This window comes from Oncorhynchus tshawytscha, linkage group LG10 (genome assembly GCF_018296145.1).
Source record: "Oncorhynchus tshawytscha isolate Ot180627B linkage group LG10, Otsh_v2.0, whole genome shotgun sequence".
In the NCBI taxonomy this organism is placed as follows: Eukaryota; Metazoa; Chordata; class Actinopteri; order Salmoniformes; family Salmonidae; genus Oncorhynchus; species Oncorhynchus tshawytscha.
The window spans coordinates 73,280,194-73,424,372 of record NC_056438.1 but is presented as its reverse complement, the minus strand read 5'-3'; the positions used below and the strand labels follow the sequence as shown (position 1 = coordinate 73,424,372).

General features: G+C 43.6%; 5 protein-coding genes across 6 annotated transcripts in view; all 5 read left to right on the top strand.

The window, feature by feature from the left end:
• The window catches only part of kcnab1b (potassium voltage-gated channel subfamily A regulatory beta subunit 1b), a 55,776-nt gene extending 42,504 nt beyond the window's left edge, over nt 1–13,272 (top strand). The window contains 6 exon segments of the mRNA XM_042329019.1: nt 6,469–6,554; nt 6,885–7,005; nt 7,301–7,395; nt 7,499–7,619; nt 8,757–8,845; nt 11,874–13,272. Coding sequence (XP_042184953.1) covers nt 6,469–6,554; nt 6,885–7,005; nt 7,301–7,395; nt 7,499–7,619; nt 8,757–8,845; nt 11,874–11,969 — 608 coding nt within the window. The 3' untranslated portion in view covers nt 11,970–13,272.
• Nucleotides 13,273–16,616: 3,344 nt separating this feature from the next.
• On the top strand, nt 16,617–35,270 carry pask (PAS domain containing serine/threonine kinase). 2 transcript variants are annotated; one of them, XM_042329016.1, is made up of 21 exons: nt 16,617–16,763; nt 17,804–18,021; nt 18,507–18,733; nt 19,244–19,414; nt 19,571–19,708; nt 19,922–20,056; nt 20,133–20,373; nt 20,532–20,710; nt 21,242–21,368; nt 24,623–24,715; nt 24,997–25,168; nt 25,480–25,676; nt 25,808–26,464; nt 26,637–26,797; nt 28,475–28,651; nt 28,942–29,067; nt 29,231–29,365; nt 29,500–29,699; nt 30,399–30,532; nt 34,074–34,223; nt 34,369–35,270. In XM_042329016.1, exons 2-21 carry the CDS (start codon nt 17,817–17,819, stop codon nt 34,524–34,526), a joined length of 3,783 nt encoding a protein of 1,260 aa, XP_042184950.1. In that variant the 5' UTR covers nt 16,617–16,763; nt 17,804–17,816; the 3' UTR covers nt 34,527–35,270. The 2 variants fall into 2 exon arrangements, with proteins under 2 accessions (XP_042184950.1, XP_042184951.1); XM_042329017.1 differs by having other exon boundaries at nt 16,761–16,899.
• Nucleotides 35,271–36,498: 1,228 nt separating this feature from the next.
• On the top strand, nt 36,499–39,768 carry mterf4 (mitochondrial transcription termination factor 4). Its single transcript, XM_042329018.1, has 4 exons — nt 36,499–36,625; nt 36,952–37,387; nt 37,762–37,946; nt 39,267–39,768. The coding sequence occupies exons 1-4, from the start codon at nt 36,599–36,601 to the stop codon at nt 39,642–39,644; spliced, it is 1,026 nt and encodes a 341-aa protein (XP_042184952.1). The 5' UTR covers nt 36,499–36,598; the 3' UTR covers nt 39,645–39,768.
• A 3,577-nt stretch (nt 39,769–43,345) lies between these two features.
• On the top strand, nt 43,346–44,350 carry LOC112237432 (probable G-protein coupled receptor 148). Its single transcript, XM_024406027.2, has one exon. The coding sequence runs from the start codon at nt 43,346–43,348 to the stop codon at nt 44,348–44,350; it is 1,005 nt and encodes a 334-aa protein (XP_024261795.1).
• A 24,906-nt stretch (nt 44,351–69,256) lies between these two features.
• LOC112237426 (kelch-like protein 24) lies at nt 69,257–116,725 on the top strand. Its single transcript, XM_042329015.1, has 8 exons — nt 69,257–69,513; nt 74,234–74,337; nt 74,613–75,457; nt 82,396–82,580; nt 87,659–87,777; nt 104,657–104,845; nt 115,473–115,661; nt 116,455–116,725. Exons 2-8 carry the CDS (start codon nt 74,263–74,265, stop codon nt 116,656–116,658), a joined length of 1,806 nt encoding a protein of 601 aa, XP_042184949.1. The 5' UTR covers nt 69,257–69,513; nt 74,234–74,262; the 3' UTR covers nt 116,659–116,725.
• The last annotated feature ends 27,454 nt before the right edge of the window (nt 116,726–144,179 follow it).

Below are 144,179 nucleotides of genomic sequence, written 5' to 3'. Positions count from 1 at the left end.
TATACATCTACATATATAGATATACATCTACATATATAGATATACATCTACATATATATATATATATAGATATACATATATATATATATATAGATATACATATATATATATATATAGATATATATATATGTATATCTATATATAGATATACATATATATATATATATAGATATACATATATATATATATATATATATATATATATATATAGATATACATATATATATATATATATATATATATATAGATATACATCTACATATACATATATATATATATATATATATATAGATATACATAGATATACATCTACATATATAGATATACATCTACATATATATATATACATCTACATATATATATATATATACACATACATATATACATATACATCTACATATATATACATATATATACACATGTATGTACAGATATACAGTGGGGCAAAAAAGTATTTAGTCAGCCACCAATTGTGCAAGTTCTCCCACTTAAAAAGATGAGAGAGGCCTGTAATTTTCATCATAGATACACTTCAACTATGACAGACAAAATGAGAAAAAAAATCCAGAAAATCACATTGTAGGATTTTTAATGAATTTATTTGCAAATTATGGTGGAAAATAAGTATTTGGTCACCTACAAACAAGCAAGATTTCTGGCTCTCACAGACCTGTAACTTCTTCTTTAAGAGGCTCCTCTTTCCTCCACTCTTTACCTGTATTAATGGCACCTGTTTGAACTTGTTACCAGTATAAAAGACACCTGTCCACAACCTCAAACAGTCACACTCCAAACTCCAGTATGGCCAAGACCAAAGAGCTGTCAAAGGACACCAGAAACAAAATTGTAGCCCTGCACCAGGCTGGGAAGACTGAATCTGCAATAGGTAAGCAGCTTGGTTTGAATAAATCAACTGTGGGAGCAATTATTAGGAAATGGAAGACATACAAGACCACTGATAATCTCCCTCGATCTGGGGCTCCACGCAAGATCTCACCCCGTGGGGTTTAAATGATCACAAGAACGGCTAGCAGAAATCCCAGAACCACACGGGGGGACCTAGTGAATGACCTGCAGAGAGCTGGGACCAAAGTAACAAAGCCTACCATCAGTAACACACTACGCCGCCAGGGACTCAAATCCTGCAGTGCCAGACGTGTCCCCCTGCTTAAGCCAGTACATGTCCAGGCCCGTCTGAAGTTTGCTAGAGAGCATTTGGATGATCCAGAAGAAGATTGGGAGAAAGTCATATGGTCAGATGAAACCAAAATATAACTTTTTGGTAAAAACTCAACTCGTCGTGTTTGGAGGACAAAGAATGTTGAGTTGCATCCAAAGAACACCATACCTACTGTGAAGCATGGGGGTGGAAACATCATGCTTTGGGGCTGTTTTTCTGCAAAGGGACCAGGACGACTGATCCGTGTAAAGGAAAGAATGAATGGGGCCATGTATCGTGAGATTTTGAGTGAAAACATCCTTCTATCAGCAAGGGCATTGAAGATGAAACGTGGCTGGGTCTTTCAGCATGACAATGATCCCAAACACACCGCCCGGGCAACGAAGGAGTGGCTTCGTAAGAAGCATTTCAAGGTCCTGGAGTGGCCTAGCCAGTCTCCAGATCTCAACCCCATAGAAAATCTTTGGAGGGAGTTGAAAGTCCGTGTTGCCCAGCAACAGCCCCAAAAATTCACTGCTCTAGAGGAGATCTGCATGGAGGAATGGGCCAAAATACCAGCAACAGTGTGTGAAAACCTTGTGAAGACTTACAGAAAACGTTTGACCTCTCTCATTGCCAACAAAGGTTATATAACAAAGTATTGAGATAAACTTTTGTTATTGACCAAATATTTATTTCCCACCACAATTTGCAAATAAATTCATAAAAAATCCTACAATGTGATTTTCTGGATTTTTTTTCTCATATTGTCTGTCATAGTTGAAGTGTACCTATGATGAAAATTACATCTTTTTAAGTGGGAGAACTTGCACAATTGGTGGCTGACTAAATACTTTTTGCCCCACTGTACATCTACATATATACATCTACATATATATAGATATATACATCTACAGTAGGCAGAGCGGAGTCAAAGGGCAACACACGTCATTAATACCAAACCTGCCACAAACCCCTCGGACACTGCCAATAGCATGGTCAGAGTGATACATTGCGAACGATGAAGAACTGGACTGGACAAAGAAGTCTGCAGTGATAGATCAGACGTGGGAGAAATTTTCAGCCAAAGAAAATGCTTTGTTGTTTTTGAAAACCAGTGTGTTTCAGCATCACAGCCTTCATCATGAGGATAGCAACAGCCTCCTGCACAGTACGCTACTCCTGTAGTATGTATCACTATGGAACTGGTAGTCTAGTAAGAGATCAACTATATGTGTTTCCACGGATCTCTCTTCGTGCACCTATGAGTTTAAGACAGTATTAACACTATATTAACAGGGCCACAAATGGAAACACAAACAGATAAAGATGAAAAGACAGTCAGACAGGCTGACAGGTTGACAGGCAGACAGGCTGACAGGCTGACAGGCAGATAGGTTAACAAGTTGACAGGTTGACAGGCAGACAGGTTGACAGGCAGACAGGTTGACAGGCAGACTGTCAGACAGGCTGACAGGCAGATAGGTTAACAAGTTGACAGGCAGACAGGCTGACAGGTTGACAATTTGACAGGTTGACAGGCAGACAGGTTGACAGGCAGACAGGTTGACAGGCAGACTGTCAGACAGGCTGACAGGCAGATAGGTTAACAAGTTGACAGGCAGACAGGCTGACAGGTTGACAGGTTGACAGGTTGACAGGCAGACAGGTTGACAGGCTGACTGTCTGACAGGCTGACAGGCAGATAGGTTGACAGGCAGATTGGCTAACAGGTTGACAGGCAGACAGGTTAACAGGTTGACAGGCAGACAGGTTAACAGGTTGACAGGTTGACTCATCAAAAGAAGCATAAACAGGGTTTTTATCCATCCATCTATCCCTCTTTTTCCACCCACCCACCCACCCTCCATCCCTCCCTCCCTCAGCAGCACAAATAAAACCATATTTTCAGTCCTCTAAACATATCCAATTAATTCACAACACTGTGTATGGAGCCTCTGTATCTATATTCCTGTATCTGTCTGCCCTGGCTTAGTCATTCAGAGAGAGAGATGAGGGAGAGAGGTTGAGATAGATAGAAGGGTAGAGGGTGGAGTCATTCAGAGAGAGAGATGAGAGGGAGATAGAGGGGTGAGAGTCATTCAGATAGAGGGAGGGTTGAGATAGATAGGGGGAGTCATTCAGAGAGAGAGATGAGAGGGAGAGAGGTTGAGATAGATAGAAAGAGGTAGAAAGAAGGGTAGAAGGTGGGTTCCAAGAGAAAGAAAGAGAGACAAATGTGTCCACAAGTGCCTGGAGTGAGGTGTCTGTCCTTGGTTTGTCCTCCTATAAGCCACAGAAGCTGCCAGGCAGGATAGATACCTCAGTCCCTGTCTCACCCCAGCTTTATTGTGATGGCTTACTGCAGTAGGAATCTCAAGGACAGGCGTCTCGCTCTGTTCACAAACACCTGCATGGAAGGATAAGGCTTAAACTGTCACAGATTCCCCCGGTGCTGCTGCTAGGCGTTACTGAACTGGATCATTACCACCGACCCCGGACTGTCTTCTCTCATTACGCACACCTGGTTCCCATTCCCCCTGATTAGTATGTGTAGATATGTGCCCTCTGTTCTCCGTGTATTATTGTAACGGGTCTCGTCCCGTGTATTAGTATTTACGGGTCTCGTCCCGTGTATTGTTGTTACGGGTCCCGTGTATTGTTGTAACGGCTCTCGTCCCGTATATTGTTGTTACGGGTCTCATCCCGTGTATTGTTGTTACGGGTCCCGTGTATTGTTGTTACGGGTCTCGTCCCGTGTATTTATTAGAGCTTTACATCTTACTCTTTGTTTGGGTTACATATATATATATATATATATATATATGTGTGTGTTTGTTTTGGAGCTTCGTCCCCGTCATGTTCATGGCGTACGCTATTTTGGGTAGTGTCATAAAAAAAACGATTTTCGTATTCTTGCGCCTGTTTCCAATCATTATACAACGTGACAAACACAGCACAGTGTTTATCAGTGGGGTGTTAGACAGCAAACAAGCAAACAAACTCACACATACAGGCACAGGCAAACACACACACATGCTCAAACACACACAGAGACAAACAAACAAATTAAATACACACACCTCAAACCCACTCATCCTTCTGTTTTTGCTAAATACCAATATTTGTCTGCCCTCTGCCCACAGGGTACACAGCAAGCAATCCGTTAACATGAGATACACCCCCCAGCCAGGCCTGGGGTTGGAAAGTAATGACTTGCTGGAACTTTTGAGCCTTAGGGCAGGCCACTGAAAAGGGCACTGTTGTGAAAGAGGGCATATGAAGTGTTGTTTTGCGAGTGTACATCAGGCTACTCTGTTGCTATGGGTATAGGCATTGGTAATCTACCATTACCTTGGAAGGTGAACCATTGGCTAAGAATTCGTAGAATTTGATGACCAACACACGCCCCCAGCAATCTCTCCATCTCTTTCAGTCTTTTTATCTTTCTCTGTTTCCCTCCGCCTCTCTCTCTTTCCCTCTCAGAACAAATGTATTGTTGTTCACGCCTGACATGTTCTCCTCTCCACCTCCCACCTGTTTCACCCACACACTCTGGCTCTCTCTGCTGTATGTAGGCTCGCAGAATGAGCTGCTCATGAAAGGGAATCACTCTTTTTTTAAATTTTTATCCCACTCTGATCTAGGTTCATCTCGCTTTCAACTTCATTAATCTCCCTGTTTTACATTTTATCCTTCAGCATCCTGTTGCAATTGAATTTGTTGATTAGACTGCAGGTCTGTAAGGGTATCATTTTATCATCTAAACTCTCTGTGTGATTTCCTTTTCTTCAATATAGGCCTGTTGGGTTGTATTGTGTTATCGTCATGCCAATGTATTCTTGTTTTGGTTAGAGAAAGAAAGACAGATAAAAGGAGAGAGGTAGAGAAGGGCAGAGGGTGGATTAAAAGAGAAAGAAAGAGAGAGATGTACGTTATTGTATAGCTACCAAATTGCACTGCTTGCCAAGCATAATTGCCCCTTGCGGGACATATTAAGTACATGGTATTGAATCACATGTTCCAGAGATTCCGGTCTCTCTTGGTTAGACACCTTGTATCCTTGCATTACTTACTCCCATTAATAAATATCAGCTTTCTGGTGTATCTCCACACCACCATGACCCTGCAGTACCACTCTATACCCTAAGGCCAAACAGAACCGACAAAGGTCCACTACGAGAGACTTCTGCTCCATCATCTCTCTCTCTCTCTCTCTCTCTCTCTCTCTCTCTCTCTCTCTCTCTCTCAGCTGACTGGGTCTTTTCATCTGGCATTTGGATTAATATTACCTCAGCAAACATTATCTCATATGAAATCTTCCCCTGCACTGGCCATAGAAGGATGGAGGATATATTCTGGGTTTCTTGGTACGAATCCTTTCACCGGTTTCCCTTTTGTTTGTATAGTTTTTTTAACTCGCCCCTTTAGCAGCAGGCTTGCATTCAAATGGCTTCTGACTCGAGCCTTTTGATAGGTTGTTTGGCGATTATTATTCAATGAGACTGAACTGAATGGATTAATTGATGTATTCAGCTGTGGTATTGGAGCTCGGCGGCAATACAGACATGCAGATGGAATTGAAATGGTCCCTTCATTCGGAGTCTGTGAGAAAGAAGAAAAGATGACTAAAGTGGCACTGCATCTCAGTCCTAGAGGCATCACTACAGACCCTGGTTTGATTCCAGGTTGTATCACAACCGGCCGTGATTGGGAGTCCCATAGGGCGGCGCACAATTGGTCCAGTGTCGTCCCAGTTAGGGTTTGGCCTGGGGGGGGGGTGGACTGTCATTTTAAATAAGAATTTGTTCTTAACTGACTTTCCTAATTAAATTAAATAAATAAATAAATAAATAATAATAATTAAATATAAATGGATTTGTTATTTGCGGTAGCTTCTTTGTTGTTCTAATATCCCAAACTGACATGTCAGTTTCAGTTTCACCAATGAAGGATTCTAGCTAATGAGAAGTGATCTTTCTGAGGTTGTAGAAGAAGGAGTCTGAGGCGCCCTCTAATGTCTCAGAACTACTCCTACAAGTTAGAGTATCTTCATCATATCAGGTTTCATCTGTGAGGAGGGACGTTCCACTCAAAACACAACCTTCCATGTACAGATGAATGGACCAATCATATAAGGTTGTATTTTAAGGTTGTGGAACGTTTCTTTAGAACTCTCTTGTCTCCCTTCTTCCAGAATGTGGGAAACAGCAACCTACACCTACACCCCCTCTCCCTCCTGTACCCTCCTGTATCCCTCCCGTAACCCTCCCGTAGCTAGCAGGTTTTTAATGTTTTTGTCTCTGCAGAGATTGTGAGGGCGATGACCCATTTGATCAACAATGGCATGTCCATGTACTGGGGGACATCACGATGGTCTGCCATGGAGATTATGGTAAGTAGGCAAAATCTCTCAACTTCCCAATACGTCAACTTCATATTCTCTTCAGCAGTGTGTAGACCTGCACGATCTGTCCACATAATAATTCACTGTAGCATGCTTGGGATATAAATGCTTTTGGAGTTTGACATTAGAGAGTAAACAGACATTATAGTGGTTGAAAAGGAGAATGAAGTCTGAAAAGTTCAGGTGCTGTCTTGGAATATCAATACTTTTGAAGATATGGAAGTTTGGTCTGACATTAACATGAAAAGGTGAATAGAGTCAGCATTGTTCTCACCTTGGTTCTGCCCCTCTTCCCTTCTCCTCTCAATTCTTTTTCAGGAAGCGTACTCGGTTGCACGGCAGTTTAACCTGATCCCTCCGGTGTGTGAGCAGGCTGAGTACCACTTCTTCCAGAGGGACAAGGTGGAGACACAGCTACCTGAGCTCTACCATAAGATAGGCAGGTGTAATAGTAACACTATCTCACAAACTTTTTAGATTTGTCACACTTTGGGACTGCATTCAAGTGTCCTATAAACGCCCTTCAAATGCACAACCAGGATCAGACTGGTAACAGACTGTGCAGTAGTAGTTCACCCCAAAATTCAAAGTTTGTCAAAAGTGGTCTGATGTCGAGCTGAGTCAATATTCCAAACTGCAAAAGGTAAACTCTTGATACTTTTGTCCTTCAGTACCATGATAATCTGATGATTACCCTGCCTGTCATGTGACCTAACTCCCATGTGCCATTGCAGGTGTGGGTGTGGTCTCCTGGTCACCTCTAGCCTGTGGAATCATCACTGGGAAGTATGAGAATGGCATCCCAGAATGCTCCAGGGCCTCCATGAAGGTACTGCTCGTATCTGCTTGTCCCAACAACATCTGAGGGGATTTATGAATGTCAGCTTGTTCCTCAGGTGGTGTCTAAGACGGGTCTTCTTCCTCTCTTCCAGCCGTACGCCTGGTTAAAGGATAAGATAGTGAGCGAAGAAGGGAGGAAACAACAGGCCAAGCTGAAGGAGCTCACTACCATCTCTGAAAAGCTGGGCTGCACTCTGCCACAATTAGCTATCGGTAAGATATCAGTAACACAAATGCTGAAAAGACAAAGTGGATGGTTTTCACAAAGCTTAGGCTCAAATAGCGTTTTTATTTTAGTAACAAGTCCTGTTTTTTTTCCAAGCGAGAAAGTGGCTTGTTTCCACTACTTTCGAGCCTGTAATTGATTTTGGTGATATATTGTATGCCCCTGTGGCATCATTACATATGCTGGAACCTGTGTACCAAAGCCCTCACACATCACTGTAACCTTGACATGAGAGTGGGCTGGTCTTCCTTAGCTCTTCGGAGATGAAACCATTGGTAGGTTTTATTCAGAAGGCCATATTGAGACGGCTCCCATTTAACTTGTGTAACTACATTGTCCAGCAGACTAATTAAAACTATCGCCTGCGTTCACTTGATTGTGCCTTAAGGCCCGTAGAGAAAAAAGCTTTCCAGTTCTCTGCCCCGTACTTGATGTTTTTATTCTATTTAACTGAGCAAGTGAGTTAGGATCAAATTCTTATTTACAATGATGGCCTACCCCAGCCAAACAATGCTGGACCAATTGTGCACCGCCCTATGTGACTCCCAATCATGGCCAGTTGTGATACAGCCTGGAATCAAACCAGGGTCTGTAGCAATACCTCTAGCACTGAGATGCAGTGCCTTAGACCACTGCGCCACTCGGGAGCCCAATCACACGCATGGAACGAGCTTCAAAGGGTGCTGAAATTACAGGAGCTCGTCCCTATAATTTATTTTAAAGAAGGGTTACACACTATGATGCCAAATGAAATGGTGGGGCTGTCAATGTTTTGAACCCTAGTTGCACCACACTTTCCCAAACCATCCTGCTGTTCAATGTGTAGTGCTTTGTGTTTTATGTTATAAATGTGTCTGCAACTTTGTGTGCTGCTATTTTGGCCAGATATTTTAAGAGATTGTTCATCTCAATGAGACTAACCAGGTGAAACAAAGGTACCCCAAAAAATAGACAAATAACCATGCTGGATGTGGAAGACGACCCTTTACGAGTAATGGAGGGACTACCTCCATAAGGGACTTGTCCAATTACAAACGTACATTTTCTTTTTCCATTGCAAAATGTTTTCCGTTGCATGCCCTGATGAACTCAACCCTGTTACCTCCCCTTCTCTCTCTCTGCAGCCTGGTGTCTGAGAAATGAAGGAGTGAGCTCAGTGCTGCTGGGAACATCCAACCCCATCCAGCTTGCAGAGAATCTGAGGGCCATGGAGGTAAGGAGCTTCTCTCATATAAGTTTACTTTTTTCATTAAGGGAAGAAGGACTGCCTTGAAGAATACATTTTAAGCTGTTTTAGGCGCAATGCAAAATCGACCCTGAGACTCTATGCCCACAGGAGGTTGGTGGCAGCTTAATTGGGGAGAATGGGCTCATGTTAATGGCTGGAGTGGAATAGGTGGAATGATAACAAACACATCAAACAAATCAAATCAAACTTTATTTGTCTCATGCGCTGAATACAACAAGTGTAGACCTTACCGTGAAATTCTTACTTACAAGGCCTTAACCAACAGTAAAGTTCAAGAAGAGTTTTAAGAAAATATTTACCAAATAAACTAAAGTAAAAAATACTAAAAAGTAACACAATAACATAACAATAACGAGGCTATATATAGGGGGTACCGGTACCGAGTCAGTGTGCGGGGGTACATGTTAGAGGTAATTTGTACATGTAGGTTGGGGTGAAGTGACTATGCATATACAATAAACATTGAGTAGCAGCAGTGTACAAAACAAATGGAGGAGGGCGGGGGGGGGTCAATGTAAATAGTCCGGGTGGCCATTTGATTAATTGTTCAGCAGTCTTATGGCTTGGGGTAGAAGCTGTTAAGGAGCCTTTTGGTCCTAGACTTGGCGCTCCAGTACCGCTTGCTATGCGGTAGCAGAGAAAACAGTCTTTAACTTGGGTGACTGGAGTTACTGACAATTTTATGGGCTTTCCTCTGTTATATAAGTCATGGATGGCAGGAAGCTTGGCCCCAGTGATGTACTGGGCCGTACGCACAACCCTCTGTAGCGCCTTACGGTCAGATGCCGAGTAGTTGCCATACTAGGCTGTGATGGAACTGGTCAGGATGCTCTCGATGGTGCAGCTGTAGAACCTTTTGAGGATCTGGGGACCCATGCCAAATCTTTTCAGTCTCCTGAGGGGGAAAAGGCTTTGTCGTGCCCTCTTCACAACTGTTTTGGTGTGTTTGGACCATGATAGATTGTTGGTGATGTGGACACCAAGGAACTTGAAACTCTCGACCCGCTCCACTACAGCCCCCGTTGATGTTAATGGGGGCCTGTTCGGCCCGCCTTTTCCTGTTGTCCACGATCAGCTCCTTTGTCTTACTCACATTGAGGGAGAGGTTGTTGTCCTGGCACCACACTTCCAGTTCTCTGACCTCCTCCCTACAGGCTGTCTCATCGTTGTTGGTGATTGTTGTGTCATCAGCAAACTTAATGATGGTGTTGGAGTCGTGTTTGGCCACGCAGTCGTGGGTGAACAAGGAGTACAGGTGTGGACTAGGTGTGGGCCCAGTTTTTAGGATCAGCGTGGCAGACGTGTTGTTGCCTACACTTACCACCTGGGGGCGGCCATCAGGAAGTCCAGGATCCAGTTTCAGAGGGAGGTGTTTAGTCTGAAGATACTTAACTTAGTGGTTTCCAGGTGTTTGATGCCATTCCATTTTTTTCCATTGCAAACATTATTATGAGCCGTCCTCCCCTCAGCAGCCTCCTGTGCCCTATGTACTACGTGTGGAGATCTGAGAGGATTTGACAGGTGTACGCAATATGGTAGTAGCTCCACTTGCTCACTGATAAGCTAGGTGGAAGTTACACCACATGTCTTATACAGTACCTATCAAATCATCTTAGATGCAGTAGCCTCGTGAGCCTCCCTCATCTTGCTATTGTCGATAAGGCCGGGACCGATGTCCCCCCGTTGGAATGGCTATCACTCTATAGACCAAAACATGAAGTGGTTCAAACTACAACTCTACAAAAGCACAAGACGAGAGAACGTGGAGGTCATTCCCATGCTGAAATGGTGAAGAAATCTACAAACTTAAAACCAATTATTCAGGCTGCAGCTGTTTAAATACTTTAGTCTGTTAAATGCATCTGATTTAAGAACATTTCTGAATGGTACTCTGAAGTATCCATTATAACAACTACAACAGACTTTGATCTCTGGTGGACAAACCAGAGGCTTTCTGTCGTCTGACTATCCAGCAGACAGACCGGTGATCAGAGAGGGACAACAAAGGCATACATATGTAAATATGTAAACTGCAATTTATTTTTTCGAATGAGGGGCTGTTCATGTTAAAAGTATTAGCATGTCTTAAGTGTAGTTATCAACTGTTTCCCGCTCTCGAACTGTCCCCACCCCCTTTCCTTTGTCTACCAAGCCATTATATCAGCCCACTAGGGACATTTCTATCATGTCAGTAACCAATGTATGACCTATGTGTTTATGTCATTCTGTGATTGATTAAGTTAGTTAGTGAATAAATAATTACGGCAATTTGTATATTGCTGATTCGTGATCTATGTTAGGGTTCGTGCAGATATCCAAGGGTTTGCTACATTCAGAATATGCCTGATGAGGTCATATTTTTTTAATTTTACTAGGCAAGTCAGTTAAGAACAATGACAGCCTAGGAACAGTGGGTTAACTGCCTGTTCAGGGGCAGAACGACAGATTTGTACCTTGTCAGCTCGGGGGTTTGAACTTACAACCTTGCGGTTACTAGTCCAACGCTCTAACCACTAGGCTACCCTGCCGAACATTATAACATAATACATTAATAAGTGAGTGAAAATATCTGAAGAGTTATATTCGTGAAATAAACACAACATTTTCTCGTGGTGCCCCGGCTTCCTAGTTAATTAAAGTTACATGATTAGTTTAATCACGTAATTAAATGACAGAGAATTATTGATTTGATAAATGAACAGTCTTCACATGTAATGATAGTCTTCACAACTGTCTTGGTGTGTTTGGACCATGATAGATTGTCCACAGATCAGGCTGGCTGGCGAGGCTAAGGGTGCAAGGTTTAGGCGTCAATTTGGGACACTGACAACGATTTCTCAGCACTCATACAGCTCCCCTTCTCTAGTCTATGCCTACACTGTTTATTTACAATTATGGATGCCTATTGTGGTGTAGTTACTAACTAACTACTATTACCAACATAACAACTGACTGAATCAATGGTATTGTTTCTCTTCTTCATGTATTCTAGGTCATTCCAAAGATGACAGCAGGCATTGCCACAGAGATTGACCACGTCTTGGGAAACCAACCCCACAGGAAGAAGGACTTCCAACAAGCACATTAGGATGGAGCCATTCTTCAGAACTGTGACTAATCTGGACCAGCTCTCATCAGTGGCACCTCCAGTCAGTGGCACCTCCAGTCATTGTGTGCCCAACCCTGTTTGTGTGTGTGTGTGTGTGTGTGTGTGTGTGTGTGTGTGTGTGTGTGTGTGTGTGTGTGTGTGTGTGTGTGTGTGTGTGTGTGTGTTCCTCGTCCTGCCACGCCCGAATAAAGATCAACCAGTAGTCAGTGTCGTTAACTGAGAGCTCTGCTTGACAAAGCATGCATGCCACACAGCTCATCCACTCCACTTCAGTGCAGCTCAAACCTGCCGAACTAACCAGCCGTTATCAAGATAGACTAAGATCACCTGAATCAGTTGAGGCTGCTGAGGCGAGGACGGCTCATAATAATGGCTGAAATAGACTGTAATGGATAGAATAGAATTGTATCAAACACATGAAAACCATGTTTTTGATACCATTCCATTTACTCCATTCCAGCCGTTATTATGAGCCGTTCTCCCCTCACCAGCCTCCACTGAATCTGATGTGCAAATCCCTTATGGTACACCCAGCTGTCCCGCATTCTGTGTAGAAGCCTTTGTAGGCTAAACGGGACATTCATGAGAACAAACTCTTGGACAGAGGACTGTGTTCCTGTCCTCAAAGTGATGGACATGGACAAATGATCTGTCCATGACGGTCAGTGCTGGCTGAGCCCCTTCTATCCTACAACCTAAGTGCTTACCTAACCCTGCATTGTTGTAGTGATAATTAACTGTTTCGATACATGCTGACATCTTGTGGTTTTTGAACTTTTTTTCCCCCATTGTGATGTTAAAATACCAACAGGGTTGTGTTGGATTGAATATTTCAAAACAACATGTGTAATGACTGTTAACTGATTATATATATTTTTGTCAATGAATGCAGAAGAACACAGTATTATTATGATAGTACTTTCATAGTATCTCCCCATTTCTCTCTAACAATGCATACTCTTCTGCAAACAGATATTGCAGGCATGTACATAGGTCTACCGTTGGTGTAAGCAGTATTACTGGATGCTATTTATAGTGCCCTCATTGCACATACCGATATATTTTCATTTTATCCAAGTTAAACTGATGTATATGATGTATATTCTACCCTTTGTCATTGCACCTGGGCTAAAACTGAATACAATGTCTGTTCAAATGTTAAATGGTATAATGAGATTATGTTAGAGGTTGAGAGTTCAGTAAAGACTCCTTAATTGATGTATTTGTTGTTGTTAATTTGTACATACTGTATATAAATAAATATCCAGTGTGAACGATTGTATTCTCTGTGCAGAAACACCTCATATCTAGAAGTATTGAAAATATGTAGTTTTAAAAAGTAAGGCATAGACCAGGTTCCAATACGAAGAAACAAACATTCGTGAGATGAATAGTCAGAATAGAATTGATGACGTCATTGGAAAACTGTCCCTCTAAAGTTGTGGATGTAGCCTACCAATTTCATTATGTAGCTTTTACCAGCAGAACGTGAAAACAAAAAGATTTCTAGATTCCTCTATTTGAAAACCAAGTACAGTGGCTTGCAAAAGTATTCACCCCCATTGGCATTTTCCCTATTTTGTTGCCTTACAATCTGGAATTAAAATGGGGGGTTTGTATCATTTGTTTTTTTTGGGGGGGGTTTGTATCATTTGATTTACACAACATGTCTACCACTTTGAAGATGCAAAATCATTTTTATAGTGAAACAAACAAGAAAAAAAAAAACAGAACTTGGGGGTGCAAAACTATTCACCCCCCCTAGCCACTGGGATTGTTGCCCACTTTTCAAGGCAAAACTGCTCCAGCTCCTTCAAGTTGGATGGGTTCCGCTGGTGTACAGCAATATTTAAGTCATACCACAGATTCTCAATTGGATTGAGGTCTGGGCTTTGACTAGGCCATTCCAAGACATTTAAATGTTTCCCCTTAAACCACAAGAGTGTTGCTTTAGCAGTATGCTTTGGGCCACTTTCCTGCTGGAAAGTGAACCTCTGTCCCAGTCTCAAATCTCTGGAAGACTGAAACAGGTTTCCCTCAAGAATTTCCCTGTATTTAGCACTATCCATCATTCCTTCAATTCTGACCAGTTTCACAGTCCCTGCCAATGAAAAACATCCCCACAGCATGATGCTGCTGTAACGGATGTGAAATAGCTATCTAGTTAGCGGTGGTGCGCGCTAAATAGCGTTTCAATCGGTGACGTCACTTGCTCTGAGACCTTGAAGTAATGGTTCCCCTTGCTCTGCAAGGGCTGTGGCTTTTGTGGAGCGATGGGTAACGATGCTTCGTGGGTGACTGTTGTTGATGTGTGCAGAGGGTCCCTGGTTCGCGCCCGGGTATGGGCGAGGGGACGGTGTAAAGTTATACTGTTACATTGATGCTGTTGACCCGGATCACTGGTTGCTGTGGAAAAGGAGGAGGTCAAAAGGGGGGTGAGTGTAACGGATGTGAAATAGCTAGCTAGTTAGCGGTGGTGCGCTCTCCTCCACTTGTGTCAATAGAAAACATTGGGTGGATTCCATTATGCGGAGCCGTAGGGCACTGGTCCATGACCGGACTAAAGTGGTGAGGGAGGAACGCCCTTCTCAAATGGAACAGTAAGCTGCGCGGCTCTGTCATGTTATCCACAAGGCGGCATGGTGCATCGTCTGGAAACATACAACATCTCTTTTCTGTCAAATAAATGTTTGAATTTTCTAACTAGTTTTTATTGGGAAGTCAGATAAAGCATTTTCTAAAAAGCAATCACATTTGCACGTGAAAACACAGAATCCTATTTGTTACTCCACGTGCTTATTTATGTAACTTTTGTTTTGAGCCGACTTCATCATGGGCTTTGAACGGGGCCCTTGGCTCACGACCCGGAGGCAGCCCGGTCCCAAAACAAATGCAACCTTCTTCTCCTGAGTACATACCTTCGTCTCATGAGTACATACCTTCGTCTCCTGAGTACGTACCTTCGTCTCCTGAGTACATACCTTCGTCTCCTGAGTACATACCTTCGTCTCCTGAGTACATACCTTCTTCTCCTGAGTACATACCTTCTTCTCCTGAGTACATACCTTCATCTACTGAGTACATACCTTCATCTCCTGAGTACAAACCTTCTCCTGAGTATAAACCAAGTAAACTTACCTATAGGTATACTTGCTCTCTTGAGAACCTTGAGGATCTTGAAATGGAGTCGTCTGCAGTGGTGAGCTCTCTGAAGTTGAGCCAGACAAGGATGAAGTGGGTCTACTTGTGGTGAGAGGTGTACTGGAGACTTCCAACGTTTTCCCTGAGAATCCTACGGAGATTAATTTGGACGGTAGGAATGACATGTTTGGAAAGAGTAGATTCCTACTTTTTGGCCGACCCATATGTTGTGTCAAGCTGGGTAAAGGACACACTTGGAATGGTTAAATCTATGAAAGTTTCGAGAAGTGGAATTATTTTGATTTCTGTGCATCCTCCACCCAGAGGAAGCGAGCGCGTTGCATCACGCGTCTCGGGCCTCAACCTGTACCGTGCTTTGCTTTCCGGAGCAGGGCACTGCTCAGAGGGGTGATCAGTGGGGTAGTGTTGAATGTAGAGGTGGATCAAATGAAAAATAATATTCCTAGTGTTTGTGATGCCCGCCATTTGGTGAGATGTACACCCTGTGCCAATGCCGAGACTGAGAATACCCTGTCTGTCTTGTTGAGCTTTTACACAGAGTTTCTACCTGATATGGCCAGGTTAGGTTATATTTGCTATTCTGCGAGGGCCTATGTTCCAAACCCGTTACGGTGCTTTAGGTGCCAAGGATTCAGACATGTTGCAGCAGTGTGTAGAAGGGAGATCCCACGATGTGAGAATTGTGCAGGAGGGCATATGTCAACTGTGGGGGCGCCCATGCAGCTGGGGATCCGAAGTGCCCTGTGAGAGAGAGACATTTTGAGATTGCCAGAGTTGGAGTGGGGAAAAAAGTGTCCTATGCTGAGGCAGTGAAGGAAAGATAAAAAAGAACACAGAATGGGCATCAACACTGTCACATGACCCGAGTGGTTGGATGAGTGAGGTCAAATGACCTGACCTTGACCCAAGGGTGAGTGATTCGACTGGGAGCCCCTCAGTGAGTAGGCCTGAAGAGAGAGGTGCAAAGCAGATGAGTTTTAGTAAGGTTTGATTTCTTGCGTTTATAGCGATGGTGATCAATTGCACTGCACTGATGGAGTGGAAATCCCAGAAGATAGATGTGATAGCAGATAAATATTTAGGTGTGAAAGATTTTTAGTGCAGAATGGCAACAGGAGGTTTTGAAAATAGGGGTTCCATCCTCCCAGGCCGATGGCTTGGTGTAGGATCGTTTAGGGCCAAAGTAGTAATATGGAGGGGTGGGTTTTTGAGGATAGTGTATAAGTGCAGGCTTAGATGATGGTGCAATTTAGGATTTTCCCATTCCCCTTTTCCATTTTTGTTGACCAAAATGTGCAATTCGCACTCCGACCTGAGAAAGGCAGCAATATGCAACACAGCGTCTAGTCTGCCGGAAATTCACACGGAGAAGAAGAAAAAATATCCTTCCCATCGACTCCTCCCATAAGCATCACTTATTGGATAATTGCCCTGAACGACTTTGAATAATAGTTCTCTGATTGGCTGTTCATACCTCGAGTGATTGAAAACCCGCGCTTTACAAACTTTTCTAGACTATCTAAAAAAATAACAACACAAAATTGTGTATCTTTCCAAGATAATATTTAGCATTCAACTACTCACGAAGTCGTCACTAAACTCGATACAGTGGTGAGTAACTTTAGGAGTCGGCGGGTTTTTGTTTAAACTCTTCCTTAGCAACCAACTTCAATACAGCAAGGAAAAGTCAACACAGCTGTTAGCGAGCTAGTTTGCTAATACGCCCATTTCAGGTTTACAGATAAAGGTGAGTTTTGGCCAGGTAAAAGTGAATTGTCTAATTTGGTGTGAAGGTAATTCATACGCTTGCAACACATCTATCATTAATTTCTAAATTGTAATTATTTCGCCTCTATGGCCTATATTGCCTTGCCTCCCTTTATATTACCTAATTTGCACACGCTGTATATAGACTTTTCTATTGTGTTATTGACTGTACGTTTGTTTACTCCATGTGTAACTCTGTTTTCTGTCGCACTGCTTTGCTTTATCTTGGCCAGGTCGCAGTTGTAAACGAGAACTTGTTCTCAACTGGCCTACCTGGTTAAATAAAGGTGAAGGGGGGGAAAAACCCGCTAGCTACCCTAACTAGGTGGTAGTAGTTAACGTTAGCCATCGGTTAGCTTGCTAGCTACCTGTGTAGAATGGGAATAGCGACCTCCGGTCCAGGGCGTGACTGGTGTCACTATACTTTGGTTACTTACCAGAATAAAGCTGTTGCTCGAGTGCTGACAGACATCTCAGAATGCGCCGGGTGTCATTCGACGTTCCTCCAAAATACGAAATCGAGTAATACGAAATGTTCACTACGCGATGCATGTTAAGGTAGCCTGGTGGTTAGTGTTGGGTCAGTAACCGAAAGGTTGCGAGATTGAATCCCCGAGCTGACAAGGTAAAAATCTTTATTTCTGCCCCTGAACAAGGCAGTTAACACTGTTCCCCGGTAGGCCGTCATTGTAAATAAGAATGTGTTCTTAAATGACTTGTCTGGTTAAAAATGAATAATCCAGAGCTAGTGAAGCCAGTCACTAGAGCAGCGGAGTAGTGAGCGCGTACGACGCCCTGGACCAGAGCTAGGGTGGGGACAACAAAGGTTTACTGTACCAGAAACCCCATCTGTTACAGCTGAATAACGTACATCCTTTCCATAGACCAAAGCCCACAATGTCGCTGTGGACTGAGTCCCGTTGGACAGAGAATCAAGGCAACCCTCGTGCTAAAGGGGACACCGTTTCTGTTGTCAAGGATGACTCCTCGGACCTCCTGGAGGATGACTCATTTGTCCTAAACAAGTCCTATCCATGTGTCGGGAGGCCACTGTACAAGGGCCAGGCTCTAGAACGCTGGCGGTTTCCTGGATCCGTAGCAGGTGTGTGTCTGGATGCTTCCTGCAACTTCCTCCTCTACATGGGTGTATTCATTAGTCAGATTCCATTGGTCTGTTGAAAAACGTTTTGCAACAGAAACCGTTTACTCAGAACTAAACTGGGAAGGACCTACCTGAATTTGCCAAATAAGCTTGATTTCATTGCTAAACGTTTACTGTTTGTAGAACTTTTTGCAACGGAATCTGTCTAATGAATACGCCCTCAGGTGTTTCCCTCTAGCTCGTACTTGTGGAATAGGAGTTAACATGGGACTGTCAAACAATGGCCGTGATGTGTCTGGCAGTGCTTAGGTTTACCTACAGCTGAGATGGTAGTCTCTAGCCAGAACACAATTGAGAGGCTGTGGCATCACAACGCAGTGGGAACAGGCTTATACACTATCATTACTAGTTCATGTCAACCCGTTTGTTTTAGTTTGTCATCACTAGACTCTATACTGTACATCGTAACCCTTTCATTTCTCTAGGTGATTGTCAGAACTCCTGTAGCTCTGTGGCTATGAGAGACATTCAGATCCCCAGCCGGCATGGCTCAGGATCACACAGCCAGTCAGACTCGCTGTCCACTGTGTCTGAGTCAGACAGAACCCTGCTCAGCCTGCTGACCTGTGCAGGAGGCTTTGCGCTCTCAGGACCTCCAGCGGTCCACAACCCCAACAAGGCTGTCCTCACTGTAGACTGCAAGAGCACAAAGGTAGGGTCACGATATGACTGCAATTGGGCTATATATCAAATGCTCTCTTACAATGCAAATCACTTTGAAATCAGTTTAAAGGTATATGAACTTGAAACTTAAAGGCTTAGGGCAGTCAAATGTGTTCCTGTATTGTATATACATTTTCATACTGTGAAAATGATAATGCCATTGTAGTGTAAGAACTGTTTGAATAGACTGCCTGAAATTTCAGCTGGTTTTGGTGGGATGGCCTTTTGGCCTTCCTGGTAACATCACCAGGTGGTTAAATTTAGTTCAAACAAGAGCTCTAAACCCCTCTGCCAATCACAGCCAGTCTTCAGTTTTCCCCTCCCCACTCAGACCACTCTGACTGTCCTAGCCTTGCTTGAGGAATTTCTCTTTGCTAAGAAGCTGCTTTTTAATTTGATTTTTTTACAAGTTGTCGGAGTCTGTTGTATGGCTATATTTTTATAGATATATCATTTGCACACAAGACAATTATTATTATTATTATTTTATTTTTTATAGATATTGGCTGCAAATGTGAAGGCATGCACACTGTTTGAGTGCACCAGCAATGATCTGATTGGACAAAAGCTGGCCTGCTTCCTGAAGAAGACCAATCAGGTCCTGGAAGAAGCTTTAAGTGAGGGGTGTCTTCAGACAGATGGAAATGTAGCAGTGGTGTCTGGGAAAGTGGTAAGAATGATTTTGCAAATAAAGGCTCAATTGTTTTCCTTCTGCACAGCCCTCTGTTGCTTGTCAAATTATTATTCTGTCTTGCTTAAGAGTACAGACAATCTCACATCCTTAGATCACGGCATTGAGATGACTCCTGTTTTCTTCTCTGTAAAGTTGGATGCAGTGAGCCAGTGTGGTACTGAGGTCCCAGTGTCTGTATGGACCCAGAGACAGTCACAGGAAGGACAGCATTGCCTGGTCATGATGGAGCGTGTGGAGAGAATCTCAGCCCATGTCTCCTTCTCACAAGACGTAAGTTACACAGATTCTAAGATGTGGTTCAGAGTGGCAGCTGACATCCTGAGAAACTCAAGTCATTTCTAGGTCATATTCTGTAAGGGCACACAGCACATGTTCTGCAACATAAGTCCAGGTAGTCCCTGTTTGTGGTACAGTATGGTGCCTATAAATACAACCACAAGGCCTCTGTAGCCTAACTCGATGAGCGATTGCGTTTACTTCTAGGGGAGCATCCTGAGCTGTGACCTGGTCTTTGCCCATCTGCATGGTTACAGGCAGACCGAGGAGCTGACAGGGATGCCTATCAGAGAGATGATCCCCTCTCTACAGATCCCCCTCCACAGCCGCGCTCTGCCCAAGGTCAGTCCACACACACACACACCTGCCCCATAGAGAGCACTGGTTTAACCCTGATGTAACATCTCCCTTCCCTCAGATGCTGAGGATCCAGAGGGTGTCCAGTCGATGCAGGGGGGGCACCTCCCTCCTCCTCTGTATTAAACTCCAGGGGGCAGTGGTGTGTGGTAAACCCCAGCAGCTGAAGGATGGGTTGGGCTGCCCAGAACCCCAAAACACCCCTGGTGGACCTGAGGACCAGCAGGGTTCCCCCGTCTCCTCCCCAGTCTGCAGAGCACCACAGCCAGAAAACTGTGAAAATGGAAAGGAACTGTCTTCTGGTAGAACAGTGCTCTTCTCATTCTCAATTCTCTGAGAAATGTTACTATAGAATTGTTTGTATACAAGTTAGGTAGTTTGTGCGCAAGAGATTTCTTGCACACAAAGAATCAGTATTTGACATCTAAAGATCTTGTCTGTATGCCTTGCCATCTGTCAGGAGTTAAAGAGAACAGCAGCCTCTCCCCTGGTTCGGGGCTGGTCTATTCTGGGACGGTGTGGGTGTTCGCCCCTCTCAGCGGTCTCCTCACCCTCCACCCTGATGGCTCTATCAACAGCATCCACAACCACCTGTCCCTCAGTCTCCTGGGCTTTGGGAATGCGGAACTACAGGGGAAGGTATTAAACTAACTCTTCTCATACACTGGTTTAATGCAATGTATTTAGAAAGCCTTGTAAAAAAAAAAAAAACATACAGAAACCCCCCTACCCCCCCCTTTAAGAAGTAAGGCCTGAGGGGCTGTGAATATACCATGGCTAAGGGCTGTTCTTATGCATAATGCATAACCTCAGGTGCCTTATTGCTATTATAAATTGGTTACAAATGTAATTGAAACAGTAAAAATACTTTGCCAAACCTGTGGTATACAGTCTGATATACCATTGGCTTTTAGCCAATCAGCCAATGCTTTTCTAATATACCCAATATTCATCAGTAACATAATTATGAGCTCTGGCCTTCATTGTTATTGGCTGATGCAAACTAGACTCATTTTATGGTCCTAGATTCAACCAGCTGTAGAGGGTTCTGTAATGTCGCTCTAGTTTCTGCTGTAGGGTTGGGGGTCAATTCAGAAAGTAAACTGCGTTCCAGTTCCAGGTTTTCCTCATTGACATGAATTGTAACTGTCTTTGTCATGTGTCCTACAGGATGTCACGTTCCTGATTCCTGCTTTCTATGATTGGTTCTGTGGCTTGGAGAACGGTGCCATTACCCCACCCCAACAACCAGAAAGTGTGCTTCTACATACTGACTCATCACACCCCTCCAACACAGGTGACTCATCTGTAGTTCAGTTTCTCTCCATCGTAGGGCAGTGTTCTTCTCCACCAGTTCTTGATGGCTGTTGTAGTGTATGCACGCTTTTGTTCATCCTAGCACTAACTGATTCAGCAAGTCAACTATTAATCAAAGACTTTGATTATCCCAATTTTGTACAGATGTGCTATCTTAACTTGACCACAGGAAAATGATCCTGCAGCAACAGGAAATGTGAATTATATCCACTTATAATTAATATACACTTTTGTAGGGGTTGATACATTTATAGTTGATACATTAAGTCTGAAAATTATGTGGATCTTTTATTTATATATATATATATTTATATATATATATATATATAAAAAAAAATACTTAAGAAGCTTTTTAAACATTCAAACTATTTGCATTTCCTGCTGTGCAGTTATAGTGCTCAAATTAGAATAGTATGTCTAAGTGCTGGTCTAGCACAAATGTCCCCAGAACCAGGTGTGAGGAACACTCCCTGTTGTCGAGCTGAACACTGTAGTGACGGGGACACGAGGCCTCTGGACCTCAAAACCAGTTCCAACATTTTCACTGCATAATCAGACTGATTTTAGCCCTGGGACACCAGGTGTGTCCAGTTATCAGGTAGAACAGAAAGCCAGCAGGCTCTGGTCCTTGTAGACCAGGTATTCCCAAACTGGGGTACGCACAATGCTGTCGAGGGGTACGCCAAATAAAAATATGATTCGCGTTTTAAATTGGTATCACATTTTGTAGTCCATTTTATAGTTTCCAACGGGGCTATATATATTTGGGTGAGGTTCTCACCTGAGTAGCCTCACTTCACTGCCAAAAATAAAATTCAACCATCTATTCAGCAAAATAATAACAATGTCAAATACAAGTAGCCTAGCCAAGTGATTAACATCCAATCACATTAACCGTTACCCTCTCGTGAGAATTCTACTAACGGTCCTTATGGCGGCGACGGTTGCTGCTGCTCATTCTGTTTGCTCAAATAGATAAATGGTTAAAGTAAGGACAGGTCTAAAGACACCTACCAGCTCTACTGGTAGTACTGCACCTACCAGCAGTATCGCACCTGTCGACGACAAGTTGCTCTGCTTCCACGAGCACATCCAATGTTAGCATCAGTAATTCTACATTTGTTAATAGCCCAGCTAGCATGGACGCTGACAGTTGTGAATCTGATGCAGCTGAAGAGCTACTGGCCCCTTACCCGGCAAAGCACCGAACAACAAAGGGACATTGGACCATCGACGAGGAGTAAATATAATGATAACTACATTGACTTGGCATTCACTTATATTGGGAGTAGTGCCTTTCCTCAGCCACAGAGTACTTTTGTACTTCTGCACATAAACACAATCTCACAACTCGCTGAAACCATCACTCTTGCGCATAGATTTAGAAACAAAATATGTCAATTTGAAAAATAAGCCAGTTTTTTTTTGGGGGGGGGGTTGTGAGAATTAAGACAACTTGACTAAGACATGTATAAAAGCCACAGATACCATTTAAGAAAGGGAAAGGCTGAAAACTATTCTGGCAATGCTTTCATCAAACTGGTTCACGACGCATCCGTGACATGGCAGGACGATGTTTTGAAACAACTACTGCTTTGCATACAAGCTAGTGAATTATGTGTTACAGCTGGATGAGTCAACAGACGTGGTGGGCCTCTTATGTCTGTTAGGTTTATGGGGGATGAGTTCAGGAAGACATCCTCTTCTGGTAACCAGGACAACAGGAAAGGGTATTTAAGTACTGGACAGCTTTATGACATCAAATGGATGTTGGTGGTCGAGATGTGTTGGTATCTTTACTGATGATGCAGAAGTTGTGACCGGGAGACATAGTGGAGTGGTAACGTGTATGCAAGCAGTTGCTCCCGACCCCACTTGGGTACACTGCAGCATCCACTGAGAGGCTCTTGCTGCCAAGGGAATGCCTTACGGCTTGAAAGACATTTTGGACACTACAGTGAAATGGTTAACTTTGTTAAAACAAGGCCCCTGAACTCGTGTATTTTCTGCACTATGCAATGATATGGGCAGCGACCATGTAACGCTTTTACAACATACAAGTGCGCTGGTTATCAAGTGGCAAAGTAGACACGTTTTTTTTTTAATTGAGAGACTAGCTTAGTTTTCTTTACTGACCATAATTTTCACTTGTCTGACTGCTTGCATGATGAGTTTCTCACACTACTGCCCTATCTGGGTGTTTTTTCTCGCCTGAATTATCTGGATCTAGGATTACAGGGACTCTCTGCAACTATATTCAATGTGTGGGATTAAATTGAGGCTATGATTAAGAAGTTAACAAGGACAACACACAGGTCTTTCCATTTATATTTTTTTGTGTTCAAATGAACGCAACCTTACGGACAATGTGATATAGCAAAGCACTTGCGTGAGTTGGGTGTGCAATTACGCAGGTACTTTCCCAAAATGGCTGACACAAACAACTGGATTCCTTATGTTTCATGCCCTGTCTCAGTCCACTTACTGATATCTGAACAAGAGCCTCCTCAAAATTGCAACAAGCGGTTCTGTGAAAATGTAATCAGCAGCCACTACCAGATTTCTGGATTGGGTTGCGCCCAGTTTCCTGCCTTGGCAAATCACGCTGTTAAGACACTGATGCCCTTTGTAACCACATACCTATGTGAGAGTGGATTCTCAGCCCTCACTAGCATGAAAACTAAATACAGGCACAGACTGTGTGGAAAATGATTTAAGATAAGACTCTCTCCAAAACAACCCAACATTGCAGAGTTGTGTGCATCATTTTAAGCACACGGGTCTAATTAACCTGAGTTATTCACAAATTTCAACATTTAAAGTGTTATTTAAGATGGCAAAATGATTTATTAGTGCCCTAGTCCTTTAAGAGATCTGTCACTTCCCACGAGCTGGGTTGTGACAGTCACACTCATTCTTAGGTTTAATAAATGTATCATACTGTGGCAGGCTTACAATGATGGCCAAAACAACATTTGAGAGCGCTGGTGCTGGAGGTTGAATGTTTGAAGGGGTATGGGACTATAACGTTTGGGAACCACTGTTGCTGGGGAAGAGTTGAAAAACGCTGCTCTATTGGTTTAGCACCAGGGCAGGAAAAATTCTCTAATCCAACTGGTGCTTTCCACTACATGAAACGACTCTTGGATGACCGCCTGCTATGGGTGTTTGTCAGATTCCTTGTTTTTCCTTCATCTCCAGTAAACGAAGCATTTAACTCTGTTCCCCTTCCAGACCCCTGTGTATACTCTGGTCATCCTGTCCCTGCTGCTAGCACAGTCACCCATCCCATTCCCACATTCCCAATGGGAGGCCAACTTCAACAGGGTAAAGTTAGGCTCTCACTCATCACTGACGTGCATTTCTGAAGTGTTACTCATGAAATACATTTCCTTTCTACTTTGTCAGTGTGTTCTGCCTCCATGCATAATTTAAATATGATCTTCCTGGTTTTCATTGCTTTGTTGATTCTTCATGTTCACTGGGTTTGTCATCTCAAATCATGGAGGTTTTTTTTCCCAGAATCCAAGTAATGCAGTCAAAAGGGAATAACAATCCTGACTAAATAGCTTTGGGGGAGGAAAAATAAAAATGTTCTGGCTGTCTAGACCCCAGCTCTCTGGCTGGTGACATGGCCGTGGTGCAAAAGGCAGAACAGGGGAGAAACCTCTCCACTTGGAAGGGCAGGATCTTCACTGGCTCCAGTATCCGACTGGAGCAGCAGGGCAGCACTCCCTCCACCCTGGAGCCTCCGGAGGTTACCTCCACACCCACGATCAGGTACGTCACCTATGGACAAGTTCAGTCCTGAAATGAACATGTAGTGTGGGGGTGTCCTATCCCCTTTGGTTTTCATATTGGTTTTAATTTCCACCTTCTGACACCTGACTTCCCACTTGAATGAATCAGACACACACTTAAAGGCAATGATCAAAGTGAGGAGATGAGAGGCCCTGAGGTAGGCCAAGTTGCTAACCTAATAAAAATGTTGTGATGTATATGAAGTGTTTAATGATAGTTCGGCCCCGTCCCATATCAACCACTCAGTTTTTCTGTAGGCTCTAGGTGCCTAACTAGGTTTCTCTCCACAGGGTTGATGACACTGCAGAACTGATGAAAGAAGCTGCACAGGTAGCCCTGTGTCCCAGCCAGTGTGACAGTGGTGACGACACCCACGACCTGCTACAGTCCTTTGCCCTGGTGGAGAGAGGCGAGGTACTCTGCCTGTCACTCACTCACCCTCCAACCTGTAGCCCAGGAGGGCAGCCCCTCAGTGGAGTGGGACCAGGTGTGAATTAGCTAACAAATTGTGATTTTAAAAAATGGTACAAAAAATGTTAAGACTTTGTCCAAATTCACTTCTAAATTTCCTCTGCGAATGGACTTTAATGTAAAAATGTGTTATTTGTATTACTTAAGGCACTCCAACCATGGATGAGTGCAGCCGAGCACGGCCCTGCCGCCCTACCCCATACCATGCCAAAGGCCCCCAGCAGCTGTGTGACCTGTCAGCCATGCAGGACTCCAGCTTCGAGGTGATCTCCCTGGGCAGCCGCTCCTCCTCAGGGTTCTGTGAGAAGTGGGCTGGGTGTCATGGGGGGTCCAGCCCGACGGCGGCCAGCTGCTACCTGGACCTGGACACCAATGGGGAGCTGGTGACCCGGGCCATGGCCGACCTGAACCTGAGTGGAGTTCTAGAGTTGCTTAGTGTTGGAGGTGACGATGACTTCTCCCATACCTCGGTTGATACCGCCGAGCTCCTGCGTACCCCTTCGCCGTATGTGGTCGAGTCCGACCAGGAAGAGGGACCCGGATGTGTGGAGGTCCAGAACAGTCAATTGAAAGGACTGGCGGGGGAGGACGAACGTGACCAGTGGGCTGTGTTCTCTGTTCTCCACAACGTCCAAAGCCAGGACTCTAGACAGATGAATGGTGAGATGCAGTTGCTCTCGGATGCTCCTCCCAACACCTCCACCCCTAAGAAGCAGCAGGAGAATGAGTGCTCCATGACCCCGCAGCACATCACAGAGGGGAGCTATGATGGAAGTGTTTACCACAGGGATGGAACAAGAATCGGTTGGTACCTCTTCCCAAGCTCTCACTTAGCTTTTATCTTTGAGAAGAGCTGAGCTTCCAGGTCTAGAGCATCTCCTAAAGATGGTGTGTGGTATCAGCTCTGTGGTACTCGATTACTAAGTTGGTTTTAGAACTACGAGGATGAATTATAGCATCTCTCTCTTTCCTCCAGAGGTGCAGTGTGAGATCCGTAGGGCTGAGCTTCATGGGGCTAGGTGTGTGTTCTGTCTGTGGCTGAGCAGGCCTGGACAGCAGGAGTCAATGTTGCATCATAGTGGCGTCTACAGCAACAGAGCTTCACTACAAAACTCATCCTCACTCAGTCTGGGAGAGGTCAGTATTCAGTCTGTAAACTCCTGCTTAATCTGGAGAGAAAAGTGTTTAATTATTTTGTTGATTTTGACAGGTTGACAGATTTTTGCTTTCCCCCGGTCTGGTAATGAGAGGAATATTCTGCTGCCAACATTGATGTTTTCACACTGCTTTACTTCGACATTTTGTAACAAAGTCCGCTTAAAATGGATAGAATTTTATCTACACAATACTCTCGTCAAACTGGATGTGAAATAAAACGCCATCTTGATTAGATAGTTTTGACTCAGGGCATTGAATACCAAGTTAGACTCTCCTTTGACAGTGTTTACATGCTTTCTGGGTCAGTCCCACACCTGGATTGTACAATATTTGCACGGTCTTTTAAATTCTTCAACCTCTGTCAAGTTGTTGCTCATTGCTAGACAGCCATTTTCAAGTCTTGCCATAGATTTTGAATCAGATTTTAAGTCAACTTTAACTATGCCACTCAGGAACATGTAATGTCCTCTTGGTAAACTCCACTGTATTTGGTTTTCTTTTGTCCTGCTGAAAGGAATGTTTGTTGGAAAGCAGACTGAACCAGGTTTTCCTCTGTTTTTATTTTATCATAAATTCCCTAGTCCTTGCCAGTGACAAGCATACTATAACATGATGCAACCACCACCATGCTTGAAAATATGAAGTGTTACTCGGATGTTGAATTTTCCCCAAACATACCACTTTGTTAGTACATGATGATGATGATTTAACTTTAGTTAAGTGCAAACAAGATGCATGTTTTTGAATATTGTTTGCTTCCTGTACAGCGTTCCTCTTCACTCAGTCAATTAGGTTAGCATTGTGGAGTAACTACAATGTTGTTCCACTGCCATTAAACTGTTTTAGTCACCATTGGCCTCATGGTGAAATCCCTAAGCGGCTCTGTCCTCTCTGGCAACGGAGTTAGGCAGGACACCTGTATCTTTGTAGTGACTTGGGGCGGCAGGGTAGCCTAGTGGTTAGAGCGTTGGACTAGTAACCGGAAGGTTGCAAGTTCAAATTCCCGAGCTGACAAGGTACAAATCTGTCTTTCTGCCCCTGAACAGGCAGTTAACCCACTGTTCCTAGGCCGTCATTGAAAATAAGAATTTGTTCTTAACTGACTTGCCTAGTTAAATAAAGGAATAAAAAAATAATAATAGTTACACCATCCAAATTGTAATTTATAACTTCACCATGCTCAAAGGGATATTCAATGTCTTCAGTTTATTTTGACCCATATACCATTAGGAGCCCTTTGCCAGGCATTGGAAAACCTACCTGGATTCAACTAAATATTGGTTGAATCTGTTTGAAATTCACTGCTTGACTGAGGGACCTTACAGATAATTATGTGGAGTACAGGGATGAGGTAGTCATTCAAAAATCATTAACACTATTGCACACAGAGAGTCCATGTGATTTGTTCAGGAAATGTTTACTCCTGAACTTATTTTGCCATAACAAAGGGGTTGAATACTTATTGACATTTCGGCTCCATAGTTTTTTTTTTTTTTTTTTTTTTTTGTAAAAATGTAGACTTTTCCACTTTGGCATTGTGTATGTAGGCCAGTGACACAATGTCATGTTTTAAATGTGGGCTGTAACACGACAAAATAATGAGTCAAGGGATATGTTTACATTCTGAAGGCACTTTACTTGTATATTTTGACTCAGGCGATCTTGGAGGCCAGCCGTGGCGGTGCCGGTGAGGCGCTGCTCTCCACTTTGGACCTGGACCATTCCCGTGCATGCGATGGGCAGTTCTCAGAGCTCTACCAGCCGCTCCACGCCGTGGGGAAAGGGGCCTTCGGCTTCGTGTGGCAGGCTTGCAGGCGCTCTGACGGAGAGAAGGTGAGACTGACTGGGGACTCGTTACATTTTTACCAGTAAAGGTAAAGAACAACCACTCGCACACCTTATGAGTACCATAACGTGTCTTTATGGAGGGGAGTGTGTTTAAAAAATATATATAATAATTATACAATGTGACTCAAAATGGCTTTGAATTCCAGGTAATTGTATGACCTCAATGTGGTATCTTCATGTTCACAAGGTTTCACTGCATCCAAATACAGTTTTTGGAAAGGTAACTCATGGATTTCTGTATTCAAATAGTGTGATTGTCCCTCCTATGTTTGTAGGTGGTGGTGAAGTTTATCAGGAAAGGAAGGATAGTCAGTGAATGCTGGGTGGATGACCCCGTGCTGGGCCGCGTCAGCCAGGAGGTTGCCATACTCACCCGCCTGACACACCACAACATCGTCAAGGCAACAACTGTTTTTAGTTTGTTTGTGCCATGTTTTTAATGTGGTTCTCAGTGGTAACCCACATCTCCTCCATACAGAATAACAAACCTTCCCCACTAAACAGTTTAGAGGCTCTTTTCCTAACATTTATCTGTTTATTCTCTCTCTCTCATCTGTGTCGCAGGTCCTGGAGGTGTTTGAGAACGAGGGTTACTTCCAGATGGTGATGGAAAAGCATGGGGATGGTCTGGACCTGTTTGAGTTCATAGACAAACAGCCCCAGCTGGATGAGCCTCTGGCCAGCTACATCTTTAGACAGGTACGGGACAGGAAGACAGATGAAGAATGGGCTCTTTGCACCTGTGTGTAGAAAGGAAACTATGGGCAGAAAAAATGTGATGGGTATTGTGTGAAATGTCACCATTTTCTGTCTCACCATCTCTCCCCCTTCAGTTGGTGGCAGCAGTGGCGTATCTAAGGAACAAAGACATCCTCCACCGGGACATCAAGGATGAGAACATCATCATTAACACAGAGTTCCACATCAGACTCATAGACTTTGGCTCTGCTGTCCCGCTGGCTCCAGGGAAGCTGTTCTACACCTTCTGTGGCACGCTGGAGTACTGCTCCCCAGAGGTGCTGAAGGGCAACCCGTAAGTACACAGGGTTTGTTTCTGGATCAAGAAGGGGCTTAGGTGATGGCGTCGCAGGGGCGTGACGGGAGTCGTGGCAATGGGGCGCGGCTGAATTTAAATAAGCTATTTAGGGCCCCCCCCCCATCTTGGAGGTGTAGAAATGTCTGAATTTAAGCCAATTTCCTGCAATTATACACTATTTTGGCATTTTATTAGGATTGCTGTTGCAAAAGCAGCATTATGCCATGGTGCTGACATTTTTGATGTTTTAAAGCTCATTTTCTATGCATTTTGCCATGGCTAATGCTGTGTTTTGCTTAAACGTAACCCAATCAATATGGCTAAATTCATTGTTTTGGGAAATTTCAATTCTTGGCTGATAAGCATTTTTTGCTGACTTAATTTTTCCAAGATTTATATTTTTCCTACATGTGCTATCTTGTATAAAATTAAAATGATTAAAACAAGGTGTTTTTCCATCTCCCCCCAAAAAAGAAAAATGCAGAAAAATCCCTATAAACACACACTGCCACTAGTCATAAGTCCAACACTGGTTGGGGGGGTTAGCATACACAACTGTTAGGACAAAACACTTTTTGCAACATGATTTTACAAAACTAGGAAATGCTGAATGAGAGCAATCCTGTACATGGTGGTCCTTTGTTGTTTACTGTGGGTTCCCTGTTTTACTGTGGGTTCCTCCCCTGTGTTGCGTAGCTACGGCGGTCCAGAGCTGGAGCTGTGGTCTCTTGGGGTGCTGCTCTACACATTGCTGTTCGGTGAGAACCCTTTCTGTGACATGGAGGAGACCCTGCAGTCCAAACTCAAGCCCCCCTTCCCTGTCTCTCCAGGTAGGACATCCAGTCAGAAACCGGTGTAATAGTGGGTACCGGGTTACCAAGATTTAGATTTCCCGCCAACTCCTGTTTCCTGGGATAAATAACTGCTAGAAATCTAACTTGTTTCTATGAACAGCATGACATGTAATGGAACTGTTAAATTATACTCCATAACAATATAAATGGAACATGTAAAAGTTTGTTTCTTGAGTTGAAATATCCCAGAAACGGTCCATATTCACAAAAAATTGGCAGGCATAGGTTACTAACAACGAACACAATTTTATTGATTGAAATTTTAGTGACAAGATCCTGAGGCCCATTCTTGTGCAATTTAACCGCTAACATCACCATGTGTTTTATCATGCTATGTCGCAAGGATCTGCACAATTCCTGGAAGCTGAAAATGTCTCTGTTCTTCCATGGCCTGCATACTCACCAGACATGTCACCCATTGAGCAGGTTTAGGATGCTCTGGATCGCCTGTACGACAGCATGTTCCAGCGACTGCAACAGCCATTGGAGTGGGAAAACATTCCACGGGCCCCAACGTGTACAAGACAAAGGAGCTAGTCGTGGACTAGAGATGAAGGAAGGCCGAACACGCCCCCATTCACATCGACAGGGCTGTAGTGGAGCGTGTCCACGTCACCAACACTGTCTTTGGACCATGATAGTTTGAAGAGGTCACAACACATTTTCCTTCTCTGGAGACTGAAGATTTTGCATGGGTCAGTTCTTTGGCTGCACCGTAAGAGCATCCTGACTGGTTGCATCACCGCCTGGTATGGCAAAGGCTCAGCGTCTGACCGTAAGGCACTACAGAGGGTAGTGCGTACGGCCCAGTACATTACTGGGGCCCTTCCTGCCATCCAGAACCTCTACACTTCAGAGGAAGGCCCCCAAAAAAATCAGAATCCAGTCACCTCAGTCATACACTGTTCTCTCTGCTAACGCATGACAAGCGATACTGGAACGCCAAGTCTAGGACAAAGGCTCCTTAACAGATTCTACTCCCAAGCCATAAGACTGCTGAAAAATTAATCAAGTAGCCACCTGGACTATTTACGTTGACTCGCTGGTTATCTATGCATAGTCACTTTACCCCTACCTACGTGAATAAATTACCTGTAACCCCCCCCTCACATTGACTTGATACCCCTGTATATAGCCTTGTTACTTTTTATTAATTTAAATATTTAACTCAATTTCTTGAACGGCATTAAGGGATTGTAAGCATTTCACAGGAAGGGCTACACCTGTTGTATTCGTTGATCAAATAGCATTTGTCATTTGTGCAACTCTGTAGATTGTTGTGCTGCATGAGACAAATGGTCACCCCAGATACTGACTGGTTTTCTGATCCACGCATCTACTTTTTCTTAGTTATCTTTGCCCAACAGATTCAGATCTGTATTCCCAGTCATGTGAATTCCAATAGATTAGGGCCTAATGAATTTATTTAAATGGACTTTCCTTATATGACATAACTTAGTAAAATTGTAAACTTGCATCTTGGCAAAAGAAATGTCAACTGCGGTTATTTTTAGCAAATTTTAACATGTAAATATTTGTATGAACATAAGATTCAACAACTGACAAACTGAACAAGTTCCATAGACATGTGACTAACTGAAATGGAATAATGTGTCCCTGAACAAAGGGGGGTCAAAAGTAAGTCTGTATTTTGTGTGGCCACCAGCTGCATTAAGTACTGCAGTGCATCTCTTCAAGGACTGCACCCGATTTGCCAGTTCTTGCTGTGAGATGTTACCCCACTCTCCCCCCCAAGGCACCTGCCAGTTCCCAGACATTTCTGCGGGAATGGCCCTCACCCTCCGATCCAACAGTCCCAGACGTGCTCAATGGGTATGCGATCCGGGCTCTTCGCTGGGCATGGCAGAACACTGACGTTCCTCTTGTCTTGCAGGAAATCATGCACAGAACGAGCAGTATGGCTGGTGGCATTGTGATGCTGGAGGGTCATGTCAGGATGAGCCTGTAGGAAGGGTACCACATGAGGGAGGAGGATGTCTTCCCTGTAACGCACAGTGTTTACCTGCAATGATGACAAGCACAGTAAGATGATGCTGTGACACAACCCCCCCCAGACCATGACGGACCCTCCACCTCCAAATCGATCCCGCTCCAGAATACAGGCCTCTGTGTAATGCTCATTGCTTTGACTATAAACGTGAATCCGACCGTCATTCCTAGTGAGACAAAACCGCGACTCGTCAGTGAAGAGCACACTTTGCCAGTCCTGTCTGGTCCAGTGACGTTGGGTTTATGCCCATAGGTGACGCTGTTGCCTGTGATGTCTGAGGACATCATAACAGGCCTAAAAGCCCTCAGTCAAGCCTCTGTCTATTGCGGACAGTCTGAGCACTGATGGAGGGTTTGTGAGTTCCTGGTGTTACTCGGGCAGTTGCCATCCTGTACCTGTCCGGCAGGTGTGATGTACCTATTTTATTTATTATTTAAAAAAAATATTTTTTTGCATAGTTTAAATCTGTATTGTCAGCATGTGCAATCATCCAATTTGTTTCTAATTTACACCACTATCTGGCTTTTTTTCACCTGCGGTTGGTTGCTTTTAAATCCGTGTGCACTCTGCCATCCTCTAGCATCAATTTCATTCACGTTGCCTCAAATGGCTAACCCTGATCAAGATGGATATACAGCATGTACAAGACAGTAACATCTTCCTAATATTGCGTGGCACGCCCTTTTTCCCCCTCAGAACAGCCATGTATATTAAACGGTCATTCATTAGTTAAATATACGTTTCTAACGGTCTTACACTCTGCTCTGGCCTCTTATATAGCTCTTGTGGAGTCCAAGGTAAAGCTACTACAATAGCTTAATTGGGAGTTTTTTTATTTGTAGTTTTAGCTTTTCTTGAGCTGAGGGATTCTGAATGTTAAATGCAGCAACAACAAAAAATCATTTTGAAGCATGATGGTCAAAAACATGACCATTCAATGGTAAGCAAATTATTCAAGTATGACATTAGAATGAGGACAACTAAACTTTCATTTAACTGGGGAAGGAATGAAGTAATATGCAAATTGTGCAAAATTTAAAGGTAAGTTGTCAGTCTACAATTTATAGCCTAGCAAAATGTATTAACTTTGTAGGCCACATGTCCTTCACCAGCATCGTTTGTTTTCAACTTCATGGGTTGAACGAGGTGTGTAATTCCAGTCAAATAATAGTCCACACAAGATTACTGGAGCTTGTTTAATTTATTTACCCAAGAGCATACATCTCTCGACTTATATATTTTTCTGTGTTGGATAACAGCACAAACTTGGTCTCATACGTTTTAATGTAGGGCTCATCTTCCTCAGGTAGCATCCAGATTGTTTTCATGTATATGTATATGCTGTAATGGGTTTTGGTGTGAAATACCAGGTTACCCAGGAGTTATTTTTATTAGTAAAATTGACCAACAGCCTATTTTTCCCATTTTTTTTATTTTTTATTCTCCACAACCGTGCACCTAAACAGTGCTGTGACTGGTGTCTGACCTCTTCCTGTGCTCCCCCAGACCTGCATGCTATGCTGTCAGGAATGCTGCAGCCTGACCCCCAACAGAGAATGACCCTGGAGCAGCTTCTGCTGCAGCCCTGGATTCGCCAGCCCATCTGCCTGGCTGACTACAGCTGGGAGGAAGTGTTCCCTTACGGCAAGAGCCACGGTCAGTAGAGGCGACGAGTCCCTCTTCTCTCCATTCTTATCACCCAATAGCTAAGCAAACGACAGCCACTTTAGTCTGTAGGGTACAGTGTCCATATTAGGACATCTGATTTTCACCCATAGTCACTTTCCTCTTGTCTTCACAGCTCCCCCACAGTACCACGAGTCTGTTCCTGGAGACTTTCTAGGCCAGGGCTTGTACCCGGACACTAGAGATGATTCTTCACTTCCTTCTGATGATGACGATGAGAGGTCCATGGCTGCCATGACAACTGAGCTCATGAAGTACCTCTCTGATGAATGAGTTAACTTCAGTGGTGCATTTTAATCTTCTGACTTCCTCTCTCCTGGAGCTCCTTCCCTTCATATACACTGCACTGATCTGTAAACCTGTCCATATTCTCTATCCTATGGGAAGGAGACAAGGGGTGGGAGAACCATTTTAGACTCGAGATGCACCCCAGGTCCTGTCATCGTATCAGGACCTGGACTGACTGAAGAGACTCTAAATAGCAAGTGTGCTTTTACTACCAGAATAAATGCATATAATTTTTAGAATGTGGATTGGGGGGGAGATGTATCCTTAAAATTATGTATATGAATACAACCAAAGAGGTACAGCAAAATAATGAGCTGAACATACAACACCTACGGGTGCCTTTATTTGCTGTAGTGTATTTATTAGAGGGACTGTGGTATATTGGGTAATGAATGTATCGTAGCTTCCAAAGCCTTATAATGGGTCATAAACTGAAGAATAGTTTCACTTCAAAATATAAAATGCACTGATGCCTCGAGCAGAGGGTTGACTGATTCAGGTGCCACTACTCGCCAACGAGCCAGATGATTCACTTTGCTTTTATCTGTTGTCTGATTTATATTAAACAATTCTGTTAAAGAAGTAGTGGTGTTAACTGCTTATTTATGCTTGTCGTGCAAAATTGTAAGTCTTTCACATTATTTCAATATTTAATTCGCATGCTTTTATCAGTTTGACTGTTTCCTGTTTCAACATTGCAAATAAAATATACAAATATTTAAGCTAGAATCCTCGTTTGCAAAAAATTTTTTTTGTGGGGGATCGGGTCGTCATATACACCGCCCCTATATTTATTTGGACCGTGCAGCTAAAACTAATGTCTATTGCAGCATTTTTGATATGTGAATGTTTTGAGGTAACCGTAAAGAATGCCTTTTGGGGGGTCTTTATGTATGAGTACCTCCATTTTGAAGGTGACAAGTATTTAGAGAAATTCACTTAGTATTTTGTTAAAATAGTATTATTTGGTCCTGTATTCCTAGCACTCAATGACTACATCACGCTTGTGACTCGACTTGGTGGATGCATTTGTAGTTTGTTTTGGATTATGTTGTGCCCGTTAGAGATGAATGATAAAAATATTGTCCGTTTTTTATTGTGAATTAGTGTTTCTGAACACTTGTTCAATTAATGTCGACTCAAGGATGAACATTAATGAATTGTGATGACGTTCGATGCCTGAAGAGCATGCCCCAAACATGCTGACTTCTCACCATTTACAGGGGAGGTTATCCATTTTGGGGGTACGATATTTGTCTAACTTTCTCGTTCATGATTTTCTGGAGTCGTGGTAGCATCCACATTTAATGTAACGGTATTCAGAAACTCTTTAAAATAAGTGACTCAAATGACTACATTACAATTCATTACTATTGGGTGCAACATAATCTTAAACACAACCAAGACAAACTGCAAATGCATCCAAAAAACTGTCTTTTTGTGTTAGGAATCTGGGATCAAAAACTAAATGTAATACACAAAGTGAATTTGTCCAAATACTTGGTACCTTCAAATGGGGGGGACTAGATGCATAAATGCTTTCATTCCTAAACATGTAATGAAAATACCCTCATGACATTCTGTACTGTCACATGACATGCTGTACTGTCACAACATTTGTTCTCGAATCCAAAATGACTGCGTATAGAGCAGAATTAAACGCTTTAGCTTCACTGTCCATATAAATGCGTAGGGGAGTGTATACATACAAATTGTAAAATAAAGTTAAAGCTTTGTTCAACTGTCATACCCCATCAGAACACGAAATATAAGCTTGTTTAACTCCAATTTGTGTAAACCATGTGAATGTCAATGTTTAGCCTCAACATGGTTAAAACTACACTTCTGACATGGCTGGTCAGCATCTATAGCTCTGAATTTGAGCGTGGTTAAGGATTCTAGCTTTAACTACTTTTTCATAATATCAAGTATAAATGCACTTATTATACTGTGACACTTGAAAAGACGAGGCAGAACCAATGTTGATTTTTGTGGACGGAACGGTCTCTTATGCTAGTGCACAAGTCTAGGGGGGGATATTTTGCAGACGGACAAACATGAGTGTTCACGCAACCAGACGTCTGGTAAGCTGGCATCTACTTTTTACTATTTCTAAGAATTTTGTGCTGATGTAATGTAAATGTTAATTATGATGAATGAATGGAGCTCTATATTTTTAACCGTAGTAACACTTTCACCGTTTGATAACGGGTTTGAGCAGCTATACTACATAGCTAGCTAAGTTAGCTTGATAGTTGGCTAGGTCAAGTAATGTATTTTGACACCACAGGTTTGAATGCCTGACCTGATAGTCCTTGTCTGACCAGTATGTTACAATGTGAACCGCCGAGCTACCATTATTTTCATTTCCAGCTACACTTCTGCTACTTTACCATGTTATTTTCTGCAGGTTCTACAATGGACCCTGAGAAATGCAACCTGCCCAGTCCTGAACCTAAGAACCATCCTTGGGAGTGACAATGTACGACAACGAGGTTTAATGACATGCAGACTCCTCTGTTCCACCCACAACCAGACTAGCACCCTGCATCAACATACCGACCTGTCACAGGTCCAACTGCAGCCGGCCAGGGAGCTATCCATACGGGCTCTACTTGACATGGGCTTCACAGACACGCAGGCAGATCAACTCTTAGAGGCAGCAAACAAGGGTCGAGGGGGGCAGAGTGAACATGCCTCTTCCACACTCATGGCTCTGTTCGTCCTGGGCCTCAACCCATCTAGTGTGCTGAAAGTCCTGGAGAAGTGTCCAGAGTTGTTTTACGTAAAGGGCACTCAGTTGCAGCAACGTATGGACAACCTGAGGAGACTAGGGCTGCTTGAAGGTGAGAGGATCAACCTGTGTTGGCACTCTATTCTCATAGGTTGTACAGTGTCATTTATCGTTTGATGGTCAGAGCCAGTGAATTACACCTTGCATAACTGACGTAAGTGATTGTTATTAAATATATATGTATGTGTGTTTTTGTGGAATATCTACAATATTCACAAAGGTATTGTATTAGTGGAAGCTGCTGAGGGGAGGATGGCTCATAACAATAGCTGGAATGGTATCAAACCAATGTTTTGGACTCCATTCCAGCCATTATTATGAGTCTACCTCCCCTCAGCAGCCTCCACTGCATTGGATGTGTATGTGCATAACATCTTCCACCCATTTACCATGGATGCTCTCTAACCCCTGTTTGTCTCTTTACAGGAAGTCTGCAGCGGGTGGTGAGCCACTACCCCCAGATCCTGACCCTGCCTTTGAGGAGGGTGAACACAGTGGCCAGGTTCCTCAGGGAGAAGTGTGCCTTCACCGTCCAGCAGGCCACTGACATCATCAGAGACTCTCCAGCCGTGGTGCAGGATGACCTGGGACAGCTGGAGTACAAGTTCCAGGTCAGAGTCTCTGGATGTCCACCAGAGGTCACAGTGTCCTCAGTTGTAGTAGTAGGCTTTCTTTATTCTGGAAGTGTTTGTTAGAATGAATACATCAGACGTTCCAATGGTCGTTTTATAAGATCTTCCTCGTGTCTTTGGTCAAAGTTCTAGACTACTTTACATGCAGAGCTGCAGGCGGTGCATGTCTTAGTCTAGTCTTCTTTACTTGTTGAGTTACAGAGGGGTCTTGTGGTTTTAGACCATTTGTCACATATTCAGCTCGCTCTGCACGTATACTGGTCTAGCAGTTTTAAACCAATTTACACACCAGTAGCAACCTGGCAATGTACTGGTGTAATGTACATTTCATTAGGAGTCCTTTTATGCACTTGCCTTGGAGGACGGTTCCATCATGTTGCCACAATGTTTGTGCTCACGTGGGCGCTTGGTTATGACTTGGCAAAAGTTGTCTTAGGAAAAACAATTATCTCTTTTAGAAGGCTTTAAATCATATTTCATCTTCTCACAAATAGTTTCATATTTAATCATATAAGTACCAAAATATTAAGATGTAAATCAGATAACTGGGTTCGTATACATTTGTACAGTTATTGTTATTTAGTTATACCGTCCTTAATGATATCACAAAACAACAACTAATTTAACATGATTGTTGTTTGGAGCCCCACCAACCATTTCCCACATTATTTATGTTAGAAATATTGTTTCCAACCTTTTGATGTTAAAGTATTGCAAGGTCTCTCTCAGTTGTAGCACCTAGACATTCCATTCTCCAAACTGTAAAGGGCCAGAGAGAGAAAGTTTACAACCGGCCCAACTCCCCCCCTTCATCTCTGGTGGGGGGTTGCTCTCTGTGATCCTCACCCAGGAGGGAAAGTCGTCCATAAATAAATGTAAAAAAACAAGATAATGATGCTGTGAGAAATGTACAATTATTTATACTTTTACTTTTGATACTGAAGTATATTTTAGCAATTATATTTACTTTTGATACATTTAGACTTTTACTCAAGTAGTATTTCATTGGGTGACTTTCACTTTTGAGTCATTTTCTATTAAGGTATCTTTACTTTTACTCAAGTATGACAATTGGGTACTTTTTACACCACTGCATTTTTTTGCCATGGTAAAATACAATTCTCAATGCATAATTCCCTATTGGTTCAGTAAAGAAATGAAAGCTCCAGCTACAAGAGAACTTCAAAAGCCTTATGCTGATCATTAAGCATATGTTTTTAAGTATGTTGGTCCTTTATGTTGAATATTTCACACTAGTTTTCTTTGTGTTCTTACACCCCCCCATATCCCTCTCGGCAGTACACTTACTTCCGCATGGGGGTCAAGCAGGCGGAGATGGTGAAGTCCAAGCTGTTCCGTGTCACCCTGGAGGAAGTACGCTGCAGACACAGCTTCCTGGAGCGCAGGGGGCTGTACCAGACCCCAGACAAGAAGGGCCAGACTCTCATAGTCAACCCCAAACTCAAAGACATCCTAGCCTTCGCCGAGGAAACTTACCTCGCTGACATCGCCATGGCAACACAGGAGGAGTTTAAGGTGTTTCAGAAGCTGATGGCGAGAGAATGGCAGGAGGAGGATGAGGAGCAGGAGAGGGACATGGGAGCTGACAGTGATGATGATGAAGAGGAAGATGAGGAAGACATGAAAAGTGGCTATAGGCAGAGGAGAAAGAAATGAGGCTAAAGACTGGGAGGCACTGGTGATATCTGAAACAGAATGGATATTTAAAATGATCTAGCTATTTAAAATGATCGAGCTATTTATCACTTGAAAAAAATGAAATAAAGTATTTCCAGTTTGATTGCTGGCCTTTGCTTGACTATTTTGACTGTTATCGAGCTGTTGTATGAACATTTAGTAATATGGTGTCTGCCATCAATGACTGTCCGCTCATTGAACAAACACACAATTGTAAAAACCCATGAACATGTTCTGTTGAGATGGCAACAACTTTCATCTCATTCTCAAAACTGCTCCTGACTGCCCATTTGTTTATTTATCTGTCCAGGTATCCATGGCAACACTATGGTAAAGTGAAGTGGCCACTTTGAGGCCAGCACCATAGTGCTCCCTGTCAGGGTTGGCCCCAGCACCATAGTGTTCCCTGTCAGGGTTGGTCTGCCCCCAGCACCATAGTGTTCTCTGTCAGGGTTGGTCTGCCCCCAGCACCATAGTGTTCTCTGTCAGGGTTGGGCTGTCCCCAGCACCATAGTGTTCCCTGTCAGGGTTGGGTTGTCCCCAGCACCATACTGTTCTCTGTCAGGGTTGTGTTGTTCCCAGCACCATAGTGTTCCCGGTCAGGGTTGTCCCCAGCACCATACTGTTCTCTGTCAGGGTTGGGTTGTTCCCAGCACCATAGTGTTCCCTATCAGGGTTGGCCCCAGCACCATAGTGTTCCCTGTCAGGGTTGGGTTGGTCCCAGCACCATAGTGTTCCATGTCAGGTTGGCCCCAGCACCATAGTGTTCCCTGTCAGGGTTGGCCCCAGCACCATAGTGTTCCCTGTCAGGATGTGTCCCCAGCACCATAGAGTTCCCTGTCAGGGTTGGCCCCAGCACCATAGTGTTCTCTGTCAGGGTTGTCCCCAGCACCATACTGTTCTCTGTCAGGGTTGGGTTGTTCCCAGCACCATAGTGATCCCTGTCAGGGTTGTCCCCAGCACCATAGTGATCCCTGTCAGGATGTGTCCTCAGCACCATAGTGATCCCTGTCAGGATGTGTCCTCAGCACCATAGTGTTCCCTGTCAGGATGTGTCCCCAGCACCATAGTGTTCCCTGTCAGGGTTGGCCCCAGCACCATAGTGTTCCCTGTCAGGGTTGGCCCCAGCACCATAGTGATCCCTGTCAGGGTTGGCCCCAGCACCATAGTGTTCCCTGTCAGGATGTGTCCTCAGCACCATAGTGTTCCCTGTCAGGGTTGGCCCTAGCACCATAGTGTTCCCTGTCAGGGTTGGCCCCAGCACCATAGTGTTCCCTGTCAGGGTTGTCCACAGCACCATAGTGTTCCCTGTCAGGGTTGTCCACAGCACCATAGTGTTCCCTGTCAGGGTTGTCCACAGCACCATAGTGTTCCCTGTCAGGGTTGGCCCCAGCACCATAGTGTTCCCTGTCAGGGTTGGCCTGGCCCCAGGCAGCATATGGCGGCTTAGTCATTAGTCTGTCCCATCCGGATATGAGATCAGATGATGTCAACACCAGGAGGGCTAATGGATAAGAACACTCTGAACTGGCATGGCTTACACCTACACTGTTAGTTTAGTCCCAACTGTCTGGTTGAGAGGGGGAGAGTGATCCTATTCACTGATGATCTATGGCTGCATTTCCTTCCACAAAGTTGTTTCCCCTCCCCTCTTTGACCTTGCTAAAACTTTATAGGGTTTTATGGGTGAAAGCAATATGGTGGAAACTGAAAGTGGCACTGTTGACTTACACCAACCATGTTTCTCAGATCTGTGATGGGGAGTAAGGCAGGAGTGGAGGATACATAGTTTCCTGGAATGAGACACAGCCCGTGTCTCTGTGAAACAGCTAAGTGGCCCTGTCTTTATACATCCCTGTGTTATGTTCTATGAGTCAACAGACAGTGCATCAGGGCTGATAAGGCAAGTGGTGCAGTCAGTCAGTCGCTGGATCATTGATTTATAGAAGCATTAAGACTAATGGATGAATGCCAGCCATTACTTTGAAAATTAGGTAAGAAAATCACTTGGGACTTTTATTTATTGTTGACGGGAACTGGTTACATTAATGAAACGGTGCCTTTGGTTGATCGATACGCTTGTTGATAGGTGTGTGTCTGTAAACTTGACTGGGTTTGGTTGATCGATACGCTTGTTGATAGGTGTAGGTGTGTCTAAACTTGACTGGCTTTTACTTTTTGTGTTCATGTTCTAGACAAGGGAGAAAAGTTGATACAGAATATTTGTTTTGTAATGATACAGTTTATTGATTAAAACTGCGTTGATTAAGAAGCTAAAGCACGAAGTCTGATGTGACAAAGTCAAAATCATCATTTATATTAATGGTTAGATCATTTATCACTAAATAATGATCAATAGAAAGGTATGAACTGATCAGCTATTTTAAATAGATTGCTATATCATTCAAAATGTATATATTATTTTTATGACTGTCAGCTATGAGTTGAGTAATAATGGATATTTAGCAGCCATACCACCCTGAATGTCTCTTGATCTATCTGAAGCTAAACAGGGTAGGCGCTGGATGGGAGGACAGATGATGTAGCCTAAATGAGAATGTGTTTGGGAGTAGCCATGCTGATGGTACTCTGCGTGCTGGTTTCGGGAGTGAAGGTCATGGCGTATTGCTGTGCTGACACACTAACGGTGGTGGAAACGTACCTTGTTAATTAACATAGTAACTGTGTATTTAGACACCAAAGTTCACAGACATGGCTGTGATTATGACACTGTGGTTTCGAATTTGAATTCATGCGAGATTAATCTTGTCGTTCATTTAAATATCTTGTGTAAATTGCAAAGCAGATGACATCTACGCTCAGCGAGAGAGAGAGAGAGGGAGGGAGGGAGGGAGGGAGTGCAGATGACTTTCCATTGAAATAATATTAGCTATCTGCTATATTGAAGAATGTTTACCTAATAACTTCAAATAAACTAGTTTGCTGAAGCCTCTCCATCACAGTACCTGTGTCCATATAATGCAGAGATAAGCTCCTTCAGATGACCACCACTGTTTGTTTTAATCAGTCTGTTAATTAAGGTCCACGCTGACAGTCATATAGACGGTCAAATGGGTTTGAAATCTCTCCGTCTTACTGTAATATAACATCTAGGCTTTCCTAGACAGCCGAAAAGAATGAGATTAAGCATATTTTTTTTATTTATTTAACTAGGCAAGTCAGCTAACAACAAATTCTTATTTACAATGAATGCCAAGGAACAGTGCTTGTTCAGGGGCAGAACGACAGATTTTTACCTTGTCAACTCGGTGGATTCGAACGAGCAACCTTTCGGATATCTAGATACATCAATTGTATACCCTTCATAATAAAATGTATTAGGTTCTAAATCACTGGTAAAAGGCTCGGCCCGCTCTAACTTTAGATTACGTTTTTTTACCATTGTTTCAGTCCATCTGATTTCCCACAGAAAGAAAGGACCATCTTTAGGAACCTGTCCACAGAGTTACAATACTGTCTGTTTTAATCCACAGGTAGGCGCAAGAGGAAAACAAAGAAAGGACCACCTTCACTTCAGATGCCCTGTCCAGGGCCGTATTCACTTGGCACCAAACGGAGGAGAACTAACTGAAACAGAGAGAGGGACTACCTAATCTTGTCCATTAAGTAACACTTGTTTTCGTTCTCCATTGCAAAACGTTTTGCTACACTGTGCAATAATGAATACGACCCAGCATCTAACCACACAGTTCCAGATGGTTCTATCAGAGAACATGGCAGCCATGGCCAACACTTCACACCAGTGGTATGACAGTCTGCAGCGCTGGCACCTGGAGCTCTTCCTGATCCCCGCCTCCCTCCTCACCCTGGCCACCCTGCTGGCCAACCCCATCCTCCTGGCCTGCATCCTCTTCTCCCGTTCCCTGCGCCAGGAGACCCGCTACCTCCTCCTGGCCAACACCCTGGCCGCAGACATGCTCTTTCTCTCCCTCAACCTTGTCACTGTAGTCTGTAATACTTTGGGGGTAGCCATGCTGAGGGTACTCTGTGAGCTGGTTTCGGCAGTGACCGCTGCGGCATATTGCTGCGCTGTGCTGACCGTCACACTAAAGGTGGTGGATACATACGTGGCGGTACGTTGGCCCCTCCACTACCACGACCTGCTCCCCCCGGCCCGTACCCGAAAGATCCTAGTCGGGGTCTGGCTGTTAGCCGCCATGTACCCCCTCTCCCTGGTCATCGTCATGGAGGTGATGGAGGACAACGCCCCACAGAGGTCAGAGGTGTGTCTCATTCTCATCTCCATAGGCAAGATGGGCAGCGAGATGATGGTGGGTGTTCACATCTACTTCACCATGGGAGCCGTTGTCTGCACCCTGCTCATCCTGTATTGTTACGGCCGTCTCTACTGGGTCACCAAGACCCAGGGCATCTGGCAGAGCCGCTACTCCCGAGCCCGGGTCACCCTCTTGGCCCACGGGGTTCTGCTCCTGCTCTACTTCAGCCCGGGCCTGGTCTTCACTGTGGAGCTGGTTCTGTACCAGCGCCAGGAGGTCAGCCAGGATGTCCGCGTGTGGATCAACACTGTCAATATGTGTATGCTGATGCTACTGCCCAGGGCCTGTGCTCCCTACCTGTATGGTCTGTGGTATAGGGATATCTCTGATACTCTGCTGGCGGTGCTGCACCGACGCAGGAGGCTTAGTCAGGTCACTGTGGCCTAGAAATAAAGACCCACACACTCTCACAACCCCATAAAGAGAAATGAGCGGGCCGAGGGTTTGTTTAATAGAGACTCTTGTGAGAGTGCCCAGCCTAAAGCATTGGTCCACAAATATTTTTACCTAACGAAGCCCACTATGTTCTCTTGTGACCCACGGTTTGCCATGTGCAAAATCATTCTCCAACCCCAAAGCTGCCTTGAATAGACCATCACTTTTTAAAGAGAAAAACAACATTAATTGCTTAACTTTTGAACCTTTTTTCATTTAATTGGTACTATTGCCAAGCTATTTCTCTGTCTTAGCCGATAACACTAGCCCTTCGCTATTCCATGTGTCAATGCATATACAGTGAGCTCAAAGTATTGGGACAGTGACACATTTTTTGTTGTTTTGGCTCTGTTCTCCAGAACTTTGGATATTAAATAATATAATGACTGAGGTTAAAGTGCAGACTGTCAACTTTAATTTGAGGGTATTTTCATCCATACTAGGTGAGCCATTTAAAAATTACAGCACTTTTTATACATAGTTTCCCCCCTTTTAGGGGACCAATAGTATTGGGACAAGTTCACTGTGTGTTAAAGTAGTCCAAAGTTGAGTATTTGGTTCACAGCACGCAATTATTACATCAAACTTGGGACAACACTTTGGTTGGATGCATTTGCAGTTTGTTTTGGTTGTGTTTCAGATTATTTTGTGCCCAATAGAAGCGAATGGTAAATAATGTAATGTGATTTTGGAGTCACTTTTATTGTAAATAAGAATATAGTATGTTTCTAAACACTTCTACATTAATGTGGATGCTACCATGGTTACGGATAATCCTGAATGAATCCTGAATAATGATGAGTGAAAATGTTACCGAAGCACAAATATCATATCCCCCTGAAATAAAATGCAAACCTCCCCCATTATTTTTAATGGAGAGAGATTAGCATGTCTTGGGGCCATGATGGTTGTTTTATATGTTTGTGATTGTTCTGGAATGTCTGTCCTTATATCTCCCCAAATAATGAAAGGTCATTGGCAGGTTCAGCGCCTCTTATTTCCGCATACCATATTCCTCTCTTTATGTGGAGACTTTAAAATGTCTGGTTTTGTCGAGTGTCTACTTTGAGAATGTTCTTGTTATTGTTGCTTTCCCATATACTCTTAAAGCAGCCGGGACTGTTTCATGCACTGAACATTGAGCTTGTTTAAAAACAATGTAGGTGGGGTTGAATCAATTCTACATAACCCAAATGCAACCTACACGATCGTCACACATTATATGATGTCAACAAGCTACATAAGCACCTAACAGCTGGGGTTTTATGACCGTAATATTATGGCAAAGTAGCATTTCTGTCCATTTGCCTCTAAAGACGTGTTTGCCCTTATCTGGGTGTCCAAGGAGACCAATAACAAACGGATCTGTGGATTGCCTAATGGAAGACTTCACACTCAGTGGCATCACCTCTAATGGCCTGATAGAAAAGAAAAACACGATCTCCTCAAACTCATTGTTGACACAGTCGGTCGGGGATGGTGGACACTGGGCAAAGAAGAGGGAGACGGCACGTTGGCTCTGTAGAGATGGCCGCTGAAGAGAACCAAGTGGTCCTGTCTCTCCTCTGTGCCTTTGGGACCTGGTACAACAGCTCTGGCCATGCTGAGAGACATAGCAGAATCTCCTCTGAGACCAGCGGCAACAACTCAGACACGACAAACACGACTACCAACTCCTTCCAGAGACAGGTGGAGCTGTTCACCCGCGAGTGGCACGTCTTCCTGCCTCCGCGCCAATCCAGGGCCATGCATGTTTGCCCCATCCTGGGCTTCCTGGCGGTTTCTCTGGTGATTCCTGTCATCCTCACCCGAATCCTGACCAGGTGAGTCACCCCAAATCCAAAATTGTCCCTTAGATCGGATGCATGAGTTTGATGGTGTGTAGACCTGGTAGATAGGTGTGGTGGTTTGATGGTGTGTAGACCTGATAGATAGGTGTGGTGTGATGTGTAGACCTGATAGATAGGTGTGGTGGTGTGTAGACCTGATACATAGGTGTGGTGGTGTGTAGACCTGATACATAGGTGTGGTGGTGTGTAGACCTGATAGATAGGTGTGGTGGTGTGATGTGTAGACCTGATAGATAGGTGTGGTGGTGTGTAGACCTGATAGGTGTGGTGGTGTGTAGACCTGATAGGTGTGGTGGTGTGGTGATGTGTAGACCTGTTAGATAGGTGTGGTGATGTGTAGACCTGTTAGATAGGTGTGGTGATGTGTAGACCTGTTAGATAGGTGTGGTGGTGTGTAGACCTGATGGATAGGTGTGGTGGTGTGATGGTGTGTAGACCTGATGGATAGGTGTGGTGGTGTGATGGTGTGTAGACCTGATGGATAGGTGTGGTGGTGTGTAGACCTGATAGATAGGTGTGGTGGTGTGTAGACCTGATAGATAGGTGTGGTGATGTGTAGACGTGATAGATAGGTGTGGTGGTGTGGTGATGTGTAGACCTGCTAGATTGGTGTGGTGATGTGTAGACCTGTTAGATAGGTGTGTTGGTGTGTAGACCTGATAGATAGGTGTGGTGGTGTGTAGACCTGTTAGATAGATGTGGTGATGTGTAGACCTGATAGATAGGTGTGGTGGTGTGATGGTGTGGTGGTGTGAGACCTGATAGATAGGTGTGGTGGTGTGTAGACCTGTACATAGATTGGTGTGGTGGTGTGTAGACCTGATAGATAGGTGTGGTGGTGTGATGTGTAGACCTGATAGATAGGTGTGGTGGTGTGTAGACCTGATAGATAGGTGTGGTGATGTGTAGACCTGATAGATAGGTGTGGTGATGTGTGATGTTAGATGGTGTGGTGATGACCTGTTAGATAGGTGTGGTGATGTGTAGACCTGATAGATAGGTGTGGTGGTGTGATGGTGTAGACCTGATGGATAGGTGTGGTGGTGTGATGGTGTGTAGACCTGATGGATTGGTGTGGTGGTGTGTAGACCTGATAGATAGGTGTGGGTGGTGGTGTGTAGACCTGATAGATTGGTGTGGTGGTGTGGTGATGACCTGATAGATAGGTGTGGTGGTGTGTAGACCTGATAGATTGGTGTGGTGGTGTGTAGACCTGATAGATAGGTGTGGTGATGTGTAGACCTGATAGATAGGTGTGGTGGTGTGATGGTGTAGACCTGATAGATAGGTGTGGTGGTGTGATGTGTAGACCTGATAGATAGGTGTGGTGGTGTGTAGACCTGATGGATAGGTGTGGTGGTGTGTAGACCTGATAGATAGGTGTGGTGATGTATAGACCTGATAGATGGTGGTGTGATGTGTAGACCTGATAGATTGGTGTGGTGGTGTGTAGACCTGATGGATAGGTGTGGTGGTGTGTAGACCTGATAGATTGGTGTGGTGGTGTGTAGACCTGATAGATAGGTGTGGTGGTGTGATGTGTAGACCTGATAGATTGGTGTGGTGGTGTGTAGCCCTGATAGATAGGTGTGGTGGTGTGTAGACCTGATAGATAGGTGTGGTGGTGTGTAGACCTGACAGATAGGTGTGGTGAAGTATAGACCTGATAGATAGGTGTGGTGGTGTGATGTGTAGACCTGATAGATTGGTGTGGTGGTGTGTAGACCTGATGGATAGGTGTGGTGGTGTGTAGACCTGATAGATAGGTGTGGTGGTGTATAGACCTGATAGATTGGTGTGGTGGTGTGTAGACCTGATAGATAGGTGTGGTGATGTGTAGACCTGATAGATAGGTGTGGTGGTGTGATGTGTAGACCTGATAGATAGGTGTGGTGGTGTGATGTGTAGACCTGATAGATAGGTGTGGTGGTGTGATGTGTAGACCTGATAGATAGGTGTGGTGGTGTGTAGACCTGATGGATAGGTGTGGTGATGTATAGACCTGATAGATAGGTGTGGTGGTGTGATGTGTAGACCTGATAGATTGGTGTGGTGGTGTGTAGACCTGATGGATAGGTGTGGTGGTGTGTAGACCTGATAGATTGGTGTGGTGGTGTGTAGACCTGATAGATAGGTGTGGTGGTGTGTAGACCTGATAGATAGGTGTGGTGGTGTGTAAACCTGATAGATAGGTGTGGTGATGTGTAGACCTGATAGATAGGTGTGGTGATGTGTAGACCTGATAGATAGGTGTGGTAATGCTACTGTTTTAACCAATGCTTTCAGATCTACTTAAGCACATAAGGGTTAGGGTACGCGTCAACCTCATTCCACGGAGGGCCGAGTGTCTGCAGGGTTTCATTCCTCCCTTGTACTTGATTGGTGAATTAAGGTCACTAATTAGTAAGGAACTCGCCTCACATGGTTGTCTAGATCTTAATTGAAAAGAAAAACCAAAAACCTGCAGACACCATGGATTTGAAACCCCTCCTCCTCCTCTTCCCCCCACCTCCTCCTCATCCTCCCTTCCTCCTCCCTTCCTCCTCCTCTTCCCCCCACCTTCTCCTCCCCCCCACCTCCTCCTCTTCCCCCCACCTCTCCCCCCCCACCTCCCCCACCTCCTCCCCCCCACTCCCCCACCTCCTCCTCTCCCCCCACCTCACCACCTCTCATCCTCCCCCCCCCACCTCCTCATCCTCCCCCCCACCTCCTCATCCTCCCCTCCTCCTCTTCCCCCCACCTCCTCCTCCAACCTCCTCCTCTCCCCACCTCCTCCTCCCCTAACCACCTCCTCTCCCCCCCCACCTCCTCATCCCCCTCCTCCTCCTCCCCCCCCACCACCTCCTCTTCCCCCGAACCTCCTCCTCTCCCCCCCCCACTGCCACCTCCTCATCCTCCTCCTCCTCTCCCCCCCCACCTCATCCTCTCCCACCCGCCACCACCTCCTCCTCATTCCTCCCCTCCTCATCCTCCCCTCCTCCTCCTAGCCCCTGGATGCGCCAGGAGACCCGCTACCTCCTCCTAGCCAATGCGTTGCTAAGTGACATGCTGTTCGTGTCGCTGTACATGGTGAGTGCCTGTCTGAATGCGACGGGCGTACTGATGTCAGAGTGGGCGTGCTCTACCATCCTCTTCCTGCTGGGGTTGCTGTACTGCGCTGGGATCTTCAGTACCAAGGCCATGGTGCTGGACACCTCACTGGCTGTGATGGCTCCACTTCGATACTATGCCCTGTGGCCCGTCTCCAGGTAATGGGAACACGGGCTGGGAGAGTTTTATCAGTACTTCTTATGACTTCACTGTATGATGTAATAATGGATGGAGTTTAGAGAAACTGTTATTTATCTTCCATCTTTCCTCCACTTCTTCACCGGTTGCCCCTTTCTTGTGGAAACAGGTCACAAATCTTGCTGCTGTGCCAAAGCAAGTGAAATGGATAAACAAAAGTGAAATAAACAAAAAGTGAAATAAACAAAAAGTGAAATAAACAAAGTGAACAGTAAATATTACACTCACACAAGAATAGACATTTCAAGTGTCATATTATGTCCATATACAGTGTGGTAACGATGTGCAAATCAAGTTTTCTTTTTTTTTTTAAAGGAAAATAAATCAACATAAATATTTACAATGGTGTTCGTTCTTCACTCGTTGCCCTTTTCTGGTGGCAACACATCTGAAACCTTGCTGCTGTGGTGGCACACTGGTATTTCACCCAGTAGATATGGGAGTATATCAATATTTTCACATTCTTTTGGGGTCTGTGTAGTCTGAGGGAAATATGAGTCTCTAATATTGTCATACATTTGGCAGGAGGTTAGGAAGTACAGCTCAGTTTCCACCTCATTTTGTGTCTCTCTCTCTCTCTCTCTCCCCCCTCTCCCTCCCCCCTCTCTCTCTCTCTCTCTCTCCCTCCCCTCTCTCTCTCTCTCCCCTCTCTCTCCCCCTCTCTCTCTCTCTCTCTCTCTCCCCCTCTCTCTCTCTCCCCTCTCCCTTTCTCTCCCCCTCTCTCTCTCCCCAACTCTCTCCCCCTCTCTCACCCCCTCTCTCTCTCCCAACTCTCTCCCCCTCTCTCGCTCTCCCCCTCTCTCTCTCCCCCTCTCTCGCTCTCCCCCCCCCTCCCCCTCTCTCTCTCCCCTCTCTCCCCCTCTCTTGCTCTCCCCCTCTTGCCCCCCCCTCTCTCTCTCGCTCCCTCTCTCTCTCTCTCCCCCTCTCGCTCCCCCTCTCTCTCTCCCCCTCTCGCTCTCGCTCCCCCTCTCTCTTCCCCCTCTCGCTCTCCCCTCCTCCCCTCTCTCTCTCACCCCCTCTCTCTCTCTCCCAACTCTCTCCCCCTCTCTCACCCCCTCTCTCTCTCCCCTCTCTCTCCCCCTCTCTCTCGCTCTCCCCCTCTCTCTCCCCTCTCTCTCTCTTTACCCCCTCTCGCTCTCACTCCCCCTCTCTCCCCCTCTCTTTCTCTCTCCCCATCTCTCCCCCCCTCTCTCTGTCTCTGTGTGTGTGTGTAGGACGAGGAGGGCGATCGCTGGTATCTGGGCTGTGTCTATTTTCTTACCAGCAGCGTCTGTAGGGGTGCTTGTGTGGTACCACTCTACTGGACCCTGTTCCCTACACATTTGCTCCCTGCCCCTCCTGCTGGTCCTCACCGTCAGCCAGTCCACTCCCATGCAGGTGGCTCTCAGTCAATCAAATAACCAAGCAATCGCAATGGAGATTACTGTGTAAACCAAGGGTAGGCAACCCTGGTCCTGCAGTGCTTCATGTTTTTTAACCGAACTGGAAGACCAGGTGTGTTGAATTTAGGCAATTACTGATCAATTAGCTCAGTTGGTGTGGTGCGAAGTTGGAACAAAATCATGCAGTACCTGCAACACTATAGGGACAGGGTTGTCTGCCTCTGGTGTAAACCTAAACAATAATTATATTCAAGAGTGAGAAGGTTTATGTATATTACAAAAAATATATTTGTTTTTTATTTATTTAACCTTTATTTAACTAGGACTCCTAGGAGTCTAGGACTATGTATTGTAAAGTGAAACCAGTATGTGTTTTTGCATACTACTGGCTTCTGTCTCATTACATGACATTGTAATTCTCAGGTGTCCATGCTGCTGGCAGTCACAGGCGTCCTCCTCATTCTGCTCCTGGTCTTCTCTGGCTATGTCGTTCTGTACTGTCGCACCCGCATGTCTGGCGTGTGGAGAGGTGAACGCTCGTCCCGGGCCAAAGGCACATTCCTCATCCACTACCTCCACCTCATCCTGTCCTTCCTGCCCATGTTGGTGCTTCTCATCAAGCTACTGCTCTACTGCCACCTTGATGCCCTGGACCTGCGTGCCAACCTGTGGGTGTCCCTGGTGGTGTGTAACATCCTCCTGGTGCTCCCCAAGGCCCTGGCTCCCTACCTGTACGGCCTCAGGTACAGGCACCTGTGTGAGGCCTTGTTGGCCTTTTATGGGCTGAAGCGGCCCACCGCCGTCTCGCCTGTCTTGTGAGAATAAAACAATAAAACATTTTCCTGGACTTATAAGAATATTAGCACAGAAGAAGAATTGAGGAGATGAGTCAGTTGACACACGTTTCACTCTGGTGTTTTTCTCAGCATCAGTATATCTTACAGGAGAATTTTCAATATTAAGAGAAATATCAAGGTCTTGAGTTGAAATGGGGACCCTTTTTCTCATATCTTATTCCAACATGGAGTTGTAAGCCATCAAACCACTCAGTCCACTTGTGACAAGCAACCCCATCCCGGGGTTGGTTGTCAGGGCAGTGTGGGTTTGGTTGTCAGGGCAGTGTGGGTTTGGTTGTCAGGACAGTGTGGTTTTGGTTGCCAGGGCAGTGTGAGGTTGGTTTTCAGGGCAGTGTGAGGTTGGTTTTCAGGGCAGTGTGAGGTTGGTTGTCAGGACAGTATGGGGTTGGTTGTCAGGACAGTATGGGGTTGGTTGTCAGGACAGTATGGGGTTGGTTGTCAGGACAGTATGGGGTTGGTTGTCAGGACAGTATGGGGTTGGTTGTCAGGACAGTATGGGGTTGGTTGTCAGGACAGTATGGGGTTGGTTGTCAGGACAGTATGGGGTTGGTTGTCACAATGTGTGCCTTTTTGTTTTTCAGCATAAATTGAACCAATTTAGAACATTTAGAAAGAAAAAAAATGCTTTCTTTATTGAACAGTATTTCTATCTAATATAATAAAAATAAATAAGTAAAAATAAATTGAACGCAGTTTAATATTTGCTTCACATTGTAGTTCTTACTCCACTCAAATCGTCATATAAATGCTTAATAGAACAATCAGTAGCCATCTGATAATTTGGATGAAAATTAAATAGTTTATAAAAGTGAAAAAAAGTAAAGCTATAAACTGCAATACTTTTCAAACAGGAACAGGTGTGTGTGTGTGTGTGTGTGTGTGTGTGTGTGTGTGTGTGTGTGTGTGTGTGTGTGTGTGTGTGTGTGTGTGTGGTGTGTGTGTGTGCGTGTTCATCTGAAGCAATCAAAGATGTCAACATTTCACAATTTTGGACAGAACAGTAGACATTAGAGTACAGCAGAGTACAGTATACTGCAGAGTACAGTAAAGAAAAGTAGTGTACAGCATACAGTAGAGTACAGTAAAGAAAAGTAGTGTACAGTAGAGTACAGTATACAGTAGAGTACAGCATACAGTAGAGTACAGTAAAGAAAAGTAGTATACAGTAGAGTACAGTACACAGTAGAGTACAGTAAAGAAAAGTAGTGTACAGTAGAGTACAGCATACAGTAGAGTACAGTAAAGAAAAGTAGTGTACAGTAGAGTACAGTATACAGTAGAGTACAGTAAAGAAAAGTAGTATACAGTAGAGTACAGCATACAGTAGAGTACAGTAAAGAAAAGTAGTATACAGTAGAGTACAGTATACAGTATAGTACAGTAAAGAAAAGTAGTGTACAGTAGAGTACTGTATACAGTAGAGTACAGCATACAGTAAAGAAAAGTAGTGTACAGTAGAGTACAGTATACAGTAGAGTACAGCATACAGTAGAGTACAGTAAAGAAAAGTAGTGTACAGTAGAGTACAGTATACAGTAGAGTACAGCATACAGTAGAGTACAGTAAAGAAAAGTAGTGTACAGTAGAGTACAGTATACAGTAGAGTACAGTAAAGAAAAGTAGTATACAGTAGAGTACAGCATACAGTAGAGTACAGTAAAGAAAAGTAGTATACAGTAGAGTACAGTATACAGTATAGTACAGTAAAGAAAAGTAGTGTACAGTAGAGTACTGTATACAGTAGAGTACAGCATACAGTAAAGAAAAGTAGTGTACAGCAGAGCACAGTATACAGTAGAGTACAGTATACAGTAGAGTAGAGTACAGTATACACTACATTACAGTATACAGTAGAGTACAGTATAGGAAAGTAGTATACAGCAGAGTACAGTATACAGCAGAGTACAGCACAGTATACAGTAGAGTAGAGTACAGCACAGTATACAGTACAGTATACAGTACAGTAGAGTACAGTATACAGCAGAGTACAGTAAAGAAAAGTAGTATACAGTAGAGTACAGTATACAGCACAGTACAGTAGAGTACAGTATACAGTAGAGTAGAGTACAGTATACAGTACATTACAGTATACAGTAGAGTACAGTATAGGAAAGTAGTATACAGCAGAGTACAGTATACAGCAGAGTACAGCACAGTACAGTATACAGTAGAGTACAGTACAGCACAGTATACAGTACAGTACAGTATACAGCAGAGTACAGTAAAGAAAAGTAGTATACAGAGTACAGTAGAGTACAGTACACAGTAGAGTACAGTACACAGTAGACAGTACAGTATACAGTATACAGTAGTACAGTATACAGTACAGTACAGCACAGTATACAGCAGTACAGCAGTATATGGTAGATTACAGTATACAGTAGAGTACAGTATACAGTAGAATACAATACACAGTAGAGTACAGCAGCAGTACAGTATAGTAGAGTACAGCAGCACAGTATACAGTACAGTACAGTATACAGCAGAGTACAGTAAAGAAAAGTAGTATACAGTACAGCACAGTATACAGTACAGTAGTAGTACAGTATACAGCACAGTACACAGTAGAGATTACAGTATACAGTAGAGTACAGTACAGTACACAGTATACAGCAGAGTACAGTATACAGTACAGTACAGTACAGTAAGAGTAGTATACAGTACAGTAGAGTACAGTATACAGCACAGTACAGTATACAGCACAGTACACAGTACAGTACACATTATACAGCAGAGTACAGTAAAGTAGTACAGCACAGTACAGTATACAGCACAGTACAGTAGAGTACAGTATACAGTATACAGCACAGTACAGTATACAGTAGAGTACAGTATACAGCAGAGTACAGCATACAGTACAGTACAGTACAGTATACAGCAGAGTACAGTAAAGAAAAGTAGTATACAGAGTACAGTATACAGCACAGTACAGTAGAGTACAGTATACAGTAGAGTACAGTATACAGTAGAGTACAGTATACAGTAGAGTACAGTATACAGCAGAGCACAGTATACAGTACAGTACAGCACAGTATACAGCAGAGTATACAGTAGATTACAGTATACAGTAGAATACAATATACAGCAGAGTACAGTATACAGTAGAGTACGGCACAGTATACAGTACAGCACAGTATACAGTAGAGTACAGCACAGTATACAGTACAGTATACAGTACAGTAGAGTACACAGTAGAGTACAGTACACAGTAGAGTACAGTATACAGCAGAGTACACAGTAGAGTACACTATACAGCAGAGTACACAGTAGAGTACAGTATATAGTAGAGTACAATATACAGTAGAGTACAGTATACAGTAGAGGACAGTAAAAGAAAAGTAGAGTGTACAGTACAGTACGACAGTCGAGTACAGTAGAGTACAGCACAGTATACATTAGGGTACAGCACAGTATACATTAGAGTACAGCACAGTATATGGTAGTGTACAGTACAATACAACACAGTAGAGTACAGCCTACAGTACAGTAGAGTACAGCATACAGTATACAGCAGAGTACAGCATACAGCAGAGTACAGTATACAGTACAGTAGAGTACAGCAGAGTATACAGTAGAGTACTGTATACAGTAGAATACAGCATACCGCAGAGTACAGTATACAGTAGAGTACAGCACAGTATACAGTAGAGTACAGTATACAGCAGAGTACACAGTAGAGTAGTGTACAGCAGAGTACACAGTAGAGTACAGCATACAGCAGAGTACAGCATACAGTACAGTAGAGTACAGCATACAGTATACAGCAGAGTACAGTATACAGTACAGTAGAGTACAGCAGAGTATACAGTAGAGTACTGTATACAGTAGAATACAGCATACAGCAGAGTACAGTATACAGTAGAGTACAGCACAGTATACAGTAGAGTACAGTATACAGCAGAGTACACAGTAGAGTAGTGTACAGCAGAGTACACAGTAGAGTACAGCATACAGCAGAGTACAGCATACAGTACAGTAGAGTACAGCATACAGTATACAGCAGAGTACAGTATACAGTACAGTAGAGTACAGCAGAGTATACAGTAGAGTACTGTATACAGTAGAATACAGCATACAGCAGAGTACAGTATACAGTAGAGTACAGCACAGTATACAGTAGAGTACAGTATACAGCAGAGTACACAGTAGAGTACAGCATACAGCAGAGTACAGCACAGTATACAGTAGAGTACAGTATACAGCAGAGTACACAGTAGAGTAGTGTACAGCAGAGTACACAGTAGAGTACAGTATATAGTAGAGTACAGTATATAGTAGAGTACAGTATATAGTAGAGGACAGTAAAGAAAAGTAGTGTACAGTAGAGTACAGCATACAGTAGAGTACAGTAAAGAAAAGTAGTATACAGTAGAGTACAGTATACAGTATAGTACAGTAAAGAAAAGTAGTGTACAGTAGAGTACTGTATACAGTAGAGTACAGCATACAGTAAAGAAAAGTAGTGTACAGCAGAGCACAGTATACAGTAGAGTACAGTATACAGTAGAGTAGAGTACAGTATACACTACATTACAGTATACAGTAGAGTACAGTATAGGAAAGTAGTATACAGCAGAGTACAGTATACAGCAGAGTACAGCACAGTATACAGTAGAGTAGAGTACAGCACAGTATACAGTACAGTATACAGTACAGTAGAGTACAGTATACAGCAGAGTACAGTAAAGAAAAGTAGTATACAGTAGAGTACAGTATACAGCACAGTACAGTAGAGTACAGTATACAGTAGAGTAGAGTACAGTATACAGTACATTACAGTATACAGTAGAGTACAGTATAGGAAAGTAGTATACAGCAGAGTACAGTATACAGCAGAGTACAGCACAGTACAGTATACAGCAGAGTACAGTAAAGAAAAGTAGTATACAGAGTACAGTAGAGTACAGTACACAGTAGAGTACAGTACACAGTAGAGTACAGTATACAGTAGAGTACAGTATACAGTACAGTACAGCACAGTATACAGCAGAGTATATGGTAGATTACAGTATACAGTAGAGTACAGTATACAGTAGAATACAATATACAGCAGAGTACAGTATACAGTAGAGTACAGCACAGTATACAGTACAGTACAGCAGAGTATACAGTAGAGTACTGTATACAGTAGAATACAGCATACAGCAGAGTACAGTATACAGTAGAGTACAGCACAGTATACAGTAGAGTACAGTATACAGCAGAGTACACAGTAGAGTACAGCATACAGTACAGCACAGTATACAGTAGAGTAGAGTACAGTACAGCACAGTATACAGTACAGTACAGTATACAGCAGAGTACAGTAAAGAAAAGTAGTATACAGAGTACAGTAGAGTACAGTACACAGTACAGTACACAGTAGAGTACAGTATACAGTAGAGTACAGTATACAGTACAGTACAGCACAGTATACAGCAGAGTATATGGTAGATTACAGTATACAGTAGAGTACAGTATACAGTAGAATACAATATACAGCAGAGTACAGTATAGTAGAGTACAGCACAGTATACAGTACAGCACAGTATACAGTACAGTAGAGTACAGTATACAGCACAGTACACAGTAGAGTACAGTATACAGCACAGTACACAGTAGAGTACAGTATACAGCACAGTACACAGTAGAGTACAGTATACAGCAGAGTACAGTAAAGAAGAGTAGTATACAGTAGAGTACAGTATACAGCACAGTACAGTAGAGTACAGTACACATTGTAGAGTACAGTATACAGCACAGTACAGTAGAGTACAGTATACAGTAGAGTACAGTATACAGTAGAGTACAGTATACAGCAGAGTACAGCATACAGTACAGTACAGTACAGTATACAGCAGAGTACAGTAAAGAAAAGTAGTATACAGAGTACAGTATACAGCACAGTACAGTAGAGTACAGTATACAGTAGAGTACAGTATACAGTAGAGTACAGTATACAGTAGAGTACAGTATACAGTAGAGTACAGTATACAGCAGAGCACAGTATACAGTACAGTACAGCACAGTATACAGCAGAGTATACAGTAGATTACAGTATACAGTAGAATACAATATACAGCAGAGTACAGTATACAGTAGAGTACGGCACAGTATACAGTACAGCACAGTATACAGTAGAGTACAGCACAGTATACAGTACAGTATACAGTACAGTAGAGTACACAGTAGAGTACAGTATACAGCAGAGTACACAGTAGAGTACACTATACAGCAGAGTACACAGTAGAGTACAGTATATAGTAGAGTACAATATACAGTAGAGTACAGTATACAGTAGAGGACAGTAAAAGAAAAGTAGAGTGTACAGTACAGTACGACAGTCGAGTACAGTAGAGTACAGCACAGTATACATTAGGGTACAGCACAGTATACATTAGAGTACAGCACAGTATATGGTAGTGTACAGTACAATACAACACAGTAGAGTACAGCCTACAGTACAGTAGAGTACAGCATACAGTATACAGCAGAGTACAGCATACAGCAGAGTACAGTATACAGTACAGTAGAGTACAGCAGAGTATACAGTAGAGTACTGTATACAGTAGAATACAGCATACCGCAGAGTACAGTATACAGTAGAGTACAGCACAGTATACAGTAGAGTACAGTATACAGCAGAGTACACAGTAGAGTAGTGTACAGCAGAGTACACAGTAGAGTACAGCATACAGCAGAGTACAGCATACAGTACAGTAGAGTACAGCATACAGTATACAGCAGAGTACAGTATACAGTACAGTAGAGTACAGCAGAGTATACAGTAGAGTACTGTATACAGTAGAATACAGCATACAGCAGAGTACAGTATACAGTAGAGTACAGCACAGTATACAGTAGAGTACAGTATACAGCAGAGTACACAGTAGAGTAGTGTACAGCAGAGTACACAGTAGAGTACAGCATACAGCAGAGTACAGCATACAGTACAGTAGAGTACAGCATACAGTATACAGCAGAGTACAGTATACAGTACAGTAGAGTACAGCAGAGTATACAGTAGAGTACTGTATACAGTAGAATACAGCATACAGCAGAGTACAGTATACAGTAGAGTACAGCACAGTATACAGTAGAGTACAGTATACAGCAGAGTACACAGTAGAGTACAGCATACAGCAGAGTACAGCACAGTATACAGTAGAGTACAGTATACAGCAGAGTACACAGTAGAGTAGTGTACAGCAGAGTACACAGTAGAGTACAGTATATAGTAGAGTACAGTATATAGTAGAGTACAGTATATAGTAGAGGACAGTAAAGAAAAGTAGTATACAGTAGAGTACAGCATACAGTAGAGTACAGTAAAGAAAAGTAGTATACAGTAGAGTACAGTATACAGTATAGTACAGTAAAGAAAAGTAGTGTACAGTAGAGTACTGTATACAGTAGAGTACAGCATACAGTAAAGAAAAGTAGTGTACAGCAGAGCACAGTATACAGTAGAGTACAGTATACAGTAGAGTAGAGTACAGTATACACTACATTACAGTATACAGTAGAGTACAGTATAGGAAAGTAGTATACAGCAGAGTACAGTATACAGCAGAGTACAGCACAGTATACAGTAGAGTAGAGTACAGCACAGTATACAGTACAGTATACAGTACAGTAGAGTACAGTATACAGCAGAGTACAGTAAAGAAAAGTAGTATACAGTAGAGTACAGTATACAGCACAGTACAGTAGAGTACAGTATACAGTAGAGTAGAGTACAGTATACAGTACATTACAGTATACAGTAGAGTACAGTATAGGAAAGTAGTATACAGCAGAGTACAGTATACAGCAGAGTACAGCACAGTACAGTATACAGCAGAGTACAGTAAAGAAAAGTAGTATACAGAGTACAGTAGAGTACAGTACACAGTAGAGTACAGTACACAGTAGAGTACAGTATACAGTAGAGTACAGTATACAGTACAGTACAGCACAGTATACAGCAGAGTATATGGTAGATTACAGTATACAGTAGAGTACAGTATACAGTAGAATACAATATACAGCAGAGTACAGTATAGTAGAGTACAGCACAGTATACAGTACAGCACAGTATACAGTACAGTAGAGTACAGTATACAGCACAGTACACAGTAGAGTACAGTATACAGCACAGTACACAGTAGAGTACAGTATACAGCAGAGTACAGTAAAGAAGAGTAGTATACAGTAGAGTACAGTATACAGCACAGTACAGTAGAGTACAGTACACATTGTAGAGTACAGTATACAGCACAGTACAGTAGAGTACAGTATACAGTAGAGTACAGTATACAGTAGAGTACAGTATACAGCAGAGTACAGCATACAGTACAGTACAGTACAGTATACAGCAGAGTACAGTAAAGAAAAGTAGTATACAGAGTACAGTATACAGCACAGTACAGTAGAGTACAGTATACAGTAGAGTACAGTATACAGTAGAGTACAGTATACAGTAGAGTACAGTACACAGTAGAGTACAGTATACAGCAGAGCACAGTATACAGTACAGTACAGCACAGTATACAGCAGAGTATACAGTAGATTACAGTATACAGTAGAATACAATATACAGCAGAGTACAGTATACAGTAGAGTACGGCACAGTATACAGTACAGCACAGTATACAGTACAGTACAGCACAGTATACAGCAGAGTATACAGTAGATTACAGTATACAGTAGAATACAATATACAGCAGAGTACAGTATACAGTAGAGTACGGCACAGTATACAGTACAGCACAGTATACAGTAGAGTACAGCACAGTATACAGTACAGTATACAGTACAGTAGAGTACACAGTAGAGTACAGTATACAGCAGAGTACACAGTAGAGTACACTATACAGCAGAGTACACAGTAGAGTACAGTATATAGTAGAGTACAATATACAGTAGAGTACAGTATACAGTAGAGGACAGTAAAAGAAAAGTAGAGTGTACAGTACAGTACGACAGTCGAGTACAGTAGAGTACAGCACAGTATACATTAGGGTACAGCACAGTATACATTAGAGTACAGCACAGTATATGGTAGTGTACAGTACAATACTACACAGTAGAGTACAGCATACAGTACAGTAGAGTACAGCATACAGTATACAGCAGAGTACAGCATACAGCAGAGTACAGTATACAGTACAGTAGAGTACAGCAGAGTATACAGTAGAGTACTGTATACAGTAGAATACAGCATACCGCAGAGTACAGTATACAGTAGAGTACAGCACAGTATACAGTAGAGTACAGTATACAGCAGAGTACACAGTAGAGTAGTGTACAGCAGAGTACACAGTAGAGTACAGCATACAGCAGAGTACAGCATACAGTACAGTAGAGTACAGCATACAGTATACAGCAGAGTACAGTATACAGTACAGTAGAGTACAGCAGAGTATACAGTAGAGTACTGTATACAGTAGAATACAGCATACAGCAGAGTACAGTATACAGTAGAGTACAGCACAGTATACAGTAGAGTACAGTATACAGCAGAGTACACAGTAGAGTACAGCATACAGCAGAGTACAGCACAGTATACAGTAGAGTACAGTATACAGCAGAGTACACAGTAGAGTAGTGTACAGCAGAGTACACAGTAGAGTACAGTATATAGTAGAGTACAGTATATAGTAGAGTACAGTATATAGTAGAGGACAGTAAAAGAAAAGTAGTGTACAGTACAGTACAATACGGCAGTCGAGTACAGTACAGTATACAGCACAGTATACAGTAGAGTACAGCACAGTATACAGTAGAGTACAGCACAGTATACAGTAGAGTACAGCACAGTATACAGTAGAGTACAGCACAGTATACAGTAGAGTACAGCACAGTATACAGTAGTGTACAGTACAATACAACACCAGACAGCAGAGTACAGCACAGAAAAGTAGTGTACAATACAATAGAGTACAGCACAGTATACAGTAGAGTACAGTATATAACAGAGTACAGTACAGTATACAGTAGAGTACAGTATATAACAGAGTACAGTACAGTATACAGTAGAGTACAGTATATAGCGATGTACAGCAGAGTACAGTACAGTATACAGCAGAGTACAGCACAGCAGTTTAACTAAGCAGAGTACAGTACAGTAGAGTTTAATTCAGCACAGTATATAGTAGAGTACAGTAACAAAAGTTGTGTATTCAGTGAAAAGCATAGTGTATTCAGTACAGTACAATAGAGTAAAGAAAGTGAAGTATAGTTCAGTACAGTACTTTAGTATTATATTCTACCGTACTCTACGGATTTAAACGCAACTGTACTGTAGTCTACTGAATTAAATAACTATGGTACTGTACTCTAATGTACTATACTCTACGGAATTAAACTCAACTGTACTGTACTCTAATGTACTGTACTCTACGGAATTAAACTCAACTGTACTGTACTCTAATGTACTGTACTCTACGGAATTAAACTCAACTGTACTGTACTCTAATGTACTGTACTCTACGGACTTAAACTGTACTGTACTGAATTCAACTGTTCTGGACTGCAGTGGGTGGCTGTGGGAGATCTTCCAGAAAGAAATGTCAATAGGCTTACCATAATGTTTTGTTTTTACGAGCATCGTTGAGATTCTTGCTGTAATGAAAAGCGCTAACAAATTAAACGTGTTATTACACTGTACTGTAGTTTACTGTACTGTACTCTACTGAATTACACTGGACTCAATTCAACTCTATTGTACTGTACTCTACTGAATTACACTGGACTCTACTAAACTCTATTGTACTGTACTCTACTGAATTACACTGGACTCAATTCAACTCTATTGTACTGTACTCTACTGAATTACACTGGACTCTACTAAACTCTATTGTACTGTACTCTACTGAATTACACTGGACTCAATTCAACTCTATTGTACTGTACTCTACTGAATTACACTGGACTCTACTAAACTCTATTCTACTGTACTCTACTGAATTACACTGGACTCAATTCAACTCTATTGTACTGTACTCTACTGATTTACACTGGACTCTACTAAACTCTATTGTACTGTACTCTACTGAATTATACTGGACTCAATTCAACTCTATTGTACTGTACTCTACTGAATTACACTGGACTCTACTAAACTCTATTGTACTGTACTCTACTGAATTACAATGGACTCAACTAAACTCTATTGTACTGTACTCTACTGAATTACACTGGACTCAACTAAACTCTATTCTACTGTACTCTACTGAATTACACTGGACTCTACTAAACTCTATTGTACTGTACTCTACTGAATTACACTGGACTCTACTAAACTCTATTGTACTGTACTCTACTGAATTACACTGGACTCAACTAAACTCTATTCTACTGTACTCTACTGAATTACACTGGACTCAACTAAACTCTATTGTACAGTACTCTACTGAATTACACTGGACTCTACTAAACTCTATTGTACTGTACTCTACTGAATTACACTGGACTCTACTAAACTCTATTGTACTGTACTCTACTGAATTACACTGGACTCAACTAAACTCTATTGTACTGTACTCTACTGAATTACACTGGACTCAACTAAACTCTATTGTACTGTACTCTACTGAATTACACTGGACTCTACTAAACTCTATTGTACTGTACTCTACTGAATTGCTCTGTACTGCACTGTACTGTACTCTACTGTACTGGGCTGTACTCGGCTGAATTAAACTACTGTACTGGACTGTACATGGCTGAATTAAACTCTACTGTACTGGACTGTACTCGGCTGAATTAAACTCTACTGTACTGGACTGTACTCGGCTGAATTAAACTCTACTGTATTGTGCTGTACTCGGCTGAATTAAACTCTACTGTACTCGGCTGAATTAAACTGTACTGTGCTGTACTCGGCTGAATTAAACTACTGTACTGTGCTGTACTCGGCTGAATTAAACTCTACTGTACTGGACTGTACTCGGCTGAATTAAACTGTACTGTGCTGTACTCGGCTGAATTAAACTCTACTGTACTGTGCTGTACTCGGCTGAATTAAACTGTACTGTGCTGTACTCGGCTGAATTAAACTCTACTGTACTGTGCTGTACTTGGCTGAATTAAACTCTACTGTACTGTGCTGTACTCGGCTGAATTAAACTCTACTGTACTGTGCTGTACTCAGCTGAATTAAACTCTACTGTACTCTACTCTACTGTACTGGACTGTACTCGGCTGAATTAAACTCTACTGTGCTGTACTCGGCTGAATTAAACTCTACTGTACTCTACTCTACTGTACTGGACTGTACTCGGCTGAATTAATCTCTACTGTGCTGTACTCGGCTGAATTAAACTCTACTGTACTGTGCTGTACTCGGCTGAATTAAACTCTACTGTACTGGACTGTACTCGGCTGAATTAAACTCTACTGTACTGGACTGTACTCGGCTGAATTAAACTCTGCTGTATTGTGCTGTACTCGGCTGAATTAAACTCTACTGTACTCGGCTGAATTAAACTGTACTGTGCTGTACTCGGCTGAATTAAACTACTGTACTGTGCTGTACTCGGCTGAATTAAACTCTACTGTACTGGACTGTACTCGGCTGAATTAAACTGTACTGTGCTGTACTCGGCTGAATTAAACTCTACTGTACTGTGCTGTACTCGGCTGAATTAAACTGTACTGTGCTGTACTCGGCTGAATTAAACTCTACTGTACTGTGCTGTACTTGGCTGAATTAAACTCTACTGTACTGTGCTGTACTCGGCTGAATTAAACTCTACTGTACTGTGCTGTACTCAGCTGAATTAAACTCTACTGTACTCTACTCTACTGTACTGGACTGTACTCGGCTGAATTAAACTCTACTGTGCTGTACTCGGCTGAATTAAACTCTACTGTACTCTACTCTACTGTACTGGACTGTACTCGGCTGAATTAATCTCTACTGTGCTGTACTCGGCTGAATTAAACTCTACTGTACTGTGCTGTACTCGGCTGAATTAAACTGTACTGGACTGTACTCGGCTGAATTAAACTCTACTGTACTGTGCTGTACTCGGCTGAATTAAACTCTACTGTACTGTACTCGGCTGAATTAAACTACTGTACTCGGCTGAATTAAACTACTGTGCTGTGCTGTTTAACTCTACTGTGCTGTAATTAAACTAACTCTACTGTGCTGTACTCGGCTGAATTAAACTACTGTGCTGTACTCGGCTGAATTAAACTCTACTGTGCTGTACTCGGCTGAATTAAACTCTACTGTACTGTGCTGTACTCGGCTGAATTAAACTCTACTGTGCTGTACTCGGCTGAATTAAACTCTACTGTACTGTGCTGTACTCGGCTGAATTAAACTCTACTGTGCTGTACTCGGCTGAATTAAACTCTACTGTGCTGTACTCGGCTGAATTAAACTCTACTGTGCTGTACTCGGCTGAATTAAACTACTGTGCTGTGCTCGGCTGAATTAAACTCTACTGTACTGTGCTGTACTCGGCTGAATTAAACTACTGTACTGGACTGTACTCGGCTGACTTAAACTCTACTCTACTGGACTGTACTCGGCTGAATTAAACTGGACTGGACTGGACTGGACTGTACTCGGCTGAATTAAACTCTACTGTACTGGACTGTACTCGCCTGAATTAAACTCTACTCTACTGGACTGTACTCGGCTGAATTAAACTACTGTACTCGGCTGAATTAAACTCTACTGTACTCGACTGAATTAAACTCTACTGGACTGGACTGTACTCGGCTGAATTAAACTCTACTGTACTGGACTGTGCTCGACTGAATTAAACTCTACTGTACTGTACTGGACTCGGCTGAATTAAACTCTACTGTACTGGACTGTACTCGGCTGAATTAAACTCTACTGTACTGTACTGGACTCGGCTGAATTAAACTCTACTGTACTGGACTGTGCTCGGCTGAATTAAACTCTACTGTACTGGACTGTACTCGGCTGAATTAAACTCTACTGTACTGGACTGTACTCGGCTGAATTAAACTCTACTGTACTGGACTGTACTCGGCTGAATTAAACTCTACTGCACTGGACTGTACTCGGCTGAATTAAACTCTACTGTACTGGACTGGACTTGCTGTCCAAACTTGTGAAACAGAGACTGTTCAACATCTGGAAAATACAGTCAGGTCCATAAAAATGTGGACATTGTTAAGTTATTATAATCATGTGATTATTAAGTTATTAATATTTTTAGGTGCCTACCACAGCATATAGGAGTTGAGATTAAATAATGAATATGTGCTGAAAGTGCACATTTTCAGCTTTAATTTGAGGGTTTCTACATCCAAATCGGGTGAACGGTGTAGGAATTACAGCACTTTTTATATGTGGTCCCTCTTTAAGTGACCAAAAGTAATTGGACAATTGGCTGTTCAGTTCCATGGCCAGGTGTGTTATTCCCTCATTAGTTTTGTTTACAAGTAAACAGATATAAGGTCTAGAGTTGATTTCAAGTGTGGCATTTGGAATCTGTTGCTGTTAACCCTCAATATGAAGTCCAAAGTGCTGTCACTGCCAGTGAAACAAGCCATCATTAGGCTGAACAATCAAAACAAACCCATCAGAGAGATAGCAAAAACATTAGGTGTGGCCAAATCAACTATTTGGTACATTCTTAAAGAGAAAGAATGCACTGGTGAACTCTGGGACACCAAAAGGCCCGGAAGACCACAGAAAACAACTGTGCTGGATGACAGAATAATGATTCCCCTGGTGAAGAAAACCCCCTTCTCAACAGTTAACACGCCTACCTCCTGGAGGGTATCTGTGTCAATGTCAACATTCAAGAAAAGACAGAGTAAATTCAGAGGGTTTACCACAAGACGGAAACATTGGTGAACCTCAAACAAGAAGACCAGATTAGAGTTTGCCAAACATCTATAAAAAGCCTGTACAGTTCCCGGAACAACATCCTATGGACAGATGAGACAAAGATAAACTTGTACCAGAATGATGGGAAGAGAAGAGTATGGAGAAGGAAAGGAACTGCTCATGAGCCGTAGCATACTGTACCACACTATACCACCTCATCTATGAAGCATGGTGGAGGTAGTGTTATGGGGTGGGCATGAATGGCTTCCAATGGGCCTGGTTCCCTTGTATTTATTGATGATGTGACTGCTGACAAAAGCAGCAGGATGAATCCTGAAGTGGTTAGGGCTATATTATCTGCTCAGATTCAGCCAAATGCTTCAAAACTCATTGGATGGCGCTTCATAGTGCAGATGGACCCGAAGCATACCGTGAAAACAACCCAATTATTTTTTAAGGCAAAGAAGTGGAATCTTCTGCAATGGCCAAGTCGATCATGTGACCTGAATCTAATTGAGCATGCATTTCACTTGCTTAAGGCAAAACGCCCCAATAACAAGCAGGAACTGAAGACAGCTGCAGGAAAGGACTGGCAGAGCATCACCAGGGAAGAAACCCAGCATCTGGTGATGTCTATGGGTTCCAGACTTCAGGCAGTCATTGACTGCAAAGGATTTGCAACCAAGTATTAAAACTCACAATTAAATTTATGATTGTTAGTTTGTCCAATTACTTTTGAGCCCCTAAAATGGAGGGGTTATGTATAAAAATTGTTGTAATTCCTACATGGTTCATACAACATTTTTGACAAAACCCTTAAATTGAAGATGAAAGTCTACACTTAAAGCACATCTTGATTGTTTCCTTTCAAATCCATTGTGGCGGCGTACAGAGACAAAATCATGCAGTGTGTCACTGTCCAAATACTTATGGACCTGACTAGTTTTTCTAGGCGTCTTTTCAACTCATTTAGTACTTTAGTAATGGGAATGGATTATGACCAGCAACCCCAACATCAATGTGACCCCTGCTCCCCGCCCAATGCTAATTAAGATGCTAGTTACCACATGGCTTGACCTATAATAAACTCTCACAAATAAGCTTGAAATAAAGCTCTCCCTTTCCTGTTTTCAATCATGTTTATAAAAACTTCCATCATACAACAGTTTATTAAAGAAATAACAAGCTCTGAATATTTACTTTCAGCCATAAAGAAAGATAATATTCCATCTCACCTCAATGTTCTGTGACCCTGACTGACCTCATGGAGGATAACCATGTTTATCTTCAGATTATGACACAACGCTCTTTGAGTTTTGAGTAATAACCAGGGTGACAACCAACTAGTGAGACAACCAAACCCTGTCTCCTCTATTTTGTCCTTCAGAAAGTAATGACAGCTCAAATCCCCCACGCCAACAGTCTGTGACATGAACACTTTTGACATTGACCTTAATTGACCAAGCTGCTTTCTCTGATTCTACCATTTTCTGAATGGTTAGTTAACAGTGAGTGGGTTTACATGCACACTGATAATTCGATATCAAACTGATTTGGGCAGATGGTCAACTATGGCATTAGTCAAGAGACCATAGAGAGTCAACAACATCTGGAATCCACATCTGTTGCTGGATGTCAAATGAACAGTACCACATGAACTGGAGAAATGTTATCTAACTACTAATCTCCTTTAACCCAGAACTAAAATCTTGGTAATTTGGTCAATGCCTTATTATTTACCCAGTCTGTCCACAACAGATTATGTAACAACCTGCTTGTCTATAAACTAAAGGTAACGGGTTTTTCGAATATAGTTTTGTCAAGAAATTGCTTTATTTTCATGACTCACAATGCCACAATGTATATGCATTGAACATCCACTAGAGGGCAATTGTGTTTCAAAACAGGGTTTTCGACTGATGACGTAAGGCATTGACAAGTTGGGACAAAACATTGAAAATGGGTCAGAGACCAAAAGTGAGAAACTAGCTCTCGAAGGATAACCTTCCTTGGCTAAATGGGATTGTGCAATATTGTAATGAAATTACGACATGATTCATTTAACTCCTCCCTTACTGTAGAGATTTGCTGCTGCCGCAGCATGTTTTTAACCGTTCTACCCACGTGCCCCATATCGGGTTACAACTGAAAAACATAGCCTTTGTTTACCACATGGCTGAGAGTTATATAAAGATCTTCACTGTTTAATGTAGCTTTAAATTTATTTTAAAAATCAGGACAGTAGAATACAACACAACTATATGTCATTGACCAGTGTGTGATTGAAAATAATGTAAATTGTTGTTTGTTTTCCATTCAATTTATATTGTAAAAACTTGGTCAGCTTTCAGCATTAAGGAAAGTTACTAAAGTATGTCTGATTCGTACTACACTTGTCTCTCAACTCATGCTCATAAATGACCCGATGAGTACTCATTAGGCCTATCGCACTATTGGGCAATAGTCTGTACTTTATTACACAATTGGTGTTGACAACAAAGTTTCCCGATTTTTTTGTGGAAAAAGTGTTCAACTTCAGGGAAGTTTTGTTTGCAAACAAAGGCCAGCCACGCGGACGAAAGAGGTGCTTTGGGAAGTGCTGTTTTCTGATTGCACACCTCTAAGGCACAACCACTTCTTATGAAATACACTACCCATAAGCACCAATAACTCCAGCTGACTGGGTCGGCATATTCTGAGGATGTGACCTATATCTCGCTGTGATGTTTACACTTTGTTACAGTTCTTTGTCTCAGCCAGCATAACAAGTCAGGATGTCTGGGACATAGAGAAATACGTATTTTTCTGTTTTTATTTATGTGTAAAGAAACCTATTTTTATCATAACATTTTTGGACCAAGAATTTTCGGAACAACATTTTCTTCAACTTTATTTTTTATTTTTCCACGACTCCAAATAGCCGAGGCGGCTCACACGGAAAATTTTGGATAAGGTAAAGTACTTTACTAAAAATAGGAAGTAACATATAACGTGTATTTCAATACGCTTTTGTATTCAGTTGTGGCATTGGATTTTTGGTAAAGATACTGTATGCGTTAATTTGTTGCCCTAAGCTTAATTGCTCACTGTTCAAGGTTGCCGAGAATAAGTAATCGGTTTTTGGCTGATGGGACACAATTGAAAAGCATACCATCTATAGCAGATATCACGAGTTAACTTTTTTGGAGTTGTTATTGTACATGCGTTTTATGCAAAACATTTTCACAGTCATAATCCACGTATTGCTGCAAAATAATAATGTTCGATTCCATGCATAACATTGATTCTGTCAATTCTGATCAGAATTTAATCTGCTCAATTTTGGGGGGGAATTTGCTTGTTTATTGTGTGTAATTAATTTTAAAAAAGACATAAAAAAAGACGTGACAAGAAGACGAGGTCACTGTGGCTATATAAGAGATGCAATAGCTGTTACATGCGGAGTAAACTTCACACCTCCATGGAGTGGAGTTTAGTCCGCTAACTTTGTTGTGGTCTTTATATAGCCTACAGCTACACAGGTCATAAGAAGGGAATGTTCCATGCGTCAGGGAAGGAGGCTCTGCCACTTGCAAACCCTTGCTTTTGTGTTACTTAATTACGAGGAGGTGCTGCAGCTGTGGACTAGGATAACACACACGCAAACAGTTGTGTGTTTTGTTCCGCTTGGCGTCTTGCGGTGGACGGCCAGGTTAAATATAGCCGGGATGAGAGTGACTACGTTCATCAGATAGCTGGCCAGACCCGTGCGCTGCGGTTAATAACCGCCTTGATTTAGTAACGGCACGCACGTGACCTGAGTGAAGAGCGCGCGCTAGTGCCTCAAAGACACCATGAGCAAATGTCAACATCTATATCTTTATGTAAAAAAAACAAGCAGATACTCCTGGCAGAATGAGACAGAGTGAAGGAGTCATTTTCCCGTCTAAATGAACTAGATGGTTTGAGATAGATGGCCTGGGGCTATACACCTGTGTGTGTGCGTGTTCGTGTAAAAAAACTGAGCTGAAGATAGCCTACTCAGACCTGTTTTTTGCTCCAAATTTGCCATTCTCTGGAAGTGAAAAAAATCACCAAGGAGGAGTGACCCCGAGGCTCTTCTCCCAGAATTGACGGTAATCTGGTTTGGCATTAATCTGGTATGGCATGAATCTGGTTTAGCAGTCAGTCTGTTTCGAAGACTATGCCTCTAGGCACCCACAGTTAGAGGATCACTGTTGAAAAGACTATAGGCCCGGTTTCAACCGCTGTCGCAGATTGCTCACTGTTAAATGCATGATGGGGTGATGCCTATCTTTTCTTCACCTAGTTTCATTCAAAGCAAACATGATTGATGTACCATTGCACAACAACCTTTCTAGCTCTATTGTCCTTGTGGTTGCTGGCCTTTTCAACTGTAGTACTATGTCCCAGGGAACATCTGCTTCAGTACAGAGACAGAGGGAGGGGTTAGTTTGTAGACATGTGCATATTTACCTGGTTAAATAAAGGTGAAATAAATAAAATAATAATAATTCAGGCCCGGCTCAAGCCTTTTGGGGCCCTAAGCGGGATTTGGTTAGGGGGCCCCCCCAACCTCCCAGCAAAGTTAATTTCATGTAGTTCTACACATTTTGCCTTGGGGTGTAGTTCAAACGTTGCCGTTTTAAAGCCAGTTCTCAGAAATTCTACACATTTTGTGACTAATGCTATGTTAATATGATATTTGTCGCAGCGGTCTAAAGCACTGCATCTCATTGCTAGAGGTGCCACTACAGACCCTGGTTCATTTCCAGGCTGTATCACAACCAGCCGTGATTGGGAGTCCCATAGGGTGGCGCACAATTGGCCCAGCGTCGTCCAGGTTAGGGTTTGGCCGGGGTCGGGCCATCATTGTAAATAAGACTTTGTTCTTAACTGACTTGCCTAGTTAAATATATATATTTATATATATATATATATATATATATATATATATATATATATATATATATATATATTTATTTATATTTTTAAATAACCAAATCAATCGGGGCCCCTGGAGGTCAGGGCCTCTGGGTACAGTATTTTATTACTACAAGTTTAGATAGCTGGCTAGACTAACTACCAATGTAAGTGTTGTTAGCTGACATGCTTACTGTCAGTGACTGACATAATGAGAAAAACTGCTGATGCACAACCACATTTTGAAATTGCACCCGGTGTGTTCTTCTATTCTTACTCTCAATAGTAAGTTGCGATCCCTGCTTGAGTTCTAAAAATAAATGAAATACAATTATGTTTTGGGGACTGGGGCCCCCTGGCGGCCGTGGGCTCTAAGCGACCGTTTATGTCGCTTATGCCTGGAACTGGCCCTGTGCGTATGGCTGGAACTGGCCCTGTGCGTATGGCTGGAACTGGCCCTGTGCGTATGGCTGGAACTGGCCCTGTGGCCCTGTGTGTATGCCTGGAACTGGCCCTGTGCGTATGCCTGGAACTGGCCCTGTGCGTATGCCTGGAACTGGCCCTGTGCGTATGCCTGGAACTGGCCCTGTGCGTATGGCTGGAACTGGCCCTGTGCGTATGGCTGGAACTGTCCCTGTGCGTATGGCTGGAACTGGCCCTGTGCGTACTGGAACCCCTGTGCGTATGGCTGGAACTGGCCCTGTGCGTATGGCTGGAACTGGCCCAGTGCGTATGGTTGGAACTGGCCCTGTGCGTATGGCTGGAACTGGCCCTGTGCGTATGGCTGGAACTGGCCCTGTGCGTATGGCTGGAACTGGCCCTGTGCGTATGGCTGGAACTGGCCCTGTGCGTATGGCTGGAACTGGCCCTGTGCGTATGGCTGGAACTGGCCCTGTGCGTATGGCTGGAACTGGCCCTGTGCGTATGGCTGGAACTGGCCCTGTGCGTATGGCTGGAACTGGCCCTGTGCGTATGGCTGGAACTGGCCCTGTGCGTATGCCTGGAACTGGCCCTGTGCGTATGCCTGGAACTGGCCCTGTGCGTATGCTTGGAACTGGCCCTGTGCATATGCCTGGAACTGGCCCTGTGCGTATGGCTGGAACTGGCCCTGTGCATATGCCTGGAACTGGCCCTGTGCGTATTGCTGGAGTTTCTAAGCCTTCAAAATGACATTTTTTCCTCTACTGTGATGCAAGATACAGTAGCTCTACCCTGCAGACGCTGGAATTGTTAGTACAACTAGTTCTCTCTCTGAAGCGGAAAGCAGACTGATTCCCTTGTGACTTATGGCCATTGCCTCTGGAGTGTACTTGGTTTCTCCATTTCGTCACAGCAGCAGTGGTTCAAGTTCAGTAGTTAAGTTCAACTTCAAGTGACTTGTATAACTTGATTTATACTTATTTATAACAATTGTAAGTTTTGATCTAGAGCTACATAGGCTTATAACAGGTCTATAACACATGCACATTCAGATCTACTGTTCCTTAAGGTATAACACCACATATAAACTGATTTACACTTATATAGGGTTATAACATACATGTAACACATTAATCATCTGAAATAAATATACAGCATAACTAGACGGGGCAGCAGGATAGCCTAGTTGTTAGAGTGTTGGGCTAGTAACCGAAAGGTTGCAAGTTCAAATCCCCGAGCTGACAAGGTATAAATCTGTCATTCTGCCCCTGAACAGGCAGTTAACCCACTGTTCCTAGGCCGTCATTGAAAATAAGTTTTTTTTCTTAACTGACTTGCCTGGTTAAATAAAGGTTAAAAAAAACTAAAACGAGTAAAGAGCTCATTTATTGCTTGATCTACACCCATACCACTTTAACCTTATTTCCTGTTGTCCCTCCAGGTATCCGGTCGATCTATAACCTTATTTCCTGTTCTCCCTCCAGGTATCCGGTCGATCTATAACCTTATTTCCTGTTGTCCCTCCAGGTATCCTGTCGATCTATAACCTTATTTCCTGTTGTCCCTCCAGGTATCCGGTCGGTCTATAACCTTATTTCCTGTTGTCCCTCCAGGTATCCGGTCGATCTATAACCTTATTTCCTGTTGTCCCTCCAGGTATCCGGTCGGTCTATAACCTTATTTCCTGTTGTCCCTCCAGGTATCCGGTCGGTCTATAACCTTATTTCCTGTTGTCCCTCCAGGTATCCGGTCGGTCTATAACCTTATTTCCTGTTGTCCCTCCAGGTATCCGGTCGGTCTATAACCTTATTTCCTGTTGTCCCTCCAGGTATCAGGTCAGTTTAACCTTATTTCCTGTTGTCCCTCCAGGTATCCGGTCGGTCTATAACCTTATTTCCTGTTGTCCCTCCAGGTATCCGGTCGATCTATAACCTTATTTCCTGTTGTCCCTCCAGGTATCAGGTCAGTTTAACCTTATTTCCTGTTGTCCCTCCAGGTATCCGGTCGGTCTATAACCTTATTTCCTGTTGTCCCTCCAGGTATCCGTCCTATAACCTTATTTCCTGTTGTCCCTCCAGGTATCCGGTCGATCTATAACCTTATTTCCTGTTGTCCCTCCAGGTATCAGGTCAGTTTAACCTTATTTCCTGTTGTCCCTCCAGGTATCCGGTCGGTCTATAACCTTATTTCCTGTTGTCCCTCCAGGTATCAGGTCAGTTTAACCTTATTTCCTGTTGTCCCTCCAGGTATCCGGTCGGTCTATGACCTTATTTCCTGTTGTCCCTCCAGGTATCTGGTCGTTCTAAGCTTATTTCCTGTTGTCCCTCCAGGTATCTGGTCCGTCTATAGGGCAGCAGCCATGGTGTTGATCCTGGGCAGACGGCTCAACAGGGAGGACTCTGGGACCAGGGACTCCCCCGCCGTCAAACGAAAGGTGCTCACTAAACCCACTCATTTTATCACAACTCCGAGTTCTTACTAGTCTTGACAAGTGTTTTGAAGGGCAATGTGTGTCAATTATTTCTCAAATGGCAAATAAAAACATACTAAAATCACATTTTTCCAAGAAGCATAACAAACGGGAACATGGCCAAGACCCCCTCTTCCAGTTTATAAACCAGTGCAGGGTTATCACTTTTGACTGTAGATTAAAAGTTACAGAGTAGGCCTTTAAAAGTAAATTAAACTCATTCTTTTCATCCCTCCAAGGTGTTCGAAGTGGACTCCAAAACCCTGACCGGTAATGAAGTTCTGGAGTTCTCCTCCGGCTCCTCCCACTCGGAGGCCATCTTGCAGGTGTTCAACGAGTTCCGCGACAGCCGCCTCTTCACCGACGTGGTCATCAGCGTGCAGGGCCGCGAGTTCCCCTGCCACCGTGCTGTGCTCTCTGCCTGTTCCTCCTACTTCCGTGCCATGTTCTGCAATGACCACCGCGAGTCGCGTGAGATGCTGGTGGAGATCAACGGCATCCTGGCCGAGGCCATGGACTCCTTCCTCAGCTACGTCTACACGGGCCGCGCCAAGATCACCACCGACAACGTGCAGTTCCTCTTCGAGACCTCCAGCCTCTTCCAGATCTCCACGCTCCGCGACGCCTGCGCCAAGTTCCTCGAAGACCAGCTTGACCCTTGCAATTGCTTGGGCATCCAACGCTTCGCCGACGCCCACGCTTTGAAACAGCTGGCCAGCCGCTGCCGCTCGTACGCCCTGGCCAACTTCCCTGACGTGGCCCAACACGAGGAGTTCCTGGACCTGAGGAGAGACGAGCTGGAGGAGTACATCTGCAGTGACGAACTGGCCATCGGGAAGGAGGAGGTGGTGTTTGAGGCGGTGATGCGCTGGGTGTACCACAGTGTGGAGCCCCGGAGGCCCGTGCTTAAGGACCTGCTGCACCACGTCCGCCTGCCCCTGCTGCACCCCAACTACTTTGTCCAGACAGTGGAAGGAGACCAGATCATCCAGACGGCGCCAGAGTGCTACCAGCTCCTCCACGAGGCCCGGCGGTACCACGTACTGGGCAACGAGATGATGTCCCCCAGGACCCGCCCACGCAGGTACTGTGCAGGGGATGCTGGGAGGTGTATTTCAGAGACTTGGTCAGTCAATTAAATTCAATAGAACTGCATTGTCCCTCAAGGGGAATTGTATTTGGCAAAGCTTTATGGATAGAGCAATTCAACACATCTAGGTAAGGCAGAATTCACCTCCTGCCTTCAAAGAGTCCTTTATTTATTATAAGGCCCTGAAGGAACTAGGGCCCTCTCAAATATGAGGAAGTGTTGTGACTGAATACGGTACAGTTCCTTCTTCCCTGCCAGTCAACTGGAAGACACATTATATGTAATCTCTAATTCCTCTTGGCTCGTCACTCATCTTTCACAATCATTTCATGGGGATTAACTGTAATTCTAAAAAGGATAAGAATGTCTGTTTGTAAACAAAAACCACTGCCACTTTGCTCTCGGCTCAAGTAAAGAACCACCCACCTTTGCCTCTGTGAGGAGAAAGATGAGAGAGAAAGACAGACAGAGAGTGATGGAGAGAGAGAAAGAAAGAGAGACAGAGAGAGAGAGAGAGAGAGAGACACAGACAGACAGAGAGTGATGGAGAGAGACAGAAAGACAGACAGAGAGGGATGGAGAGAGAGAGATAGAAAGACAGACAAACAGACAGACAGAGAGTGATGGAGAGAGAGACAGACAGACAGAGAGTGATGGTGAGAGACAGACAGAGAGTGATGGAGAGAGAGAGAGAGAGAGAAAGACAGACAGAGAGTGATGGAGAGAGAGACACAGACAGAGAGTGATGGAGAGAGAGAGAAAGACAGACAGAGAGTGATGGAGGGAGAGACAGACAGACAGACAGTGATGGAGAGAGAGAGAAAGACAGACAGAGTGATGGAGAGAGAGAGAAAGACAGACAGATAGTGATGAGAGAGAGAGAAAGACAGACAGAGAGTGATGGAGAGAGAGAGAAAGACAGACAGATAGTGATGAGAGAGAGAGAAAGACAGACAGAGAGTGATGGAAAGAGAGCGAAAGACAGACAGAGATGACTGAAAGATCAAAGGAAGAGTGTCAGACCCAGTACTCCACTGGGTCTGAGAAGCTCCCGCGCTGAGGTCTGTTCAACGCTGGTCCGACCAATCTGATTCCACACTCCAAGACTGCTTCCATCACGTGGACTGGGATATGTTTCGTATTGCGTCAAACAACAACATTGACGAATACGCTGATTCGGTGAGCGAGTTCATTAGAACGTGCGTTGAAGATGTCGTTCCCATAGCAACGATTAAAACATTCCCAAACCAGAAACCGTGGATTGATGGCAGCATTCGCGTGAAACTGAAAGCGCGAACCACTGCTTTTAATCAGGGCAAGGTGACCGGAAACATGACCGACAAACAGTGTAGCTATTCCCTCCGCAAGGCAATCAAACAAGCTAAGCGTCAGTATAGAGACAAAGTAGAATCGCAATTCAACGGCTCAGACACAAGAGGTATGTGGCAGGGTCTACAGTCAATCACGGATTACAAAAAGAAAACCAGCCCTGTCACGGACCAGGATGTCTTGCTCCCAGGCAGACTAAATAACTTTTTTGCCCGCTTTGAGGACAATACAGTGCCACTGACACGGCCTGCAACCAAAACATGAGGACTCTCCTTCACTGCAGCCGAGGAGAGTAAAACATTTAAACGTGTTAACCTTCGCAAGGCTGCAGGCCCAGACGGCATCCCCAGCCGCGCCCTCAGAGCATGCGCAGACCAGCTGGCTGGTGTGTTTACGGACATATTCAATCAATCCTTATCCCAGTCTGCTGTTCCCACATGCTTCAAGAGGTCCACCATTGTTCCTTTCCCCAAGAAAGCTAAGGTAACTGAGCTAAACGACTACCACCCCGTAGCACTCACTTCCGTCATCATTAAGTGCTTTGAGAGACTAGTCAAGGACCATATCACCTCCACCCTACCTGACACCCTAGACCCACTCCAATTTGCTTACCACCCAAATAGGTCCACAGACGATGCAATCTCAACCACACTGCACACTGCCCTAACCCATCTGGACAAGAGGAATACCTATGTGAGAATGCTGTTCATCGACTACAGCTCAGCATTTAACACCATAGTACCCTCCAAACTCGTCATCAAGCTCGAGACCCTGGGTCTCGACCCCGCCCTGTGCAACTGGGTACTGGACTTCCCGACGGGCCGCCCCCAGGTGGTGAGGGTAGGTAACAACATCTCCACCCCGCTGATCCTCAACACTGGGGCCCCACAAGGGTGCGTTCTGAGCCCTCTCCTGTACTCCCTGTTCACCCACGACTGCGTGGCCACGCACGCCTCCAACTCAGTCATCAAGGTTGCGGACGACAATACAATGGTAGGCTTGATTAGCAACAACGACGAGACGGCCTACAGGGAGGAGGTGAGGGCCCTCGGAGTGTGGTGTCAGGAAAATAACCTCACACTCAACGTCAACAAAACTAAGGAGATGATTGTGGACTTCAGGAAACAGCAGAGGGAACACCCCCCTATCCACATCGATGGGACAGTAGTGGAGAGGGTAGTAAGTTTTAAGTACCTCGGCATACACATCACAGACAAACTGAATTGGTCCACCCACACAGACAGCATCGTGAAGAAGGCGCAGCAGCGCCTCTTCAACCTCAGGAGGCTGAAGAAATTTGGCTTGTCACCAAAAGCACTCACAAACTTCTACAGATGCACAATCGAGAGCATCCTGTCGGGCTGTATCACCGCCTGGTACGGCAACTGCTCCGCCCACAACCGTAAGGCTCTCCAGAGGGTAGTGAGGTCTGCACAATGCATCACCGGGGGCAAACTACCTGCCCTCCAGGACACCTACACCACCCGATGTCACAGGAAGGCCATAAAGATCATCAAGGACAACAACCACCCGAGCCACTGCCTGTTCACCCCACTATCATCCAGAAGGCGAGGTCAGTACAGGTGCATCAAAGCTGGGACCGAGAGACTGAAAAACAGCTTCTTTCTCAAGGCCATCAGACTGTTAAACAGCCACCACTAACATTGAGTGGCTGCTGCCAACACACTGACTCACTTTAATAATGGGAATTGATGGGAATTGATGTAAAATATATCACTAGCCACTTTAAACAATGCTCTTTAATATCATGTTTACATACCCTACATTATTCATCTCATATGTCTACTTATATACTGTACTCTATATCATCTACTGCATCTTTATGTAATACATGTATCACTAGCCACTTTAAACTATGCTACTTTGTTTACATACCCTACATTACTCATTTCATATGTATATACTGTACTCGATACCATCTACTGCATCTTGCCTATGCCGCTCTGTACCACCACTCATTCATATATCTTTATGTACATATTCTTTATCCCTTTACACTTGTGTGTATAAGGTAGTAGTTTTGGAATTGTTAGTTAGATTACTCGTTGTTTATTACTGCATTGTCGGAACTAGAAGCACAAGCATTTCGCTACACTCGCATTAACATCTGCTAACCATGTGTATGTGACAAATAAATTTGATTTTCTCTTCCACAGTAGATGGTTTTGAGTTACAACATGAATATGTGCCTGCTGTGTTATTGTGCAGACAGACCCTTCATTGAGGGAAGGTTTGTTTAATAATCCTGTTTTGTAATGAAATTGTGTCATGAGATAGAAGAGCTTGTCCATACACATTCTAGTTTCCTACCAGAATAACTGCTATGTTGCAAGCCTTTGTCGCCTGAAACATTCGTACCGTTCGGTCTAGTTTTAATAGCAGTAGTGAAGCAGCGAGTCACATACAGCCGTGTTTGTGTCCATGAGGAATTATTTGAAGGATGTTTGTTTGTGTACGATATACATAGGTCCATGTGAGTGATGAGTTCATCCACAGAGAAGTTTCTGTGTGATGTTGTTATGTATTCTGTGTTACATGTTAGAGTATGTATGTGTCTATGTATTCTGTGTTACATGTTAGAGTATGTATGTGTCTATGTATTCTGTGTTACATGTTAGAGTATGTATGTGTCTTTATGTTTTCTGTGTTATGAGTGTTAGCAGATAAGTGTTAGCAGATGAGTGTTAGCAGATAAGTGTTAGCAGATAAGTGTTAGCAGATAAGTGTTAGCAGATAAGTGTTAGCAGATAAGTGTTAGCAGATAAGTGTTAGCAGATAAGTGTTAGCAGATAAGTGTTAGCAGATAAGTGTTAGCAGATAAGTGTTAGCAGATGAGTGTTAGCAGATAAGTGTTAGCAGATAAGTGTTAGCAGATAAGTGTTAGCAGATAAGTGTTAGCAGATAAGTGTTAGCAGATAAGTTTAAGTCTTTATAGCCACATAGACACATCTGCTATTTTAGACATCACTGGTTTCAACAGAGCTTTTCTGGTTTCAACAGAGCTTTTCTGGTTTCAACAGAGCTTTTCTGGTTTCAACAGTGCTTTTCTGGTTTCAACAGAGCTTTTCTGGTTTCAACAGAGCTTTTCTCCTGTCACTGGTTTCAACAGTGCTTTTCTGGTTTCAACAGACCTTTTCTGGTTTCAACAGAGCTTTTCTGGTTTCAACAGAGCTTTTCTGGTTTCAACAGAGCTTTTCTCCAGTCACTGGTTTCAACAGAGCTTTTCTTCAGTCACTGGTTTCAACAGTGCTTTTCTTCAGTCACTGGTTTCAACAGTGCTTTTCTGGTTTCAACAGAGCTTTTCTGGTTTCAACAGTGCTTTTCTCCTGTCACTGGTTTCAACAGAGTTTTTCTCCTGTCACTGGTTTCAACAGAGCTTTTCTGGTTTCAACAGTGCTTTTCTGGTTTCAACAGTGCTTTTCTGGTTTCAACAGAGCTTTTCTTCAGTCACTGGTTTCAACAGTGCTTTTCTGGTTTCAACAGAGCTTTTCTTCAGTCACTGGTTTCAACAGTGCTTTTCTGGTTTCAACAGAGCTTTTCTGGTTTCAACAGAGCTTTTCTGGTTTCAACAGAGCTTTTCTGGTTTCAACAGAGCTTTTCTGGTTTCAACAGAGCTTTTCTGGTTTCAACAGTGCTTTTCTGGTTTCAACAGACCTTTTCTGGTTTCAACAGACATTTTCTGGTTTCAACAGAGCTTTTCTCCAGTCACTGGTTTCAACAGTGCTTTTCTGGTTTCAACAGTGCTTTTCTGGTTTCAACAGAGCTTTTCTGGTTTCAACAGAGCTTTTCTGGTTTCAACAGAGCTTTTCTCCAGTCACTGGTTTCAACAGAGCTTTTCTGGTTTCAACAGAGCTTTTCTCCAGTCACTGGTTTCAACAGAGCTTTTCTGGTTTCAACAGAGCTTTTCTCCAGTCACTGGTTCTCACAGAGCTTTTCTCCGGTCTGTGTAGTTGTCTGGGTTAAGTATTATTTGACGCTGGGTGCCAGTTAGCTAGCAGGGAGGTGACGTGTCTCTCAAGAGTGCCGTGTCAGTATCCAGGCAGATCAGAACAGGCGTGGAGCCTGGTCTGCCTGTCTGTCTGCCTGTTTGCCTGTCTGTCTGCCTGCCTGTCTGTCTGTCTGTCTGTCTGTCTGTCTGTCTGTCTGTCTGTCTGTCTGTCTGTCTGTCTGTCTGTCTGTCTGTCTGTCTGTCTGTCTGTCTGTCTGCCTGCCTGCCTGCCTGCCTGCCTGTCTGCCTGCCTGTCTGTCTGTCTGCCTGTCTGTCTGCCTGTCTGCCTGTCTGCCTGAATTGTGAATCCCCCCCCCCAACCGAAGGAGTTCACGTCATAGCCCTGGCATGCACTTTTCAAACAGTGAGGCAGATAGGGCACCACCATTTACTGAGGTCATTGATATTCAGTGGCCTTTAGTAAGTTATTTCTGTTCTTAAGAACATGTATTTTGAGTATTTTGCCAGGTAGCTAAGTACAGTAAGTACAGTGGAGCTGTGTTGTCTGTGTTCCTCTGTAGTGGTGCTGTGTTGTCTATGTTCCTCTGTAGTGGTGCTGTGTTGTCTATGTTCCTCTGTAGTGGTGCTGTGTTGTCTGTGTTCCTCTGTAGTGGTGCTGTGTTGTCTGTGTTCCTCTGTAGTGGTGCTGTGTTGTCTGTGTTCCTCTGTAGTGGTGCTGTGTTGTCTGTGTTCCTCTGTAGTGGTGCTGTGTTGTCTGTGTTCCTCTGTAGTGGTGCTGTGTTGTCTGTGTTCCTCTGTAGTGGTGCTGTGTTGTCTGTGTTCCTCTGTAGTGGTGCTGTGTTGTCTGTGTTCCTCTGTAGTAGCTGTGTTGTCTGTGTTCCTCTGTAGTGGTGCTGTGTTGTCTATGTTCCTCTGTAGTGGTGCTGTGTTATGTAATGTCCCTCTGTAGTGGAGCTGTGTTGTCTGTGTTCCTCTGTAGTGGTGCTGTGTTGTCTGTGTTCCTCTGTAGTGGTGCTGTGTTGTCTATGTTCCTCTGTAGTAGAGCTGTGTTGTCTATGTTCCTCTGTAGTAGAGCTGTGTTGTCTATGTTCCTCTGTAGTAGAGCTGTGTTGTCTGTGTTCCTCTGTAGTGGTGCTGTGTTGTCTATGTTCCTCTGTAGTAGAGCTGTGTTGTCTGTGTTCCTCTGTAGTGGTGCTGTGTTGTCTATGTTCCTCTGTAGTAGAGCTGTGTTGTCTGTGTTCCTCTGTAGTGGTGCTGTGTTATGTAATGTTCCTCTGGAATAGAGCTGTGTTGTCTGTGTTCCTCTGTAGTGGTGCGGTGTTGTCTATGTTCCTCTGTAGTAGAGCTGTGTTGTCTGTGTTCCTCTGTAGTGGTGCTGTGTTGTCTGTGTTCCTCTGTAGTGGAGCTGTGTTATGTAATGTTCCTCTGGAATAGTGCTGTGTTGTGTAATGTTGCTCTGTGTAGTCTTTCTGTGCAGTCTTTCTGTGCTGTCTTATTCCTCTACAGCGACGAGTGTTCGGTTTATTTTGATGAGTCTTGTTACTGTATTGTTGGTTTATTACTGTCCTCTCTCACTTTCTCTCTCCCCCTTCCATCTCCCTCTCTCCACCTTCCTCCATCCATCTCTCTGCAGGTCGACTGGCTACTCAGAGGTGATTGTGGTGGTGGGGGGCTGTGAGAGGGTGGGAGGGTTCAACCTGCCTTACACAGAGTGTTACGACCCTGTGACAGGAGAGTGGAAGGCCCTAGCCAAGCTCCCAGAGTTCACCAAGTCAGAGTACGCCGTCTGTGCCCTGCGTAACGACATCCTTGTCTCAGGTGAGCTCCTCGTCTGTTCGCTGACAGTCTGCCATCCTAAACAACAATTAGTAGTCATGGAATATGTCATCATGAAAGAGATCAGGAAATACCAGGAAGTATACATGGGAACCATCTGCTTCAATTGGTTAATTGTAGTAACATCCTTCCTTTGTGTTATCTGCTGAATGACCAGAGATAGCTAGAAGGATTGGATAGGGCTCTACCTATCACTATCACCTATCCTTCCAGTCCAGATGGCCAGGAATCGCTGATCTGACCAGGAAAAAGGAAAAGGAGACCCGCTAAGGGAATAATTATTTTACAGCCTATTGAGACACAGCTGTAGAGTACTCAGCTATGTCTTCCCTCTCTGTGGAGTGAAGAACAGGAACTAATGTCAAGTTTGCCATGTCTGTTTTTTTTCTTTTATAAGAGGAAAATGTGAGAGCAACATCTGGACAGAATCTGCAGGCGCAGTGCCCAGGGAGGCCCTTATTGGCCAGCTCACTCATTCCATCTCTTCCCATTGGCCAAGAGTCAGGGTCACACGGCTCTTTGCGCTTTATAGCTTTCGAGGATAAAATTGCTCAAAAACGCTGATCTATAGTCAGTCTGAGTCTTATCCTCTAATGGTTGAGGTTAGGGTTTACGGAAGGTAAGCTTTTCCTAGATCTGTGCCAATGGGGAACTTCTACCCAGGGCCTTTATAGACTTTTGACCGGGCTGGTTAGTACTGGGAGAAGTGTGCTGACCAAGTGTGGCGCAGACTGCCCTTTTTAAAGCCTCACTGGGCCCAAGTTTAACAGGGCAGCAGTAGGATAATGTCATCTACAGTCCCTGACTGCATGGGTTCCAATGTAATGCCATACCTCAGGCTTTCCCTGTAAGTTCACAGTCTGGTCTAGAGGGAAAGAGTTCAGTGTTAATATCTTTCCCTGTAAGTTCACAGTCTGGTCTAGAGGGAAAGAGTTCAGTGTTTATATCTTGTGCTCTACATGTCCTCAAGTGTGCGCTATCAATCTACCCACAAGGCATGCCTGGAAATGTCAACATAATGTCCCCCTCTCTCCCTCCCTCCCCTCTCCCTCTGTCTTTTGGGTTATCCATTCCTCCTCTTATTATTTATGACCCTCTATCTCTCCCTCTCCTTCTTTCTCTCCTTCCTTCTCTTGCTCTCTCTCCCTCTCTCTCTCCTCCCCCTATCTCTCCCTCTCTCTCTCCTTCCCTCTTTCTCTCTCTCTCCTTCCCTCTTTCTCTCTCTCCCCTTCCCTCTCTCTCTCTCTCTCTCTCTCTCTCTCCCTGTCTCTCTCCTTCCTTCCCTCTCTCTCTCTCTCCCTCTCTCTACCATCCTCTATTTTCTTCCTTCTGTGGCTCTCACACACATACTCTGGTGGGTGTCCATCAGTACAGCTGCAGTAAAGCCCAGTTTGTCTGAACCATGACTGTGACCATGACCCTAAACATGATTCTGGATGGGACAAGTGACTGCATACTTCAGCTCACAACACTCACTGTCTATGACCACAATATGACCTAACGGTTCACCTCTCCACTCACCGTTGTGGGAATCCTAACCTTGACCACATTAACCAACCCAACGAAAAGTCATTTCACTGGATTCTAACAAATCCAGGAATTCCAGAAGACACCAGTGATTGTATTTGACAGTAGTTGGAATGTTCAGAATAACTCAAAGATCAAATGTAATGATCTACTGTACTGTACACACATTTCTGAGAAAGCTGTCCAATAAAATCCCTTTTCATCCCGTGTCTCGGCATGCCCCTCTCCTTGACTTTTCCTAAAGGGGTGTTTTTAACGCTACGGTCTGTCCTGCTGTGTAGGAGGGTGAACAACAATTCCTTCCTGAGAGAACAGACCTGGAAGCCTAATGAGTAGGTTCAACGTCATGGTGCACTTTAAAGGATTTGAAGTTTATTTGTTTCGTTTTGTCTTCAAAACTGGTTCTTATCATATGCTCTGTTTGTTCGATGGAGATAGACAGAAGCCAGAGTGTGGTAGCCTGTAGAGGGCTACTGATTGGCGCAGCGGTTTAAGGCACTGCATCTCAGTACTAGAGGTGTCACTACAGACCCTGGTTCGATCTTGGGCTGTATCACAACCGGCCGTGGGGCGGCACGCAATTGGCCCAGCGTTGTCCGGGTTAGGGTTTGGCCAGTGTAGGCTGTCATTGTAAATAAGAATTTGTTCTTAACTGACTTGTCTAGTTAAATAAAGGTTCAATTGAAAAAAGTTAAAGGCTGTTTACTATGCCTGCATCTACTTTGTCCTGTCCTCCGTCTTCACCTAAAATAATTGTCAGATGGCATCCATCGTTATCATCCCCCCCCAGCAGCTCCTGTCCGTTCTATGACACCAGGATCAAACACTAGCCTGTATATTGATAGTAGTGTCAGTACCTCAGAGGTTTGTCAATGGGCAACATGAATTGCTGCCCACTACAGTACACAGCTAGTCTCTGAGGTTATGTTGCTGCCCACTACAGTACACAGCTAGTCTCTGAGGTTATGTTGCTGCCCACTACAGTACACAGCCAGTCTCTGAGGTTATGTTGCTGCCCACTACAGTACACAGCTAGTCTCTGAGGTTATGTTGCTGCCCACTACAGTACACAGCTAGTCTCTGAGGTTATGTTGCTGCACACTACAGTACACAGCCAGTCTCTGAGGTTATGTTGCTGCACAGCCAGTCTCTGAGGTTATGTTGCTGCACACTACAGTACACAGCCAGTCTCTGAGGTTATGTTGCTGCCCACTACAGTACACAGCCAGTCTCTGAGGTTATGTTGCTGCCCACTACAGTACACAGCCAGTCTCTGAGGTTATGTTGCTGCCCACTACAGTACACAGCCAGTCTCTGAGGCTCTATAGCCACCCTCCCTTAATTATGGGTAAACACCTATTCTAAGCCCAACAGACCGTGGCGGATTGAGAAATCATTTCATTTCATTGTTACGAGATAAGCCCTAGCATTGTATGAAGTCTTTTTGTTAATTCAGCTGCTCCTCAGTTGGAGCAGGTGTGGAGGATTGACATGAAGATGGGGCTTCTGATCTTAATGCTTAGCAATTATATGTGATTATATGTATCATATATTGTCATTAAGACACATGATTATACTGGTCATGAATATGACTTATCATCTGATTTAGCTGCTTCCCACTGGGCACAGATGTCATTTCAAACAACGTTGATTCAACCAACGTGTGCCCAGTGGGTTGTTATTGTTCATATCGTTGTTTAGTGATTCTGTTGATGCTGAGTCTGGCTAACATCCATGGCCCCCTGGTTAATATTTTCTCCTCTACACACTCTCTCTATCTCTCTCTCTCTCTATCTCTCTCTCTATCTAGCTCTCTCTCTCTTTCTCTCAACACAGCTTCACAAACACTGAACCAGCTGTTTGTTTAGAGGAAATCAGTTTCCCCTGAGCCAGTAGGATGATTCTGATGAGGGTTTTCTTTTTATGACACTCAGCATTCATGTCAAGTCAGAGGGAACTCATGTACTCTTGAAAAACTTGACCTACTTCTCGACTTCTCTCGAAAACATAGTCATGTTAAATATCAAATAGTAAAACATGATTTGTTGAACTGTCTGTTTACACTGCATCTATTCTGTTGTTTTTATTGTGTTAGCAAAAACAGCCTGTTGGTTTAGTGATCTCTTTGTTTTTACATGGATCACTGGGGCCTTTTGATTGACTCAGGCTGTGCAGTAACATCAGGCAGGTGCTGAGAGAGAGAGAGAGAGAGAGAGAGAGGAATGGAAGGAGAGAGAGAGAGGGGGAGTGGAAGGAGAGAGAGAGAGGGAGTGGAAGGAGAGAGAGAGAGAGAGGGTGGAAGCAGAGAGAGAGGGGTGGTGGAAGCAGAGAGAGAGAGGGGGGTGGAAGGAGAGAGAGAGCAATCGAGCGAGTGATAAAGGGATGGAGAGAGACTGAGAGAAAGAGGGATAGAGTGAGAAAAATGTATTGTGTCAGAGCTTGCTAGCAACATGTCTGCAACCTGGTTCACTTAGCTACACGTTGTTGTTGCTTCTCGCCAAGGAGAAGAGAGAAAAAAACAGTTCCTTCAAGTACATGTTTGCCCAGAGACAGGGAGTAGAGAATCATCCAACTGCTGCTCTATAAAGAACAAAGAGATCCTGTTTCTCTTTTATAGTGTTGTAATGGGCCAGGGTGTGTGTCTGTGTGTGTGTTTATGTGTGTGTTGTATTTGAAAGCCCTGTAATTTCTTCTTTTTTTTAAAGTCAGGTTGCGTGTGTGTTTTTGTTTGCTCAATGTCAAAGTAGACTGATCAGCAAGATTACCCATAAAGCCTAGCTCAAATGTTTTACTTAGATTAGACAGTGTCAGCTGTGCCTTACCAAATGTGACCTTGACATTTGAGCCCAAACACATAACCCATGCACAGTTTGGATGTTGTTCAAGATCAACTCAAGATCAACTTATTCTATTTATGAAGACATGTTTTTATTAGATCAATTTGGATTGAATTGGCACCAAGGACTGAATTTAGGAATGATTCTGGCTTTGGTTTTTGGGTTCTGCTCTCAGGCAATACAGTTTTCAGATGCGTAAAAACAGCCAAAGAAAACAATGACAAGACAACAAAATGACAAAGTTGAAACACAGGTGTAGCAGAGGTGGTTCGGTGAACTGTACTCTCATATGATGAGTCACCTTGCCTGAGACCTTTGTGCTACCTCCCAGTGTTAATGTCTAGGCTTTAGCTGAGTAGGCTAACACCAACCAGAGTCACAGACTCCGGGCTAACGGACTCCGGGCTAACGGACTCCGGGCTAACGGACTCCGGGCTAACGGACTCTGGGCTAGCGGATTCTGGGCTAGCAGACTCTGGGCTAGCAGACTCTGGGCTAGCAGACTCTGGGCTAGCAGACTCTGGGCTAGCAGACTCCGGGCTAACATCAACCAGAGTCACACAGACTCCAGGCTAACAGGCTAGCAGACTCCAGGCTAACACCAGCCAGAGTCACACAGACTCCAGGCTAACACGACCAGAGTCATACAGACTCCAGGCTAACAGTGTTGTGTGTGTCTGCGTTTGTGTGTTTCAGGGGGTCGTATCAATGGCAGAGACGTGTGGATGTACAACTCCCAGCTCAACCTGTGGATCAGAGTGGCTTCACTCAACAAGGGACGCTGGAGACACAAGATGGGTGTCCTACTGGGGAAGGTAAGCAGATTACCTAACCCCCCTTTATTTACTCATCTTCCTGTTTGTGTTCATTGTCCCCACATTGAAATCTGGGAGGGGACTGTGGATCTGTCTCCGTCTGTTAGTACATTCGTACGTTCGTCACACGCCATATCTCAGACAGCACTGACCCCATTTTGACAAAACTTGCGTGAATGATGCATCTTCCCATAGAGATCCGGTATTTACAAAATTACACCGATTGGCCAGATGGTGATGCCATAACAAGCGATTGAAAATGCATACTTTGAAAGATCACACCCCTCACTGTTTGACCTAAAGTCATGACATTCGGTACATAGGTCCCTCTCCTCACAAGGAACAAATTTGCATCAGGGGACCTATAAGATCAGGGGACCTCTACTCCTCTGGCACCGAAGGACCGATCATTACAAAACTTGATATGTGACATCTATGGACAAAGGACCCTCAACGCAATATTTTCCAGACTAGTACCTTAAACAACATGGCCACTATTGATCAATAAACATTTATGTGGGCGTTGTCTGGCACATAAATGCATATAAATCAGTCAAAGATATTTGTATTGTAACACAATTTGGTACACATGTTGCAAACACTGTCAAGACTCAACATATGCAAGAACATTCATATCGACCATCCGGTGTCGCTACAATGGAAACATGTTTTGTTGCTGTCATTATAGTCTAGTTTGAATTGTTGTCTCTAATTGGCCCAAGGGCTGCATCATTCTTGGGGGACTGTTGCCTTGTTTTTGTTATTGTTATTCACTATGTATTCCTTATATATCCATTATCGTTCTCAATGCTGGGCAAAGTACATATATATGATCTTAATTTGATCACTCTTTTGTTGCTGAGAATTTCCTTTTTGGTATTTTTTAAGGACCCCCCTTAGGTGTTGCAAAAGCAGCTACTCTTCCTGGGGTCCAAAAATAGAAAAGAGGCCCTAGAGAGCTGCCCTGCGGTACACCACACCCTATATGTTTGGCATTAGAGAAGCTTGAAAAGCCATAAAACATATGTTTCTCAACAATAGGTTATGGTTAATAATATCAAAGGCTGCACTGAAATCTAACAGTACAAGTCCCACAATCTTCTTATTATCAATTTCTTTCAACCAATCATCAGTCATTTGTGTCAGTGCTGTACATGTTGAGTGCCCTTCTCTATAAGCATGCTGAAAGTCTGTTGTTAATTTGTTTACCGAGAAATAGCATTGTATTTGGTCTAACACCATTTTTTACTAAGAGCTGGTAGCAAGCTCTTGTTAATTTACTGCTGCTCTTTAATTATTTGTTACTTTAATTCTTTTTTATTTTATTTGTACTTATCTATTGTTTTCTTAACACTTTTCTTAAAACTGCATTGTTGGTTTAGGGCTTGTAAAGTAAACATTTCACTGTCAGGAATACCTGTTGTATTCGGCACATGTGACAAATATAATTTGATTTGAAGCTGACATGCCTGCTGTTAGAACCAGTAAAAGCTGCTTCACCACTCCTGGGTAGTGGAATGACTTTGGCTTCCCTCCAGATGAGCCTCAGGATTTACATAAATGAACTGAAAACACACAATAACACATAGCAGTATTAACAGTTAATGTATTAACAGTTAACATATTAACAGTCTTGTACTTTTAATGTAGCCTAATTTTGCCCAGCTAATAGCCTAACCACCAGTCATGCAACATTATCGATTTAACATCCTGTTGCTGCAGGATTATTTTGCTGCGACACTCCTTGTCAAATTAAGATCCGACATCTGTAAGCAGGTGATCTCCCTGTACCTCTCAATGGGATAATTTAGTCCTATTTGAAAACTTGAAGGATGCATCCTTACTTTATCCCCTTCCTTGAATCACTTATTTGACATGATTGAGAAATTGTAGCAATAATTGAAAATTTGGACATACAGTTGAAGTCGGAAGTTTACGGTGGTGGTGAAAAGTTTTGAGAATGACACAAATATTAATTTTCGCAAAGTCTGCTGCCTCAGTTTAAATGATGTCAATTTGCATATACTCCAGAATGTTATGAAGAGTGATCAGATGAATTGCAATTAATTGCAAAGTCCTTCTTTGCCATGCAAATGAACTGAATCACCAAAAAACATTTCCACTGCTCTCATGTCCTGACCTTAGTTCCTTTTTTATGTCTCTGTTTTAGTTTGGTCAGGGTGTGAGATGGGGTGGGCATTCTATGTTTGTAGTCTAGGTTTTGTACGTGCCGTCATCATTGCTTTGCACAAAAAGGGCTTCACAGGCAAGGATGTTGCTGCCAGTAAGATTGCACCTAAATCAACCCTTTGTCGGGTCATCAAGAACTTCAAGGAGAGCGGTTCAATTGTTGTGAAGAAGGCTTCAGGGCGCCCAAGAAAGTCCAGCAAGCACCAGGATGGTCACCTAAAGTTGATTCAGCTGTGGGATCGGGGCACCACCAGTACAGAGCTTGCTCAGGAATGGCAGCAGGCAAGTGTGAGTGCATCTGCACGCACAGTGAGGTTAAGACTTTTGGAGGATGGCCAGGTGTCAAGAAGGGCAGCAAAGAAGCCACTTCTCTCCAGGAACAACATCAGGGACAGACTGATATTCTGCAAAAGGTACAGGGATTGGAATGCTGAGGACTGGGGTAAAGTCATTTTCTCTGATGAATCCCCTTTCTGATTGTTTGGGGCATCCATAAAAAAAGCTTGTCTGGAGAAGACAAGGTGAGCGCTACCATCAGTCCTGTGTCATGCCAACAGTAAAGCATCCTGAGACCATTCATGTGTGGGGTTCCTTCTCAGCCAAGGGAGTGGGCTCACTCCCAAATTTGCTGAAGAACACAGCCATGAATAAAGAATGGTACCAAAACATCCTCCGAGAGAAACTTCTCCCAACCATCCAGGAACAGTTTGGTGACGAACAATGCCTTTTCCAGCATGATGGAGCACCTTGCCATAAAGGCAAAGGTGATAACTAAGTGGCTCGGGGAACAAAACATTGATATTTTGGGTCCATGGCCAGGAAACTCCACAGACCTTAATTCCATTGAGAACTTGTGGTCAATCCTCAAGAGGCGGGTGGACAAACAAAACCCCACAAATTCTGACCAAGTCCAAGCATTGATTATGCAAGAATGGGCTGCCCAGAAGTTAATTGACAGCATGCCAGGGCGGATTTCAGAGGTCTTGAAAAAGAAGGGTCAACACTGCAAATATTGACTCTTTGCATCAACTTCATGTAATTGTCAATAAAAGCCTTTGACACTTATGAAATGCTTGTAATTATACTTCAGTATTCCATAGTAACATCTGACAAAAATATCTAAAGACACTGAAGCAGCAGACTTGGTGAAAATGTATATTTGTGTCATTCTCAAAACCTTTGGCCACGACTGTGCATACACATTAGCCAAATACATTGAAACTCAGTTTTTCACAATTCCTGACATTTTATCCTATTAAAAATTCCCTGTCTTAGGTCGGTTAGGATCACCACTTTATTTTAAGAATGTGAAATGTCAGAAAAATAGTAGAAAGAATGATTTATTTCAGCTTTTATTTCGTCACATTCTCAGTGGATCAGTGAAGTTTACATACACTCAATTAGTATTTGGTAGCATTGCCTTTAAATTGTTTAACTTGGGCCAAACGTTTCAGGTAGCCGTCCACAAGCTTCACACAATAAGTTGGGTGAATTTTGGCCCATTCCTTCTGACAGAGCTGGTTTAACTGAGTCAGGTTTGTTGGCCTCCTTGATCGCACATGCTTTTTCAGTTCTGCCCACAGATTTTCAATAGGATTGAGGTCAGAGCTTTGTGATGGCCACTCCAATACCTTTACTTTGTTGTCCTTAAGCCATTTTGCTACAACTTTGGAAGTATGCTTGGGGTCATTGTCCATTTGGGAGACCCATTTGCGACCAAGCTTTAACTTCCTGAATGATGTCTTGAGATGTTGCTTCAATATATCCACATCATTTCCCCCCCTCATGATGCCATCTATTTTATGAATTTCACCAGTCCCTCCTGCAGCAAAGCACCCCCACAACATGATGCTGCCACCCGCCTGCTTCACGGTTGGGATGGTGTTCTTTGGCTTGCAATCCTCCCCCTTTTTCCTTCAAACATTATGATGGTCATTATGGCCAACAATTCTATTGTTGTTTCATCAGACCAGAGGACATTTCTCCAAAAAGTACAATCTTTGTCCCCATGTGCAGTTGCAAATTGTCGTCTGGCTTTTTTATGGCAGTTTTGGAGCAGTGGCTTCTTCCTTGCTGAGCGGCCTTTCAGGTTATGTCAATATAGGACTTGTTTTAATGTGAATATAGATACTTTTGTATCTGTTTCCTCCAGCATCTTCACAAGGTCCTTTGCTGTTGTTCTGGGATTGATTTGCACTTTTCGCACCAAAGTTCGTTCATCTCTTGGAGACAGAACGCGTCTCCTTCCTGAGCGGTATGACGGCTGCGTGGTCCCATGGTGTTTATACTTGCATACTATTGTTTGTACAGATGAACGTGGCACCTTCAGGCGTTTGGAAATTGCTCCCAAGGATGAACTAGACTCGTGGAGGACTACAATTTTTTTTCTGAGGTTTTTACTTGATTTCTTTTGATTTTCCCATGATGTCAAGCAAGGAGGAGGCACTGAGTTTGTAGGTAGGCCTTGAAATAAATCCACAGGTACACCTCCAATTGACTCAAATGATGTCAATTAGCCTATCAGAAGCTTCTAAAGCCATGACATAATTTTCCGGAATTTTCCAAGCTGTTTAAAGGCACAGTCAACTTAGTGTATGTGAACTTCTGACCCACTGGAGTTGTGATATAGTGAATTATAAGTGAAATAATCTTTCTGTAAACAATTGTTGAGAAATTACCTTTGTCATGGACAAAGTAGATGTCCTAACCGGCTTGCCAAAACTATAGTTTGTTAACAAGAAATTTGTGGAGTGGTTGAAAAACGGGTTTTAATGACTCCAACCTAAGTGTATGTATACTTCTGACTTCAACTGTGGCATTTGGACATAGAGTAAGTGCTACTGAATATGTGTGTTAATGAATTGGTACACTAGCAATGCCAGAGGTTTCCCTCAACTACCAAGCCAAACTGCTTGACGCTACTGTATGGTACAGTAGGTATGGTAGCTGGCAGCAGTTAATTAGCAGTTAGGGAAGGTGTCTGGCATCTGGTGTATCCATGCAAACAGTCAATTAGTTTGCCAAGAAGAGAGAACAAAGCGTTACAGGAAGACATCAAACATTACCTGGAAAATCAACTTTTGTGACAGAGCTGTAACTGTATTTTCGCTCGGCTGATGAAACAGTGCAACATAGTTTCAGAAGAATCGACATGTTCCGCAATCCTGCTAGATTCTTCGGCAATTAACACGTTTTGATTGTTAGTGGAAATTCCCACATTATGCTTACCTGGCCTAGTTTGAGTATCAGTCTCTTTGGCACATGACATGGAGTACAGGGAGTGGATTATCAAAAGAGACTGGCACTCAGGCTATAACTTGAGGAAGCTTGGCCTGACTATAACTTGAGGAATCACACAACTCTGTTGCACACCATAACGCATGATGACTGAGAAAGCATTGACATGAATGGGGTTGAAACTGAACTCAAATCCAATCAAATTATATTGGTCGCATACACCTGGTTAGCAGATGTTAATGGTCACATACACCTGGTTAGCAGATGTTAATGCGAGTGTAGTGAAATACTTATGCTTCTAGTTCCTACAGTGCAGTAATATCTAACAAGTAATTGAACAAATTCACAATGACTACCTTATACACACAAATGTATAGGGATGAATAAGAATATGTACAAATAAATATATGGATGTGCGATGGCTGTGCGGCATAGGCAAGATGCAGTAGATGGTATAGAATACAGTATATACAGTGGGGCAAAAAAGTATTTAGTCAGCCACCAATTGTGCAAGTTCTCCCACTTAAAAAGATGAGAGAGGCCTGTAATTTTCATCATATGTACACTTCAACTATGACAGACAAAATGAGAAACAAATCCAGAAAATCACATTGTAGGATTTTTAAAGAATTTATTTGCAAATTATAGAGAACGCACCCTTGTGGGGCCCCAGTGTTGAGGATCAGCAGGGTGGAGATGTTGTTTCCTACCCTCGCCACCCGGGTGGGGCCCGTCAGAAAGTCAAAGACCCAGTTGCACAGGGCGGGGTCGAGACCTAGGGTCTCGAGCTTAATGACGAGTTTTGAAGGTACTATGGTGTTAAATGCTGAGCTGTAGACAATGAATAGCAATCTTACATAGGTATTCCTCTTGTCCAGATGGATAGGGCAGTGTGCAGTGTGATGGTGATTGCGTCGTCTGTGGACCTATTGGGGCGGTAAGCAAATTGGAGTGGGTCTAGGGTATCAGGTAGGGTGGAGGTGATGAGATCCTTGACTAGTCTCTCAAAGCACTTCAGGATGACAGAAGTGAGTGCTACGTGGCGTTAGTCATTTAGTTCAGTTACCTTAGCTTTCTTGGAACAGGATCAGTGGTGGCCATCTTGAAGCAGGTGGGCACAGCGGTCTGGGATAGGGATTGATTGAATATGTCCGTAAACACACCAGCCAGCTGGTCTGCGCATGCTTTGAGGACGTGGCTAGGGATGCCGTCCGGGCCGGCAGCCTTGCGAGGGTTAACACGTTTAAATGTTTTACTCACGTTGGCCACTGTGAAGGAGAGCCCACAGGCTTTGGTAGCGGGCCATGTCAGTGGCACTTTATTGTCCTCAAAGCGAGCAAAGAAGTTGTTTAATTTGTCTGGGAGCAAGACATCGATGTGCGCGACGGGGCTGGTTTTCTTTTTGTAATCTGTGGCTGACTGTAGACCCTGCCACACACATCTCCTGTTTGATCTGTTGAATTGCGACTCTACTTTGTCTCTATACTGAAGCTTTGCTTGTTTGATTGCCTTGCGGAGGGAATAGCTACACTGTTTGTATTCAGTCATGTTTCCAGTTGCCATGCCATGATTAAAAGCGGTGGTTCGCGCTTTCAGTTATGCGCGAGTGCTGGCATCAATTCACGGTTTCTGGTTCGGGAAGGTTTTAATAGTCACAGTGGGTACAACATCACCAATGCACTTGCTAATAAACTCGCTCACCGAGTCAGCGTATACGTCAGTGTCCTCTTAATGGGTGTTCCCTCCCCCCATCCTCCTAATGGGTGTTCCCTCCCCCCATCCTCTTAATGGGTGTTCCCTCCCCCATCCTCTTAATGGGTGTTCCCTCCCCCATCCTCTTAATGGGTGTTCCCTCCCCCATCCTCTTAATGGGTGTTCCCTCCCCCATCCTCTTAATGGGTGTTCCATCCTCCCCCCTCCCCCATCCTCTTAATGGGTGTTCCCTCCCCCATCCCCTTATCCCCTCCCCCATCCTCTTAATGGGTGTTCCCTCCCCCATCCTCTTAATGGGTGTTCCCCCCCATCCTCTTAATGGGTGTTCCCTCCCCCATCCTCTCAATGGGTGTTCCCTCCCCCATCCTCTTAATCCTCCCCATCCTCTTAATGGGTGTTCCCTCCCCCCATCCTCTTAATAGGTGAGCTGATTCCTAAAGCTAACTTCCATATTTGGTTTGATCCAATCCAGCTGTTTCACCATGTCTCACTCTCCATCCCAGCTAAAACCATGTCTCACTCTCCATCCCAGCTAAAACCATGTCTCACTCTCCATCCCAGCTAAAACCAAGTCTCACTCTCCATCCCAGCTAAAACCATGTCTCACTCTCCATCCCAGCTAAAACCATGTCTCACTCTCCATCCCAGCTAAAACCATGTCTCACTCTCCATCCCAGCTAAAACCATGTCTCACTCTCCATCCCAGCTAAAACCATGTCTCACTCTCCATCCCAGCTAAAACCATGTCTCACTCTCCATCCCAGCTAAAACCATGTCTCACTCTCCATCCCAGCCAATGTGAACTGAATTTGGAGTGAAGCAAATGTAACAGTGGGTCCAATTTATTAGTATGTGTTTCCTCTGTTCCTAGTGGTTTTCATTAGTGAACATCTCATTGGATCAGACTGTAAGTCTGAATGTATTGTAATGTTTTTAAAATTGTATAAACTGCCTTAATTTTGCTGGACCCCAGGAAGAGTAGCCTTGGTAGCAGCTAATGAGAATCCATAATAAATACAAACTGAAAACCTGACTGGTTCTCCACAGTGTCCTATTATAGTGAAATAGAATGACAAGCTGATTGGAAACCACATCTGCACTGTTGTTTTAACCATGCCTTTGTTTTTAAAGTATGTACTTTAATTACTCTGGTGTGTTAGTTTCGCTGGTTACTTCACTGTATAACACTGGTGTGTGTGCGTGCGTGTGTGCGTGTGTGTGTGTGTGTGTGTGTGCGTGTGCGTGTGTGTGTGTGTGTGTGTGTGCGTGTGTGTGTGTGCGTGGGCACGCGTGTTTGCATGTTGTATAGCTGGTTACTTCATTGTATTGTGGTGAGCTGTGCCTGTAGGGTGTTGTCATGATAAGACCAATGCAGACTGGCCTCATTCAGGCCTTGTTGAGCCAGAAAAAGCCTGTTTGCGCAATTGCTGGAAATCACAACACACCGCCCATGTGATGCCTTTACTGACAGCCCATGTTGCACCAATTCAGCCCAAATTCTTCCAAGGACCTTGTAGGGATGTGTGTGTGCGTATCGAACTCATGACATCCTCTGAGTTGACAGCCTGCTTTCTCTGACTCAGGCTTTTAAAGTGTTGTTTCCATGTCATCTAGACATTTAGTCAACATTACTAGAGTACCAGGTAACAACAGCATTCTTACACTAGTGGCCTTTCTTTGTCTTTCTCCCTGTCTGTCTTTCTGTTCTCCCAGGACCCTTTCTGTCTGTCTTTCTGTTCTCCCAGGACCCTTTCTGTCTGTCTTTCTGTTCTCCCAGGACCCTTTTTTCTGTTTTTCTCTTTTTTCTCTTTTTGTCTCTCTTTCCCTCTTTGTGTCCGTCTCTCTCTTCCTGACCAGATCTGAGAGGGAGCTTGTTTGATGTCCTTAAAGATTCTGTCTATTCAACAATAATTTTTTACTGTAGCTCTGTACCTTAGTAAAGGGTTTGAACCATTGTAAAGAAAATGTATTTTTACACCACTTCTATCCTGGATGTTTTTCATCTTATCTCAAGCCCTCTATCTCTTCTGCCGTTATGGGTTTCCCGAATGTTTGTTCCTCTTCTCCAAAGGCTGTCTGCATGAGTATAATGCTGTGTTCATAGTAATTTCCTCTTTAGATTTTTGTTCCTATTGCTAGAGGGCTGGAGCCACCAACTTCCCTGTTGTTACTGTCCTGCTGTAAGCTATTTTGGATTTCTCCACAGAGAAGTTATATAGAGATCAAATTGAATACATTGTGCAGACTGATTGGCATCACATACCGTTTTGAGCTGACCCTTGGATGGCATTGTAACCCAATAAACTTGATAGCAATTATACACACAGAGAGACACACAATTGTAGGAACTGTGCGTCGTGACCGCAGTCCTTGTCTTCCTCCCAAATGGCACTCTATTCCCTATGTAGTGCACTATTTTTGACCAGAGCCCTTTGATCCCATGGTCAAAAGTAGTGCACTAAATAGGGAACAGGGCACCATTTTGGACACTGTTCCATAACTTCCTGCTGGACTGGTTTCCTGCCAGAGATAGTAATGTAGGTCAGCTCTAGTTTTGCTCTCTCTGGAACATGCTGTGCCCAGCCACGGCTGTCCTCCTCTCTCCCACTGATGCTACACTGTGTTGGACATGCTTAACTATACTGGATCAGAAGTCCCCACAACAATGCTAAACAAACACAAATTCTACCAACTGGGGACATTCTGTTTGTTTGTTTCTAGGAGGTTTAGGGGTTAAGTTTAGAATTTGTGTTAGTGTTAGGAGTTAAAGGTTAGTGGTTAAAGGTTAGGGTTAAGTTTAGGTTTTGGGGTTAGGGTTAGGTGAAGGGTTAGGGGACGTAGGATTCTGAATGGGAATCAAGTATGTGTCCCCACAAGGTTAGTTAAACAATACTGTGTGTGTGTGAGTTTATTGAGTGTGTGAGGTGTTTATGGTGAGTGTGTGAGTTGGATGAGATGGAGGGGGAACTGATCCAACCCTGCCCTTCCTCTCAGCCCCTAAAGGCTGTTTGTCTGTCCTCAGAGAGGGGAAGAGGGATCCAACCCTGCCCTTCCTCTCAGACCCTAAGGGCTTAGGCATGCTTCGGGTTGGCTGGCTCCTAGGCAAACCAAATGAGTGCTCGCGTACCTTCGACCTTCGCTTGAAAAGACCTTCGCTTGAAAAATTTGAAAAAACATCAATAGTACTGTTTGTCCATCTTGAGACAACGTAGCCAAAACAGTTCAAATTAATGTAAAATAATCTAAGAAATCTGTGATTAATTATGATTTTAGTCGAGCGATTTTACATCTTGCTAGGATGTTTGGTGCAGTATTTCTCAAGTGAAAAATGTGCATGAAAATGATTCATGTATCGTTGAATTCCAACACTTCATTGAATAATCCCTACTGTTGACCAATCACCGACGAAGGGTCGTAGACTTTGACTTCCGAACTTCCGACTTGCCTCTAGAATTTTTTTGTGTTTGTACGAACAGTTCAAAAGGAACATCTATGTGAGAATACTCTTCATTGACTACAGCTCAGCGTTCAACACCATAGTGCCCACAAAGCTCATCACTATGCTAAGGACCCTGGGACAAAACACCTCCCTCTGCAACTGGATCCTGGACTTCCTGACGTGCTGCCTCCAGGAGGTAAGGGTAGGCAACACCACATCTGCCATGCTGATCCTCAACACGAGGATCCCTCATGGGTGCGTGCTTAGTCCCCTACTGTACACCATGTTCACTCACGACTGCGTGACCAAGCACAACTCCAACACCATCATTAAGTTTTCTGACGAAACAACCGTGGTAGGCCTGATCACCGACAATGATGAGACAGCCTATAGGGAGGAGGTCAGAGACTTGGCAGTGTGGTTCCAGGACAACAACTACTCCCTCAATGTAAGCAAGACAAAGGAGCTGATTGTGACTACAGGAAAAGGAGGGCCGAACACACCCCCATTCACATCGATGGGGCTTTTGTGGAGTGGGTCGAGAGTTTCAAGTTCCTTAGTGTCCACATCACCAGCAAACTAGCATAGTTCAAACACACCAAGTCAGCCATGAAGAGGGCACGACAACACCTTTTCCCCCTCAGAAGACAGAAAAGATCTGGTATGGGTCCCCAGATCCTCAAAAAGTTCTACAGCTGCACCATCGAGATCATCCTGACTGGTTGGTATGGCAACTGCTCAGCATCAGACCGTAAAGCGCTACAGAGGGTAGTGCGTACGGCCCAGTACATCACTGGGACCAAGCTTCCTGCCATCCAGGACCTAAATACTAGGCATTGTCAGAGGAAGGCCCAAAAAATTGTCAAAGACTCCAGTCACCGAAGTCATAGACTAGTCTCTCTGCTACCGTATGGCAAGCAGTACAGGAGCGCCAGGCCTAGGTCCAAGAGTCTTCTAAACGGCTTCTACCCCCAAGCCATAAGACTGCTGAACAATTAATCAAATGGCCATCCGGACTATTACATTGACCCCCGCCCCCACGCACATATACTGCTGCTACCCGCTGTTTATTATCTATGCATAGTGACTTTATCCCTATCTACATGTACACATTTCCTCGACTAACCTGTACCTCCCGCACAAAGGCTCGGTACTGGTACCCCCTGTATATAGCCTCATTATTGTTCTATTTTCTTAACTTAATTTCTTGAACTGCATTGTTGGTTATCGCTTGTACGTTTCACAGTAAGTTCTATACGTGTTGTATTCGGCGCATGTTGATTTGATGTGACATTTCATTATTTTATTTTTTTATACATTTGCTAAAATGTCAAAATACCTGTTTTTGCTTTTTCATAATGTGTCGATTTAAAAAAAAAATAGGCTGTAACGTAACAAAATGTGGAAAAATGTGGAAAAAGTCATGGGGTCTGAATACTTTCAGAATGCACTGTATACACGAACTGTATGCCTGTCCTTGGGGGGTGAACTAAGAGTCCCTTTGTCCTTCTGAGAACTGTGATGCTTTGTTAGCAGCACATGGCTACTCTTGACTCCCGTGTGTAGCATGGTGCGTGGTTTGAACACACGAACACACATTTCTCTTGTTCTCCCTTTCTCTCTCTCTTTTTCTTCCTCCCTCTCTCCCACCATGTCCCTGGTTAAAGCCAAGTGTGGCGTAGGGGCTGGAGAGAGAAAGAGTCAATGGGTTTGTTGAGTTTTTTTCTCACTCTCTCTCTCTCTCGCTCCATTTTTGTCAGTTTGGAATGTAGGCAGAGTTAGGAACTGCCTCAGTTGCTATGCAGATAGCCAGGGGTCTATTCTGCTGTCCCTGGCTACCCACACAGATCCTCCAGTTGCTATGCAGATAGCCAGGGGTCTATTCTGCTGTCCCTGGCTACCCACACAGATCCTCCAGTTGCTATGCAGATAGCCAGGGGTCTATTCTGCTGTCCCTGGCTACCCACACAGATCCTCCAGTTGTTATGCAGATAGCCAGGGGTCTATTCTGCTGTCCCTGGCTACCCACACAGATCCTCCAGTTGCTATGCAGATAGCCAGGGGTCTATTCTGCTGTCCCTGGCTACCCACACAGATCCTCCAGTTGTTATGCAGATAGCCAGGGGTCTATTCTGCTGTCCCTGGCTACCCACACAGATCCTCCAGTTGCTATGCAGATAGCCAGGGGTCTATTCTGCTGTCCCTGGCTACCCACACAGATCCTCCAGTTGCTATGCAGATAGCCAGGGGTCTATTCTGCTGTCCCTGGCTACCCACACAGATCCTCCAGTTGCTATGCAGATAGCCAGGGGTCTATTCTGCTGTCCCTGGCTACCCACACAGATCCTCCAGTTGTTATGCAGATAGCCAGGGGTCTATTCTGCTGTCCCTGGCTACCCACACAGATCCTCCACTTGCTATGCAGATAGCCAGGGGTCTATTCTGCTGTCCCTGGCTACCCACACAGATCCTCCAGTTGTTCCTCTACCTTACTGAATTGACGTGCTCTGAACCCATTAACTTCAACGACTCCTTTCATATATTTTTTTGCTTTATTGAAGAGAGAGAACAGTTTTAGAAAGATAGGGGAAAGGTCAACGGATATTGGGCTGGATTCATACCCATGCCGACTCTGGGATACATGTGTGCCAGGGTCAGCAGCTGTAACCACCGGACCACACAGGCCCCGGTCATAGGTTATGTTGTTCTGACCTCACTGTTGTTGTCATCTGCTGACCCTAACAATAACACACAGCAGAAAAACATTCACATAACTTCACAATCATATATCACCACATATCATCAGTACACCACATATCATTACATAGCATCTTCATCTTCGGTTTTGCTGCTTCAATTCATTAACTGATACTCATAGGAATGTAATTGCTAATAGGACTTTGATGTTTAACGACTTGTTGTGGTCCGTGTCTGTCTCGCATTGTAATGAGTTTCTGTGTGATTGATACTCCCCAGAGCCCCTAGAGACTGGATGGACTTTGATATCAGACCTCAGAGAGAGTGTGTGTGTTTGATAATAATAATATTTGTCCTATATCAACACATGTACAAGTGTGTGTTAATATAGTATTCATGTGTGAATTGTTTTTCATATCCCACTCTCTCTGAGACGCCCTCGGAGAGTGGGGTCACGACCAGGGTCTGCCGTGTTAACTTTGACTTTTACTCCACTACATTCCTAAAGAAAGTAGTGTACGTTTTACGTGATACATTTTCCCTGACCCCCAAAAGTACATTTTGAATGCTTAGCAGGACAGGAACATGGTCCATTCACACACTTATCAAGAGAACATGCCTGGTCATCACTACTGCCTCTGATCTGGTGGACTTACTAAACACACATGCTTTGTTTGTAAATTGTCTCTGAGTGTTGGAGTGTGCACCTGGCTGTCCATGAATTTAAAAAACAAGAAAATGGTGCCGTCTGGTTCGCGTAATTTAAGGAAGTTTAAATTATTTATACTTTTACATTTGAAACTTAAGTATATTTCAGCGAATACATTTACCACCAGAATGAGGAAGAGCTCTGTTTTGTTGTTTTGAAAAGATTGTTGTTTTGAAAGTGTATTGTAAAGTTCTTAGTAGCTAGCTAACTTTTTAGTTTGGATCCGACGACGCAGTTGGCGTCAGTTGCTGTCACTGCTAGTCTCTGTTCAGTGATCCTGTCGACCAAGGACGAATCTGAGGAGCTATTTGGCGTTGCAGCTAGCCTAGGTGCTAGCTAGCTGCATATCAAGCTAGCAGGGTTTTCTTGAGGGCTTGAACACAGCCCGTGACTTGGTTAGCTATTGTGGCTGGGACCGTGGATTGTCCCGGGTTTGTGGCTGTCTAGATCCCTGCTGTTTGTTGCTTTCAATCTTTCCTGTGACCAGCTCTGCTGGGACAAAAATCATTCTACAAGCAGTGGTTGCAACAACAAGAAAATAGCTTCAAGGATAAAGGATAAATCCGACTATCTCTAGGGACAGTCAAGGCAGAACAACATAGTTGTGAACAGAATTGCAGATTCTCCACATGAGACCTGGATGGAGTCTGAAGACAGTGAGGGAAATGATCTCTGAGAAATTGAAGATGGACCACAGGAAGATTGAGGTGGAGCACTCCCACAGGACTGGAAAACCCACCACCGGCCCAGGTGACAGGCCCAGGCTGATAGTGGTCAAGTTCCCGAGGTTCAAGGACAAGGTAGCTGTCCTGGAAAGAGCCAAGAACTTGAGAGGAACGTGAATCTCCCTCAACGAGGACTATCCTGAAGCTGTGCGCCAGAAGAGGAAAGAACTGATCCCAGCCATGAAAGTTGCCAGAGCGCATGGGGACATTGCGTATATCCGCCATGACAAGCTCATTGTCCACCCTTCCTCCCAGAAGCCTGGAGGGGATGAGAGAGCCAAGCCTATAGGATCGTAGCTTCAATCCCACAACAGACACACTCACACACCAATTAATTAATGGACTGCTGAATGTTAAAAATATATATCTTGCTTTGTTTGCTCTTCAGTATTATGCCTATCTCTGATAAGCTCCACAGGAAAGGGCATATTATTATATGTAGCCTTAGAAATACTGTAAGGTTCATGATATCGATAACTTGCAAACATCAGATAACATTCATATATTAGCCATTTCTGAGACTCACTTGGATAATTCATTTGATGATACAGCAGTAGCAATACAAGGATATAACATTTACAGAAGAGACAGAAATGCTTAAGGGGGAGGTGTTCCTGTATATATTCAGAGCTATATTCCTGTAATGCTTAGAGAAGATCTTATGTCATGTGTTATTGAAGTGTTGTGGTTGCAGGTTCACTCGGCACATCTAAAGCCTTTTCTTTTGGGGTGTTGCTATAGGCCACCATGTGCAAACAGTCAGTATCTAAATATAATGTGTGAAATGCTTGATAGTGTATGTGATGTAAACAGAGAGGTCTACTTTCTTGGGGACTTGAGTATTGACTGGTTTTCATCAAGCTTTCCACTCAAGAGGAAGCTTCTTACTGTAACCAGTGCCTATAATCTGGTTCAAGTTATTAATCAACCTACCAGGATGTTTACAAACACTACAGGAACAAGATCATCCACATGTATCGATCACATTTTTACAAATACTGTAGAACTTTGTTCTAAAGCTGTATCTGTACCCATTGGATACAGTGGCTATATCCAGGAAAGCGAAAGTCCCAACAGCTGGTCCTAAAATAGTGTATAAGAGATCAGGGCACGCAACATGTACTGCACTGACACAAATGACTGATGATTAGTTGAAAGAAATTGATAATAAGAAGATTGTGGGAGCTGTACTGTTAGATTTCAGTGCAGCGTTTGATATTATTAACCATAATCTGTTGTTGAAAAAACATGTGTTATCGCTTTTCAACCTCTGCCATATTGTGGATTCAGAGCTATCTATCTAATAGAACTCAAAAGGGTTTTCTTAAATGGAAGCTTCTCTAATGTCAAACATGTAAAGTGTGGTGTACCGCAGGGCAGCTCTCTAAGCCCTGTACTCTTTTCTATTTTTGTCAATGACCTGCCACTGGCATTAAACATCAGCAACCACAGCTAATGATGTCACTCAAACCCTTAACAAAGAGTTGCTGCCTGTTTTGGAATGGGTTGCCAGTAACAAACTGGTCCTGAACATCTCAAACTAAGAGCATAGTTTCCTAAGTTCTAGACCTCAGCTGAATCTGGTAATGAATGGTGTGGCTGTTGAACAAGTTGAAGAGGCTAAATTACTTGCCGTTACCTTAGATTGAACACTGTCATGGTCAAAATATATAGATTCAATGGTTGTAAAGATGGGTAGAGGTCTGTCCGTAATAAAGAGATGCTCTGCTTTTTTGACACACATGGGCTGGTGGCTTCCTGTAAACAAACCTGTCTCTATGCCACAGACAGTGTCACTGTGTGTTGGATGTGTCAGTACAGTAAGCCTATTTGAACAGGATTGTGTGTGCACAGATAAACACCCTCGCCATGGGAGTTCCTAAGACAGGTGTATGTACATTATAGTGTATGTAAATCAGGGATGGGCAACTCCAGTCCTCAGGTCCTGATTGGTATCACACTTTTGTCCCAGCCCCAGCTAACGCAACTGACTCCAATACAATAATCAACTAATCTTCAGTTTAGAATGCAATTAGTTTAATCATCTGTGTTTACTAGGAATGGGGACAAAGAGTGACACCGTTCCGGCCCCTGAGGACTTGAGTTGCCTATCTGTGATGTAAATGGTAGTCAGTATTGTCTTACCACTGTAATCGTATATCTGTATAGGTCTATGCAGTGGGAGGGTATGACGGCCAGAGTCGTCTGAGCAGTGTGGAGTGCTATGACTCCTTCTCTAACCGCTGGACAGAGGTGGCTCCCATGAAGGAGGCAGTCAGTTCCCCGGCCGTGTCCAGCTGTGCTGGGAAACTCTTTGTCATCGGCGGAGGGCCGGACGACAACACTTGCTCTGACAAGGTGGGTAGACCTATACACATGGATAACTGGCAAGGTGGGTAGAACCACACACATGGATAACTGGAAAGGTGGGTAGAACCATACATATTGATATACAGTTGAAGTCGGAAGTTTACATACACTTAGGTTGGAGTCATTAAAACTCGTTTTTTTCCATAATTCACTGTATCACAATTCCAGTGGGTCAGAAGTTTACATACACTAAGTTGACTGTGCATTTAAACAGCTTGGAAAATTCCAGAAAATGATGTCATGGCTTTAGAAGCTTCTGACAGGCTAATTGACATAATTTGAGTCAATTGGAGGTGTACCTGTGGATGTATTTCAAGGCCTACCTTCAAACTCAGTGCCTCTTTGCTTGACATCATCGGAAAATCAAAATAAATCAGCCAAGACCTCAGAAAAAAAATTGTAGAGCTCCACAAGTCTGGTTCATCCTTGGGAGCAATTTCCAAACGCCTGAAGGTACCACGTTCATCTGAACAAACAATAGTACGAAAGTGTAAACACCATGGGACCACTCAGCCGTCATACCGCTCTGGAAGGAGATGCGTTCTGTCTCCTAGAGATGAACGTACTTTGGTGCGAAAGTGTAAATCAATCCCAGAACAACAGCAAAGGACTTTCTGATGATGCTGGAAGAAACAGGTACAAAAGTATCTTTATCAACAGTAAAACGAGTCCTATATTGACATAACCTGAAAGGACCACACAACAAGGAAGAAGCCACTGCTCCAAAACTGCCATAAAAAGCCAGACTATGGTTTGCAACTGCACATGGGGACAAAGATTGTAATTTTTTGAGAAATGTTCTCTGGTCTGATGAAACAAAAATATAACTATGTGTCCATAATGACCATCGTTATGTTTGGAGGAAAAAGGGGAGGCTTGCAAGCCGAAGAACACCATCCCAAACGTGAAGCACGGGGGTGGCAGCATCATGTTGTGGGTGTGCTTTTCTGCAGGAGGGACTGGTGCACTTTACAAAATAGATTACATCCGTAATGGGTCTTTGACCAAACAACCACCCCTCATCACTGCCAAACGTTCCCTGAAACACTTCTGCGAGCAGGCCTTTCTAATTGACCTGACCGAGGTATCCTGGAAGGACATTGACCTCATCCCATCAGTAGATGATGCCTGGCTATTCTTTAAAAGTGCCTTCCTCGCCATCTTAAAAAAGCATGCCCCATTCAAAAAATGTAGAACTAAAAATAGATATAGTCCTTGGTTCACTCCAGACCTGTCTGCCCTTGACCAGCACAAAAACATCCAGTGGCGTTCTGCATTAGCATCGAATAGCCCCTGTGATATGCAAGAAGTTAGGAACAAATATACACAGAGAGTTAGGAAAGCTAAGGCTAGCTTTTCCAAACAGAAATTTGCATCCTGTTGTACTAACTCAAAAAAGTTCTGGGACACTGTAAAGTCCATGGAGAATAAGAGCACCTCCTCTCAGCTGCCCACTGCTCTGAGGCTAGGAAATTCAATAAGCATTTCTCTACAGCTGGCCATGCTTTCCACCTGGCTACCCCTACCCCGCTCAACTGCCCGGCACCCTCCACGGCAACCCGCCAAAGCCCCCACCATTTCTCCTTTACCCAAATCCAGATAGCTGATGTTCTGAAAGAGCTGCAAAATCTGGACCCCTGCAAATCAGCCGGGCTAGACAATCTGGACCCTCTATTTCTAAAATGATCTGCCGAAATTGTTGCAACCCCTATTACTAGCCTGTTCAACCTCTCTTTCGTATCGTCTGAGATTCCCAAAGATTGGAAAGCTGCCGCGGTCATCCCCCTCTTCAAAGGGGGGGGGGAGACACTCTAGACCCAAACTGCTACAGACCTATATCTATTCTACCCTGTCTTTCTAAGGTCTTCGAAAGCCAAGTTAACAAACAGATTACCGACCATTTCGAATCCCACCGTACCTTCTCCGCTATGCAATCTGGTTTCAAAGCTGGTCATGGATGCACCTCAGCCACGCTCAAGGTCCAAAACGACATCATATCCGCCATCGATAAGAGACATTACTGTGCAGCCGTATTCATCGACCTGGCCAAGGCTTTTGACTCTGTCAATCACCACACTCTTATTGGCAGACTTGACAGCCTTGGTTTCTCAAATGATTGCCTTGCCTGGTTCACCAACTACTTCTCTGATAAAGTTCAGTGTGTCAAATCAGAGGGCCTGTTGTCCGGACCTCTGGCAGTCTCTATGGGGGTGCCACAGGGTTCAATCCTCAGGCCGAATCTCTTCTCTGTATACATCAATGATGTTGCTCTTGCTGCTGGTGATTCTCTGGTACACCTCTACGCAGACGACACCATTCTGTATACTTCTGGCCCCTCTTTGGACACTGTGTTAACTAACCTCCAGACGAGCTTCAATGCCATACAACTCTCCTTCCGTGGCCTCCAACTGCTCTTAAACGCAGGGAAAACTAAATGCATGCTATTCAACCGATCCCTGCCCGCACCTGCTCGCCCGTCCAGCATCACTACTCTGGACGGCTCTGACTTCGAATACGTGGACAACTACAAATACCTAGGTGTCTGGTTAGACTGTAAACTCTCCTTCCAGACTCACATTAAGCATCTCCAATCCAAAATTAAATCTAGAATTGGCTTCCTATATCGCAACAAAGAATCTTTCACTCATGCTGCCAAACATACCCTCGTAAAACTGACCATCCTACCGATCCTCGACTTCGGTGATGTCATCTATAAAATAGCCTCCAACACTCTACTCAACAAACTGGATGCAGTCTATCACAGTGCCATCCGTTTTGTCACCAAAGCCCCATACACTACCCACCATTGCATCCTGTACGCTCTCGTTGGTTGGCCCTCGCTTCATACTCATCGCCAAACCCACTGGCTACAGGTTATCTACAAGTCTCTGCTAGGTAAAGCCCCACCTTATCTCAGCTCACTGGTCACCATAGCAGCACCCACTCGTAGCAAGCGCTCCAGCAGGTATATCTCACTGGTCACCCCCAAAGCCAATTCCTCCTTTGGTCGTCTTTCCTTCCAGTTCTCTGCTGCCAATGACTGGAACAAACTGCAAAAATCTCTGAAGTTGGAGACTCATATCTCCCTCACTAGCTTTAAGCACCAGCTGTCAGAGCAGCTCACAGATAGCCCATCTGTAAACAGCCTATCTATCTACCTACCTCGTCCCCATACAGTATTTATTTATTTATCTTGCTACTTTGCACCCCAGCATGTCTACTTGCACATTCATATTTTGCACATCTACCATTCCAGTGTTTCAATTGCTATATTGTAGTTACTTCGCCACCATGGCCTATTTACTGCCTTAACTCCCTTATCTTACCTCATTTGCACTCACTGTATATAGACTTTTTGTTTTCTTTTGTTCTACTGTATTATTGACTATGTTTAGTTTATTCCATGTGTAACTCTGTGTTGTTGTATGTGTCGAAATGCTATGCTTTATCTTGGCCAGGTCGCAGTTGCAAATGAGAACAGGTTCTCAACTAGCCTACCTGGTTAAATAAAGGTGTTCTCAACTAGCCTACCTGGTTAAATAAAGGTGAAATATAAAAATGAGGAAGGAAAAGGACGTGAATATATTGAAGCAACATCTCAAGACATCAGTCAGGAAGTTAAAGCTTGGTCGCAAATGGGTCTTCCAAATGGACAATGACCCCAAGCATACTTCCAAAGTTGTGGCAAAATGGCTGAAGAACAACAAAGTCAAGGTATTGGAGTGTCCATCAATGCCCTGACCTCAATCCCATAGAAAATGTGTTGACAGAACTGAAAAAGCATGTGCGAGCAAGGAGGCCTAAAAACCTGACTCAGTTACACCAGCTCTGTCAGGAGGAATGGGCCAAAATTCACCCAACTTATTGTGGGAAGCTTGTGGAAGGTTAACCGAAACGTTTGACCCAAGTTAAACAATTTAAAGGCAATGCTACCAAATACTAATTGAGTATATGTAAACTTCTGACCCACTGGGAATGTGATGAAAGAAGTACAAGCTGAAATAAATAATTCTCTCTACTATTATTTTTAAAATAAAGTGGTGATCCTAACTGACCTAAATCAGGATATTTACTAGGATTAAATGTCAGGAGTTGTGAAAAACTGAATTTAAATGTATTTTGCTTAGATGTATGTAAACTTCTGACTTCAACTGTACATCAACAATCCCCCAAACCCACCACACCTGTCCTTCAACCCCACCACCACCACCATTCCCTGTCCTTCAACCCCACCACCATTCCCTGTCTTTCAACCTCACCACCACCACCATTCCCTGTCCTTCAACCCCACCACCACCACCATTCCCTGTCCTTCAACCCCACCACCACCACCATTCCCTGTCCTTCAACCCCACCACCATTCCCTGTCCTTCAACCCCACCACCATTCCCTGTCCTTCAACCCCACCACCACCACCATTCCCTGTCCTTCAACCCCACCACCACCACCATTCCCTGTCCTTCAACCCCACCACCACCACCACCACCATTCCCCCTGTTCTTCAACCCCACCACCATTCCCTGTCTTTCAACCCCACCACCATCCCCTGTCCTTCAACCCACCACCACCATCCACCATTCCCTGTCCTTCAACCCCACCACCACCACCATTCCCTGTCCTTCAACCCCACCACCACCATTCCCTGACCTTCAACCCCACCACCACCATTCCCTGACCTTCAACCCCACCACCCCTGTCCACCCCATTCCCTGACCTTCAACCCCACCACCACCATTCCCTGTCCTTCAACCCCACCACCACCATTCCCTGTCCTTCAACCCCACCACCATTCCCTGTCCTTCAACCCCACCACCATTCCCTGTCCTTCAACCCCACCACCATTCCCTGTCCTTCATTCCCCACCACCACCATGTCCTTCAACCCCACCACCACCACCATTCCCCACCATTCCCTGTCCTTCAACCCCACCACCACCACCATTCCCTGTCCTCTTCAACCCCACCACCACCACCACCATTCCCTGTCCTTCAACCCCACCACCACCACCACACCATTCCCTGTCCTTCAACCCCACCACCACCACCCCACCACCACCATTCCCTGTCCTTCAACCCCATCACCCCACCACCACCATTCCCTGTCCTTCAACCCCACCACCACCACCATTCCCTGTCCTTCAACCCCCACCACCACCACCATTCCCTGTCCTTCAACCCCACCACCACCATTCCCTGTTCAACCCCACCACCACCACCATCCTTCAACCCCACCACCATTCCTGTCCTTCAACCCCACCACCATTCCCTGTCCTTCAACCCCACCACACCACCATTCCATTCCCCCACCACCACCACCACCACCATGTCCTTCAACCCCACCACCATTCCCTGTCCTTCAACCCCACCACCACCACCATTCCCTGTCCTTCAACCCCACCACCACCACCATTCCCTGTTCTTCAACCCCACCACCTCCACCATTCCCTGTCCTTCAACCCCACCACCACCACCATTCCCTGTCCTTCAGCCCCACCACCACCACCACCATTCCTTCAACCCCACCACCACCACCATCCTTCCTTAGCCCCACCACCACCACCATTCCCTGTCCTTCAGCCCCACCACCACCACCATTCCCTGTCCTTCAACCCCACCACCATTCCCTGTCCTTCAACCCCACCACCATTCCCTGTCATTCAATCCCACCACCACCACCATTCCCTGTCCTTCAACGCCACCACCATTCCCTGTCCTTCAACCCCACCACCATTCCCTGTCCTTCAACCCCACTACCATTCCCTGTCCTTCAACCCCACCACCACCACCCCTGTCCTTCAACACCACCACCACCCCTATCCTTCAACCCCACCACCACCATTCCCTGTCCTTCAACCCCACCACCACCATTCCCTGTTCTTCAACCCCACCACCACCACCATTCCCTGTTCTTCAACCTCACCACCACCACCACCACCACCATTCCCTGTCCTTCAACCCCACCACCACCACCATTCCCTGTCCTTCAACCCCACCACCACCATGCCCTGTCCTTCAACCCCACCACCACCACCATTCCCTGTCCTTCAACCCCACCACCACCACCATTCCCTGTCCTTCAACCCCACCACCACCACCATTCCCTGTCCTTCAACCCCACCACCACCACCATTCCCTGTCCTTCAACCCCACCACCACCACCACCACCATTCCCCCTGTCCTTCATCCCCACCACCACCACCACCACCACCCCTGGCCTTCAACCCCACCACCACCACCATTCCCTGTCCTTCAACCCCACCACCACCACCATTCCCTGTCCTTCAACCCCACCACCACCACCATTCCCCTGTCCTTCAACCCCACCACCACCACCATTCCCTGTCCTTCAACCCCACCACCATTCCCTGTCCTTCAACCCCACCACCACCACCACCACCATTCCCTGTCCTTCATCCCCACCACCACCACCACCACCCCTGGCCTTCAACCCCACCCCACCACCACCACCATTCCCTGTCCTTCAACCCACCCCACCACCATTCACCATTCCCTGTCCTTCAACCCCACCACCAATTCCCTGTCCTTCAACCCCACCACCATTCCCTGTCCTTCAACCTCACCACCACCACCCTTCCCCGTCCTTCAACCCCACCACCACCACCACCACCATTCCCTGTCCTTCAACCCCACCACCACCATCATCATTCCGTCCTTCAACCCCATCACCATTCCCCCCACCACCCCACCACCATGTCCTTCAACCCCACCACCACCATTCCCTGTCCTTCAACCCCACCACCACGACCACCATTCCCCACCACCACCATTCCCTGTCCTTCAACCCTACCACCCTACCACCACCATTCCCTGTCCTTCAACCCCACCACCACCACCATTCCCTGTCCTTCAACCCCACCACCATCACCATTCCCTGTCCTTCAACCCCATCACCATTCCCTGTCCTTCAACCCATCACCATTCTCTGTCCTTCAACCCCACCACCACCATTCCCTGTCCTTCAACCCCACCACCACCACCACCATTCCCTGTCCTTCATCACAGTTGTATATACAGAATACATACATTAACAACCACCCAACCCCAACACTCCTGTCCATCATTCATAACAGTAAAGATGGAATCTGATTATAGCAATCAAATCAATCAAATGTATTTATAAAGCCCTTTTCCATCAGCAGATGTCAAAGGGCTTATACAGAAACCCTGCCTAAAACCCCAAACAGCAAGCAATGTAGTTGTAGAACCACGGTGACTAGGAAAAACTCCCTAGAAAGGCAGGAACTTAGGAAGAAACCTAGAGAGGAACCAGAGGTGGCCAGTCCTCTTCTGGTTGTGCCGGGTGGAGATTATAAGAGTACATGGCCATTAAGGCCAGATCGTTCTTCAAGATGTTCAAACATTGTTAGATAGAATCATGTACTTGTGAGATTTGCACCTATCCTATACATCTCTCCAATAACACTCTTTAATAACTTCCTGACTGATATTACAACACATGGGTCTCTAATAACCCTCTGACTGATATTACAACACATGGGTCTCTAATAACCCTCTGACTGATATTACAACACATGGGTCTCTAATAACCCTCTGACTGATATTACAGCACATGGGTCTCTAATAACCCTCTGACTGATATTACAACACATGGGTCTCTAATAACCCTCTGACTGATATTACAACACATGGGTCTCTAATAACCCTCTGACTGATATTACAACACATGGGTCTCTAATAACCCTCTGACTGATATTACAACACATGGGTCTCTAATAACCCTCTGACTGATATTACAACACATGGGTCTCTAATAACCCTCTGACTGATATTACAGCACATGGGTCTCTAATAACCCTCTGACTGATATTACAACACATGGGTCTCTAATAACCCTCTGACTGATATTACAGCACATGGGTCTCTAATAACCCTCTGACTGATATTACAGCACATGGGTCTCTAATAACCCTCTGACTGATATTACAACACATGGGTTGAATAAGGTTGGTTTGAATAAGGTGGCTGTTTATCCAGTTCAAGTAGTGTACAGCGAATCCCTATAGCTGGAGGACAGAGGACTAGATAAAATCACAACACCTCCCTATAGCTTTTTGGTTCCAGGTTGAACACTTGGGTCTACATGGAACCAGAAAGGGTTCTCCTATGGAGACAGCTTTTAATGTATATCAAATGTACACAGAACAGACAGGGCTTTCCTGACATACAGGATGTTGTTTTTTATCTCCCTTTTGATACCCCCTATCTAAGGGGCACTCCTATGGCATCAATGATGACAGTCCCTCAGAGATATAGTCCTGTGTGGCTCAGTTGGAGTAAGGTGCTTGGTTCGGTTCCCTCAGGGAACCAATACAGAGAAGGGAAATAAATTATGAAAATGTATGCACTCTCTACTGTAAGTCGCTCTGGATAAGAGTGTCTGCTAAATGACCAAAGTTTCGTTTTTTACACAGTGTCTTAGACTAGGAGTACTGATCTAGGATCAGTATTCCCTTTCTGATTATAATGAGTAAGACAGGGGACCTGATCATAGATCAGCACTCCTCCTCTGATATGGACACGGGTCCAGGACAGTGATATCTCCTGGGTGTCCGTGCGGCAGTCGGTTTTCTCTCTCCTCCTCTGATATGGACACGGGTCCAGGACAGTGATATCTCCTGGGTGTCGTGCGGCAGTCAGTTTTCTCTCTCCTCTTGGAACCAGTGGTGATGTCTGATAAATGAACACAGACAGACAAAGGCTGCATGGCTCTGTCTCGGGTAGGACAGATATCACACTTCGGCTCTGTTCTAATAGTATTTTAAAAGTTCTATTTCCGTTCCTAGTCCCCTTTGTCTCTTTTCCTTGAAATGTGTCACCTTTCCTAAAGTCTCATTTGTATCCTTTCCTAGAAAACGTGTCACCATTATCTAATCCCCTTTGTCTCCTGTCCTAGGAAATTGTCACATTTCCTATAGTTTAATTTGTCTCCTGTCCTAGAAAATTGTCACATTTCCTATAGTTTAATTTGTCTCCTGTCCTAGGAAATTGTCACATTTCCTATAGTTTAATTTGTCTCTTGTCCTAGGAAATTGTCACATTTCCTATAGTTTAATTTGTCTCCTGTCCTAGAAAATTGTCACATTTCCTATAGTTTAATTTGTCTCTTGTCCTAGGAAATTGTCACATTTCCTATAGTTTAATTTGTCTCCTGTCCTAGAAAATTGTCACATTTCCTATAGTTTAATTTGTCTCCTGTCCTAGGAAATTGTCACATTTCCTATAGTTTAATTTGTCTCTTGTCCTAGGAAATTGTCACATTTCCTATAGTTTAATTTGTCTCCTGTCCTAGGAAATTGTCACATTTCCTATAGTTTCATTTGTCTCTTGTCCTAGGAAATTGTCACATTTCCTATAGTTTCATTTGTCTCCTGTCCTAGGAAATTGTCACATTTCCTATAGTTTAATTTGTCTCTTGTCCTAGGAAATTGTCACATTTCCTATAGTTTAATTTGTCTCCTGTCCTAGGAAATTGTCACATTTCCTATAGTTTAATTTGTCTCCTGTCCTAGGAAATTGTCACATTTCCTATAGTTTAATTTGTCTCTTGTCCTAGGAAATTGTCACATTTCCTATAGTTTAATTTGTCTCCTGTCCTAGGAAATTGTCACATTTCCTACAGTTTAATTTGTCTCCTGTCCTAGGAAATTGTCACATTTCCTATAGTTTAATTTGTCTCTTGTCCTAGGAAATTGTCACATTTCCTATAGTTTAATTTGTCTCCTGTCCTAGGAAATTGTCACATTTCCTATAGTTTAATTTGTCTCTTCTCCTAGGAAATTGTCACATTTCCTACAGTTTAATTTGTCTCCTGTCCTAGGAAATTGTCACATTTCCTATAGTTTAATTTGTCTCCTGTCCTAGGAAATTGTCACATTTCCTATAGTTTAATTTGTCTCTTGTCCTAGGAAATTGTCACATTTCCTACAGTTTAATTTGTCTCCTGTCCTAGGAAATTGTCACATTTCCTATAGTTTAATTTGTCTCTTGTCCTAGGAAATTGTCACATTTCCTATAGTTTAATTTGTCTCCTGTCCTAGCCGCCCCTTTGCATTGCAGGTTGATATTTATTGTCATGGATCTTGCTCTGGCAGAACTGAGCCATTTCCGCTAGATGGGCCAGCTATAAAAAAGTATTTAAAGCACCTGCTCTGTTTATGACCGTTAAAGTGAGAGAAAACAGGCAGGAAGAGAAAGAAGGGGAGGGAGGGGGGGGGTTTGGCCGGGAGCCCTCATAGTGTTTTGCATATCTTGCCGTAATACTTTCCACCACTGAAAGGACAAGAAAATAGGTCAACTGAAATATTATTATTATTGATTAAACTGAGATGTATATGTGTTAACATGTCCAATTCCATATATCTGACTTGTACAATCTGTCTGTCCAATGTTTCTGCATGTTCCAAGTGTTTCCAAGTGTTTTACCAAGATCCAAGTAGGAAATAAATTGTTGTACTGCATAATGTTTTCATGTGTTATGCTCTGAGTCCATGTATCCTTGCACAGCTATACCTTTCAAACCACAGTTTGGGAACCTAACATAATGAATCAATCATTAATCCACGTGATCTCTCTAGGTCCAGTGCTACGACCCAGAGGAAGACACCTGGGCACTAAGGGCAAGCATCCCCATCGCGAAGCGCTGCATCACGGCAGTCTCCCTGAACAACCTGATCTATGTGTCAGGAGGTCTCACCAAGTCCATTTTCTGCTACGACCCTGCAGAGGACTACTGGATGCACGTGGTGCACACCTTCAGCAAACAGGTAATGATGACATCAGCTATGGTACTGGGAGACTTTCATTTCAACTTCAGAGCTGCTATGAGGTAACAATAGTTTATGAAAACAAATACAGTGTTCACATTACATTATAACTGGAGATTTTTGATTTCACCCCAAAAAAGGAGGCAACAGTGATGAGGAACATTTCCCCTTTCTCTTTCTCCCTCTCTCTCTCTCTCTCTCTCTCTCTTTCTTTCTCTCTCTCTCTCTCTCTCTCTCTCTCTCTCTCTCTGTCTCTCTCTGTCTCTCTGTCTCTCTGTCTCTCTCTCTCTCTCTATCTCTCTCTCTCTGTCTTGGTCTCTCTGTCTCGGTCTCTCTCTATCTCTCTCTCTCTCTCTCTCTCTGTCTTGGTCTCTCTGTGTCTCTCTGTCTCTCTCTCTCTGTCTTGGTCTCTCTCTCTCTCTCTCTCTCTCTCTCTCTCTCTCTCTGTCTTGGTCTCTCTGTGTCTCTCTGTCTCTCTGTCTCTGTCTCTCTCTCTCTCTCTCTCTCTCTCTCTCTCTCTCACTCTCTCTCTCTCTCTCTCTCTCTCTCTGTCCCTGTCTCTGTCTCTCTGTGTCTCTCTGTCTCTCTCTCTCCTGTCTCTCTCTCTCTCTCTCTGTCTCTCTGTCTCTCTCTCCTCTCTCTCTCTCTCCCGTCTTGTCTCTCTCTCTCTCTCTCTCTCTCTCTCTCTCTCTGTCTTGGTCTCTCTCTCTCTCTCTCTCTGTCTCTCTCTCTCTCTCTCTCTCTCTCTCTCTCTCTCTCTCTCTCTCTCTCTCTCTCTCTCTCTCTCTCCCAGGAGAGCTGTGGCATGTCTGTGTGTAATGGGAAGATCTTCATCCTGGGTGGGCGGGGTGAGAACGGCGAGGCCTCTGACAACATCCTGTGTTACGACCCGGCAACAGGCATCATCACCGGGGTGGCCGCCATGCCTCGCCCCATCTCCTACCACGGCTGTGTCACCATCCACCGTTACAACGAGAAGTTCCTCCACCGGCCCTGAACCCACACACACACACACACACACACACACACACACACACACACACACACACACACAGAAACACACAGGCATATACATAACCACGCTTTCAGATACCCTGGAAGAAATATGTATTGAGACACACTCTCTTTAAAAATGCTGCAAGCAGACATGCATGCATAATCACTCCACTCACACACACACATTCTTTATTCATCTCAAGAAGCAACTTGTTTAGAAATTCAGACCACCTACAGCTCCAGTTTCTGATTTAATTATTCACTCATTGGCCTATGTAGCAACTCTCTCTGTGGTTGGTATCATGGAATTCCTGCTATGCTGCTGCAGATCCATCTCTGTCTGTTGTTGTTTTCTGGAGAACCAAATCACAGACCGTCTGTTAGGCCTCCAGACGCCACTACAGTATGTAAGCATCAGTGTGTAGGCTGTGGGCATTCCTGGGCCAGTAGCAGCTCCTCAGCTGCTCTTCCTAAGAACCAGAGATTCTGGTCTTTGAATGTAAACAAAGTGTTGCTTTTCGAGATGATGTATGTTGTCAGGTGCTGACAGGGAATAGTGATATTAATCAAGAACAAAGCACTGATTCAGACTTGAGAGAAATTAATTGGAACCTGGCTCTGATTGACCTGGGGGTGGTACAGGAAGGGTTTTAAAAGGCAAAAAGTTATACTCATCACTCCATTGGCTGTATTCTTAAAATGGCCTTAAAATCACTTGATAGTATCATGGAAACTTGTAACAGTACATGCATCATGGAATGTATGGGAGTCCTTTTACCTGGAAGCCCAAAGGGTAAGGATGGAAGCTAGAGGTTAAGAATGTGGTCGAACTGAGTTTCATGACTTCAATTTGATTTGCAGTTAAGCAGTGATTGTTCGGTATAATTATACAGTACCAGTCAACAGTTTGGACACACCTGCTCATTCAAGAGTTGTTCTTTATTTTTACTATTTTCTACATTGTATAATAATAGTGAAGACATAAAAACTATGAAATAACATATGGAATCATGTAGTAACCAAAAAAAGTGTTAAACAAATCAAAATATACTTTAGATTCTTCAAAGTAGCCACCCTTTGCCTTGATGACAGCTTTGTACACTCTTGGCATTCTCTCAACCAACATCATGAAGTAGTCACCTGGAATGCATTTCAATTAACAGGTGTGTTAATTTGTAGAATTTTTTCCTTCTTAATGCATTTAAGACAATCAGTTGTGTTGTGACAAGGTAGGGGTGGTATACAAAATATAGCCCTATTTGCTAAAAGGCCCCAAAAATACATTTTGATTTGTGTAACACTTTTTTGGTTACTACATGATTCCATATGTGTTATTTCATAGTTTTGATGTCTTCATTATTATTCCACAGTGTAGACAATAGTAAAAATTAAGAAAAACCCTGAAATTAGTAGGTGTGCCCAAACTTTTGACTGGTACTGTATATATTTTAATAGCTGATTGGAAAAACAGAGGCCATGTCCAAATAGTATGAAATGTCTTACTTCCATTGTCAATTACATGATTGAAAGGAGGCAAGGAAAGGAGGCCATATGAGAGCATTGGGACGCAGCCAGAACCTTTGCTGTTGTCTCTGCTCCTCTCCTCTCTCCTCTCCTCCTGCTGTGGTCTGAACTATGAATCTGCTCTCTCCTATTTCCATTTCCTGTCAGAGCTTCCCTCTACTTCCTGTTTCCTTATCATCTCTTTTCTCCTCATATCCTACCTCTTACATTTTCATCATCTTTCCCGGTCGCCCTCCCTTTAATCTTTGGTACACACACATACACTACCGTTTAAAGGTTTGGGCCCACTTAGAAATGTCCATTAAAATAACATAAAATTGATCAGAAATACAGAGTAGACATTGTTAATGTTGTAAATGACTTTTGTTGCAGGAAACAGCAGCTTTTTTATGGAATATCTACATAGGTGTACAGAGGCCCATTATCAGCAACCATCACTCCTTTGTTCCAATGGCACGTTGTGTTAGCTAATCCAAGTTTATCATTTTAAAAGGCTAATAGATCATTAGAAAACCCTTTTGCAATTATGTTAGCACAGCTGAAAACAGTCGTTCTGATTAAAGAAGCAATAAAACTGTCTTTCTTTAGACTAGTTGAGTATCTGGAGCATCAGCATTTGTGGGTTCGATTACAGGCTCAAAATGGCCAGAAACAAAACTTTCTTCTGAAACTCGTCAGTCTATTCTTGTTCTGAGAAATGAAGGCTATTCCATGCGAGAAATTGCCAAGAAACTGAAGATCTCGTACAACGCTGTGTACTACTCCCTTCACAGAACAGCACAAACTGGCCCTAACCAGAATAGAAAGAGGAGTGGGAGGCCCCGGTGCACAACTGAGCAATAGGACAAGTACATTAGTGTCTAGTTTGAGAAACAGACACCTCACAAGTCCTAAACTGGCAGCATCATTAAATAGTACCCGCAAAACACCAGTCTCAACATCAACAGTGAAGAGGTGACTCCAGGATGCTTGCCTTCTAGGCAGAGTTGCAAAGAAAAATCCATATCTCATTTCATGTATGTTTTCATGGATAACAAAGACCTAAGTGACCCCAAATATTTGAACGGTAGTGTACCTATATACACACAAATAAACACACACACAGACATTTTTATTTTATTTTGGAATGTATTAAATTATATTTAGTCTTTTTTTACCATTGGATATTTGTACTGGTGTAGCTTTACCTGTGTGCTTGTTGCTCCATGTGTTTGGATAGTTGATCTGGATGTTGGGTGTGTGGATAGTTGATCTGGATGTTGGGTGTTTGGATAGTTGATCTGGATGTTGGGTGTTTGGATAGTTGATCTGGATGTTGGGTGTGTGGGTGATTTAGTCCATTTCAGATGTCTTTGTATATGAAGACTGTTCTGAATGACTGGTACAGTATATCATGTGACTTTTACCATATGTAAACCACGTTGCGTCATAATAGACTGTTTGCTATTGTGCTGCTTACCCAGTGGCCTTGCTTCATGTTTGCAAATTCTATAGAACTCTGTGCCGTACGTAGACGGTGTCACCTCTCACCTGTATACTCATGTAATGTACAGCTCATGTACACAAGTGTAGCTCGGGGTAACCATGGTGACCTCCAGGTGTGTGCCGTCTGCTCGGGTAATACACTGACACTAGTGTATTACCTCACACAGGATATGATGGATTGGCAGGTGTGATGGCAGAAATGTCTTTGTGTTGATTCTGGTCAGTAAAAGTCTCCTTTTACTTTTGGTGTCATTAGAATAGATGTATTGCTGTGAATTGGGTAACTTTAAGCCTTTTTATTTACTCCATTTTGATTTAAATTGATCTGTTTTTGTTGATTGTGTCTTTTTGTATCCGAGAGCCCCAATTGTGCACTTTCACTATTATATGTAGAGTGAAATTGAAAATATCACAATGTAAATATGATTTTAGATTTTCTTTGTTTACTGTATCAGTAAATGTTCTTTGCTTTCATGTGACGTATGTGAGTATGGTGAATGGAGCCAGTCAGCAACTCCTACTGGTCTGTGCTGCTGTTTCTCTGATTCCTCACAAATAGCACAACTATAACATGTGAGATGGAGATCAACACAGGGAGAGAGAATGGGGGAGGGGGGATGCACGCTGTTATTGGGCAATGGGTAAGGGACGGGTTTTGTTACTCAATTATGATTTTACTAAATAAAATGTTATCTAAATTTAAACAAAAGACGTGTAAGATACAATAGAATAATATTAGGATATATCTGGATCTGTTAATCAAAGTGAAATGACATGCTTGTTGGCTTAATTTATATTCCAGACATTCATGTGGATGGCTGATTTGATTTTTGTGTGAAATTCACAGTGGTAAACCACCGGAAGCAATATTGGATTAGAGGAATGTTGGAATTCTTCAGAACCCCTCAAGTGTAACCTCATTCTCTCCCAGAATTCCTAGCTCAGGGTTTTAACTCAGTGGCACACAACCAGAGGAGGCTGGCAGGCGAGAGAAAGAGTGTGTGAGTGCGTCTGTGACTTCATTGAGTATTTACCATAACAGGACAAAACAACATTGTCCTCATGTCTATGTATCACAATGATTTATGTTTTTCATTGTTAGCAGTGCAGAGGTTTTCATGTTTCTGCCTTGTTGAGATTATCCTTTTGTTCTGATCATATTCTTACTCTTTCTATAGCTGTTATTGCGGTGAGTGCTGGGATAAGGGTTAGGATTGTGTGTGATTGCGTGATGCTTGTTTATGACAATCTGTCCCATGCAAATGGTCTCTACTCTATTTTGGATGACTCTCAGTGGGCAAGGCCTGGACAGGGGAGAAGTGATTGATGGATGTGAATGTAGCGTTAGGCCTTCGGCTCAGATCAAATCCCTAAGGTGACGTTGTTTTTGGGGGGGCAGTACTGTCTAGAGAATGCAGTCCTTTATACCATAATGGAATAAGCCAATATTGAATTAAAGTATGTATGATGTGTTGTTTGAATCTTTTGTTCTTCTGTTTGTCGCTGAAAAGTAACTTGGACTGTCTGAGCTACAGTATATCAGACTGTAATTGCTCACTTGTGTAAATGAAGCATCAATAAAGTTATTCTTTATAATGAACTTGGTGTACAGTTCTATGATACAATGCAATACAATATTTAAAATACCATAGCTTAAAACATGAATGGCAGCAATACCATGATATAGTGCCACTGTATTAGATAAAACAAGACATACACTAGTCTTATAATCACAGTGATTGGAAGAATGTAAAGATATGTGTCTGCCTGTCTGTCTGCCACCCCACTAAACCTATAGCCTGGAACAGAGAGGAGATTCCAAAGGAATAGACACTACTATTACACACGGTACAGGGTGGTTATTACACTATTGTCGGTGTCAATTGCCCGTCAATCGTCAAAGGAATGTTACCTGGGGAGATGTTAAATGGAAATGCCTTATCGCACTTTAATCAAATGATGTTCAAGATTCCAGAGAATAATTCCACTACTTTGGAAAAGTGTTTTATTGTGGCTACACATGTAGAGCTGTACACTCTCAGGAAAAGGGCTCCAAAAGGGTTCCCCAGCTGTCCCCATAAGATAACCTTTTTTGGTCCCAGGTAGAACCCTTTTGGCTTCCATGTAGAACAATCTGTGGAAATGGTTCTAAATGGAATCGCGAAGGGTTCTAACTGGAACCAGAAGTGTTTTACCTCGAACCAAAAATGATTCTTCAAAGGGTTATCTTAAGGAGACAGCCAATGAACCATGTTAGGTTTTAGATAGCACCGTTTTGTCTAAGAGTGTAGGCTACACATGTGAATGCATATGTTGATAAACCCAGGGGAAACCATCTGTTGTGCTGGCAGAGACTGGAGATTGGCTACAGCAGGTGGTGTGACGATAGCCTTGGTACCGGTCTGTTTAGCTATCATTCCACTGATTGTCATGTCAAACAATGTTTGGCTTGGCAATTCAATCAGCAGTTGGCACGAGAGCAGAGACAGACTGGCATCCATGCTAGTGTGATGATGGAATTCATGGATAGGATGGAGTTGTCCCTAGCCACTGATCTAAGGTCAGTTTTGAGTCCCATCCACCCCAGAGCCATCTGGCTCTGATCCACCCTAGCCCTCACCGCAATACACCCCTAGGATAGGATGGGGGTAATCTGATCCTAGATCTGTGCCTATGGTGTTTATATGTTTTATTACAGGCTCTTCCCAACAATGCAGAGAGAAAGAAAATAGAGAAATAACAGAAAAGTAAAAAACCTATTAATGAATAAATACACCATGAGTAAAGATAACTATATACAAGGGGTAACAGGTCATTTAGGTAGATACAGTTGAAGTCAGAAGTTTACACCCTTAGGTTGGAGTCATTAAAACTCGTTTTTTCAACCACTCCACACATTTCTTGTTAACAAACTATAGTTTTGGCATGTTGGTAAGGACATCTACTTTGTCCATGACACAAGTAATTTTTCAAACAATTGTTAACAGATTATTTAACTTATAATTCACTGTATCACAATTCCAGTGGGTCAGAAATTTACATACACTAAGTTGACTGTGCCTTTAAACAGCTTGGAAAATTCCATAAAATTATGTCATGGCTTCTGATTGGAGCTGTCAATTGGAGGTGTACCTGTGGATGTATTTCAAGGCCTACCTTCAAACTCAGTGCCGCTTTGCTTGACATCATGGGAAAATCAAATGAAATCAGCCAAGACCTCAAAAAAAAAAAAGACCTCAAAAAAAATTGTAGACCTCCACAAGTCTGGTTCATCCTTGGGAGCAATTTCCAAACGCCTGAAGGTACCACGGTCATCTGTACAAACAATAGTACACAAGTAGAAACACCATGGGTCCACGCAGCCATCATACCGCTCAGGAAGAAGACGCGTTCTGTCTCCTAGAGATGAATGTACTTTGGTGCGAAAGTGTAGATCAATCCCAGAACAACAGCAAAGGATCTGTGAAGATGCTGGAGGAAACAGGTGCAAAAGTATCTATATCCACAGTAAAACGAGTCCTATATCGACATAACCTGAAAGGGCCGCTCAACAAGGAAGAAGCCACTGCTCCAAAACCGCCATAAAAAAGCCAGACGACCGTTTGCAACTGCACATGGGGACAAAGATTGTAATTTTTGGAGAAATGTCCTCTGGTCTGATGAAACAATAACATAACTATTTGGCCATAATGACCATCGTTATGTTTGGAGGAAAAATGGGAAGGATTGCAAGCCAAAGAACACCATCCCAACCGTGAAGCACGGGGGTTTCATAAAATAGATGGCATCATGAGGAGGGGAAATGATGTGGATATATTGAAGCAACATCTCAAGACATCAGTCAGGAAGTTAAAGCTTGGTCGCAAATGGGTCTTCCAAATGGACAATGACCCCATGCATACTTCCAAAGTTGTGGCAAAATGGCTTAAGGACAAAAAAGTCAAGGTATTGGAGTAGCCATCACAAAGCCCTGACCCCAATCCCATAGAAAATTTGTTGGCAGAACTGAAAAAGCGTGTGTGAGCAAGGAGGCCTACAAACCTGACTCAGTTACACCAGTTCTGTCAGGAGGAATGGGCCAAAATTCATCCAACATATTGTGGGAAGGTTGTGGAAGGCTACCAGAAATGTTTGACCCAAGTCAAACAATTTAAAGGCAATACTACCAAATACTAATTGAGTGTATGTAAACTTCTGACCCACTGGGAATGTGATAAAAGAAATAGAAGCTGAAATAAATCATTCTTTATACTATTATTCTGACATTTCACATTCTTAAAAAAAAGTGGTGATCCTAACTGACCTAAGACAGATAATTATTACTAGGATTAAATGTCAGGAATTGTGAAAAACCTAAATGTATTTGACTAAGGTGTATGTAAACTTCAGACTTCAACTGTATGTACATATAACTAGGAAAAAAGTGATTAGGCAACAGAATAGATAATAAACAGCAGCAGCGTATGTGACGAGTCCAAAAAATTGTGCAAAAAGGGTCAATTCAGATAGTCCAGGTAACTATTTGGTTAACTATTATTTAACTAACCATTTAGCAGCCTTATTGCTTGGAAGCTGTTCAGGGTCCTATTGGTTCCAGACTTGGTGATTCAGTACTGCTTGCGTGCAGTAGCAGAGAGAACAGTCTATGACTTGGGTGTCTGGAGTCTTTGACAATTTTAGGGCCTTCCTCTGACACCGCCTGGTTTAGAGGTCCTGGATGGCAGGGAGTTTGGCCCCAGTGAGGTACTGGGTCGTACCCACTACCCTGTGTAGCGTCTTGTGGTCGGATGCGGAGCAGTTGCCGTATCATAAACATAGACCTATCATACTCTGTGTATACAACCTTCAACTAACTGTAACAATATCATAAACATAGACCTATCATACTCTGTGTATACAACCTTCAACTAACTGTAACAATATCATAAACATAGACCTATCATACTCTGTGTATACAACCTTCAACTAACTGTAACAGTATCATATCAGTTAAGAGGTAGTGGCAGGACTGAATGTTATCTGTTTGACAAAATGCCATTTGGTTATTATTAAAGGTTGGCATAACACCGTTGCTCATACTTCACATACCTCGAATGAAAACCTCAGATATTCTCCTCTGGTTGTATGGCAACAAACCCACGTGGATTTAATAACGGAGAATGAAACAGTGGTTCAGAGGTTTATCAGGTTCAATTTCAAATCAGCAATGCTGTCTTTCAAATGAATGACTGTGATCCAATACATCCAGCATGGAAAGAAGATATTTGGCACCAGCTTGTGATTCTTCTCACATCTCATCTCAACCACACACACACTGTCATGAACCAGAGACTTCCTTATCTATACATGTATACTCTCTCTCTGGTGTACATCATGTCATTTCAGGACATTCAAATATTGTTATGGTTACTGTGCCAAACAAATGTGGCACAAGCCACTATTTGATAAACTGATAAATAAAGCAGGCTTTGTTCTTCGAAATAGATCACCTTGACTACTGTATAGTGGTTCACAAACTATTTGAAGTGTGTACCTCTGACACTGAAAATTTGACAGAAAGCAAAGGGCCAACGATGAGTAAAGATGTTTCAATAACAGAATTGATTGTGTGATGTGTTTTTAAAACGTTATGACATCAGCTACATTTTACGTCCATGAGGTTAATAATTATTGACCCATTTCTTCAGCATGAAGCTAAGATTATTATACTGATACTGAGATACAGTGTTGGGCAGGTTACTGTATTTTTAATTGTATTTTTATTTAACTGGGAAAGCCAGTTAAGAACACATTCTTATTTACAATGACAGCCTACCCCTCTGTGTTGCAGAATTCCAGGAAAGTTCAATAAATTCCCTCGGTTGGAGGGTTCCTGGTATCAAGAGGGAATAAGTTGGAAATCCGGAACCTCCAACCAGGATTTCTGGATAAACTGAATTCATTGAAAGTTCCAGGAATTTTTCAGCCCTAATTCTGTGCAATTTGAATTAAGATTCTGTTTTTATAGCGCCCTCATCTGGTTCGCCGCAGGAATTTGCAAGGCCCATCTGTGTAGGCGTTTACCAAGTGGCTAGCTAGTTCGAGATTCTAGCTACATACACACCGAAACGTCAGCTAGCCCAGTTAGCTTTAAATGAAAACGACCATTCAATGCACCGCGCAGAATTCATTATCAAGCCACATAAGCAGGCTAAATGCTTGCTTGCAAACACAATCACTTCACACGTTCAGCTAGGTAGCAACTTTCTCCTGTAACTCCTCAACTTTCGAGCGTGAGGTAGGGTTAATTATCGAACACGGGGTAGCTAGCTATGTTGTTATTCTGATAGCTAGCTAGCTATGTTGTTATTCTGATAGCTAGCTAGCTATGTTGTTATTCTGATAGCTAGCTAGCTATGTTGTTATTCTGGTAGCTAGCTAGCTATGTTGTTATTCTGGCTAGCTAGCTATGTTGTTATTCTGAGCTAGCTAGCTATGTTGTTATTCTGATAGCTAGCTAGCTATGTTGTTATTCTGGTAGCTAGCTAGCTATGTTGTTATTCTGGTAGCTAGCTATGTTGTTATTCTGGTAGCTAGCTAGCTATGTTGTTATTCTGTTAGCTAGCTATGTTGTTATTCTGGTAGCTAGCTAGCTATGTTGTTATTCTGGTAGCTAGCTATGTTGTTATTCTGGTAGCTAGCTAGCTATGTTGTTATTCTGATAGCTAGCTAGCTATGTTGTTATTCTGGTAGCTAGCTATGTTGTTATTCTGGTAGCTAGCTATGTTGTTATTCTGGTAGCTAGCTAGCTATGTTGTTATTCTGATAGCTAGCTAGCTATGTTGTTATTCTGATAGCTAGCTAGCTATGTTGTTATTCTGGTAGCTAGCTAGCTATGTTGTTATTCTGGTAGCTAGCTAGCTATGTTGTTATTCTGTTTGCTAGGTGACACTAGCTAGTGCAGTGACATTGTTTATAAATTGCACAAATACCCAGTGCAGTGGTGTAAAGTACTTAAGTAGCAAATACTTTAAAGTACGATTTAAGTCGTTTTTTGGGGTATCTTTACTATTTATATTTATGACAACTTTTATTTCACTACATTCCTAAATAAAATTATGTACTTTTTACTCCATTCATTTTCCCTGACACCCAAAAGTACTCGTTACATTTTGAATGCTTAGCAGGACAGGAAAATGGTCCAATTCACGCATTTATCAAGAGAACAGGCCTGGTCATCCCTACTGCCTCTAATCTGGCAGACTCACTAAACACACGTTTCATTTGTAAATTATGTCTGAGTGTTGGAGTGTGCTACTGGCTATCCGTAATTTAAAAAATGTTTTTAATTGTTATGCCGTCTGGTTTGCTTAATATAAGGAATTTGAAATTATTTATACTTTTACTTTTGATACCTAAGTATATTTTAGCAATTCCATTTACTTTTGATACTTAAGTATATTTAAAACCAAATACTTTTAGACTTTTACTCAAGTAGTATTATACTGGGGGACTTTTACTTGAATAATTTTCTATTAAGGTATCTTTACTTTTACTAAAGTATGACAAAAATAAAAAAGTAACACAATAAAATAACAATAATGAGGCTATATAGAGGGGAATACTGGTACCAAGTCAATGTGCTGGGTTACAGGTTAGTCGAGGTCATTTGTACATGTAGGTAGGGGTAAAGTGACTAAGCCTAGATAATAGTGAGTAGCATCAGTGTAAAGACAAAGGGGGTGTAAATGCAAATATATATACACTAAAAGTATGTGGACACCCCTTCAAATGAGTGGATTTGGTTATTTCAGCCACACCCATTGCTGACAGGTGTATAAAATCGACCACACAGCCATGCAATCTCCACAGACAAACATTGGCAGTAGAATGGCCTTACTGAAGAGCTCAGTGACTGTCATAGAATGCCACATTTCCAACAAGTCAGCTCCTCAAATTTCTGCCCTGCTAGAGCTGCCCTGGTCAACTGTAAGTGTTGTTGTAAAGTGGAAACATCTAACATCTAACCACGGTTCAGCCATGAAGTGGAAGGCCACACAAGCTCACAGAACGGGACCGCTGAGTGCTGGAGCGCGTAGCGTGTACAAATTGTCTGTTACAACACTCACTACTGAGTTTTTAAAAAAAAGAGCAGCTGCACACAAGCCTTAGATCACCAGGGGGGCAGGCCGGGCCGCAACACTAGGAAGGTGAGTGGAGTGAGGAGTTCTCAATAGGCTGATGTGGCTTTCACTCCTCGTCTTCTTTCCTTCATCCGTACTGATCTGAAAGACTGGGCCAGATGAGAGTAAATTGCCTCCACCTCTCCTGTGTTTTCAGGTCAGTAAAGGAGACAAGGAGAGGGAGGCACTGTAGACTATTGTGACGCACACAAGTCAAAAAGCTAATATTATCAATGAGTTTTCCATTTTTTTTACTCAGTAGCATCTGAGAGCTTTTCAAGATAATAAGCATGTTTCCATTGACCCAGGTGTATTCGACAAAAGCAATGTCACCATGTGTTGTTGTTGTTGAGACATGTACATTAGAAAAGGCACATATAGAAGACCTTTTCTAAAGATCGACACATTTTTATCTGTTCGACAACGGTGGATTTTTCTTTTGTCTAACTTTCCTTATTGCGACAAATGACGGTGGAAACTTTGTTTTTTTAATAAATGATGATTGCCAAATACTTTTGAAGGTATTCGGGGCACGTGATGTAGGCTAATCACGCAACTATAAGCTCCACTCCACATTTAATTATAAATGCCTACTGCTTGCAAGTTTTACCATGGCAACGACTGTGGCGATACGTTTGGCACATGAGAATTATTCGAATATGCCAAGTCAATTATTGCATTCTATTTTTGGAAACTTACCCTAGCAGACAATCACATCTGTTTTCTATGCAAACTTTCTAAATGTCGACAAAAAAAATCACTGGACAAGTTGACGGAAACAAAGCTAGTGGTTCACATAATTTTTTTGTGGCACAGTGAGCTTTCTAAACCCGTTCACAATGTATCTAGTCCTTTGTGACAGACACAGGGAGATATGAACAACAGAAGTGTGTTGCAACCTTTGGTATAGAGTTGAGTTTCTCAGTACTGTCAGCATTTAGTCAGCACACCTTGTTTTTGTTCCCTCACGTTACAGTGAGCAGTTGGGTCACTGGGTGCATGTTATGCAAGCCCAATCTTGATACAGCACATTAAGAGCCTCTGTGTCCTGATCACTGACATGTTTTCCCCCTGGATCTCAAGCCTGTTTAGGGGTTACAGGGAGACACTATACCAGAACACAACAACAAGGCTATGACCTCTGTCATAAGGTGTCATTACAGTGACATAGACCAGTAATTACTACTTCTGTCAACTGACTTCACAAAGTAACTAGACTCCCTGTCTAAAAAGCTTTATCATGTACTACCATGGCCTATGAAATATATTTGGAATTGCTTTACTCTTTTTTTTTTTAAGTGTTGAAAGGTTTAAGTGCCCTGTTTCGCTGGAGGAGAGAGAGATGAAAGGTTTAAGTGCCCTGTTTCTCTGGGATCCCATTAACGAGAGAGAGAGTCTTTCTATCTCCCCCCTGCGAGGCAGCTCCCTAACTCTCCCCCTGCGAGGCAGCTCCCTAACTCTCCCGCTGCGAGGCAGCTCCCTAACTCACCCCTGCGAGGCAGCTCCCTAACTCTCCCCCTGCAAGGCAGCTCCCTAACTCTCCCCCTGCGAGGCAGCTCCATATTTCTCCCCCTGTGAGTCAGCTCCCTAACTCTCCCCCTGCGAGGCAGATCCATATTTCTCCCCCTGTGAGGCAGCTACCTAACTCTCCCCTGCGAGGCAGCTCCATATTTCTCCCCATGCGAGGCAGATCCACATTTCTCCCCCTGTGAGGCAGCTCCCTAACTCTCCCCTGCGAGGCAGCTCCCTAACTCTCCCCTGCGAGGCAGATCCATATTTCTCCCCTGCGAGGCAGCTCCCTAACTCTCCCCTGCTCCCTAACTCTCCCCTGCGAGGCAGCTCCCTAACACTCCCCTGCGAGGCAGCTCCATATTTCTCCCCTGTGAGGCAGCTCCATATTTCTCCCCCAGCGAGGCAGCTCCCTAACTCTCCCCTGCGAGGCAGCTCCCTAACTCTCCCCTGCGAGGCAGCTCCAAATTTCTCCCCCTGTGAGTCAGCTCCATATTTCTCCCCCTGTGAGGCAGCTCCATATTTCTCCCCCTGCGAGTCAGATCCATATTTCTCCCCCAGTGAGGCAGCTCCATATTTCTCCCCCTGTGAGTCAGCTCCATATTTCTCCCCCAGTGAGGCAGCTCCATATTTCTCCCCCTGCGAGGCAGCTCCATATTTCTCCCCGAGCGAGGCAGCACCCTCCCTCCATCTGTCATTCAGAGGATAACAAACATTTCTCCCCCTCTTGCCCCAGTATCTCTCCCAGTATCAAATAATTCAGCCTTAGTTGCTATTGCTGCTATTTAGTGTTATGCAAATAGAAACCATTCCCTTATATCTCATAGGTATATTCTCCCTGATAACCGGGAGGAGAATGACCAGTCCACCCATAAGTGATGGTGTACGTCAGAGGCTCCAGAAGAGAGCCCAGCATCGACCACTTTGTCAAGAAAGTCTTGTTCTTCCTGCAACCCCAGCTACAAGCCCAATGACCCACTGGACGTCAGGTGTGCGTGTGTATGAGCATGCGTGTGTGTACTGTGTGTGTTCTGATGTTAATGTGATTGCGTGTGACAGTATTTTATGGCGGTAGGGCGTGTCTTGTTATTGAATTGATCACTGGGAGTGTTGCTTTTTTATGCAGGCCTCGTGCAACAGCAGGAAGTGTTGCTTTTTGTATGCAGGCCTCATGCAACAGCAGGAAGTGTTGCTTTTTGTATGCAGGCCTCAGGCAACAGCAGGAAGGTTAAGACTTTGTTTTCATCTGATAAACTATCATCTATTTAGTGTTGCCCCTGGTTACACCATTTCGTTTGATATTACAGGTCAACAAAAGTTTTCTGAGCAACTTTTGTTTGGTCAGCCAAGGATGTAGGCCAAGCTAGTACAGAAACTGTTGCAATCAAATTCAACCAATCAAATGTTTTTATTTTTTTATTAAGCAATTTTTACAACAGCAGTTGTCATAAAGTGCTTTACAGACACCCAAACTCAGACCCCATTGGTTAGACTGCTTGCACGCTCCCATTACGAACTGAAATGTCATGGAGTAATAGCACCCTCATGTGGACGTGAGACACCAAAAACCTTTCAGACAGCACACAGTAGTTAGTTCGGTTAAATTGTCTCTAGTATTGACGCTCGGGTTGACTCATAACCCGCCGTCCCCGTGGTTATAGCCGCAGTCCGGACGGGTTTAGGGTAATTAAATATTGTGTGGATAAAGCTAAGAAAATGAATCCATTATTGTGCAATTTATATTTACATTGAGGTTTTTCTTTCATTATTTTAGGCTATCTGGCATTAATGCCTAACTATACGCGCGCCAAATAGCCTGCCTACACGCCACTCGCCAAATGCTTTTGGGAACGGGCAGAAAACGTTCATGTCAATCCACGGAGGCACAATGTCGGAGTTTAATTCAATAAAAGGAAAACTGCGAAATGGAGGGTTGAAAATAAAGAGAAGGGAGGGACAGAAAAGTCATGTTTGGGAAAGATTTGGTGAAATGGTAAAAGAGGATGATTAGCAGTTTCGGCTTTGTTATATGTGATGATCATGAGGAGCTACAAATTCGACAGTAACAAGACAGGGACTTCAAATAGGCCTATGGCATGACAGGGGAACTGTAGCCTGCTGTTCATATGAGTTAAATGGAAACTGAAATCTGGACACTGACTGTAGGTCTATAACCTCTCACACAGCCTTAATAATAACTCCTGCAGAATTGAGCATTTATTGCAGTAAAATGATGCACCAAATGTAGGCTACATTTTGACTCGGGACCAGGAGCATAGAAATATGATTTATTTATTCCAGCATCTTGAGAGAATGCTAATGCACAGTTATATATTGTCTTTAGAGGTGCTATCTTTATCAGCATCATAAAAGCTGATAGTATTTCAATCACATAAAATATGCATCCAAGACCAACTGAAATCTTATCAGAAACATGTTGGGTCGATTTCCCATTTTACTATTGCTATACAACCTGTCAAACTAATGTAATTTGAAAATTGTGCACGTAAAATCATTTTCCGTTTTTTGGGGGGGTTATTGTATTTTCTCCCTGGTCCCTAAACGTCTTTGCACCGAGAAAGAAGCAGAGATGATGGAGAGAACTTTACCGATGTCAGCTAGATTGAAGCATTCATTCTATTGATTTATGACATTATTCTGGTGAGCAAGGGTTTATTTACACCTCTAGGGAAACATATAATGACAGAAAAGAGCTACATGTATCTAATTATAGACAAGTTGACTAACAAATAGCCTACCAAAATGTCTGAAATTATAAGCAGAAACATCTTAAGAAGGCAAAATAAAATCCTGCACCCCCTGCCAAAAAATAGTTCTGCCATCTCTGATTGTAGCCTGCAGCGCATTTTCTATATTAGTGGGTTAGGATTGGGTGTGGACCTCAGATATTCACTTGATAACATAGTCGTCAGTTGGGTTATTAGCAGGTGCGGGTGAACAAACAGCTGACCCACGCACCACTAGTCCCTAGAGACACTGATCTGAGACCAGCGTGTCCTTTTCCACAGTAATGGTTAAAGGTTATGATTTGGGAAAGTTAATCCTAGACCTGCTGTGCCTAAGGGCAACTTCTACAGATCCCGCTGACACACACTTTAGTCCTATGACCTGTGTGAGCAGCTTGAGTCAGACCAGGAGTCAATATGACTAAACCGTGCTGACACACCCTTCACCTACAGACAGTGTAACCACTCAGAAAGACAAATATCTAATACCTCAGAATACTTCAGCCTTAGAGCCCTGACACCGCATAGAGGTTGATCCTGCTTTAGAATCCCCATAGTGAATCAGAGGATCAGACACAGGGGTTTTCTGATCCTCAGCCCTACAGAAGATAGCCCAATATGGTAAAATACCAAGTCCATATTATGGCAAGAACAGCTAAAATAAGAAAAACGAAACAACAGCACATCATTACTTGTAAGACATGAAGGTAAGTCAATTTTTGCAGTCTCAAAAACTATTAAGCGCTATGATGAAACTGGCTCTCATGAGGACCGCCACAGAAAAGAGTTACCTCAGCTGGCAGAGGATAAGTTCATTAGAGTTACCAGCCTCAGAAATTGCAACCCAAATAAATGCTTCACAGAGTTCAAGTCACAGACACATCTCAACATCAACTGTTCAGAGGAGACTGTGTGAATCAGGCCTTCGTGGTCGAATTGCTGCAAAGAAACCACTACTAAAGGACAGCAATAAGAAGAGATTTGCTTGGGCCAAGAAACACGAGCAATGGACATTAGACCGGTGGAAATCCGTCCTTTTGTCTGATGAAAGTTTAGATTGTTGGTTCCAACCGCCATGTCTTTGTGAGACGCAGAGTAGGTGAACAGATGATCTCTGCATGTGTGGTTCCCACCGTGAAGCATGGATGAGGTGGTGTGATGGTGTGGGGGTGCTTTGCTGGTGACACTGTCAGTGATTTATTTAGAATTCAAGGCACACTTAACCAGCATGGCTACCACAGCATTCTGCAGCGATACGCCATCCCATCTGGTTTGCGCTTACTGGGACCATCATTTGTTTTTCAACAGGACAATGACCCAACACACATCCAGGCTGTGTAAGGGCTATTTGACCAATAATGAGAATGATGGATTGCTGCATCAGATGACCTGGCCTCCACAATCACCTGACCTCAACCGAATTGAGATGGTTTGGGATGAGTTGGACCGCAGAGTGAAGGAAAAGCAGCCAACAAGTGCTCATATGACTGTTGGAAAAGCATTCCAGGTGAAGCTAGTTGAGATAATTCCATGAGTGTGCAAAGCTGTCATCAAGGCAAAGGGTGGCTACTTTGACAAATCTAAAATCTATTTTGATTTGCTTAACACTTTTTTGATTACTACATGATTCCATATGTGTTATTTCATATTTTTGATGTCTACAATGTGTAATATATATATATATATATATATATATATATACACATACACATACACACACACAGTGCCTTCGGGAAAGTATTTGAACCCCTTGACTTTTTCGACATTTTGTTATGTTACAGCCTTATTAAAAAATGTATTAAATATTTTTTTCCCCTTCATCAATCTACACACAATATTCCATATTGACGAAGCAAGTAGTTAAAAAAAAAAGTTTGCCAATTTATAAAAAATGTAAAACTGAAATTTGACATTTACCTAAGTATTCAGACCCTTTACTTTGTTGAAGCACCTTTGGCAGCGATTACAGCCTTGAGTCTTCTTGGGTTTGACACTACAAGTTTGGCACATCTTTATTTGGGGAGTTTCTCCCATTCTCCTCTGCAGATCCTCTCAAGTTCTGTCAGGTTGGATTGGGAGCGTTGCTGCACAGGTATTTTCAGGTCTCTCCAGAGATGTTTGATCGGGTTCAAGTCCGGGCTCTGGCTGGGCCACACAAGAACATTCAGAGACTTGTCCCAAAGCCACTCCTGCGTTGTCTTGGCTGTGTGCTTTGGGTCATTGTCCTGTTGGAAGGTGAATCTTCACCCCAGCCTGAGGTCCTGAGTGCTCTGTAGCAGATTTTCATCAAAGATCTCTCTGTACTTTGCTCCGTTCGGCTTTGCCTCGATACTGACTAGTCTCCCAGTCCCTGCCGCTGAAAAACATCGCCACATCATAATGCTGCCACCACCATGCTTCACCGCAGTGATGGTGCCAGGTTTCCTCCAGACGTGTCGCTTGGCATTGAAGCCAAAGAGTTCAATCTTGGTTTCATCAGACCAGAGAAACTTATTTCTCATGGTAGGAGAATCTTCAGGTGCCTTTTGGAAAATTCCAAGCAGGCTGTCATGTGCCTGATTGGTGGAGTGCTGCAGAGATGGTTGTTCTTCTGGAAGGTTCTCCCATCTCCACAGAGGAACTCTAGAGCTCTGTCAGAGTGACCATTGGGTTCTTTGTCACCTCCATGACTAAGGCCCTTCTCCCCCTATTGCTCAGTTTTTCCGGGTGGCCAGCTCTAGGAAGAGTCTTGGTGGTTCCAAACTTCTTCCATTTAAGAATGATGGAGGCCACTGTGTTCTTGGGGACCTTCATTGCTGCAGACATTTTTTGGTATCCTTCCCTAGATCTGTGCCTCGACACAATCCTGACTCAGAGCTCTACGGACAATTCCTTCGACCTCAAGGCTTGGTTTTTGCTCTGACGTGCACTGTCAACTGTGGGATCTTATATAGACAGGTGTGTGCCTTTATAAATCAATGTCCAATCAATTGAATTTACCACAGGTGGACTCCAATTAAGTTGTAGAAACATCTCAAGGATGATCAATGGAAACAGGATGCACCTGAGCTTAATATTGAATCTCATAGCAAAGGGTCTTAGTACTTATGTAAATAAGGTATTTCTAAAAATCTGTTTTCGCTTTTGCCATTATGGGGTTTTGTGTGTAGATTACTGAGGATTTTATTTATAAGGCTATAATGTAACAAAATGTGAAAAAAGTAAAGGGGTCTGAATACTTTCCAAAGGCACTGTATACACACACACACACAGTTTAAGTCGGAAGTTTAAATACACCTCAGCCAAATACATTTAAACTCAGTTTTTCACAATTCCTGACATTTAATCCTTGTAATAATTCCCTGTCTTAGGTCAGTTAGGATCACCACTTCATTTTAAGAACATGAAATGTCAGAATAATAGTAGAGAGAATGATTTATTTCAGCATTTATTTCTTTCATCACATTCCCAGGGGGTCAGAAGTTTACACACACTCAGTATTTGGTACCATTGCCTTTAAATTGTTTAACCAGGGTCAAATGTTTCGGGTAGCCTTCCACAAGCTTCCCACAATAAGTTGGGTGAATTTTGTCCCATTCCTCCTGACAGAGCTGGTTTAACTGGTTCAGGTTTGTAGGCCTCCTTCCTCACACATGTTTTTTCAGTTCTGCCCACAAATGTTCTATCTGGTTGAGGTGAGGGCTTTGTGATGGCCACTCCAATGCCTTGACTTTGTTGTCCTTAAGCCATTTTGCCACAACTTTGGAAGTATGCTTGGGGTCATTGTCCATTTGGAAGACCCATTTGCGACCAAGCTTTAACTTCCTGTTTGTAGTCTTTGTAACATCCGTCGTCGGTAGAAGAAGAAGAGGACCAAGGTGCAGGATGGTATGTGTCCATTTCTTTTAATAAAGAACTTGAACAAAACAATAAACCGACACCCGAAAACAGTTCTGGCTGGTGCAGACACACAACAGAAAACAGAAAATTATCACCCACGAAACACAATAGAAAACAGGCTACCTAAATATGGTTCTCAATCAGGTACAACGATTGACAGCTGCCTCTGATTGAGAACCATACCAGGCAAAACACAGAAATAGCAAATCATAGAAAAACTAACATAGACAACCCACCCAACTCACGCCCTGACCATACTAAAACAAAGACATAATAAAAGAACTAAGGTCAGAACGTGACAGTCTTGGGATGTTGCTTCAACATATCCACATAATTTTACTTCCTCAAATCAAATGTATTTGTTACATACACATGGTTAGCAGATGTTAATGCGAGTGTAGCGAAATGCTTGTGCTTCGAGTTCCGACAATGCAGTAATAACCAACGAGTAATCTAACCTAACAATTCCACAACTACTACCTTATACACACAAGTGTAAAGGGATAAAGAATATGTACATAAAGATATATGAATGAGTGATGGGACAGAGCGGCATAGGCAAGATACAGTAGATGGTATTGAGTACAGTATATACATATGAGATGAGTAATGTAGGGTATGTAAACAAAGTGGCATAGTTAAAGTGGCTAGTGATACATGTATTACATAAAGATCCAGTAGATGATATAGAGTACAGTATATACATATACATATGAGATGAATAATGTAGGGTTTGTAAACATTATATTATGTGGCATTGTTTAAAGTGGCTAGTGATACATGTATGACATAAAGATGGCAAGATGCAGTAGATGATATAGAGTACAGTATATACATATACATATGAGATGAGTACTGTAGGGTTTGTAAACATTATATTAAGTGGCATTGTTTAAAGTGGCTAGTCATACATTTCTTACATCAATTCCATCAATTTCCATTATTAAAGTGGCTGGAGTTGAGTCAGTATGTTGGCAGCAGCCACTCAATGTTAGTGGTGGCTGTTTAAGTCTCATGGCCCTGAGATAGAAGGTGTCCTCATGATGCTGATCTATTTTGTGAAGTGCACCAGTCCCTCATGCAGCAAAGCACCCCCAAAACATGATGCTGCCACCCCCATGCTTCACGGTTGGGATGGTGTTCTTCGGCTTGTTAGCCGGCCTTTCAGGTTATGTCGATATAGGACTCGTTTTTACTGTGGATATAGATACTTTTGTACCTGTTTCCTCCAGCATCTTCACAAGGTCCTTTGCTGTTGTTCTGGGATTGATTTGCACTTTTCGCACCAAAGTACGTTCATCTCTAGGAGACAGAACGCGTCACCTTTCTGAGCGGTATGACGGCTGCATGGTTCCATGGGGTTTATATTTGCGTACTATTGTTTGTACAGATGACCGTGGTACCTTCAGGCGTTTGGAAATTGCTCCGAAGGATGAACCAGACTTGTGAAGGTCTACAATTTTTTTTCTGAGGTCTTGGCTGATTTCTTTTGATATTCCCATGATGTCAAGCAAGGAGGCACTGAGTTTGAAGGTAGGTCTTGAAATAAATTCACAGGTACACCTCCAATTGACTCAAATGATGTCAATTAGCCTATCAGAAGCTTCTAAAGCCATGACATCATTTTCTGGAATTTTCCAAGCTGTTTAAAGGCACTGTCAGCTTAGTGTATGTAAACTTTTGACTCACTGGAATTGTGATACAGTGAATGATAAGTGAAATAAACAATTGTTGGAAAAATGACTTGTGTCATGCCCAAAGTAGATGTCCTAACCGACTTGCCAAAACTATAGTTTGTTAACAAGAAATGTGTGGAGTGGTTGAAAAACGAGTTTTAATGACTCCAACCTAAGGGTGTAAACTTCTGACTTCAACTGTACATACATACATACTGTACATACAGGCAAGTCAGTCTGTCAGTCTGTCTGTCTGTCTGTCTGTCTGTCTGTCTGTCTTTGGCCGCTGCAGCTTTCCCCTCTCTCACAGTGCAACCATCGCAGAGAAAGGTGAGATACATGGGGTCATAGATATATAATTACTAGAACAGGATAAGCCCTCGGACCACTGCCATTTGAAGTGCACTCATGGGTTAATTCAAAATGGCTGTCATTCTGTTTCTATGCCTGGGGGGGTTCTATTGAGTCAAGTTCTATCAGATAGAGTTGTGACTGAGACATTGAGCGTAACAGCACACCATAGAACATACAAACATTTTCAATTGAGTCCTTGACGTGAACTGCGAAACAAGTAGCTGTAACTGCATTGGAATGATGTCACTTTCATCTCCTAGTCAGTGAATCACGATCAGCCCAAGTACTGTTATTTTTTACCTCTCTTTTTTTACATTTCTAATCCTTTCCTCTGCAGGCCTATAGTGAATGATTGAGTCTGGACTGAGAAACCATATCTCATCCCTGTCTCTCTCTATCTTCTCTCTCTCTCTCTCTCTCTCTCTCTATCTTCTCTCTCTATCTTCTCTCTCTCTCTATCTTCTCTCTCTCTCTATCTTCTCTCTCTCTATTCTCTCTCTCTCTCTGTTTCTCTCTTTCTCTCTATCCCACCTCTCTCTCCCCCTATCTCTTTGTGCCAGGATGAAGGTAATTATATTGTAGATGCCCAGAGTGGTTTTTAATGGTTATTACCTTCTCTCTCTCTATCCTCTCTTCCCGTCCAGGTCTGTCCATCAAAGCGGGTACTTCCGTGAGGTACAGTGCGCTTCCTTCAGCCTCGGAACGCACCCCATCCCGGCCTAAAGTCACAGAGAAGATTGTGTTGGGTTCCTATGGCAACTCGGCCTTCCAGCCAATCACGGCCAGCTGTAAGATTGTCCCACAGGGTCAGGCACCCAGCCCCTCCGGTTCCCCTGGGATATCCTTTCAGCCAATCACAATGAGCTGTAAGATTGTGTCAGGTAACTATCTACCAATAGGATTTGTTGGTATTGAAGCGGATGGAGGAAGGGTGGTAGATAATGGGTGGAACTGTTGAATGATTCAGTAGTTTTATTTGGATTTTTGTTGTAGTCAGTCAGTTTATTTCATTCATGTCATTTGTTTTCTTATTCAAAGGAAAGAAGAAATTACCAGTCAATCTCAGTTTATAAACACTGAGATTGAAATGGGGTTCAATTTCTAAATTGGGGCACACAAATGCCTAAGGGGAAATCTTTAGATACATTGGCTGTTGAAACTAAAACACAACTTGTGATTGTTCATGGCCTGTATTTGCGAGGATTCAGAGCTTTAGACAAATAAATATGGGCTAAGACACATCAATAACGTTTGCTGGCCGAGAGTACTTAGCACCTCTGAACGTAATTTGCGAACCGAGTGTGCACCGATTTTACGTTTACAATAGCCTGAAAAATGTTGTCAGTTTGGTGCGTCGTGTGCGAGCCTTTATAAAGAATATCTTTACAATGAGCAGCGTGTTTGTGATTTGTTTTGGTCCCAAAGGTTCACCCATCTCCACACCCCGCCACTCTTCCCTCACCTCCACCCCTGTACACACTGAACAGGGACCCCCGTACTCTAAAACCCTTACATAATCGACGACAAGCCCGGCTAGGTCATCGGGATGGCAATAACCTCCTTCACTGCCTCCACAGGTACGCTACTGCCCCGCTCTGACTAGAATGAAGTCCTTCTAAACACTGAGCTATGACCAGTTTGTTTTCCCACTAATGGTGAAAGTTAGGATTTAGGTGGGGTAATCTGATCCTAGATCTGAGCCTAAGTGCAAGTTCTATACTGAGCTCTCTGCTTGTCCATAGAGAGTTATCCTCTCCTTTTGGGTCAGTTCCTGCAGCACTATAAGAGACTGTGCTGTGGACTCTGTGCCTCCCACACAGCACCTGCTGTTTTAGACTCCTCTCAGCCACTGCATTGTCAACACTCCTCTTCCACAGACCGATGTCTGCTACACCTCAAGGCTGAATCTAGTGCACTCTGTCGTGGGAATTTCAGTACTGAGAGAGACTTGGACAATTAATCAAGCAATCCTCTTTATTTAACATCGATTCATTATTGCAATAATGAAATGTTCGACCCCACACTCCAAAGTGTGTTGCCGGGTACTTAACTGATAATGAAAAAACAGAGATCTTATATAGGCCCTAAAAAATGCGTAGTCAGTCATTTCTACCCTTCCCATAAGCCTCCTTGGTCCATCTCCTAGTTATCTGCACGGGATGTTGTTTTACTTCCAACCCGGCTTAGTTTCCCAGATGCCAGGAAGATGAGACGAGGCATTGTTCTATACTCTTCCAGGCTATCTCTATCTCGGTTACACACACCACATCTTGTCTCCAGGCTATCTCTCCTTTCCTCCCTTACTGATAACTGCCCTCCTCTCTTCTCTCCTCTTGTCCTCTCCTCTCTCCTCTTGTCCTCTCCTCTCTTCTCTCTTGTCCTCTCCTTTCCTCTCCTCTCTTCTCTTGTCCTCTCCTCCCTTACTAATAACTGCCCTCCTTTCCTCTCCTCTCCTCTCTTCTCTCTTGTTCTCTCCTCTCTTCTCTCTTGTTCTCTCCTCTCTTCTCTCTTGTCCTCTCCTCTCTTCTCTCTTGTTCTCTCCTCTCTTCTCTCTTGTCCTCTCCTTTCCTCTCCTCTCTTCTCTTGTCCTCTCCTCCCTTACTAATAACTGCCCTCCTTTCCTCTCCTCTCCTCTGTCCTCTTGTCCTCTCCTCTCTCCTCTTGTCCTCTCCTCTCTCCTCTTGTCCTCTCCTCTCTCCTCTTGTCCTCTCCTCTCGTCCTCTCCTCTCCTCTCTCCTCTTGTCCTCTCCTCTCTCCTCTTGTCCTCTCCTCTCCTTTCTCCTCTTGTCCTCTCCTCTCTCCTCTTGTCCTCTCCTCTCCTCTCTCCTCTTGTCCTCTCCTCTCCTTTCTCCTCTTATCCTCTCCTCCCTTACTAATAACTGCCCTCCTTTCCTCTCCTCTCTCCTCTTGTCCTCTCCTCTCTCCTCTTGTCCTCTCCTCTCTCCTCTTGTCCTCTCCTCTCTCCTCTTGTCCTCTCCTCTCTCCTCTCGTCCTCTCCTCTCCTCTCTCCTCTTGTCCTCTCCTCTCTCCTCTTGTCCTCTCCTCTCCTTTCTCCTCTTGTCCTCTCCTCTCTCCTCTTGTCCTCTCCTCTCCTCTCCTTTCTCCTCTTATCCTCTCCTCCCTTACTAATAACTGCCCTCCTTTCCTCTCCTCTGTTCTCTTGTCCTCTCCTCTCTCCTCTTGTCCTCTCCTCTCCACTCTCCTCTTGTCCTCTCCTCTCCTTTCTCCTCTTATCCTCTCCTCCCTTACTAATAACTGCCCTCCTGTCCTCTCCTCTCTCCTCTTATCCTCTCCTCTCCTTTCTCCTCTTCTCCTCCCTTACTAATAACTGCCCTCCTTTCCTCTCCTCTGTCCTCTTGTCCTCTCCTCTGTCCTCTTGTCCTCTCCTCTCCTTTCTCCTCTTGTCCTCTCCTCTGTCCTCTTGTCCTCTCCTCTCCCCTCTTGTCCTCTCCTCTTGTCCTCTCCTCTCCTCTGTCCTCTTGTCCTCTCCTCTCCACTCTCCTCTTGTCCTCTCCTCTCCTTTCTCCTCTTATCCTCTCCTCCCTTACTGATAACTGCCCTTCGTACTACTGTACCACAGTTGACTAGTGTTCTCTAACTCTCCAAACCCCGAACCCTCACAGTTGACTAGTGTTCTCTAACTCTCCAAACCCCGAACCCTCACAGTTGACTAGTGTTCTCTAACTCTCCAAACCCCGAACCCTCACAGTTGACTAGTGTTCTCTAACTCTCCAAACCCCGAACCCTCACAGTTGACTAGTGTTCTCTAACTCTCCAAACCCCGAACCCTTACGGTTTCTCCTCTGTTATCGTGAAGACGCCTACACTTGCATCCTTACAGGCAAAGCCATTCTTCCTCTCTTTCTCTATCCCTCTCTCTTTCTCTCTCTTAGTCTCTCTCTCTTAGTCTCTCCCTCTTTCTGTCTCTCCATCTCCTTCCATTCATAGAACATGACGGTTGGTGAGGCAGCAGCATAGCAATGGTATGAGAGGGGTTTCCATGGTGACCAGAACTACAGCTGTACTACCTTGTTCTGTGGCTCAGTGTCAGGGACAGATTACAGGAGAGTGGGGATAAAAAGGATGTTTTCGTTTTCCTATGTGATTTTGTGTGTGTTCATTGACTAGGCTACGCTTCGTTGTAAATTCAATTACAGAACTAATGTGTGTGTCGGCATTTGGTCGTTCCATGTATCAGTGTCATTCTCAAGTGGAACACAGTGAAACCACATTCCCTCTCTGCTGTGTTTCAGCCCTTTATAGCTCCCATTCCAGTCATGTGCTGTACACTTCCACACAACCATGTATCCACCAACGCTTAGTTTCAGCAGATCCCGGCAGGCAGAGGGGTTTAAAGTGTCTGATGTTATTGCATGCTGGAGGATTGATGCTGATGTGGGAGTTAGTGCTGATTCACCAGTCTAACTAAAGAGACGTTTTGCCGCTGAAATGAAGGTGAAAGCATAGGCAAGTGTGTTTGGGGATAACACATTATAGGACAGTGTGTTTGGGGATAACACATTATAGGCAAGTGTGTTTGGGGATAACACATTATAGGACAGTGTGTTTGGGGATAACACATTATAGGACAGTGTGTTTGGGGATAACACATTATAGGCCAGTGTGTTTGGGGATAACACATTATAGGCCAGTGTGTTTGGGGGTAACACATTATAGGCCAGTGTGTTTGGGGGTAACACATTATAGGCCAGTGTGTTTGGGGGTAACACATTATAGGCCAGTGTGTTTGGGGGTAACACATTATAGGCCAGTGTGTTTGGGGATAACACATTATAGGCCAGTGTGTTTGGGGATAACACATTATAGGCCAGTGTGTTTGGGGATAACACATTATAAGCCAGTGTGTTTGGGGATAACACATTATAGGCCAGTGTGTTTGGGGATAACACATTATAAGCCAGTGTGTTTGGGGATAACACATTATAGGACAGTGTGTTTGGGGATAACACATTATAGGCCAGTGTGTTTGGGGGTAACACATTATAAGCCAGTGTGTTTGGGGATAACACATTATAGGCCAGTGTGTTTGGGGATAACACATTATAAGCCAGTGTGTTTGGGGATAACACATTATAGGCCAGTGTGTTTGGGGATAACACATTATAAGCCAGTGTGTTTGGGGGTAACACATTATAGGCCAGTGTGTTTGGGGATAACACATTATTAAAGCATAGGCCTGTAAAGCGTTACGTAATCAGATTACGTATTATAATCAGTAACTAGTAGTGTACCACGTTACTTTTTAAAACTGGGTAGTATAATTACAGTTACTTTGTCAACTAACACTTGTGTTACTTTCAGATCAACATCTCTGCTGTACGCGTTTCCTTGACCCTGATTTTCGACTTCCTCATTTAGTTCTCAGGTGAGCGGAGAAGCGGCTGTTTCGAAGAATCTCATGACAGCTGACCATAAAAATGGATAGAGGGCGCACCTCTGGACGCTTTTTTTAATAGAAAACCCAATAGAGGGGTTCACCGTCTAGTGGAAAGTGTGCCCTCTATCCATCTCTATGCAGTGGTCAAATCAGAACTGGCGGCTAGAAAGATTTTGAGTGAAAAGAAAGGAAATCTGTACAGATGTTTTAACGTACGATATATTAGGATAATTTAGCTCATATGATAGTGCAATCCCAACACTGGCTTAAGAAATACTTTAGTTTCTCTCTTTCTCTCGATACCTTAGCAAATTTAGCCCACCTAAAGCCTTTGAATTGAATCTATTTGGTTGCATTTACACAGGCAGCCCAATACTGATCTTTTGCCCAATTATTGGCTAAAGATCTGATCTGATTAGTCAAAATATCAATTAGTGTCAAAAGTTCAGAATCGGGCTGACGGTGTAAAAGCAGCCCTTGTGACCCACAGAGTAACTAAAACCAATGCTTCTACCCCGTGACCCACAGAGTAACTAAAACCAATGCTTCTACCCCGTGACCCACAGAGTAACTAAAACCAATGCTTCTACCCCGTGACCCACAGAGTAACTAAAACCAATGCTTCTACCCCGTGACCCACAGAGTAACTAAAACCAATGCTTCTGACCCACAGTGACCCACAGAGTAACTAAAACCAATGCTTCTACCCCGTGACCCACAGAGTAACTAAAACCAATGCTTCTACCCCGTGACCCACAGAGTAACTAAAACCAATGCTTCTACCCCGT

Coding starts and splice junctions, on each gene's coding strand:
- pask (XM_042329016.1), top strand. CDS start 17,817: ATGTCGCTGTGGACTGAGTCCCGTTGGACAGAGAATCAAGGCAACCCT. Junction 19,709..19,921: donor ATGTCTCCTTCTCACAAGAC/GTAAGTTACACA, acceptor GTTTACTTCTAG/GGGAGCATCCTGAGCTGTGA. Junction 20,711..21,241: donor ATGCGGAACTACAGGGGAAG/GTATTAAACTAA, acceptor TGTGTCCTACAG/GATGTCACGTTCCTGATTCC.
- mterf4 (XM_042329018.1), top strand. CDS start 36,599: ATGAGTGTTCACGCAACCAGACGTCTG. Junction 36,626..36,951: donor TTCACGCAACCAGACGTCTG/GTAAGCTGGCAT, acceptor TATTTTCTGCAG/GTTCTACAATGGACCCTGAG. Junction 37,388..37,761: donor GAGACTAGGGCTGCTTGAAG/GTGAGAGGATCA, acceptor GTCTCTTTACAG/GAAGTCTGCAGCGGGTGGTG.
- LOC112237432 (XM_024406027.2), top strand. CDS start 43,346: ATGAATACGACCCAGCATCTAACCACACAGTTCCAGATGGTTCTATCA.
- LOC112237426 (XM_042329015.1), top strand. CDS start 74,263: ATGGTGTTGATCCTGGGCAGACGGCTCAACAGGGAGGACTCTGGGACC. Junction 74,338..74,612: donor CCCCCGCCGTCAAACGAAAG/GTGCTCACTAAA, acceptor CATCCCTCCAAG/GTGTTCGAAGTGGACTCCAA. Junction 87,778..104,656: donor TGGGTGTCCTACTGGGGAAG/GTAAGCAGATTA, acceptor ATATCTGTATAG/GTCTATGCAGTGGGAGGGTA.